The sequence below is a fragment of the Cibotium barometz genome, chromosome 26, assembly GCF_041138505.1.
Source record: "Cibotium barometz isolate CiBa-2024 chromosome 26, ASM4113850v1, whole genome shotgun sequence".
In the NCBI taxonomy this organism is placed as follows: Eukaryota; Viridiplantae; Streptophyta; class Polypodiopsida; order Cyatheales; family Cibotiaceae; genus Cibotium; species Cibotium barometz.
The window spans coordinates 14,473,192-14,617,370 of NC_141071.1; the positions used below are offsets into that span (position 1 = coordinate 14,473,192).

A 144,179-nucleotide genomic window follows, 5' to 3' on the forward strand; every position below is an offset into this window, starting at 1 on the left:
AAAAATTAAAAATATAAAAAATATATATAAAAATCTCAATACTGAATTTCATTTTCTTGTACGGGATTAGACACTGCCAAATCTGGTAAGACCTTCCCATCTCTCTCATAATTATCTATGTTTTTCATGCTATCTACCACCATTGATCACCAATGATGTAGATCATGGGGTAATATCATGTTTATTTGTCTACATGGACTTATCTTGTCCCTATCCAAGAGGCACCCCTGCATTACCCACTCTAGCAGGAGGATTGCCCTTGAGGAGGGATTATCTATCCAGGTCCATCTCTCTGTCTATCTACAATCAGTCAGTCTCTCTGTCTATGTGTCTATCCTGTGTGTCTATCCTATCACATGTCTTTGACACTCTGTCTATCAATCTACATGTCTCTTTTGTGGATTAGCTACCCACATTACCTTGGCATTTTTTTGTCTATGTCCCCATTTATCTTCTATTTGTCAGTCTCTCTCATGTCTATCTGAAAGGTTCTCTCTCTGTGGGACCACTCTACTGGCTGATTGTCTCTCTCTCTCTTTGTCTATGATCCACTCTTGTCCCTACCCTTGTGGACCCATATGAGGATATCACTTGAGGAGGGGTGTCTCAGGATCTTTTGTCTCTCAGTCTATCAGTCTTTATGTCTGTCTTCTAGTCTTGTCCATCTTGTCTTCTAGCTTGTCTCTCAATCCTTGTCTAGTCTCTATGTCTTGGTCTTATCTTTTGTCATGTCATAGTCTTGTCTTTTTGTCTTCCTCCTAGTGTCCACTTAAGGAGGGTGTTGGAGATAAGTGCACACTAGGTGTACTTCTTCTAGTCTTGAGTCTAGTGCCATGTGGCACCTCTACATTTATCCCATAAGTGAGTCTACTCAATCTTGTACTTCTCACCTATAAATTGTAGGTGTCACATCAATAATCAATCAATCGTGTGTCTTGTGTACACTCATCTCAAGGTATGTCTAAGCTTTGTGTTTCCTTTTAGTCTTGCTCTCATTTCAGTTTCAGTTTTAGCTTTGTTTTTCCCCATTTTTCCTTCACAGCTATGCATATTCTTTGGGCTGGCTGGGAGACCCTATGCCCCACAGTGCTGGCTTGGAAGAGGTTTCAGAGCCTCACCGAGTTGCAGAGATTTGATTTCATTATGCAGCATTTGAGAGGCTCTAGCCGGAGATGCAGAGATTGGATTTCATTATGCAGCATTTGAGAGGCTCTAGCCGGAGGATTGCACAGATTGATACAGCCATTCCCAACCACTGGATTACTGGATCTTTTTTGGAAGGTCGTCATCATTCTTGGTTTGGGGTTTTCTCTGGGACAGGTGTTCCTCTTCAGGTCATGGGTATCTCCTTGCCTATGGAGGATGATGTACCAGTCTTTTTTTTGTACAGGATGGGTGGCAGCCGGAGAGATGTGATGTGCAGGACCTTATTGAGGGCCCCCAGATTTGTCCAGTGATGAGAGTTGTTGGCAGGTTAGGGAAGCACGTCTTTGTAACCACAACTGCATGTAAACCTCTTCCTGTAAATCTCCCATTGAGAAACACATTCTTGATTTCCATTTGATGAAGTGGCCATCCATAGTGGGATGCTTATGCCACGACCAATGTGATAGTTGTCACCTTTGCAAATAGGGGAAAATGTTTCATCATAGTCTTCTCCATACCTTTGAGTAATTCCTTTGGCACATAACTTGGATTTATACCTGTGAATAGACCACACTTATATATGGCATAAACAATGTTTGTAAAGTTCACTCTGTGTCTTCAAAACTATTTTATTGAGAAAAAGAGCCTTTAAGAAGGTGGAGCTTCCTTTTTTTATGATTATTAAATCAAGTATGTTGTTCAAAGATGCAGTAAAGTAATATATAACGTATTATATATGCCAAAGGGCTTATCAGATACCATTAAATCCAATTAGGGAATTGATTTTGTCAGGAAACCTATTAAGGGTAAACAAGCAATAGCATGATCAACTACTTCGGAAATTGGGTTGAGTTCAAGGTTGCCTAGAGTGATGATGCAAAGATAACAACAAAATTCCACTATAAAAAAGTTTTTTTAAAAGCATTGGTTCCTTAATCAAATTGGGAAGTGTTTGGGTGAAATATTTTATCAATAAGGTGATCAAAGAACTAGTGATAGATTTCGTGGTGGTGCATTTAACATCTACCCTAATATTACCCTCTAGAAAATGGGTAATCCAAAGTAGCTATTAAAACCTTGTGCAAGGTTCTAACCAAGATTGCAAAAGTAGAGAAATCAGACTTGGAGCACAAACTCCACTTTTTGTATTGTGGGCATAATCATAGAAATCAAGATAAGTGCAAGCGAGAAACCTTTTAGAGATTAACCATTAATTCAGAAGATGTAACACAATTACATTTCTTTGTGCTAGATAGGAGCTTAAGAGAGACACATATGGATTCATTATAAAGAGGATATAGAAGACCTATAGAAACTAGATGAAGTTGGAATTATAGTAGCACATACAATGATGACTACAAAAAGCTTGGAGAAAGGCATGGTTTGATCGTAGTCTCAAGCAAAAGGATTGTAAGGAAGGGGCCCTAACCTTCTTGTACAAATTTAGAAGGCCTAAGGGTAGGTTAAAGTACAAAGGTTTAGGGCCATACAAGGTGAAACAACATTCAAAAAATAGATTTTTGATTTGGGAAGAGGTATTGACATTCATTAATAGGAGTAGGCTAAAGAGGTATTATACACACTTGTGGCCATGAATCGTCCAATCAAGGAGGATGCAATGATTGACATGAGCCTCATTATGGTGGGGATAGATGAGTATGAAAATAACAAAAGCCTTGGAACTATCAAAAACCACAATGTGAGCATGTAGAATCAAGTGCATTAAGGATTCTATAATTGTGTTAGTGTATAATGTTAGATCCACCTTGAACTCAACCACAATGTGAGCATGTAGAATCTAGTGCATTAAGGATCCTATAATTGTGTTAGTGTATAATGCAGGATCTACCTTACAATGTGAGCGTGTAGAATCTAGTGCATTAAGGATCCTATAATTGTGTGTGTAGGATCTACCTTGAAGTCAACTCAGGGCATTACCTTGAATGTGATGCAATGCTAGTAGAATCTAATGCATTAAGGATCCTATAATCGTGTGTGTGTATGAGGTAGGATCTACCTTGAAGTCAACTAAAGGCACATATCTTTGAATATGTGCTACGATGTTAGTGGAACTTGGAAGTATTTGATCACTTCATAGTATTCTAGTTGTTTCTTGAAATCAAGGCCCTCATTTAAATAAAATACAAGACCTTCATACTTGGCCATGCCTCTTTTTAAAGAGTTTTTAGATCACTGTTTTCAAGTGTGAGTATTTTCCAAGCAACCACAGAATGGCATAGCAATTCAAAAGAGTTGGAGAAGGCTTCCACTTCTTTGGTTTCTTTATTTACGAGGCACATGGATGTTGTCTATGCTTATACAAAATTTCCAAGAGTTTGAGGATGCTAGAAAGGGGGAATTAGGCATTAGGCATTTGGGTAGTCCTAAAGTTGAAGGTAGTAGGGATTATGTATTCATCTCCATGGGTTTTCAAAAAATTTTACTGATGTTGCAAGGATAGTTTCATCTGAGGGGTATTGCATGGGTGATGGGGGATCCAAGAAATGCTCCTCTTCATAACAAACAATTAAAATTTGGTAATCAAGTGGGGTGAATGTTTGCCACTACCTCCAATTTAGCTTAGTCACCTCTTCTTGGAGTGAAACCAATTCATCTGCATGCACTTTGTTGCTACCACTTGGGCTATTTTGGCTCCTACAAGCTCATTATTTACCTTCTTTATCTTGGCTTTTATAAAGGGCTAGATCTTCTTTGAGCTTTTGCCACCCCTCTTGTGCTTGATCTTTTCTTGTAGCCTTTCTTGGTGGTAGCCGATCTCTTCTTAGATTTGTCTAGCCTCATCCTTGAGCTCTTGATGCTCCATGTCCATGCGCTTCTTTGAGGTGTTAGTCAAATGACTAATGAGGCTTAACCTCTTTTTCGCATCAACCTTGGTTACAAAGATATATCTATAGAGTAGAAGGGATATTTAAAAGATCATTGGATAACCTCCAACTATGAATCTTTGAGGTACTACTCCCTTGGTGTGGAGTTTGGACTCCCTTGGTGGGCCTTCTAGAAGTGGAACTATTGAGGCAGACAAGGCTAAAGAATGTGAGGCTTCTCGAGACTAGAGGGTGATTATTGTTGCAAATCTTGAAGGACAAATGTTGACAAAATGAAGGACAAGTGGCAGACCTTGTCGGCCCTTACTCCCTGAGTCCCTTGAGACCTATCTTGTCCAAGTATGGGGTGAAGTTGGGAGCTTCAAAGCACTCTTGTCTTGGGTAGCTGACGTTGTTCGTTTGGTTTGTGTCAATCTTGACCGAAAACATGATAATGGATCCCCTAAGTTGGTGGAGCATCTCTTGTCCTAGTGGGGCAGTTATCTTTATTGTCTGTCATCTAGGTATCTATGAAGGTAAGAAGCAAATCTTGATCGTACTTTAGGGAATCTTTGGACTCTTGGTAGCTCACTCTGCCATCTTTGAACCTGTATGGAAGTGATCGTTGTGCTAGGATTAAGATCACCAATCTTAGTGGTAAGTACACAAGTGTATTTGAAGTGGTGTAGTGCTAGGAAGCGCGATGGATTTAGCAAGAACAAGATACAATGTGGGTGGAAAATAGACTTTATAGGGGTGAAAACTTGATTGTGAAGACGCTAGCTAAAATCAAAGAGCATACAATGTGTTGGAGTTAACAAGAGCAAACATCTAAGAAGATACAATATGTGGGTGGAAAGCAGACTTTATAGAGGTGGAAACTTGATTGTGAAAACAGTGTATCAAAAATCAAAAGGCTCTATATGGAAATAGTATATGAGATAGGAAAATCTAGGGTTTATTATGGGTTGCTATCCCCCCTTTCCCTCTTTCTACATGCACTTAGGTATCCATTCACGGTCCTTGTTTAATTCAATCCTTTGATGCATGCTTTAATAATTCTTCTTTGTTTGAACATCCCAAAGCACAAACCATGCATATTTTTGTCAGTCACAATTGATGACATATATCCTTTCTTTGTTATATTATTGTTATACAAGAAAAAGGCCATGTTTCATGTGAAAGCATGAAAGAAAAAGTAAAGAAAAGGTTCACAAAAAAAGTAAAGAAAAGGTTTATAAAAACTTGTTGAGGAAGGCAGCCCATGAGTCAATGAATTGATGAATAGCTAGGAAAGAATTGTCAGGAACATTGAAACATTGAGTGTACAATAAGGAAAAAATGTTGAACTATTGTGCATTGTTGAGAAATATTTAAAAATGTATTAGTATGCATGTGTGTTATCATATGTGTGATTGTGTAAGTGTAAAAGAGATTGTGTATGTGTATGTGTATGTGTGTGTGTGTGTATGTGTATGTGTATGTGTATGTGTATGTGTATGTGCATGTGTGTGTGCATGTGCGTGTGCATGTGCATGTGCATACGTGTGTGTACATGTACGTATGTGTGTACGTGTGTGTGTGTGTGTGTGTGTGTGTGTGTGAGAGAGAGAGAGAGAGAGAGAGAGAGAGAGAGAGAGAGTTAATAGATAAGGAGTTGGAAACCATGTGTATTGTAAGAATGAAAAATATATGTGTGAGTGAGTGTGTGTGTTTTAGGTGTATTACAGGTATGTTAAACTAAAGGAATACTAGGATGCTTGGGTAGCCTTATCCACTTGTACATGGTGATTGAACGAACATGAGTCTATAAACATGAATCTATCAATGAACCGCATGCCTACACTTTTGATTGATAGAGATCTTGAAGCACTTCACAAAAGGGATAATTACAAATTGGTTATAGCACATCTAAATTTGAGTTACATATCGTTGTTCAAGTCATATGAATTTTGTGATTGTTTGTGTGAGTGGAAAAAAAAACCATACATAAAGTATGGCAGGGAGTTGGCACAGTCCTCCCCAAAAATTTATAAACATTTATAAGGGAATGTGCCCTTCCCCTATTTTCCAAATAACACTCTCGGTATCAAAAATGGACTAAAGATACAGCTTCAGTGTTGAAAGTGGCCATTAGTTTGTTCGAATATAAAAGAGAGAAAAATAGGAATACCTTTGTAAAGTCTAGGATGCTGAAGTCAATGATGCGACGAGCCTTGTGTGATATTGTCTCACGATTGCTGATTAATGTAGAGATATAACCGCAATCAATGCGCACGAGCTATCTTTGACCTCATAATCAAAGTCACAATTTGTTAAAAAACATCCAAATCAAGAACAAAATTAAAATGCAGGCAAAGCTTCTACTGCAAGTGGCTATCGTTCTTTAATTAAATGTTTCTTAAAAAAAACGCACCCACCTGCCTTTGCATTCTCCCTGCTCTCGCCTCTTCCTTCTCTCGCTAGCTATGCCAGAGCTGGACAACCCTTCTTCGTGTCCATGCCTACAACTCTGCCCTCTAGCGTACATATCAGCCAAGGTGTTGCCAATAACTAGATTTGTTTTAAGCAGTCCCATCCATTCAATTTCCGCATGCATTTCCTACCCTTTTTATGTGACTTCTCTCCCACAAGCTTTGAGGCAACAAACATAGATCACGGCATGTGTAGAGACACCCTTGATTTGTAACAATAAAGGGCATACCCACCCTGACCTTGTCCAACATATCGTGCAATCAAGGCAGCCCGTGAGACAATGTTCCAACTTGGCAGCCTATGAAACACTTGCTATGCACTACCGTAAAGCTTGTGTTGTGCCTCAAAAGGCTTTGTAGTCTGTGTGCGAAGCTTGAAGAGGGGGATGACCTTGTCTATTGAGAGAGGCCCTTTTTGCAAGCTTCTGCTTGGTTTCTTTTTGCTTGAGGCCTTTGCGATCAGAGAATCTCCCTCGCCACAATTTTTTCATGTCTTCCTTCTTGCTTACACAACAGTCTCCTCTAAGCTTCTATTGAGCATCGTATCAACAGAGCCACATCCACCTTCTCTGTTATGCTGAGCTTTGTCACTATGCATGTCTTCTTTGCTGAGCCACGACAGCCAGCTCCACTGCCTTTCCTTTCTCCACTACCTTGCCTTGCTGTTGTTGAGACAAATTCCCTTTTTTTGTGTCTCCCTCCTTGTTAGAGCGACCTTAAGAAGCACTTACCACTTGCTGCACCTCAGTGAGTTACATCTTTGCTTTCTTTGTTGAGATCTTCTCTTACTGGAGCACTGAGAGCTAGACGTCACTTCCTTTGCTTGTGGCCAGATCCTACACCTTGCGAGTTTCTCCTCCTTGTTGAGCCACAACGACCATAGTGCCTCTCTGTGTGTTGTACTTGGCTCCATCACACCTGGCATTGTTGAGCTTCACCACACGCCACAAAACACCATACGTCGCCTTCGCCTTACTTGCCACACGACAGTCGCTTGCTTAGCCCGCCATAACACCTTCTTCTTCTCTTTGTGACGGTGCCACCACCATGACAACCAACCGTCTTCTATCTTGTTGCACCACATCTCTCTTTGCCTGTGCGCTACATCACCCGCAGCTTGTACTAGAATGGTGCCGCTGTTTCTTGAAAAGATGTAGGGAGGAAGAGAGCTTGAGCTCTTGTAAGCACACACACACTCATATAAACCCTAGAAGAGAACACACAAGATGAGAAGCTCAAAATTGTTGTTGTTCTTCTTCTCAACAAAAAGGTTTTACCAAAGATAAAGGAAATACAACATAAGTACTATGTACATGTGGTCCATAGTGTGAACACGCTAAGTGAGTGAGCTGGCAAGATAAGTATGCCATAACTCAATGGTGTGGACGAGTAGCTGGTGTAGTCCAGCTATAGAATCATTGGCAAAGATCTATCATGTCAGCATCCTACCAAACATGCTTGTGATGTAAGTGACAGAAATGGTCGCCCAAACATATCATAAGTGTCAGCTTGTGTTGAGCTTGACATCTCAACACTCCTCCTCAAGCTCAACTCCATCTCTAGTACTCCAAGCATAGTCCAAAATCGGTGAAGCTTCTTTGCTCCTCTCCCAGGGATTTCGTGAAAATGTCAGCTACTTGCTCCTCTGTGTAGTGCTAACATACATGAGATCAATGTCTCCTACTAAGACTCTCTCTCTGATGAAGTGATAGTGGACCCCTATGTGTTTCCTCTGTGTAGTGCTAACATACATGAGATCAATGTCTCCTACTAAGACCCTCTCTCTGATGAAGTGATAGTGGACCCCTATGTGTTTGGTCCGCACATGAAAAATCAGGTTCCTCGTCAACTGTGTATACTGCTAAGGTTGTCACAATAGATGACAATCTGTCTGTCAACTTGCCACCCCAATCACCAAGTAACTTGCGCAACCAAGCTACCTCACATACTGCCATTGCAACATCTCTATATTTTGCCTCAGTACTCGACAAGGCAACTGTTGGCTTCTTCTTGCTTCTCCATGTCACAACACCACTCCCAAAAGAGAACATAAATCCACTGGTAGATCTCCTATCTGTGATACTACTAGCCCAACCGCATCGGTGTATCCAAACACATGTAACTCTATACCAGCCTCATAAAAGAGTCCATAGTCTGCTGTAGACTGCACATAGCGCAATGTGTGCCTCACACTATCCAAATGTGGCTTCCGAGGAAACTACATAAACTCAATATGTAATCCAATTGTATAGTTCAAATCTGGCCTGGTGATCGTCATGTAAATCAAGCTACCCACTATCTTCCTTTACATAGTGGGGTTGTCCAAAATCTCACCCGCAATCGCACTCAACTTGCCATTTGAATCTAATGGCATAAAAATTAGCTTACAAACTAGCCATACCATATTTGGACAGCATGTCCAATTCATATTGTCTTTGTGATAGCTATATGCCCTTGGCCATCCTAATTACCTCAATGCCAAGGAAGTACCTCAGCTCACCCAAATCCTTCATGTCAAATTTATGCTTGAGGAGACATTTCACACTCTCAACTTCCTCTTCACTATCACCCCCAACAATCAAGTCATCCACATAGATTGTGATGACCACAAGACCCTTATCACTCTTTCGCACATAGAGTGAATGATCAGCATCATCTGCCACATGAAAGCCAATGGTGATAAGATATTATGCTATCTTATCATGCCATGCTCTCGGTGCTTGTTTTAAGCCATATAAGGATTTATGCAACTTGCATACAAAATCAGGGTGACCCACATCTTCATAACCTGGTGGGCTGATCCATATACACTTCTTTTTGTAAATTATTATGCAAGAACATTCTTATCCATTTGTTGTAAAACCCATCCTTTTGATGCAGCCACCGCAATAACAGCTCTCATGGTTGCCATCTTGGCAACCGTGAGAACAAAAACGTCTCCTCATAATCAATGCCATAAGTTTAAGCATAACCTTTGGCAACCAATCTTGCTTTATACATGCTAATATTTCCATCGGAGTTGTGCTTTATTTTGTACACCCACTTGCATCCAATAGCCTTCTTGTCCTTAGGCAATGGCACTAAGTCCCAAGTCTTGTTTGCATCAAATGCAGCCATTTTTCTTCATCCATGGCTTACTCCCAATCTAAATTTCCAATAGCTTCTTCAAAACATGTCGGTTCAACACCTTGCACAACTTTAGCCATATATGCATAATGATGAGCGACATAACCATCATATATAAACCTATCAACAAGTTTTCTAAATCTCTGTGACCTACGTTGTCCATGATCACTACCTGGCATTTTTGCAACTTTTGTTGCCTTTATTACTATCCAAATAAACAGACATTTTTCTGTTCTTTGGATCTAGCTTTGGACGTAACTCATCTGGCACATGCACATAGGCAATACATCTAAAAACTTTCAAGTGAGACGAATCAGGTTTCTTGTACTAAATTTCCCCTCTGGCATTACATCATGTATGGCTATAATTGGGGTCCTGTTCATGATATAAACTATTGTGAAAATAACTTGAGCTCAATAGCTATGCGGTATATTCTTCTTTTTCATTAATTCTCGTGCTATCTCTACAATGTGCCTATTTTTCCACTCTCAGCAACTCCATTTTGCTATGGAGTGTATCTACATGTAAACTGTCTCTGAATGCCATTCTTCCGCAAGAAATTAGAGAACTCATTGTAGAAGTACTCTCCCTCTCCATATGACCTTAGGCACTTCACATGCTTTCCTATCTGCTTTTCAACCATCACTCGAAAAATTTGAAAATGAGTGAAAGCTTCACTCTTCTCCTTCATGAAATACACCCGCACTTTCCTCATGTGATCATTAATGAAATACACCCGCACTTTCCTCATGTGATCATTAATGAATGTCACATAATACCTACAGCCATACAAAGACATAGTTTTTGTAGGACCCTATACACTTGAATGTACCACATCTAGTACATTCTTGCTACTATTAATCCCAAATGCTAAATGCCAAAGTAATCTAACAGAAAACCATTGTACCCACACACTCCCATAGATCAAGCTTTAGGTTTAGACTCACCAATTAATATGTCGTGGGGCTTAAGGTTGTACCCATATTTAACTTCCCAAGGGAAGCCAGGGAGGCCTTCCAACCACCACTATGTGTAGTAGCTAGCTCGAATGGTAGCTTCCATTGCTTGTCACACCAAACAATGTTGATAGATAGACCAAGGAAAAGTCCCTCTCAAAGCAAGAAGCTATGGAGATGGAGAAGAAATCCCTCAAGCTCACACTCACTCACGCACGAGATAGAGGAAAGAAGAAGAAGCAAGAGTTCTCTATTCTCACACAAGGGAAGTGTACATACATTCTCATTAGACAAGTTATTCTTTATACAAACTTATTAAGTGGCCGGCACGCAGCAGGCACGGGCGGCCATTGAGTAAATCTATCATCTAGTGTGTGCCAGACTACTAATATACATGCAAACTTAATGCCGGCATTGCACTTAGCTCGGTCATCCCTTGTTTTACATCGTATGTAGCTCGTTAGAGCGAAAAAATTCATTAGTTATGCATTAAGTGCAAAAAATTGCTCATGGCAGAAAAAAATATAAAGTGATCCAATCTAATAAAAACTTTGATGCTAATCACTTGTAATGACTCCGAATGCTTTGAAGAAAATCCGGTTGAAGCCGTCCGCCCAGTTAACATCTCCCTTTGTTAACCACTCTAGTTAACATGAGCTTTTATGTGGCTACTATACCTCCCTTGTAATTCATTTTTTTGTAGTTGCGCTAAGTGCTAATTGTAAAAGAGACATGGGATAACCAAGCTTACGGCTTGTGTAATGCCAATCATAAGGAATTGATGTACATAGAGCTAATTAAACTAGGACTAGTTTTGGGTCCCCATTTGTAATTGGGCAACCAAACATTGTAAATATAAGCTCATGTATATAAGACATTTTATGAAATATGAAGAGGGACAATCCCATTTGTCTCAATTGAGTCTTGCCTCTCTCTCTCTCTCTCTCTCTCTCTCTCTCTCTCTCTCTCTCTCTCTCTCCTCGCTTATGGTGGCTTGCTTACTTATGATTGTTGGTGTATGTGAATAGGAATGGTGTTGCTCTCCCTTCTCTCCTTCACCGTGTCTTGTTTGCATACGATTGGCATGAGGTAGAGGTTGAGCTGTCCATAGTTCCTTCCCTCTTGCTCATAGCTCACCGGTTGGTTGCATGAGAAATTTTAAATGAAAAAAGAGAAACTCCCATGACATTTGGAATTCAATCATTTAAATGGTAGAAGTGGAATTCTTGGCACAATTGAAATAATGGATATTTTATTAAAGAAAAGAGAAATTTTAGATAAATTTATTTTATGATAAAAGAGGAATTCCCATGACATTTGGAATTCAATCATTTAAATGAAAAAAAGATGAATTCCCATGATATTTGAGATCCAAGAAATTAAATAGAAAAAGAGCAATTTTTAACATAATTCAAATTATGAGTATTTATCAAAAGAGGAATTTTGAGCATTATTGGGAAATATGGGTAGAATTGATTTTTGTAAATCCCATGAATCTTTTACTCAAAAGAAGAATATTGAATATATTTCACTTAAGAAATTTAAGAAAGAATATGAAAATATCCATCGAGAAAAAGTACCTTTAACTAGGCCAAGCAATTGGCAAAAATTTAGAAAAAGTCCCATCAGTATTGAAAGTAGAAAATGTTACTAAATGTGATAGGATGTGAGTGGATGTGATAAGATGTGAGTGGATGTGATAAGATGTCAATGGATGTGGATGTGAAGAGATGTGGATGGGATGTGATGTGATGTAAATGAATGAGGATGAGATGTGGACATGATATAATGTGGATGGGATGTACGTGATGTGATGTGGATGTAATGAATGAGATGGATGTAAATGGATGCGATGAGATGGGCATGTGATGTGATGTAAATAGATGTCAATGGATGAGATGTGATGTGAATGGATGTGATGTGATATGAAATGGATGTGATGTGATATGATGTGATGTGGGATAGATGTGAATGGATGAGATGCAATGTGAATGGATGTGATGTGATGTGATGTGATATGGATATGGATAGATGTGAATGGATGTGATGTGATGTAAATGGATTTGGATGGTAAGAGATGTGGATGGGATGTGATGTGATGTAAATGGATGTGGATGTGATGAGATGTGGATGGGATGTGATGTGATGTAAATGGATGTGGATGTGGATGTGGATGTGAAGAGATGTGGATGGGATGTAAATTGATGTCGATGTGGATGTGAAGAGATGTGGATGGGATGTGATGTGATGTAAATGGATGTGGATGTGATGAGATGTGGATGGGATGTGATGATGTGATGTGAAATAGATGTGATGTGAAATAGATGTGATGTGATATGATGTGATGTGAAATGGAAGTGATGTGATGTGATGTGAATCAGGATACATATGAATGAATGAGATGTGATGTGATGTAAATAGATGTGAATAAATGAGATGTGATGTGAATGGATGTGATGTGATGTGATGTGAATCGAGATAGATGTGAATGAATGAGATGTGATGTGGTGTGATGTGATGTGAATCGAGATAGATGTGAATGGATGAGATGTGATGTGAAGGGATGTGATGTGATGTGAAATGAATGTGATGTGATTCGGGATAGATGTGAATGAATGAGATGTGATGTGATGTGAATTGGGATAGATGTGAATGGATGAGATGCAATGTGAATGGATGTGATGTGATGTGATATGGATATAGAAAGATGTGAATGGATGAGATGTGATGTAATGTGGATATGGATAGATGTAAATGGATGAGATGTGATGAGGATAGATGGGATGAGATGTAATATGAAAATGGATGAAGGACGATAGGAATACATATGATTGGATATGGATTAAGCAAAGTAAATTGATGTAGAAGAATGTGGAATAACGAGAAATTATGTGGAACAATGTGGAAAGATGAGAGTTCGTTTACTGTATTTATGTGGAACAATGTGGAAAGATGAGAGTTCGTTACTGTATTTATGACCTATTTTTAAATGACTGTTTTATGTCAAGAATGCTAGGAAAGCATTTTGACTATCTTGTGAATGAGGTCGTGGAGACCTAAGTGATAAAATTGCAACAACTGACAGAGAGTCAACGAAGGACATCTTGCGTAGCAAGGTCGACCGAGGTCTTAACCAGCCTCGGTTCGATTTAAATGGTGAGCTTCCGATACAGTGGATGAGGGACCAAGGAAGCAGCCTATGAGTGAAGCGCTAGGTGACCTGCGAAGGATCCTAGAGGGCGATGACCATACGGTGCTCGAGCTCAGGGTCACCGAAGATACCCACGTGTGCGTCGAGGAAGAAAATGGAACAAGGTGTTAGAGTTGTTTTCTGAACTCGGGCATGGATCTGGTTGATTGACCTTGCTGGCCCCCAATGGATGAGTCCATGGCTCTTTTATATGGATCTGTTGGTTGATCTTGCTAGTCTTCAACAGCGGAGAGTCCATCTGCATTTTCTTATGTGATTATATTGTTGGGTACTATGAGCTAGGAACTATTGAAATGGCCCCTGATGAGTGGACAGGTGGTGAGTGTTCTGGTTGTTGCCAATGATGCCATAGGTACAAAGATGAACGAATGATTGGAAATTAGAATTCAACCGGATATTTTGGAGGATTATGATCAGTGATACTATGGTTTCATTAAAAGATTTTTTTAAAGACAGCTGAATCTGTGAAAGGTGATTTCATATTGGGTGTGTAAGTGGTGTGACTATCTTGAACTTTTCTTGAAGTGCTCGCAAGTGGGCCTAGGAACTCTTTTCCCTGGTACCCGGGATAAAACATAACCAAATTCCTAAATGGATCCTATCACTACAGTGGTTGGGCAGTTGGCTAACCCATGGGACTGGATGGGGTTAGGCTTGGACTGATGGATCCCTAAAATGAGACTCAATTCTGTTAAGTTACGATAAATGAAGTAAATCCCGGATAGTCTTTGTTCTATGGAAAAGAATCAACGGTTGTGCCTCTCATGAGAAAAAAAAGCATTGGTCTCTATGATCCAAGTGCAAGTCTTTTTCTAGATCTGACCATGTGACTTACGGGTTCGATGGGATCAGTTTGGTTAGTTAAGGCTCTTGACTACATTAGAATAAAAGTATCCTGGAGGAATCGCCCATGCTTTCTGGGCGAGGGAAGTTTTTTCGGGTTCGGTTTTGGAAGAATCGAGGGATTAGTCTCTTGTCCAGATATCTGTGGGCAAGGCCCCGAGTGACAGGCTCTACCCTACGCAATAAGTGCTACTTCCGTTGCTAGCACCCCCGAATTCATTGCGCGGAGGGGGCAGGGATCTTTCATCGCCCTAATGCAACAAATGACCCAACAATGGAGAATCAACCAAGGCTGGGATCGAGGGGCCCATCCACATCTTTATCCTAGAAGGGAACTCGTATGGTGCCCGACCTGTCGAGGAAACCATATTGGTACCGAATGTCCTCATCTAAGACCCCGCCCAAGTCTCTATTGTACCTACTGTGTGAAGTGGGGCAACCACGAGATCTCTAACTGCTACCATCACAAGGCTGCTTTAGCTCGAGCTATGCCTCAGGTACTACCCCCGCCAACCCCAAGAAACTTCTGGCTTTGCTAGCTCCTACACATCACAATGCTCCTCAACCTGGCGAAGAAGTGGCCCAAAGAGGAATCCTATTGAGGAAAAAGAAAGGCTCCTAGCCGCTCGAGAGTTAGTACGTGAGTGCCAAGCTCAGTTGGAAGGTGATCCTTCTACTGCCTACCTTGAACCATGCTCGTATGTCTCAAACCAGAGAACTTCACATGATGCTCAGGTTTATCCTTTGTTGCAAGCATCCAAACCAAGCACTCCCGCAAGAATTAGTAGAAGAAGAAGCTACCCACCAACATGAAGATAGGGTGGCAGAATATCCTAGAGACCTAGGAGATGAACATCATAGGGGAACCAATGCAAAAATCCCTGTTCCTATCCATACACCTCAAAAAGCTTAAGACAAAGCAAACCTGACCTTCCTTAAAGGACAACCTCCGTTCAATAGACATTGTAAGTCTCTCTTCTTTCCTCTTTTCTTAGGTCCAAATTCCTATCGGCACCTTGATCCAAGGTAGCCCAAGCCTATGGAATGACCTGAAAGACTAATTGGAGAGACGTCTTAGTGCAAGCATGCACGAAACCATGGAGCTCGACAGCTCTAATGAATCTGAGGAAGAAGAATTCCACATAACTCTTAAGGTAAAAGGGACTCCAACTGTTTGAGTGAACAAACTTGGACAATACTTTGAAGGCAATGAACTTAAGGCCTTGCCGATAACTTTTGACGGCCACCAAGTTACTGCAATCTTGGATGGAGGAGCTAAAGTGAGCATTGTGACTAAACAATGCTAGGAAAAATGGGGAGCACCTACCTTGGATAATACCCGATTGTTAGTTAAACTCGTTGATGGAGCCATCGCTAGACCCATTTATCTATTAAGGGATCTTAAAATTAAGATTCTGGGAACCACCTACTACCACACTTTTATGGTAGTAGGTGGGCCCATTGATCTATTAAGGGATCTTAAAATTAAGATTCTGGGAACACCTACTACCACACTTTTATGGTAGTAGGTGGGCACCAAACCATGGAGCTCGACAGCTCTAATGAATCTGAGGAAGAAGAATTCCACATAACTCTTAAGGTAAAAGGGACTCCAACTGTTTGAGTGAACAAACTTGGACAATACTTTGAAGGCAATGAACTTAAGGCCTTGCCGATAACTTTTGACGGCCACCAAGTTATTGCAATCTTGGATGGAGGAGCTAAAGTGAGCATTGTGACTAAACAATGCTAGGAAAAATGGGGAGCACCTACCTTGGATAACACCCAATTGTTAGTTAAACTCGTTGATGGAGCCATCGCTAGACCCATTGATCTATTAAGGGATCTTAAAATTAAGATTCTGGGAACCACCTACTACCACACTTTTATGGTAATGAATTTTGGGCGTCAGCTAGTTTCATATGAATACATCCTTGGCATACCATTTATGCGAGAATCCAAGATGATCCATACTTGGGTTACTGACCACATCTACATTCGAAACACATGAGAATTTTAATGAAATGTGGAAAAAAGAGTTTACAAACATCTCTCTTTTGGTCCACACTACTGTCCCACAACCAATTGAACCCATTCAACTAGAACTAGTTCCTAAAAAGCTTTGCTACTCTACACACAAGGCACGCAACAAAAAGTTAGCACTAGTAGAAAAAGAAGCCAAAAGGCTAATTAATGAGGAAAGTGCTAAAGCTGAAGAAACACGACAGGTGCCCAAGCACTTTAAGACCTTTCAAATGGCCAACCGCTTTGTTCAATATGATTGCACAAAGGTCTAATAGGGGGAAACCTAGGACCTCATATGATGGTCTAGCCAAGGTTAAGGAAGTGAACTTGGCAAGCCCGAGTGAAGACCCAAGGCCCGTATTCATGGCAGAAGACCTTTCAAAAGAAGAAGAAGGCGAGATCATTGCTCTCTTGACTGAGTTCCAAGACTGCTTTGCTTTTGGAAGTACACAGATATGAAGGGTGTACAGCACACCATTCCCATGGTTGATGGAGCTAGGCCAATCAAACAACGAGCTTACCAATGAACCCCAAATATTCCAAGATGGTCTTCGATGAGATTGAAAGACTTATCAATGCCTGATTAATGTATGAAATTGAACATACGGAGTGGGTGTCACCAATCATGATAGTGCCCAAGAAAAACAGAAAAGTTAGGGTGTGCGTTAACCTCAAAAAGGTCAATGCCACCACCATAAGGGACCAATATCCGTTACCATTCACTGAACATGTGCTAGAAAGAGTAGTGGTAAAGGAAGCTTACAGCTTCCTAGATGGATTCTCAGGATACAACCAGCTTAATCCCACGGACCAACACAAAACTACTTTTGCTACTGAATGATGGGGTACATATGCATATAGAGTCATGCTGCCCTTTGGGTTGACCAATGCCCCCAGAACCTTCCAACGCTTAATGTGTATGGCTTATAAGCAATATCTCTGAAAATTCCTGAAGGTCTTCATGAATGACCTATGTGTCAATTCTTCTTGGAAGGAGCACATCGCATGTTTGTGCAAGGTGCTAGAGCAATGCAGACTATACCGCATCTCGTTGAACCCTCTTAAATGCCAATTCTAGATTCGACATGGAGTGATCCTGGGACACATTGTCTCTAGGCAAGGAATATCGATTAACAATAGCAAAGTGCAGCTCATTCTCGAGCTGCCCACTACAAACTTTAAGGATGTCCAACTGTAAGATTCCTCCCTCTAGCTTTTGAGGTGTGCAGGTGTAAGAACCTCCCCTTCTGATCTTATAATTATTCCCCTCTCTGAAATAAAAGAAAGATCCTGTTTTGGCCTGGAGAGAGAAAATGTCTAGAGGGAGATAATTCAAAATTAAGATATTTTTGGATATAAAAATCCTCCTAGTGTCTAAAATGATTTCCCCTAAAATAGAGATTCATAAAGAACTTTCCAATGTGCAATTCGAATTAATTGAAAATAGGTATATAGGACCTTAGCCTAAGGGTCTAGATTTTTTAAAAATTTTGGATTATGGTCCAATTAAGGTTCCTATGGACCAATAAGATTAATCCAAATGTAGGGAGGAGATAAATTGAAGAATAAAAGAAAAACCCCCCAAAAATGAGTAAATGCTCACATAAGATGAAGAGTGGACAAAGGACCAAAGAAAAGAATTTAAAAAACTGAATTTTGACACCTCAGTGTGGGGATCTCCCCTCGTGAAGTAGGCGCCTTTTTCTCATCATTACCCCCAATTTTTAATCAATAAAATGAGATATTTTCATCTCTCCTCTCTCCTATTTCAAAACTAGATCCAAAAAGTAAGCTGAACTGACCCAAAAATGGTCAAAAATTAGATATTTTCATCTCTCCTCTCTCCTATTTCAAAACTAGATCCAAAAAGTAAGCTGAACTGACCCAAAAATGGTCAAAAATTGACCAAACTGATTTGAAAAATTCTAAAATCAGTTTGCTTGGTTAGAGGCTCACTTTTTCCTATAAATAGAAGCCTCCCCCTTTGTAAAAGCTTAATGGTGTTTATGCACTGTTACTCTGCTCCTGTGGTCCCCCTGAGTCATTTACATTGAATTTTTTAATAATTCAATTGTTTTTGGTCTAATCCTCTCCAAAGTGAATTGGTGGCCACTCTTGCTTCAAACAAGAGTAAAACCCTCAATGCCTCAAGCCAAAGGAGAGCTTACAAGCTCCATGTAAGCTAATTTTCTACTCTTGCTTCAAACAAGAGTAGAACCTTCAATCCCTCAAGAGTAGAACCCTCAATCCCTCAATCCCTCAAGCCAAAGGAGAGCTTACAAGCTCCATGTAAGCTAATTTTCTTACTTGTTTAATGAAGAATCTATGGTTTTCTTAATTTTTATGTTTTGCAGATGTTGAATTAAATTCAAATGCTATGCCTTTGATAAAAAGGCCACCCCCTTCTCCTCTTTACATTCCAACCTTTGTCAATCCTAGAAAAATTAACTAAAGGATTAATTAAACTCTTTTTATTGTTTACTCTCTTGAATTTAGAAAATTGTGTAGATTAGAGTTCTATAAGTCTAATTTGGGTTAATTTAAGAATGATAAAAATGAGAAATGGTCAGCCATACAAAGGAGGTTATGGTAAAATTCTCCAAAATTTTATGAAAAAGAAAGTTTGTTTTTATGTTATTCCAAAAGAGTAATTTCCACCATTTTTGCATTTAAAAGAAATATTCATTTTACTCCATGTACATATTCACCCATGAATAGGCATGGATATCACTGATATCAATTATTAAATTTGATTTTTATGCATAGAAAGATGTAAAAAGAAATTTTTTTATTACAAAAGTGTTATTCTCATTAAATTTGATTTTTATGCATAGAAAGATGCATAAAGAAATTTTTTTATTATAAAAGCGTTATTCTCATTAAATTTGATTTTTATGCATAGAAAGATGCATAAAAGAATTTTTTTAATTACAAAAGTGTTATTCTCATTAAATTTGATTTTTATGCATAGAAAGATGCATAAAGGAATTTGTTTTATTACAAAAGTGTTATTCTCATTAAATTTTATATTTATGCATAGAAAGATGCATAAAGAAAATTTTTTTATTACAAAAGTGTTATTCTCATTAAATTGGATTTTTATGCATAGAAAGATGCATAAAGAAATTTTTTTATTACAAAAGTGTTATTCTTATTAAATTTATTTTTTATGCATAGAAAGATGCATAAAGGAATTTTTTTTATAAAAGCGTTATTTTTATAAAAATTGACTTTTTATGCATAAATAGATGCATAAAGAAATTCTTTTTATTTTAAAAGTGTTATTTCTATTAAATTTAATTTTATGCATAAATAGATGCATAAAAGGATTTTTTTAATAAAAGAGTTATTTCCACTTAAGTTGATTTTTATGCATAAATAGATGCATAAAGAATTTTTATATCAAAATTAGAATTCTCTTAAATTCTATGAGTATTTGATAAATAAATAATTAAATACTCTAAGAGAGAAATTTCTATCGTTTTATATTCACACAGATTGTAAAAAGAGAATTCAGGAAATCTATCGAGATCAAAATATTCAGATAAATGATTAATCTATTTCCTCATTGGAATTCGTAACTAATTTAGAAACCAGTTAAGTGAACATTCAAAGAAAGAAATTCAGTAAAATAGTAACTGAATTATCAAACCTTTTCGAGAAAGATAGATCAGGAAAAATCTTATCCGACTCGAACCTTGAATCAGACTTTGACCAAGACCAAACTCTTTCGTCAGTTTTGAGGAAAGAAGGTGTGACCAGTTTTAGAAAAATACACTCAAAACTCTCCCAAATCTGAAACTAAGTTTGAGACCCTTTTGAATTGATCTATTGATCAAGGTTATAGAATTCGAGGAATTCTGGTATGAAATTCAAAACTCCGATCAAGAAGTTTTAGGGATACTGATTCAAGAAATACTCCTTGTATTCAAAAGAAAATCAAACTGAAAACTTGCATAGAACAGATGTAATGAGATGCGATGTGAATCAGATAGATGTGAATGAATGGATGGATGTGGATGTGAATGAATGGATGGATGTGGATGTGTATGTGATGAAAATAGATGTGAATGTGTATGTGAAGAATGGATATGAATGTGTATGTGAAAAATGGATGTGAATGTGTATGTGAAGAATGGATGTGGATGTGTATGTGAAGAATGGATGTGGATGTATGTGAAAGAATGGATGTGGATATATATGTGAAAGAATGTGATAAGGATTTTTTTTTTCAAAAGTATTATCATTAAATATGATTTTTATGCATAGAAGATTCATAAAAGAATATATTTTTATTACAAAAGTGTTATTCACATTAAATTTGATTTTTATGCATAGAAAGATGCATAAAGAAATTTTTTTTATTACAAAAATGTTATTCTCATTAAATTTGATTTTTATGCATAGAAAGATGCATAAAGGAATTTTTTTTATCACAAAAATGTTATTCTCATTAAATTTAGTTTTTATGCATAGAAAGATGCATAAAGGAATTTATTTTATTACAAAAGTGTTATTCTTATTAAATTTGATTTTTATGCATATCTCCCTCTCATTCGAGCCAAGCGCTATAGTACCTCTGCATAGCTGGCTGGTACATTATCAACAACGCTTACCTCTACCTCCTCAATGATCCTCTACCACCCTACTCAACACTTGGCTTACTCATTCTCTACCACCACTGCTTCATCCAAATCTAAGTCATGGAAGCCACTGGCATATGCCATTTGACGACACCCACATCGCCTTTCCATGGGAGTACAATGAAGTTGAGGCAATCAATTTTTTCTATGCTCAAGATCCTTAGGCTGTTGCCCCGCTCTCTGCAAAACTGGCCTTGGCCCAGATGACAACATTGACGGCACTAATGGGCAGGGTGGCTTACCTCCTCCACCCCCACGATATTCTTCACCACTAGCCCCTCCTCCCCCATCAGTCTGCTCGTTTGCATCTCCTCACACATAACCCCCACTGCCACCACCCCCCTCAGGCATCTCCACTCTTCCCCTTTTTAGTGCCCCACCTTCTTCTCCCCCCATTCACTTTCCCACTCACCCACATCACCCACACCCCCCTCGCCACCTTCACTATCCCTCGACTTAGGAATGTACACCACATTCTAGGATATACCCTCCACCTCCACCAAACCCCCACCTTGTCTCGACGCAAGCCTCACCACACGCCCATCATCATCCGACACCCCCTCCACCCCCATCACCGGCTCCGCCACCCACCAACCCACCACTCAAAGAAAGGGAGATCTCATCACCATCACCATCTGAGCGTGAGAAAGTCAACCCTCCACCACACCCTTTGAATTGGCGTGATCCTCTAGACTGCATGGAGTTCGAGTAGGGCCATCACCATCCTGCTCGATCAACAACTCCAACATCACCCCATCACCCGCATCACCTACGCCAAACCCGCGCTACCACCTCGACATTCATTTCCTTTGCCCATACCTCGATGCGCCAAGCACACAACCTGGTAGCGTGATCACCTACGCCAAACCCATGGGCGGATACCACCACAGACCACCCGATGGCTGCCTAGCAAAATGGCCCTTCCTCATCAGCAAACCCTTCATATGGGACGTCTACTCTGTAACACACCCCACGCACTGATGAGGATCAGCCCGGATTACCTTCCCATTCAAAGATGGTGGGCATGGAAGACGAACTGCATGACAAACAACAGAAGAACCCGAAGTTGCAATTCAACTTCCCATGGTTCACGCCCCCGTCACCACAACATCCATGTACTAAAAAATCTATGGTCACACACTTCCCTGAATTCATCCGCCAACGACGAGGTCCTCGCCCAGCGATGATTGTCACACGATCCGCTTCTTCAACCTCATCATCACCTTGCTAGAGTCCTTCCCAACATGGGACCATTACTTCGAGGGAGCCCAAGGCCTCGCCTTTAACATCAACAAAGGGCCCACACTCAAGCAGCTATTTGGCTACTACAAACGAGTCATGTGGATGCCTACTTGGCGGCTCCAAACTTTTGAAGACATGATAGAGATAACCTTCTTGATGAGCTACCGCGTCTTCCATCATGCCTCTCCTGCTCCTACCTCGCGATCGGACTTCGTCCGCACTTACTCTATCTACACAGATAACTTCTTCGACCAGTTCTGAGGACGGACCTACAATCGGGAGGGGGTATGTTAACCACTCTAGTAAACATGACCTTTCGTGTGGCTACTATACCTCCCTTATAATTCATCTTTTTGTAACCCCGTTAAGTGCTAATTGTAAAAGAGACATGGGATGACCAAGCTTACGACTTGTGTAATGAGGAATTGATGTACATAGAGCTAGTTAAACTAAGAAGAGTAGTTTTTGGCCCCCATTTATTATTTGGTGGCCGGACATTGTAAATATGAGTTTATGTATATAAGACATTTTATGAAATATGAAAAGGGACAATCCCATTTGTCTCTCAATTGAGACTTGCCTTCTCTCCCTCTCTCTCTCTCTCTTGACCTTCTGGTGGCTTGCTTGCTTGTGATATTTGGTGTATGTGAATAGGAATGGTATTGCTCTCCCTTCTCTCCCTCACTCCCTTCTCATTGCTCTCCACCTTGTCTTGTTTGCATACGATTGGCATGAGGTAGAGGTTGAGCTCTCCATAGCTCCTTCCCTCTTGCTCCTACCTACCTTGCTTGGATCTCCCTTTGGGTGACACAAAGAGAGTGTAGAGTGAGACCCTAGTAGTCTGACAGAACCCTAATAGGGTTGGCCAAGTGCTAATCATCAGATTCGACCCTTGCATGCACTTTCTTCTTCTTCTCTCTTGTGCTTATTAGGTAGTATGTTAATCTATTAACACCCCCTACCCTGATGTAGGTCCATCCTCAAACCTATGCAATTAAGTGCAAGTTGAGGGGTTGGTTATATGTCGTTGTAGAAGAATATGTGGACATGGAAGCTTGACTTGAAAGTTTGTCCACATGTTGATGAAGCGCATCATCAAAAACAACGAACCTTTGACGCAACTAGATTGGTTGCTCGTAAATGTCATGTTCCAAGGGAATCATAAATATGTGGAGTGGCTTCTGTTGAATGAGGTTTCAGATGTCAAGTGCAATGCATGTGCACAAGTGGAAACTAACAAAGAGTGCCTAATGCATGTGCTTAAAAAATGCAATCACCTATATGATTCACAAAAAAAAATGAAATGTTGTGCAAGTAAAGCATATTGATGGGTTCTTCAAGTGATATGTCATACCTTCAGCCAGTGCAATAGGTCAGCTGGATGAGGGTTCTTGAACTATGTTTGATTGGCTATGGGCACCCATAAATCTGTAGCCTTCCATCTATGATTTTCTATGTGTTCTTTCATATTACCCATAGGTGGATAAGCTAAGTATGGCCTTTTTTCAGTTATTTTGGCTATGGGAGTCTATACTCCAAGAGAAGGATCATAAGGAAAAGTGGTTATCTGTATTACTACTTGAAAAACTGGTTGGGGCTATAACCATGGATTCCCTTCTTTAATCACTTCCAAGTAGTCGTTATTTGGCACCGCAACTCAATTATTTTGGTTGTGGGAGTCTGTACTCCAAGAGAAGGATCATAAGGAAAAGTGATTATCTACATTAATGCTTGAAAAACTAGTTGGGGCTGTAACCATGGATTCCCTTCTTTGATCACTTCCAAGTAGTCCTTATCTGTGGTGGCAGCAGAGCAACTCAAAGACATCCTCTCTTACAAATATCTGCTCAATATTGCCAGTTGCCATGGAAATGTCCATAAACACCATATACAACATTATTCAACTGGCACCCCTACAGAAGTGTTGGGATTAGCTATTTTCTCCTCTTCCATAAATGCTTCTTCCTCCCACCATCTATCAGTCTCTAGAAAGTCATAATCTTGATGTTTCTCTCCTCTTGGCACATAAGGCACAATTTCTAAGCCACTTGTACATTGTGAAAGAGCTAGAGATTCTACGTGATTTGAATCTATAAAGCAAGGAAATGTTAATTTTTGTAACCTTTGTTCATTTTCCTATAGGCTTCTTGCAAGATTCCAGAGGCCATGATATTTATTTTACAACTCATGGATTTCTTGTGTGTCTACCTGTAGGATCCATCAGAGGATATTGAAATGGTGCATGAGGTAGAAATCAATGGTGATTACTATGAGGAAGCTACAGAGATTGCACTAAATTTTAAAGGTATGCAATCCGTACTTGATGACAAAGGTGTTGAATCATATAGCATGACCTCTTCTAGATCCAGAACAAGAAGAACAGATGCAGCAGGCACCACAAGATATTACCACCATCACTTACCTATGAAGTGCTGCAAGAAGGATAAGCCTTATTGAAGGACACAAAGGAAATCATGAAGGAGATCAAGAAAGGCAGAAAGAAGAAAACTAAAAGGAAGACGAGGGGAATAATTATTGATGTTGCAAAGGAAACACAAAGACTAGAGGCCAAGACTAGCCCCAGGAGATAGCATCTTACCAGGAAGTACTGGGGCAAAAGGAAGTAACAAGTTTCAGTTTATCAACACCTCTAGAGTGGACGGTAGCAGAAACACATCAACAAACCCCACCTCCAAGCCCAGCACAATTAATTTTAAAAAACCTTTCCCTCTTCGGAATTTAACCATATCAGATACAGCTACTTCCACTGAGTTGCATACCGAGAGAGCCACTTAACAAGAAAAATTGCTAGAAGAAGCAATATCATTACAAGGAGAACTCCCCGAAGAACAAGAAAGCGAAAGACAATTGAGGAGACACCAAGCCCCAACAAACGACAATGTTTGGATGATGCAGAGAGGATTACAAAGAAGTCTTTCCTTCATAACTTGGATTACGATCATGAGACTGTGGAAGGCCTGGACAGTCTCTTACAGTTGCCACACTCTAGATTAGAAGGAGTGACGGGAACAAGTGCTTCTCTTTGGGAACAAGAGCAAAGGGTGCGGGGATGCTATCTCTTGACCACTCATATGCTTCAAGACAGAAATACAACACTATGGAAGCAGGTCCAAGATGCCATCGACCAAGTTCAAACACTCCAAGAGCATTTAATAGCGGCAGAAGTAACACACATAGATGTAATCTTAAAAATCTTAAAGGCTACCGAGGAGCAAGAAGTAAGGTATCAAACAATTGAAAAGTAATAATCTTGTTCTTAGCCAAACATTGGTACAAAGAATTAAAGAAAATACAGACTTAAAGGCACAACTTGAGCAAGCAAAAGAACAGATTCAAAGAGAAGTGGCACACAACAAGGAACAAGCGAGCATCCAAGCTCAACAACTACAGGAGTTCCAAAATACATTCCAGGCTAAGGAAGAAGAAAGAGCAGCTTGAAATCAATATCTGCAGCCCTTAAGGATGCTAATCAAAGAGTGCTCCAACTTCAACAAGAAAGAGAACAACTTGAAATCAATATCCGCAGCCCTTAAGGATGCTAATCAAAGAGTGCTCCAACTTCAACAAGAAAGAGAACAAATAAATAAAGTAAATGCAGTAAAAGTGCGGGCACTAAATGAGACCATCAAAACCAAATCCTTGGAGATGCAAAAAGTTGATGGACAAACACAAAGAGGAAATGCTGCAGATTACTCAGCAGTTCCAAGCTAGTCAAGCCTTGGCTGCTAAAAGGCTTCAAAAGATTGCAGAGGCTCAAGAAATGGAAGTTGCAGCCAAACGAGCACAGGAGGCATCCACAAGACGCTTTGAAGAATTGGATGTTGCAAGAATGGTGCAAGAAACAAGCATCTCAGATTTCTCACCACCAAGGATTCTCAGATATAGGAATTGGAGTGTCCAACTGGCAATCTGGGAATGCAACAAAAGACAAGAGCCTATCGACGAGTTGCAACAACTTCTTGAGCAAGCCTCAAAGATAGGTTCGTTGTTGTAAGTAACTCCTCGGGCCCCTCCTCAAACTTTGACTCTCTTTTTGTCTACACTAACACTCTCTGTACTACAATATGAAATTAATCTGTCTGATGATTTGAGCCTAGGAGAATTAACACTTATTAAACAAAATACAGAGCGTGATGCTAACCCTACTATAATCATGGGGATTTTCCGGGGGGACCTAGTACTAACTGATCCAAAGGATATTTTCTTTTATCCATTACACCCCATTGTGTTCAACCTTTGTAGTTATTAGTGTTGGGTGTTACAAAACTCAGACATCCTGAACAACAATGTCAACAAATTAGACATGTTTGTTCCAAATGATTTTCCTGATACACTAGCCAATTAACGAGGTTGTAGCTCACAGTTACCAGTGAATCATAAGTCATGGGTGGTTAGACATGTTTGTTCCAGATGATTTTCTTGATACACTAGCCAATTAACGAGGTTGTAGCTCGCAGTTACTAGTGAATCATAAGTCATGGGTGGTTAGAAGTATATAATAGCCACCAACATTTAAATATTTGTGAGTCTACACTATATCATCCTTTTGGCATTCTTAAACTATATCGAAATATCCACAAACATCTAGAAGCCATTCTGACTACCGGTACTTTATAATTTTGATAAAATACATATTGAATATCCTAACATATCTCCAGAAGATATCATTGAGCTACAAGAATTTATGAAGCTCAACAAACCCACCCACCCACCCCCTAGTTCCGGAGAGGGTCAAGAGGAAACATCAAGTTCCTCATCTAATCCTACTTACCTTGTATTTTCAAATGTGGCAAGTAAATTACTTAATCCATATCCAAGTGTTCCTCCTACTGACAAATGGCGTACTACAAGGAATCCTGTAAGTAAGTGTTCAATCATTTCATTAATGAAATGTGAATCCCGGTCACTAAACTAATTCAAGTGGGCAACCAAATCTGGAAATGATTTGTTCATATAAGAACTTAGCCATAGTGCGAGCATCAGCTCATTTAGAGGCTCTTGCCTCCACCCACTTAGTGAAATAATATGTGGCATATCACATAACGTGCTTTTGGGACAGATGCATGCTGCTGAACACTAATGGATCCAACAAAATCGATACCCTATTTTTCAAAGGGTTGTCTCACAATCACAGGGGTGAGTGGCATCTTGTCCTTTTATTATGGAATAGAAAATTGTTGGCACTCTTCGCATATTTTTACAAATTCTATGGCATCCCCGAATAACGTAGGCCACCACAATTCCACTTGAAGCACCTTGCAAGCTATAACTTTTCCAACAAAGTGGCCTTCAGCTATTCCTACATGTGCTTCTTCTAAGATAGTGATAAACTCATCTTCATGCACACATCTCCTAAGGATATCGTCCTTGCCTAGCTTATATAATTCTCCAGTAAATCAATTAATAAGGTGCGGCCTACTTAATAAGTTGACGCAACTTATCTTTGTTTAAGGGTCGATCGTGTGGGAACCCATGAGCTAGGTAGTCGGATATTTCCTCACTCCATTCAGGCACCATGTCAAGTTTGAATAGACAAGCATCTGGAAGGTCATTGTCAATGCATGTTTGCCAGTTCTTCATTCGGAATTCTAGACATGGTCCCTCAAAACATGTTGTGATTATTTTCTAATCGTGACTATAAAGTCAAATTCCATGAGTAAAAGCAACCATCATGTGATTCTTCCTATGGTACAAGGCTTGTTCACCAAATATAATAGGGCCTGATGGTCCACAAAGAATACAAATTTATTGGCCAATAGATAATGTCTGTATTTGTTTACATCATAAACCATGGCCAACCCTTCACTCTCCTGGTGGTATAGTTTATCTCAACATCATTCAGCAGAGCTAACGATTGGCAAAGCAAACTGAGTTTGAATTCCCCAAGCTGTGCCAATACGCATCCTATAGTGAAGTTTAATGCATCGATCTGTACATGAAATACAAGATCCCATTTGGGTGGTCTCAGAATTGGTGCACAAGCCATTGCATTCTTCAACTTATCATAAGCCTCTTGGCATTCCTCAATCCATTCAAAGACAATGAGTAGTTTATACAATGGCCTAGTGATTTCAACATAGAATATGATGAAGCGTCAATAATACCCAACATGGCCCATAAACCGATGTACACCTTTATAATTGGTTGGTGGTGGTAATTCCAAGATCAATTTTACCTTGCTCTCATCAATGGAAATACCATTTTTTTACTAATGTGCCCTAAGATTACATCATGCTTGACCCAGAATTGATACTTTAAAGAATTTAAGGATATACTATATAATCGACATCTTTCAAACACCTTTCTCAAGAAATCCAAGTGCTCCATCCAGTGTGAGTGTGCACATAGATCGTCAATGAATACCTCCATCCACTTTTGTAAGTAGTCCTTGACGGCCATGCACATCAGTCTTCATTGGAAAGTTGTTGGGGCATTGATGAGGCCAAAAGGCATAACCTTATAAGCATATGTTCCCCACATCATATTGAAGGTCATTTTTTGTTGGTCTTCAGGTGCTATGGACACTTGATTATAAACCGAAAACCCATCTAAGAAGCTATAGGCTTCTCACCTGCTACCCATTCTAATACATGTTCTGTATATGGCAGTGGATAATGGTCCTTCCTGGTGGCTGCATATTGACCTTTTTGAGATCAACACAAACCCTCAATTTCCCATTTCTCTTTGGCACAATCACGATTCGTGAAAGCCAATGTGTGCTCAATTTCATAGATGAAATCCGGGTAATAAGTTTACCAATTTCCTCCTTTATAATCGCTTTACAGATTTCGGATTCATCTGGTTTTTGCCTGGATGGTCTCGATCCTTCCATGATCAGAATGGTGTGTTGAACCACCTCAGGTGGTTCACCCTTCATCTCTGTGTATTTCCAAGCAAAACAATCTTTGAATTCTTTTAAGAGAGCAATGAGCTCTTCTTCTTCAACCGTAGTTAGGTCTTTAGCAATGTAGACAGATTTGGAGTCCTCCCCTGCCTCTGCAATATCCACCTCCTTAACTTCAGCTAGACCGTTATAAGAAGTGGATTAGCCATCTTCCTTTACTCTATTAGCCATCAATTAGACCACCTTTCATTTTTGAATGGTGTATGTTTTGAAATGGTCCGGCACCACAGAGAGTAGATCTGGCTTATCGTCATCCTCGTCTTTCGTCCAAGCTAGTGCCTTTTTTTGGCTCGCGTTCGGCTTCAACCAGAGCCTTATTTTGTTTTCTGCATTCGGACTTAGTGTTTTTAGGCGTTTCCGGCTCCTATGGCATAGCCCTTTCCCCTCGTTTTCCTTATAGGTTTATCTTACTCAAATCTTCACCCCAATTCCTAGAAAACTCCTCGTGCACCTTAGTGACCTCAAGATATCTTAGCCACTAGGCGTTTGTGGGTTTACTTTGTAAGAAGGAATTTTGTCAAGTCCCTCTTGGGGTAGATAGGTATTTGGCTGCCTTTTGCAGCCACATTAGTTTGCACACCAGTGGTGCTGGCAAGGCTAGCGGAACTCTAGGTGATGGTAGTTGTGCTAAGGATTGAACTCTTGAATACATGCACATGGCAGTGTCATGGTTTCCCAATCTTTGACAGTGAGCACAATAGAGTAATTGCCTTAGCCTTAAGTGAGGGCATTCAGTGCTGCTCGTGTGATTTTGTCCGCAAAACAAATAGAGCACCAAATCAATTCTCTCCGAGGGGTAGAGATGAGTGTTTCTTGATGTTTCTCTCCCATCCCTGACTTTTAATTTCTCTAAGATGGCATTGTTGAGTTCTTCCATTGTCATATTGCCAACTTGCTTGTTCTTGACTAGAGACTCACAATGTTGCCACTACTGAAGCTGCCTTGGCGTCTTCCAGTTGAGCAACTCAAGCATATTGTCCTCATACTCAATGACCACCAGCTTACATCAAATATCTAGAGTAGTTGGTCGTGCTAACACTAGATAATCATGCATCTTATGATCTTGGACTCCTCTTCAGAATTAAGACAGTAACTCATCATCAATCAGTCTTTCCCTCAACTTGCATCTTGAATTCAAGTGTTTGAGCCGAGAAACATAATCTCACATGGACTCATTTTCCTTTTGCTTGATATTATGGAGATGAGCCACAAGACTCCATCTGTCACCACCACTTCAACCAAAACTCGATGTATGAACACATTTTTAAGTCAAGTGAAATTTATTTTATCCTCATGTTTTAGTATTTGATACCATTGGTGAGCCTTCCCTTCTAGAGTCAGGGAAAAAGCATGTATCATGGTTACGTCACTCACTAGCCCACATGTCTCACAAGTAGACTCAAAGATTTTTACATGTTGGGTCGGGTCCCCATTTTCTGAGAATTTTTGCACAAGCTTTGAAATAATATGTGGCTTCATCTAGGATGGTCTAGATTCCATGACAGTGCCTAGTTCCCTAACCATTCATCAGCCCATTTTCGCTGCCATGTTCAGTAGATCCGCCCTCGTGTGACTGCGTTTAGATCTACGTTGGGATCTACAATTGGACTTCAAGGAGCTACTGCCCCCTACCTAGACCATGTCCTCTTCCTGTTGGATAGGTTCTTCTATTTAGTTCGGGTCTATGGTTGGGTCCGAGTAATTCCTCATTGCCGAGCTCATTGTTAACCTCGGCCCACCTTTGTTCGATCAAGAGTTCCTTGCTCTACAAGAACGTGGGATCATTGATCATTTCTTGTACATTCTCTCTTATATAGAGACAATTATCACCAGATGTAGGTGCCTAGGTAGGTTGTCCTCCTCTTCTTATGTCTCAAGGCTTTCGTCAGCCCTTGGTTCCTCATTGATGGGTTCTAGAGTTGGTATCACTCCATCTATTATTCCCATCCACATGATATCAGTGGCATTTCTAGATGTTTTTGGTTCTTTGCCACGTGGTCAAAATGGATCCACTTCCTCCATTCCTGCTATTCCACCCTTGTTCTCCGAGTATCGAGCTCTTGTTTTCTTAAGCTCAATAGCCGCAATTTTCACTCTACCTCAACCTTCTTCAAGTCTATTTCTATTTCCTCCGATGTGGGAAAGAAAACTTGACCTGTTGGCGATACTTTCCTTATCCCTCCTAAACTTGGGGGTCATCCCACTGATCCTTACTATGTTAGTATGCCTAGTGCCAGAAGGTTGGGTTGGTAATTCTCGTCTTAGACCGTGTCCTGCGGCGCTGGTTGATGAGCTCGTGCCCGTGGATTGCACTTCATCTTTTGTGCCGTGTTGGAGCCCAAAGAATCCCCTAGCCATATCAAATATTCTGTTGGATCTAGCAGGGGAATATGGTTTTTCTTCCTCTCCAAGGTCAAAGAATCGTAGCCCTTCTTCCATGGGGATTCCTCCACTACTTGTTTCTATGGTGATCAGATTCCTCCAAGCTGAAACACTTAATTGAGTACTTGCCGAGCGGCCTAAACCAACACTCCTTTGGTAGGAAGAACCTGGGTAATTTGATGCACTGTCGTCGAGGGTAAGATTGTCTCCAATAAGTTTACTAGACCTCAAGTTCATGAGAATATGTTTCGACAAGCAAAATCACTACAACCATTTCACCTATTTTTCTATCGAACTGTCTTTCCTGCTCACGTAAAATAGCAGATATTTGTGAAACCCTATGGAGAATGGTTCATTTCGTGAAGTAGCAGGTAGCAGTTCACACCGTGAAACAGAATCTTGTTCATGTCATGAACTGTTTTTCATGCTGCGGTAACAATTGATGGTTCACATTTCAAATTTTCAGCTCAAAATTACTTCAATTTGAGTTGGATAGATCCCAATGGTGTAATTAGGGTTCCGCTGGTCTGGCAACCCTTAATTCATGAACTAGCAGTCCATGAAAGCTTAACTCATGAACTGCTAACACGTGAAGCTCTAAGGCGTGAAAGGTTAACTCGTGAAGTATTAACCCGTGCAGTATTAACTCGTTAAGTATCAAATGCTTCACATCATGAAACACAGTGTGGTTTACGTCGTGAAACGCTTCGCTACTATTTCATGTGATAAGATTCTTCAATTTCGTTATGTCAGACGTGCCAGGATAAGACAACCTAATTTTAGTAAGGTAATCCCAAGATTGCTAGCGCTGATTCCGGAAGGTGTTTCACGCCGTGAAGTAGCAAGGAATGTTTCATGTCGTGAAACGTTTTCTACACTTTCACGTATTAATATCCGTGTTGGGACAGAATGATGTTAGAGGGTATTTTCCCTATCCAAATTATCCAAACTAGTTGTGTCAAGGATTAGGAATGCAATGCAGGTCATGATGATGAACACAAGTAATGGCTCTTTATTTTTATAGTTTTTGTGTTTTTTTAAAATAAAACAAAACGTGTCACCTCCTACTAGCTCACGCTGTAGAAATTGGTGATGAAAAAATAAAATTAAATGTAAAATTGAGTGCAGCTTTCCTCTAAGTACTCACCCACCCTTCCACACACGATTTTCTGTAATTTTTTCTCTACCACTCAAACCTTTATCTACACAGTTTCTTCACCTTGCACCTTCCAAATGTAAAGGCAATAATGGTAAATCTTGCATAGTGGAAGCTAAAGCTATAAGAAGGTGAAAGAAACAAAGGTGTTTTCCCAACAGTGGCACCAAAAATGTTATGGGCTACCACACCTCCAAGAGAGAACTCCACACAACCGCAAAACGAGAGAAGCAATAAACACAATAATCGTTGGGTACTTACCAATGCTTCCAGCTCACGTTCTTTGAGGCTCCCCAAGCTCGCTTTGAAAGCTCCACTCCTCCGATCTCCACCTCTACGACGCTGTTACCGCGGAGTCGCTCGCACCATGATGCAAGGCAATCTACCTCTTACTCTCTCACACACATGCATCATGAAAGAGGAACATGCACTAGAGTACTCTCTCTCTCTCTCTCTCTCTCTCTCTCTCTCTCTCTCTCTCTCTCTCTCTCTCTACAAGACAAGAGCTCTCATAGCACAAAGGGGGATTGTGTCATTTTATTATAAGAATTGTCTTTTATACAACTCTCTCTTATTCACACTTGGGCACCCAAAACTTACTAACTAAGGCCTCCTTAGGTGGCACCCAAAACTTACTAAGGCCTCCTTCGGTGGAGCAAGTATCTCAATACAACTTTTATAGTACCTTTACATGACACTTATTAATGTCCTCAATTGGAGGAGCATCTTTGTTAATCCAAAATGGGATTAACAGTCGTGTATCTTCTCAAGATCTTTCTTGAAAAGGCTTCCTCCTGAAAACTCAAGTTTGTATGAGAGAGAGAGAGAGAGAGAGAGAGAGAGAGAGAGAGAGAGAGAGAGAGATGTCTAGGAAGGCCTCTGAAGCCATGATTATACACAATGTATATAACTCATAAAGTAGAGGATAGTACATAATGAGATAAGATGTGATTTATAATGAGCCTATAACGGATGCTACCTCGATAAAGTTCCTTAAAATTGTTGAGATATTGAGCTCATCTAGTGAGGCGATGGACATTGATGACCCGCCTGGGGGATAGGTCCCACACTTACACCACTGGCATGGTTGGTGAGATCATGGGTGATATGCGGTCAGTGGGATGACAAGCTGTGTGACTGTCATTCTAGAGACTGGCATAGTTATAGTGCCAGCTCATTTAGTTGGGTTCACACTATAGAGAACCCTAGTATGTATTTGGTTGGGTACCTTTTCATATGTGTGTACTCTTATCTTTGTATATGGTGTGTTGAGTGTTGTGAGAAGAAGAAGATTTTCAGCCTCTCACCTTGTGTGTTCTCTATTAGGGTTTTGTGAGTGTGTGTGTGCTTGCAAGAGCTCAAGCTCTCTCCTCCCCTACATCTTTTCATGGTATCATAGCCTGGTTCATGCTAAGGGCTGAGCTACACAGGAAGCAGTACGAGGGTAAGAGCTTCAACTACTCTTCCCTATTTGTGTTGGTGACTACACCCTTGTCGGGAGCTCTAAGGGAGGCATCGGCAAACGATCTCTGATTGAGGAGCTTTCTTCGCGGGAGTAAAGCTATAGGGCAACTATATTGTCCTATCGAACATCGGATAATATTTTTCGGGCCAAAAACGCATTTCGGGCGCGTCAGGACCTCCGTTTTTCAGAAAGCATGCGATTTCGAGCACTGCGGGTAAGTCATCGATTCTCTGAAGCAGAACTCTGTTTTAAGAACTGCAGGAAGACAGATTGGCTGTGTAAACACTGTGTGTGCTGTGCAAAGGAGGTCAACAGTTTGCCATTGGGTGTATGTATGCACATTGAGGTCACTGGTTGTGACATTTGAGTATACTACAGTACCGCTGCAGAAAATACAGCAGTTTGTGCAGGACAAACCAAAGTGCCGTTTCTGGTAAATTTGTGTGTCTGACAAGATGTCAAATGATGGCATAAACCAGATTGTTGTTGAGAAGCTTAATAAGAACAACTTCCATGCTTGGAGGTTCAAGTTGACGAATTTCCTGATAGTAGGAAAGTGTTATTAGGACTACATAGATGGTGAGCGTGAAGAGGCACCGGAGATACCGGAGATCAATCCAACTACTATAGATGTAAAAGAGTTCAAGGATTGGAACCAAGGAGCTAGAAAAGTTATGTATTGGCTCTTTATCAGTATACAGGACACCATGATTTAGCACATACAGGATGCCAAGTCTCCCAAGGAGGCATGGGGATACCTTGGTAAAACTCTATGAAACAAATACCAAGGCACGTAGTAACTGTGGAGAAAAAGAGTATGTCTGTGAATGACTATGCATTGAAGATAAAGGGTATTGTGGAATCCCTTGCATCTATTGGTGTGTCAGTAGATGATGATGATAAGGTGGAAGTCTGTGTATGTGGTCTCGGGCCACAATGCAAGGCGTTCAAGATGTCTATTCAGACTCGAGAAAACATTCCCAATTTTATAGATTTGGTTTGGTGTCTATGCTGATTATAGAAGAGAAGAGCTTGGGTGAAGACTAACAGTCTTCACAAAACAAAAACAGTTCAGAGCAACATGCCTTCTACACAAGTTCAGGAAGAGGACGAGGAAGAGGAGGCCGTGGACGTGGCCAAGGAGGTGGCCAAACAGGTAATCAGAATTATGGCCGGCAGCAGCCAGCAGCAACAACAGTCCCAGAATTCACAATAACAACAACAACAACACGTAGGTGGAAGAGGCCAATTTAGAGGCAGGGGGAGTCAAAAAGGTCATAGAAATTGGCAAAGGTAGTATAATGACAGACGTGGATGCTTTTATTGTGGTAAGCCTGAACATGTGCAGGCAGATTGTTATAAGAAGCAAGCTGACATGCAAAATGCAAAATTGCAGCAGAACAACTATGCATCCTCAAGCAAAAACAATGAGGATAATGAAAGGTTGTTTGTTATGCAGCATGTCGTTAATGCCATGTCTGAAAATGTTGAAGCAGCACATAAAGATGATGTATGGTACGTTGATTTAGGTGCTTCAAACCACATGACAAGTCATGGGGAGTGGTTCAAGGAGATGAAAAACCTTGGAAGACTAGGTTTTGTAAAAACAGGGGATGACACTACTCATCCAATTGCTCATGTTGGAGATGTGCCATTGTCTATGCAAGATGGCAAAGTGAAGTACCTTTCTTGCAGATGTACTTCATGTTCCGAACATAACAAAAAATCTGGTTTCAGTTTGCCAGATGATTGAGCAAGGTTTGCAGGTTCGGTTTAACCCTGATGGTTGTTATGTTAAAGACTTTAAAGACAAGTGCAGGTTGGTTGCAAAAGGCAACAGAGTGGGCAAAATGTTTACGTTGAATGTAAACATGCTTGAAGTGAGTACTGCAATGTTTGCAAATGGTTCATTGTTGCACACACAGACATTTGGCATAAAAGAATTGGACATGTGAATGTGCAGAGAATGAAGTCTATACAGACTAAAGGAATTATGACAGAGCTACCAAAATTTAAAGTGGAAGGTATGTAGAGAATATGTGAAGCATGCCAATTTGGAAAGCAAACAAAGCATGTATTTCCACGTAACAGATATGTGAGTAGAAATGCACTAGATGTTGTGCATTCAGATGTATGGGGTCCTACGAAGACCATGTCTATGGGAGGCTTCAGGTATTATGTGACATTTATTGATGACCACACAAGGAAAGTGTGGGTATACTTCATGAAGGAGAAGAGTGAGGTGTTCACTCACTTTCAGAATTTCAGAGTTATGGTTGAAAAGCAAATAGGAAAATATGTAAAGTGCCTAAGATCAGATGCATGTGAGGTAGCTTGGTTGAGAAAGCTACTTGCAAATTTGGGTCTATCAGTGAATAGACAAGTTGTCATTTTCTGTGAGGTAGCTTGGTTGAGAAAGCTACTTGTAGATTTGGGTCTATCAGTGAATAAACAAGTTGTCATTTTCTGTGACAACATTAGCAGTATACAGTTGGCCAGGAACCCAGTTTTTCATGCTCGTACAAAGCATATAGAGGTCCACTACCATTTCGTCAGAGAGAAGGTCTTGGCAGGAGACCTTGACCTTGTTTATGTCAGCACACAGGATGAGATAGCTGACATCTTCACCAAAGCATTGGGTACAGAGAAGCTCCGTAGATTCAGGGCTTCGCTTGGTGTACATGAGATGGAGTTGAGCTCGAGGAGGAGTGTTGAGATATGGAGCTCATCTAGTGAGGCGGTGGACACTGGGGATAGGTCTCACACTTACACCACACTAGTATGGTTGGTGAGATCATGGGTGATATGGGGCCAGTGGGATGACAGGCTATGTGATAGCCATTCTAGAGACTGGCATAGTTATAGCGCCAGCTCATTTAGTTGGGTTCACACTATAGAGAACCCTAGTATGTATTTGGTTGAGTACCTTTTCATATGTGTGTACTCTTATCTTTGTATATGGTGTGTTGAGTGTTGTGAGAAGAAGAAGATTTTCAGCCTCTCACCTTGTGTGTTCTCTATTAGGGTTTTGTGAGAGTGTGTGTGCTTGCAAGAGCTCAAGCTCTCTTCTCCCCTGCATCTTTTCACAAATGCCTCTATTGGAGAAGTGTGAGCTCACTCTTTGTAAAGGGATAGGGTTAAATAAACAATATAACAATCGTGTATTTTCAAGAGAGACTATGTTGATTATTGTTGAGGATGAAAGACAAGGACCTTCAACAAGAGCAAGGGCCTCTACACGGAGGAGTAGTCGCAACCTCTGAATAACATGATGACTCTAGACAACCAAGGGCCTTCAACAAGAGCACAGCTCAAGTGTTACCCACTACAGGCAGGAGTAGTCACAACCTCTAAATAACATGATGACTCTAGACAACCAAGTATATGGAGTACCAAAACCATTCAAAGGAAATTGCACAAGGAATGCAAGGCATGTTCCTCGAATATAACTTTGCACTAGCCCACATTTTGAAAGATCTTTCATTTGTTTCCTTTTTTTTAATGGCCTCTTATTAGTCTATATTTAACATGCAAACATATATTTTTGTCCCTCAAAATTTATAATTTATAGTATGTTGGGCATTTAAGTTGGCAACCCCCTTACTCTCAACCTCATACATATCCCAAATCTAACTTACTTGTGGCTCTTGATTCTCACTCAACTACATCAAACCTTTGGATGATGACCCATGGGTCACATGCCGAGTGCATGAGATCTGAGAGCATTCAAGTATCCTTGCATGTGATGTGTCAACTACATCAAAGCCTTTGTGATGATTCACCATGGGTCACATGCCAAGTGCATGTGATATGTTAGCATTCAAGGATCCTTGCATTTGGATACATGTGAGTGTACAAAACTCCTCTTCATATCAACTCATCGTGTGTGTGGGATGTGGGTGTGGAGGGATATCCATGTCCTATGGATGATTCATTTCAAATAGCTCTATGTACATCATCATGGCTATGTAATGTATTTGCTCACTTTCTATCTTGAAATGGTGGCAATACATCTATGTAGAGACCATAGTTTGTCATCCATCTCAATGCTTTAGCGTACTAATAACCATCAAGTCCTATGTATAGATAAATTTACAAATAAAAACAAAACTAGTCATGGGAGCCTTGGTCTACCCTATGTATGTTGGCCAAAATTGGATACCCTATGTACATTAATGACCAACATAAAATTTGCTAGAATGATGTGTGAGATAGAGAATTGACTACAAATACTGCATGAAAATATCATGACCTATGGCGTGTCTTCAAGCCCCCATCTAATGATGCGTTGCCACCTACCTAAAAAAGTGCTTCATACATAGTTGATGGTTGGACTAGTGAGTCAAAAATTGTGATTTTGTATAGACCCGCTAGAAGTGCACCTTATGTAATTACATTTGCAAGTTACAAAGACCATATTAGAGAATTTGACAAAATCCAAAATTTTCTTTTGAATCTACTTTTTGGTGAATCTTGAGCATAACAATTCCAAAGTTGTCGGAGAATATGAATTTAGAACCTACTCTTCAAGAGCTTTCCAACAATACGTCATGTGAAGGGGTTTTAACAAAATCTTAACAATATTCACCATGCCCCTCTTCTTTTATCTTGCAAAATGGAAATTGGGATTTTCCCAAACTCCCTAATATGGTCTTAGTACGCAATAGATGCACGTCCCACAGTTAGTCTTACCTCTAGTCTCAATTTCAGACACAAATTTGGACCACCGAGCACCTTGCCTAAATATGTTTTTCCTTTAGGTACCCCACAGCTTGACTGCATAAATCTCCACTCTATAAACGTCATTTGACAAGTTCGTTCCTTGCTATCTCCTCCCATTCAAGTAATGCACTTTAAGACTTCCAAAACATTACCTTGAAGTGTAACATAGAAACCACAATCTTGTATGGATGAGGTGTAAAGGCAACCCTCAAGTGGTGTTGGTTCTAAATAAGATGTTCAAGTTGCCCAAATTGACCACATGAAACAAATCCAAAGACACCCTAGTTCTCTCTTAATTTTTGCCTTGAGATGTAGGAGGCTCTCTTGCTTTTGTGATCCATGCATGATGTATGGAAAATGGAGAAGATGCAAAGAAGAATAGTGACTCTTAAATTAGGCATTAAGATTAAAAAGAATTCATACATAATTCAATAAGATTATCCTTAGAAACAGGTGGCCAACAACTCTTATCACTATCCTAACTCTATTAAACGCAAAGCTAGTACAAACTGTCTCAACATCTTAGACTTCATATATTATGAAGCCAACAACGCTTATCACTATCCTAACTCTTAAGATTATCCTTCGAAACAGGTGGCCAACAACTCTTATCACTATCCTAACTCTAAGATTATCCTTCGAAACAGGTGGCCAACAACTCTTATCACTATACTAACTCTAATAAACGCAAAGCTAGTACAAACTGTCTCAACATCTTAGACTTCATATATTATGAAGCCTACAGTAGTGTAAACTAAAGAGTTCCTCAGGTAATCATGCCCATAAGAATCATTCTAGCAAGAAAATTTAGAAATGTGTGCTATTTCAAGTCCTCTTTGTTAACATTTCCTGTACTAGTATTCTGAAGCCACTTTCCTATCCTGGTGACACTGAATAAAATTGAAAATCCTGACTATTTCTAAAAGCCTCCGTTTCTCAAGCGCATACACATACATGCACATGCATTCATGACCCAGATAAGACCTGCTTTGTATAATTGATCTACATTGTGTGCTTTTCTGTTGTTCTTCTCCTCTATGATGTGTACAGATGTCTTTATAGTGCCTTCAGCTATGCATGATCAGTCCTCTTCAGACCAGCTTAGAGCATCCTCCTTACTATCAAGCTATACATAAAATATATGAGATAAGAGTTTAGAAATGGCTTTTGCTCAAGAAACTCTTCTGAGGACAGAAAAGTACAAAGGCCCCCATCCAACCTCTGTATCAGGGAGAACAATCCATCCATACTTTGTTCTCTCACCGACAAGCCATGTCCTGTGTAAAATTTCGAAGTCTACTTTCCTCTTGTTCATTGCCTGTAAAGGTAACACAATGTGATGACATAGAGCAACCATAAACTTTCACCTGTAAGAGTGGTTGCATTTTCATGGACGATAGATATGGAAGATTAAAGACCTAAGATGCCCAATCATAGAAGATGGACAGCAAATGCACAACATTCACCTTTTCCAAGGGCTGTCCTAAGGTAACACAAAAAACAGGAGGTAATACCTTTTCTATCAGCTTGTCGTTCTCTGTATTGCTTATGGAACACGTTGAATAGACTACCAATCCACCAACATGAACACTCTTCAGGCCGGCATTCAGCAAGGCAAGTTGTCTCTTGGCACACTGTACAGTCCGTTGTTCTGTCCACTTATAAAGCTCTTCCTGATTTTGTAAAAGATGCCTTTCAGAAGAGCATGGTGCATCCACCAACACCTAGAATACATAAGTCAGTAAGTGACAAGCACCACAATCTGCATAAGACAGTGAAACCTTAGCATAAAGAGTACCTTGATGTAAAGAGATTGAAGAACCATAGCACACTTAGAAACTATTGAGTACCTTATCAAACAATTCTGGTTGTGACCATTGAGTCCCATCTCGGCCAGTAACAAGTACACAATGTCTCAAATCCTCAGGTACGTAGTCCATTACAACCTACAAGTTGTCAATGCCTACACATCATTAACATTTGAGCAAGAATATAGTCAATCGTCTGAGCAAGTGTATTATTTTGTCTCAGTTAAGACCTCATGAATGTAAGATCACCTTGGTATTACACATACTTGCCTCTAGGACAATATAAGTTTCTATCACTTCCCCTCTTACCCCTCCTGCTTCACCGTCACCCACCCACTTGTAAGTTACAAACAAGATCAACACTAGTAAGGAAGAGCCCAAGTTGATGGAAGACACTCCTTTCCCCAAACACTGGCTATCTTCTGCTGATTCCTACCTTCACCCACACACAAAGACCCTCTCTAGTTCTCAACTCGTAGTCATAGGGAATGGGCATTTTTAGACTTGGGAATGTTGGGGATGGCAGCATCTTCCCATTCCCATTCCCGTCCCATGTCACTCTATAGTCACAGGGAATGGCCATTCTCAATCTTTTCCGTCCCCGTTCCCCGTCCCCATTTCGCGTCCCATGTGACTATGTAGTGTCATGGCCCTGTGAAAATGGAACAGTACAAGCGTGGGCATGGTGGTTGCTGAGACAAAATATTGAATGATTCACATGGGGGGTGCCCGGACAGAGTTAATGATGTGTGGACATCCCTAGGTGTGAAGGGGGAAACTAGAACATTAAAATTTTAATGTTTTCTTGAAGGTTGCCCCTAGGCCTTAGTGGCCCCTAGGGAACTTTAATATTTATTAAAGTTGGGGCCCTAGGATTATTATGGGGAGGGGGCAACTCCACTTTTGGAGTGCATGCCTCTCTCTCTTCTCTCTCTCTCTTCTTTTTGGAAAACGTGGAGCATACGTGCTGTTGGGAAGCGTGGAAAGCAAGAGGGAAGAAGTCGACTGCTGAATAGTGTGCTGCTGCTGATTTTCTGTGCTGGAACAGGCCGTACAGCATCCGTACAGTCCTGTACGACAGCAGGTACTGCTGCAGGCAAAGGCGGCGGCTGTGGAACAAGTACAGATTGCAACAGGCGGCTGCAGCTGCAGAATTCAGGCAGTACAGGCTGGTACGACTACAAGTACAGTCTTGTACTTCTGCAGGTACACTGTACGGTCAGGGCAGGTGCTGGACAGACCTGGTACAGGCGGCGTTGACTGACTGTACAGCAGGTACAGTTGGGTACAGCTGGGAGCAGGCGCACCAGTATCCTCAGGCGACAGCAGAACTAGCCGTACAGTTCTGTACGGACAGATTCTGCACGTGTGCAGGGGCAGTACGGACTGGTTCTGTGCAGCTTCTATGGTCTGAAGAGTCAGGTTCATAATTGAAGTGGATGCAGAGAGGAAGGTACAGACAAGTACACTCACACGTGTGAAGCAGGGTTGTTGAAACAAGTGCCTGCAAGTACAGATTGGTACCGTTACTTCCTCCGGTGCAGATCCACGAGCTGATTTTGGTAAGCTCCGCATCTGTTCATCTATATCTCTTTCTATTGCTTTATGTCTGTTGGCAGATTTGAGCTATCTGGCCCCTTGTGAGAGGAGGGGTATGGCAGATTGAAAAGGGTGGAGACAGAGGTTGAACAGTGAATGTATGTATGAGTTGAGATGTTGAATCATGTGCTTGAGATATGCCAGATGTATGCTCATGGCTGCCCTGCTTAGTGGTCTTGGCTGATCAGAGGGAGGCACAGTGTGTTGCTTTGAGACGCAGATCTGTGTGTGTGAATCCTCTGTGCTAAGAAGTATTGTGGGCTGTCAGATTGGACATGCAGGTGTAATCTCTTGGCTGATTTTGTTGTACTCAGCCTTTCATACTTTTGAAATTGAATAAAGAAATACCGCAAGGGGCACCAAGCTTTGGGGCCAACAGGTGTCACTTTATTTTCAGATTTGGGCAATCTTGCTCCAATCTATTTCTGTTTTCATATCTAGACTACAAGTGGACGGGTGACTGCTAGTCCACCGACAAAAGCCTCTTTTGCACTAATGAAGAAGCACTTTTCTTGTCAAAAGATTCTAGAGCATCTTTTGACAAGAGCCTCTTTCACACTAATGAAGAACCACTTTTTTGGTACCAGCACCTCCTCAAGTCCCCCATCATCCACAAGCTCTGTTTCATCTTCCTCTAGTGGAGCATCCAAGGCCCATCCATTACTCCACAAGATTACTCCAGTGAAACAGGATGCATCTTCCAATTACTCACCAACTCCAGCTTAAAAACGACGTTGAGCTTGTTGATGATCTTAAAAGGACCTTTCTTCGGAGCAAGTTCGAAAAAACTTCCCCAACTACTTGAGCCTCTTCTTTTCAATCTTCACATAAACCCAATCTCCCTCCTTAATATGTCTACCCTGATAATGCTTGTGGGCGTCATGGACTTGGTTTTTGTCTGGACCTTCCATGTCTCGACTCTCTTCCCACATCTGCCGCAACATCTAATCCACATCCTAGACCACTCGGTCTGCACCATAATCCTACGGAAGTCTCGAGAGCTCAAGTCATCACATTCACAACTCAATGACCATATACCACCTCGAAGGGAATCTTCTTCATGGAAGCTTGGACTGTATCATTGATGGCATGCTCCAACAGCAAAAACTCCTCCCAAAGGGTCATACATTCCTGACAATAACACCAAAGCAACATAATCATGGTGTTGCTCATGCTCTTTATCCGACCATCAGTGTACAGCAGATTTGCAACTTCATCCCTATGCCATAGAACAAGGACTCTTGTGAATTTGGATTCTTGTTGTTACGTCCCAAGGCTAACCAGGGTTAAGACCTTCAGGTTAGGTTAACCATAGCCTATGGGTAAGGCATCTTAAGTGGCTATTATGAGACTCTTAAGATGCCTTACCCATAGGCTATGGTTAACCTAACCTTCAGGTTAGATTAACCATAGCCTATGGGTAAGGCATCTTAAGTGGGGGTAAGTAGCTATTATAAGACGTGTGCTATATTTAGTTTTTAGGAAGCATATATAATTGACTTTATGAGTCAGTTTGAGGGAGAGCAGCTCAAACCTGGACTCCATGCCTTGAGATTACTCCGTGCTTACATCCGATGGGTGTGTTCTGGTGGTATGGGATGCTAGGGACTTTGCACGTAGAGCCTGTCGCTCATGCTACTATCCCCCTATGCTCGGGGGTGAGCTTGAATAGCGCTATGGTTGGGCGGTGAGCTTGATGCCTGAGTCTGTGTGTGTTTTTCCTATTCGTTAATGCTTAATTGCAAGGGCTGCTAGCCTGAGGGCTTGACATTGGTATCAGAGCCAGACCTGTTTGGATTAGGCTTGGAAAAATACGAAACGAGGAGAGGAGAAAATCCATCACATGGATCTTCCGGAGCTCAAGTTCTCGTGTTGTTCTTTTGCTTTCCAAGGTGTGGATGGTATGGAACACTTGGACGGAAAGCGGGGGATAACCGGGCTTGAGGGAGAAGGTTGGTGTGGTTGGATGTGTGGGAGTTTTGCAAAGAACTCCATATCCATGAGAAAAAACCAGAGGGAAAAGCATCACGCTTTTTATTGTTTTTTTGAGTTGTGTGCAGGGACTTTGTTTACCCTAAAACCTTAAGTCTGTGCCTGACATTATATGCTTTTAGGTTTCTACTTATCCACTGAATTTCTTTTACTCCCTGGTTGGACTGTTAGGATTGAGCAAGAGCTGTTCGCCATGTTCGTGTGTGTCTATGAAGATATACATGGATGCGGGGCTGGATTTCAGCTCTTCGCTGGGAGCCCTTTTGGTTGCCAAGAAGAGGGGATGAAGGAGAGCATATAGAGTAAAGCATGTGCGCTGGTCCTGGCATGACAGAAGGGCTGTTTGGGTACTGTTCAGAGCACAGAGAGAAGGGGAAAGGCACACTGCTGTGACCGATTCAGACTGCCCAGGCACACTGCTGTAGCCGATTCAGGCTGCCCAAGTGTGGGGTGGTTGTCCTCGAACATTGGGCATGCCCGAGTGTGAGGGGGACGCCTCTCTATGTGGCTGGAAGACCTGAATCTGGGTGCAATCAGAAGATGCCAGCCTTTTCCATGTATAGCATGGCTAAGTTGGTGGTGACTAATGAAGTACATGTGGCTGCATGGCCTGGACCTAGGCGCACATGAGAAGATGCTAGCTTTTAGCATATATAGCATGAAAATGTTGGCGCTGGCTAGCGTAGAGCACGTGGTACTTTACCACTTAAAAACAGGCCGACTTGGAGCTTTTTGAGGGGCGCACATCTGAGATGCCTTTTTGGGGGCATGTGGTCACACTATACACAAAGATCTCTGAAATTGACCAGAGATAGTGCTTTTTGACACCCTAATTCCATGCTTTTGAGTCGTCTTCTTGTGCATCTCTTCCCTCATCAACTCTTGCCTGCCATAAGTATTTCACCCCGCTATCTATTGCCTGTACATCCTCTACAAGTGCTTTTTTTTTAACTGATCTATGGCTGAGTATATGGACACCTCAATTTACTTCTGTGGAGGTGCATGGAACCTCGTCGGCCTCTCCTGTAGAGACTCAACCCGGAGTAGCTACTGTACCTGCTGCTCCTATACAAGGTGGTGATGTTGTTCAACACAATATACCACAGGTATTCCCTCAGTATGTGGGACAGCCTATACCGGCAGTACAAAAAGGTGTGGATCCCATTTTCTTCAAGCTTTTTCTCAGTTTGCTGCTCCATATTCTCAGCATGCGGGCCATGTGCAACCTCCTTTACCCACTCGACAGCCATCTCCCCAACCTCCTGCATCTCCTTTTGTGGATTCCTTGTACTCCACTATACTTGATTTACAAAGATAGTTGGCGGAACTACGCTTCCAAGCTCCCCAAGTTGGATCTAGTAACCCTCCTCCTCTGCAGGTTTCCTTCCACCCGGAACGTTTTTCCGGTGAGGAGTGTGAGGAACTTTACTTGGATAGCTTAGGCTTGGGAAGTGGACCACTTTTTTTTTTTAATCTGTACAAATACACTGATGCTCTGCGTATTAGTCAGATTCAAATTATGCTTCAGCGTAAAGCGTTCACTTGGTGAAGGACCTCCGCATGAAGCCCACAACGTGGGCTGATTTTCAGCATGTGTTTAAGACACAATTTGTCTCTATAAACAAGATAGACAACTTTCAACCGTTGTTTAAATTGGAGATGGGAAAGAAGAGCCTAGACAACTATTCCCAAGAGTTTAAAGACCCGGTGAACTGTTGCAGGGCACTTGAGGAGCCACATGTGTTGGTTTATGTTACATCCCAAGGCTAACCAAGGTTAAGAACTTCACGTTAGGTTAACCATAGCCTATGGGTAAGGCATCTTAAGTGGGAGTAAAGCTATTTTGAGACGTGCTATATTTGGCTCCTAGTTTATAGGAGGCCTATATAAGTGACTTTATAAGTCAGTTTGAGGGAGAGCTCAAATCTCGACTCAAGGCCTTGAGACTACTACGTGCTTAAATCCAATGGGTGTGTTCTGCAAATCCAATGGGTGTGTTCTGGTGGTATGGGATGCTAGGGACTTTGCACGTAGAGAGCTGTCTCTGATGCTACTATCCCCCCATGCTTGCGGGTGAGCCTAAATGGCCGGTAAGCTAGATGCCCGAGTCTTTGTGTGTTTTTCCTATTTATTAATGCTTAATCATAGGGTCTACTAGCCTAGGGGCTTTACACTGGTATCAGAGCCAGACCTGCTTGGATTAGGCTTGGAAGAATCCGAAATGGGGAGAGGAGAAAATCCATTGTTTGGATCTTCCAGAGCTCAAGTTTTTGTGTTATTCCTTTGTTTTCCAAGGTTTGCATGGTATGGGATGCTTGGACGGAAAGCGCAGAGTAACCAAGCCTTGGGGAGAAGGTCGGTATGGTTGGATGTGTGGGAGTTTTGCAAAGAACTCCGCATCCATGAGGAAAAAGCAGAGGGAAAAGCATTATGCTTCTTGTTGCTTTTTTGAGTTTTGTGCATGGATTTCGTTTACCCTAACCCCTTATGTCAATGCCTGACACTCCACCTTGGTAATCAGTGTAGAAGATGTTTGGCATAACTTCTGAATCAGTGCAAGCTATTTAGCATAACTTCTGAATCAGTGCAAGCATTTGGCATAGCACCGGGAGAGGGCTCCGCAAGGATCCTATATATATACCAATCTATAGAAGGTGCTCTTGGAGGAAGAACTTATAGAATCATAGAGTCCATCTAGAACTTCCCACACTTCAAAGGGCTACGACTAAGAATGAAGAACTTCATCGACACCTAAGATGCATGAGATCTTTAACTAGAATGTGGCCCCTACCTTTATTATAAAAAGATTAAATACTTGGTCGAATCTGGCAATTGGTCCAGGTTGGTTGCAACCCACAAGAACCGAGTGTTCTGGACAATCCAATGAGTGCTACAAAGAGAAAGATACTGAAAAAGTATTCTATTGGAGGTGGATTACTATTCAAGGATGGCGAGGTTTGTGTGCCCAGTGATCTGGACGTCCAAGCTTTGATATTGCATGAGTGCCATGACGCACCTAGTGCGGGGACCCCGGGCATACCTAGAACCTTGGCCCTGGTTGGCCAGCATTTCCATTGGCCACACATGAAATCCTTTGTTGAGGATTATGTGTGGAAGTGTAGCCAATGCCAAGTCAATAAAGCTGAAAGGCTTAGAGCTTGAGGGTTATTGTACCCTTTGCAAATTCCTGAGAACAAGTGGCAAAGTATCTCGATGGATTTTGTAGTTGGATAACCCCGGACTAGTAGGGGCCATGAATCATGATTCAATCTCAGTTGTTGTTGACCAATTAACAAAGATGGCTAGATTTATCCCTACCAAGTCGTCGGTGAAGAGTTGCGAGTTGGCTCAGCTCTTTGTGGAGAAACTATATAAGCTCTATGGATTGCCCGAGCAGATTGTCATTCACTGCACAATTCTAGCAATCACTGTTTTTTCCAAATTGGAAACATGCTTGAGCATGCATCTTTGGATGATCCCAAGTCGGATGATCACATGGAGAGGACGAACCAGACTCTGGAGGATATGCCGAGGGCGTATGTCTCCAAGAGGCAATCTGAATGGGAAAGGTAGCTTCCACCGATTGAGTTTGCTTATAACAATAGTATGCATGCGGCTACTGGTTTTAGCCCATGTATGCTTATGTACGGTTATCAGTCGAAGTCACTGGTTGCCGTAGGACAACGAGGGGTCAGGTTGCAATCAGCAACGAAGTTCTTGCTCGATATGTAGGATATGTTGAAAGTTGCAAGGGAAAGCGTAAAGAGTGCTCAGGATCGCGCTTAGTATCACACCAACTAACCAATGAACCCCAAGAGTCTTACATGAGGGCATGTGGGTGTATCTCAAAGTCCCAAAGGACTATAAGATGATGAGAACAAGCAAGCATTACAAGTTATCTTCTCAATGTTGTGGTCCTCACAAGGTCACAAAGAAGATTAGTAATGTGGCTTACAAGTTAGCACTACCTCTTGGAATCAAGATTCACCCTGTGTTTCACATTAGTCATTTAAAGGAACGTCTGCGTGAAGGTGATGAGATTGTGTTAGTGGAGGAGATCCATAATCTCCAGGACATGACTAGGTATATCCAATTGGTTCTAGATCAACGTACTAGATGGTCTCAACATACTATCTATTCAAAGTACTTGATCAAATGGAAGGACGGTCTGAGGTCAAGGTCAGTGCATAGTCTAAAGAGTCACTTCCCCAGAGTCATTGCTGAGGACATCAAAGGTTCTTTCACGGGGGAGTATGCTATGTCCAAGGCTAACTAGGGTTAAGACCTTTAGGTTAGGTTAACCATAGTGTTCAGGTAAGGCATCTTAAGTGGGGGTAAGTAGCTATTATGAGACATGTGCTATATTTGGCTCCTAGTTTATAGGAAGCCTATATAAGTGACTTTATGAGTTGATTTGAGCGAGAGCTCCTCGGACTTGGACTCCAGGCCTTGAGACGACTCCGTGCTTACATCCAATGGGTGTGTTCTAGTGGTTTGGGACGCCAAGGACTTTGCACGTGGAGCCATGTCTCTGATGCTACTATCCCCTTGTGCTCGGGCGTGAGCCTAAATGGCTTTATGGTTGGGCGGTGAACTAGATGCCTGAGTCTTTGTATGTTTTTCCTATTTGTTAAGGCTTAATCGCAGGGGCTGCTAGCCTGGGGGCTTGACACTTGTCCAAGATGATCCTCTTCTGAAGTCTATGCAATTGAAACACCTCATGGATGAAAAGCCTCCCCACCTCCTAAGCATCCACATATGAGGTGTCTACTTGCTTAATCGATCCACAACTGTCAAAATACAATCATTCTGGACCCCTTTGACTCTTCGGCAATCCAACTGGATCCACAGAGAAGTCCATGGCAACTTACGAAATGGCAATGGATGAAGATTGTTGGCTAGTTTCCTGGTGTTTGGCTTGGACCTCTAAGAGCCGAACATCTTGCTTCATGTGAGGCAAAAAGAAGATTCAAGTAAACTTCTCCAACATGGAGCACTTGTTAGAAGTCATCTCCTGTCTAGATTTATACACCAGGGCCTTTGTTGTGGGTGTGCCCGCCCTTATGAGGTGTTTTCCCATTTTTCCCCACTCTCCGCATTTTTCCCCTATTTTTCCCATTTTTTCTGAGGCTTGGGAGGGCTGCCAGAGGGTGCCAAGAGCAGTACAGTGCTGGCCGACTGGGTGTTTATCAGTCGTTGGGCACTCTTGCTGCTGGCCGACTGTTTTTGATCAGTCGTGGGCTTTTCTTTATGTTGGCCGACTGCCCTCTAGGGAGGTATATATAGGACCCCAGCCCCCATACCTCATTTGTATCATTCCTCGGGATCTTCTTGTGTATATAGAGCAGAGTTACACGCCTACATCTCTCTCTCTCTTGTGCTGTTTTTCTGCCTGCGTTTTTGCTCTCGTGTTCCCAGATTTGGTCATCATCTCCGCTGCATATTCTAACATGGTATCAGAGCGTAGGCTCTAGATAGGTCTTGGGATTTGTGTGAGCAAGAGGGGGACTGTTTTTGTGGCTGATTGGTGGACTGTTTTGGGCTGATCGGGAAGAGGAGAAGCAAGAGGAAGGCGGGCTGATTTGCTGGACAGCCACTTGCAGGTATCAGTTCTTCTTTGTTCCCACCGACCCACCCTTTTCAGAGTACATCCCCGCTATGGCAGATCTGTTTGAGATGGCCGAGAGACATGTGAAGATCCCGACACTCCCCACGTTCCCAGTGGACCGTCAATTGGACGGGAGCAACTACGGCATATGGAAGGTGATGATGGAATCCGTTCTGGAGTCTTACGACCTCGCCGATTTCGTCGTTGTTGGTGTTCCACGGCCGGAAGTAGAGGAAGGGGAGTTACCGTCAATCCGGAAGGACCAGGAGGCCCAGACACAGATGTGGGATCGTGTCAACGCCAGGGTCCGTTCGTTTATTTTCCTCAACTGCACACCGCAGGTAATCAATCATGTAAAGCATATGACGTTGGCCAGAGGTATATGGCAGCATTTGGCCTCACTTTACAACAGGGTATCGCCCATGAAGAGGATTTCCTTGGAAGTACAGATGCGGGTTATGAGCCCTGCAAAGTCGTCGACGATGCGGGAGCATATTAACAAGCTGCAGGCTCTTCAGCAGGAAGTTCTTCAGGCTGGGAAGGAGATATCGTCAGAGGACATGGCCATCACGTTGCTGTCACATTTGCCCTCTTCGTACTCAGCATTTTACTCCTCTTTGATTACCAGTGGCAGGCTCAGCACCATCACGTGGGAGGAGCTTGTGTCCATGGTCCTGGACCAGGAGGAACGATTCACAAAACCTCCTCAGGGTGGAGGTTCGGAGGCCTTAACTGGCCAACGGTCGAAAGGCCGTAACTCGGGCAAAGGGAAGGCTTCATCGGAGAAGTCTTCTGAGAAGATGTCCGTTAGTGACCGCGAGAAACTGAAGGCAGAGAGGACCTGTAATGATTGTGGCGAGAAAGGCCACTACTGGAGGCAGTGTCCCAAGCGGAAGACCGAGAAGGGTGAAGACTCCTCAGCAGCAATCATGAAGACTCCGGCTTTTGTGCACCTGGAGGTGATGGACACCGATGCTTCATTTTCTTCAGGCAGGGAAGAGATTGGAGGACTCTCCACAACGGATACACGGGAGTGGATTCTCGATAGTGGTACTTCCAGGCACATGACTCCTTCCCGTTCCGGTTTACAGGATCTCTGCAGGCTTTCTGGTCATATTCTTACTGGGGATACGTCCACTATCCCAGTTCACAGTGAGGGCAGGATGGAGATAGTTCCCGATGGCAGAGGGGGGAAGCATTCCTCCCAGGTGTTGTATGTTCCGACACTTGGTCTTCATCTGTTGTCAGTGCATCAGGTTTGCAAGACTGGCGTACGGGTGGAGTTTGATGAGCATTTTGTTGCTCTCCAGGACAAAGCAACAGGCCAGGTGGTTTGGGAAGGCGGAGTGGAGAATGGAGTTTACAGGCTTTCAGCACTCTCTCTCCCAGGTCCTCAGGGCTGTGATGAGTGGCAGTCTAGTAATGGCTACTCAAGTGTGGATACGCTGCAGGTGCGGGCTTTCCGAGACCAGGTGGTGGATAGCTTGCCAGTAGAAGGCAGTAGTTGGCAGGAACTTTCCAGTACTGAGGTTGGTAGTTCTTGTGTTCGTGAGTCAGAGGAAGCTGAACAGGTCACTTATGCTCTGATGTCTCGTCATGTTCGGGACATAGAACTTCCAGTAGTTGAGGATGTTCTTTCCACGGGGACCTTTCGGAAAGCCAGGCAGGTGACAGGTAATTACTTGCAGAAGGAGGTGGTTTCTCCAGGCTTTGTGCTTCCGGATTCAGAGGGGGTGGTTGACAGGTTTCAGAAGGCCTTGCGTGGTCTTCATCAGGTTTCCAGGACTTGTTTGTGCACCGTAACAGGTGTTGATCCTTGTGAGCAGTGTGATGTCTCTGTGACTCAGAATCTGTATGGTTCATTGATCTGGTTGATGGACACCAGATTGGACGGGAGCTTCCTGATGAGGCGGTTGAGCTCATGGTTGCAGATGTCTCTTTGGGAGGCAGGATTGCGTTTCCTGTGGTTTCTGCGGCATGCGAAGGATCATGGACTCTTGTACACAGGAGGGGGATTGTTGGATGGAGTCCGACTCTACGGTTAATGACTCGGTTTGGGGAGGAGATCCACTTATGGCCCAGGAGCAGTTTTACGGAGCAGGAGGAGGTTACATTGCAGGTTTGGGCTTCCACTGGAGGAACCCATGGTCATCCCGAGGCACTTTGTTCGTGAACAGATCGTTGCTGATGACATCTTGCTGGAGTTCTGTTCGACGGAGGACAGTACGGTGGACCTCTTCACGAAGTCGCTCTCTCAGGATTTGCTCAGGCGGCACCCCAGCTCCCGATGGTTGGTTTCACAGCCAGGAGCTGAGAGGGGGTGTTCAAAGTCATCTCTTGTCTAGATTTATACACCAGGGCCTTTGTTGTGGGTGTGCCCGCCCTTATGAGGTGTTTTCCCATTTTTCCCCACTCTCCGCATTTTTCCCCTATTTTTCCCATTTTTTCTGAGGCTTGGGAGGGCTGCCAGAGGGTGCCAAGAGCAGTACAGTGCTGGCCGACTGGGTGTTTATCAGTCGTGGGCACTCTTGCTGCTGGCCGACTGTTTTTGATCAGTCGTGGGCACCAGTTTGCTGGCCGACTGCATTTATGCAGTCATGGGATCTTTTATCAGTCGTGGGCTTTTCTTTATGCTGGCCGACTGCCCTCTAGGGAGGTATATATAGGACCCTAGCCCCCATACCTCATTTGTATCATTCCTCGGGATCTTCTTGTGTATATAGAGCAGAGTTACACGCCTACATCTCTCTCTCTCTCGTGCTGTTTTTCTGCCTGCGTTTTTGCTCGTGTTCCCAGATTTGGTCATCATCTCCGCTGCGTATCCTGACAGCACTCACCTCGATGTCCTAAAACAAGAACATCGTGGGCTCCCTTTAGAACCCCCTTAACAAAATCACCATCCTTGACCACGCAAAGGGGATCCCTGTAGAACAAGCTGCCCATCATAAATGGCATACTCTAAAGCAATGCTTTGCATACATTTTCTCCATGGGGCTTCAAAATCTTGATCTTCTGCATACATCCCCATCATGTGCAAAAATACCCACTGTGGCAGCTTTCCAAGGGCTATATCAGATGCAGCATTTTGCTAAGGGCATCAACGACTATGTTCCTCTTCCTCAGCACATAATCAATCTGGAAAGAAAATTGCAAGATGAAATACCACCAACAGAGTTAACCAAGAGAGGAATCCTGCTAGGGTTGGGTGAGTATATACCTAAAAACCTCGATCCAAAATTTACCACCAATCAAGCAGTGCAGCCACTTCCAAAGGATGTGCATTTTCGCAAGAAACCTGATCATGCGTAGAGCATCACAACTCAGCAGCACTGAGCTTTTGATTCTCACAGGCAACGAGGTGCCCATTCTGCTGCAACATTACTCCAAGACCACCACCACTTGTGTCACGAAAAACAATAAATGGCTCATTCAAATCCGAAAGCCACAAAATTGCAGCATACAACATAAGCACCTTTAACTTCTCAAAACAGGCCTCTCCCACCAAGGTTCATGTCACATGCACCCTGCATTGTGGCACTGGCTCAGCATTTAATGCAACATTACATAACATTAATACCCTTTTTAGGATTATTTGTCGTTTTCCATGCCCCCATTGTGAGCCCCAATCCGGGACACGTCAGCGGGCACAAGCTATGTAGGTCATTCTCCCAACCTTAGGTGTCAAGGTCAGTCCATTAACCCACTTGGAGAACAGGCATGTAGAAGTCAGTCCATAGAAGCATATAAAAGCATGTGAAGAGAATCTAGGGCATGGGCCAGCCATTACATGGGCTTTGCCTTGCCTTGATGCTAAGCATCATGGAGTTCCCATACTTCATGTCGGCCAGCATCTAATGTTGGGCCAGAATTTAATGCCAACATTAAATGCTAGGCAATGGCATTTAATGCTTTATTTTCACTAGTCATGGGCTGGAAAACTGGCCAAGAGTAGCATTCTAGCACCAGCAGCAAAATCACCTATATAAGCAGCCCCTAGTCCTTTGCATAAATCACATCATTCAACAAGTATTCAGCCAAGCAGATAAGAGAACATGTGTCCTTAAGTTCCCCCAGGGTTCTTGGAGCATACAAACAACCTCTAGCACTCCGTGCTTCAGTCCAAGGCAACATAGAAGATTCTCTCATCTTCAGCCAGCATATGTGCATATCTTCAGCAGTTCTAGTTTTGTGTAAGATTGGCTTCATAGAGTCTTCTACAGTGCTATTGGTTGAGCATATGGTTCAGCCTACGTTCGGTCTTCCTCGTCCCTGCGTTTGGCAGTGCAGGGTCAATATTCTCATTGTTGTAGGAAGTTCTCCAAAGTAATACACAAGGAGGGGGGCTTCAATGGGTAATTGGGACCCAATCTCGTGTCAACTCTCATCTTCTCTCTCTCTACTCTTCTCTCTTAGAGTAAAGTGGATTGCATAAACTCTCAGGTTTAAACAAGGCTTTGTTGCGCGTTCCAACGATCAACCTACTGCATGCTACATTGGTATTAGAGCTGCAGCAACTTACTCCACAATGTCAAGAGAGACTTCTTCAAAAAGCTATAAAGAAGATATGGAAGGAGAGATCAACAAAGAAGATACCACCAAAGAAACACTTGCACACTTAAGTGACAACTTCGTCAAAGCAATTTTGAAGTAAAACAGAATGCTCATGCTCCAAATCGAGGCTAAAGATTAAGCAAAAAAAAAAATCCAAAGAAAAAAAAGCTAAAGAGGAGGTTAAAAAAGCCAAGGAAGTAGTCAAAGAAGATGAAAAGCCAAAAGAACTTTCAGAGCTTGAAAGATTGTTTCTCATCATGGGGCAACAAAGACAAAAAGAAGAAGCCCAAAGGACTGAAGAACGAAGGGCTAAAGAAGCTCCACGTGATGATGAACGAAGGGCCGAGCCGAGGATGCCAAATGCAGGGCTGATGAAGACCGACAACGGGCCGACCAAGCAGCCTGAGAACATCAATAGAGGCTTGAACGAGATGCTATGCGACTCCAGCACCAACAATTGATAGCATCTATGCAAGCAAACATGCTATCAGTTCTCCCTACAAATGGCACAACAAGGTCCAAGTTCTTGCACTGCCTCAACCAGATCATGCCGTAGTTATGCAGTTTATTCATCAATTTGTGGCAAATTTTCCTTTGGCTAAGCTTTCAAGTCCTCAAGATAGAGTTCACTTGGCAGCACCTCAAAGCAGTTACCTGGTGGCAACGTTGGTCCAGTCTACATGTAGACCCGACCAAGGGGGTCCTCAGTATGTATGGGACACATTCGCGTCCGACCACAAAAAACAGTTTCTTCCTCCCCAACACGTGACCAACCTTGAGGATGAGTTGTACAGACTCTCCCAAAATGGGTCTCTAGTATTGACATACTCAACCGAGTTATCACATCAGGGTAGCAATTAGAGATATATGAGGACTCAGGATAATAAATTGAAACAATTCATTAGGGGCATGTGAATTATGACAATTGTGCAATTACACACGAATTTTTGAAAAGCCCCACATCGTACTGAACACCACACTAGGAATTTTACACTGTACTACTACCTGCACCGGGAATTTTGCAATGAAGCATGTAATTCACAAAAGCCCCAAGAGTAAAAGCCAAAAGAAAATACCTTTGAGATGCTGGAGAGGAGACACTCAGGTCCTCCACTTGCACCAGATGTGCGTGTGCACAAATGTCTGCAGAGATGTGGAGAGGAGCAGAAGCCAGACCGTCAAAGTTGAGAAGTGCTGAGAGGCTGGCCGCCTGGCAGGGTAGTGTAGGCAACGCTGGGGTACTTTGCAGGCCCGGCAGCGCGCACATGGATGGACAGCAGGCTTGTAGCAAGTGGCGAACAGCAGACAGGACGGCCCTCGATCATGGCAGTCAACGAACACTCGCCTCAAGGCTAGACGGCAAGCACGAAGGCAACCGATGGCGAGCACAACGGACAGGACCTGTGTAACGGCGACGGCAACGGTCAAGCGGAGACGGACAGTAAAATCGCCGGACGGAAGCCCTCCCCAAAAACTCAAAATTCAGTCCCCGTGCCACGTAAGGCAAAAAGTGGGTGAAGCTCCACCCATTGTCCTTTCAGCACTCCCTATGGGCTGGGCAGCGGCGGCGGACCTCCCAACACTAGTGCCGCTAGGTTGGCCAGCCATCGGGCGATGCAAAACGTAGGAGGCGCCAATATGGGCAACGGAAATAGCGCCGAACGAAATCGACGGAACCAGCGACGAACTAAAGATGTGGGTCGGGCCATCACACCTGCGAGGTGGGAATGGTCAGAAGCACGCTTAGCTGAGTCGTCACCTACGTGATAGAAGAATGCAAAGCTCTAATACCATTGTTGGCCCAAAAGGGCAGCTGCAGCTACAGACAGCACACAGATCACACAAAGATGTTGAGGAATGGAGATTGATGCAAAGCATAGGATTGCATTGGAATGTGTGGAGCTGGTAGGTCAACTCTATAATATCATAATACAAATAAAGTGGATGGTGTCTCTATAATATCACACTACAAATAAAGTGGATGGTGTCCTTTCACACCAAATCTAAACCCAAAGGGAAAAATTCCCCTTGGTTAGCCCATGTTCACATGTGGCACTACTTGTATCATATATGCCAATAATGTTCGTATCCAACCCCAAACCTCGCATGACACAATTCTGCCTTTTGCATGGCAGGTGTAAGACTTGTAACCACATGAGCATCATGCTCTCTCCTGTCAAACCTGTCAAGCTGATATAACCCATGGTACAATGTGCCAAATGTGACTATTGCATAGCCACCTTCACGGTCTTTGACTATGCACATGTCGTCCTCAAAGTTTACTACATATCCTCCTTTAGCAAAAGAGAAAACGGACAGCAAGTTGTTCTTAATCCCATGCACATACAATACATTTCGTAGACATAAGTCTGCACCATCTACTGTTGTTACATGCACTAAGCTTGATCGTGATACCGCACAACATGACCTTCTTTATACCTTTATGTGGTGAGAATCTTTAGCATCAACTTTAGAGAGTAGGGAGAGAGAAGAGAATGAGAATACAGAAGACGACACAGTATTGGGTCCCAATACCCACTAAAGGGCCCCCCCTGCAAGCAGGAGTATTTGCTTATATTATTCTTTGGAGAAATGTTGTACAATGCTGAGTACAAATGATATGAATGCCCAACACAAGGACGAGGAAGACCATACGTTGGCTGAGTATCCACCTATCTCGAGGCTCTGCTGAAGACTCTCCTTGGCCACTGATGCAAGTCCAAATAGCTATAGGACTGCACATATGCTGGCTGAATGTGAAGAGTATCTTCCTTAGCCTCGAGTGTTTGGATGCTGCAAACTGAAGGTACTTTGCTGAATATACCTGAATGATTTTGTGTGGGCTGAGGTTATGCTTTTATACGACTGCAGTCGACTGCCTTAGAAGGCTGTCAGCTGATGAAAAATGTCCCACAACTCAATAATGCCAGTCGGCTGATGGAAAAACCCTATCAGCTGTAAGTAATGCTCACAACTGGTCATCATGCGCAGTCAGCTGCTGTACTTGCTGTAATTAATGTTCACGACTGTCACATGCACAATCGGCTGCCTTCTTGTAGAGCTGGTTGGGTGCTGGCCGACTAGCTCCCTAAGCCACAAGGGCTGGCCGACTGCATGGCGAAGGCATGAAAACCCTTTGCAAAGCTAGCCCAAGTGGGCTGCCTTGGGGCTGGACCCTTCTATGTGAAATGTCCTACAAATGCCTACTCACTATTGGGCACTGATGACATTAGTGGGGATGTGTGTGCGTGAGAGCATATCTTGATACAGAGTTCTACATCCACTATTGGGCACTGATGACGTTAGTGGGGATGTCGTAGTATCTAGTCCATACTATGCATAATGGAGTTGATAGTTATATAGTCTTGTAGGTTGACTACCATGAGTATATAACATGCACGTTCCTAAAAGGTGAATTTGGGCATGTTCCTGGATTCATCTAGGTATATAATTCAGCCGTATTAGCGGACATGCAGGTTTAACATTGTGAAGTTTTCGTCCGAGTTGCGGCCAGTTGATATTGCGCTTATTATTTCTATCTTTAGCGGTGCATTTGCCCTATCAACTACTTATTTGTTGTACTAATTCTTTCTATTTGCTTCTTCCCTTAATGCTAGGCTTCATTATGGCTGAGTCTGCCCTGCATCTCCGGAGGTTTGACAGAAACTCTGTACGAAGAGCTTTGTGTGAATATATGTTCTTATATGTGTGTGTGTGTGTGTGTGAGAGCATATCTTGATACAGAGTTCTACACCCACTATTGGACACTAATGACGTTAGTGGGGATGTCGTAGTATCTAGTCCATACTATGCATAATGGAGTTGATAGTTATATAGTCTTGTGGGTTGACTACCATGAGTATATAACATGCACGTTCCTAAAAGGTGAATTTGGGCATGTTCCTGGATTCATCTAGGTATATATATATATATAAAGCTATGGCAGACACCTACATGATCCTGTATGATGCTTTTTCCAAGTGGGTTAAGAGGAGTGACCTCTAAAACTCAAAGACTAACCTACGTAGCTCATGCCTAGTTGTCGCTGGACTGAGGGCTCACAATGGGGTCACGGCGTAGAAAAGGTTCTACTTCTGTACAAATGCTGCACTGATGATCATGCCACTGTGTCAGTGTGTACCCAAGTGCAGGGTGCACATGACATTCCCTCCTGCTTAATTTGGCAGCAAGTTCAGGTTTTCCAAGTAGTCCGCCAACAATTGGGGGTACTCCTGAAAGAACTCTTCATCCAGCCAAACTGCTTCATGGGTTCCGCGGTCTTTAAACTTCGTATAGAACTATCGGATTCTTCAACCAGATAGTTCTAAACTTCATATAGAACTATCGGATTCTTCAACCGGATCCATGCTTCCATCTGTGAAGGAGAATTTGCTCTAGCACTATGACTTCAGCTTCGTCTATCATATCTGGTTGTTGCTCTTCGGATATATCCTGCAATGCTGGAGCTACATATGGCTTCAACCAAGAAACATGAAAGACATTGTGCATAGTCCAACTTTCCGGCAACTTTAACTTTAGAGAGACATCACTTGACTTTTGAATGACTCGAAATGGGCCAAAACTTTGGAATATTAGTTTGGGACAACACTTGCCCACCTGCTTTAGCCGTTGTTTCATGATGCGGAGATATACCCAATCCCCTTCCTTAAAGTTGACATCTCGCCTAGATTTGTTGGCTTGCTAGGTATATGCTTCCTGAGCCTTGGCAAGGCGCTCCTTGACTGACTCCATGATTTCCGAGAATGTCTCTGTGGTTTTATTGCCCTCAAGAGATGGTGACACCTGTCTCATCAAAAGAGATGACCAAATGCTGCCTCATACAACGTCCGGCCAATACTCGATGAGTGAGTATCATTGAGGATTGCCTGAACCAAAGGAAGATATTGTTCCCATTTCAACTGTTGGTCATGGCAGTATAATTTGAGAACGTCAAAGGCCAATTGATTGTAAATTTCTATTTGGCCATTTGTTTGAGGATGGAATGCACTGGATTATTGCAACTTAGTCCCAAAATTGTCAAACAATGCTCTCCAAAAATGGGACGTAAATTTTGGATCTCTATCTGACGTGATAGTCCGTGGCAAACCACCAATGGAGTACCAAAACCGAATGAATAAGCGAGCTATGTCCTCGGTTGTGGCTATCTGCTTGCAAGGAATGAGCATGCAAAACTTACTGAATATGCACGATTGTCATACATTGTGTGTTTCTAGATCCAGCTGAGGCGGGAAGAGGGCCTACAAAGTCCATACTGATGTCGTGAAAGGGTCCCTCAAGAATAGGCAAGACTGAAGCAACCCTGCCTGTTTGGTACGAGGAACTTTCACTTTTTGACATATTTGGCATGATTGGACATGTTGGTAGACATCCCGTCACATCTTAGGCCAATAGAATGATCTCTCTAACTTCTCCAAGAAAACACAAAAGCAAAAGCCAAAGATAGCTTTTGGGGGCTTTTAGTTTTTGTGGAAACCTTTATAAACCCCCTTAAGTGGGCTTCTTGCCACACATCTCTCAAGTTTTCAAGCTCTCAAGCTCTCAAGTTCACTCGCACTTTTATTGTGCAAAGATCGAATTTTCTCTCCACTTACCCTCTTCACGATGTCGACCCAAGAATCGGAGTTGGAGCCCCTTGTGGAACGTGAAGGCTTGCCGGCTACGGAAGGTACCGATGCCGATCTTTTTAACAATTTTGTGTCAAAATCAAATTTCCAAGAGTTCAAAGTAGCTCTCGAAGCTTCTTCGACGGAACGTCAGGCACAAATCGCAGCCCAGATGCAAGCTTTGCAGAACTCCATCGCTCTATTGACCACTACCCTCTCTACTCTATCAGGTATGGATACCTTGGCTTCAGCTTTAGGCCCCAACATTACTCCGGAACCGTTCGGAGGCGATCAAAAGCAGCGCACCAAGGAGATCGTGGACACGTGGCTACATGAGTGGCAAGTTCACTTTCAGTTTCATCCATATGATGACGGAAAGAAGATACAGTTAGCAGCAGGTTTCCTGTCCGGCAAAGCTTTGCTTTAGTGGAAGGAACTCAACCCTAAGCCAACAACTTGGGCACAATTCGAAGACGTCTTCAAGAAAGAATTCCTCAAGAAAGAGGATGATTATGATGTTGTTGCCCAGTTTTCAGCTTTGACCATGACCTCGCAGCATCTCACTTATGAGGTCTACCTCCAGAAGTTTAGGGACTTGCAGATGAATGCTACAAAGATGAATCCAACTACTCTTTTGGGATTCTTCGTAGCTGGTTTACCAGACTCATATTGTTTACAGGTTAAAAATAACAAATGTAAAACATTGGACAAGGCCATTCATTCAGCTCGTATCTATGATGATACGATGGTCTCTTCCAAGTCGAAACCCGTTACCGAGCAGGGGAACAAGCATAAACGATAGTTCTCCGCACCTATGGCTAGCACGACTGAAGGAAAGTCTTCAGACCAACCTTCGAAGAATTCAAGTTCGACACCAGCGAAGAAGAAACGACTCCTCAAGGCTTTAAAGCTCAAGAAGGAAGGATGTTGTTTTATCTGCGAAGAAAAAGGACACATGCGTAACGAGTGCCCAAAGCAAAAGGGTACCAAGACGAACGCAGGACCTAAGCCAAAGGCAGCTAACCAGTTGTCTTTGACAGGTACGTCAACTACTATACTTTCTCGCCCTAGTACTTGTTCTGATTGTCTGTTCAATTCTAAAGTATTTGGCTTGCATGATCTTCTCCGAGTTTATGGAGAAGTGAATGTCCATAAGATTCACATTCTTTTAGACCCTGGCAGCTCACACAACTTTGTTAACTACAAACTTGTGCAGAAATTGAGTCTTGATACGACACCCAGCAATCATACCTATGAGGTACGCCTACCTGCGGGAAGGCAAGTATGGGATCGAAAGGTGGAGATGCTTCCAATCCAGATTCAGGAATACAAAGATACTCTCGAATGCTATGTAATGCATCTAGAAAATGTAGACTTGTTATTAGGGATTGAGTGGTTTAAGACTCTTCAAGTCCAGATAGATTGGTCTAGTCATATTTTTTCTTTTCAGCATAAGGACACCAAGTATAGTATTTTAGGTGATTGTATTCATCCCTCTCAGAGACCTCTTGTAAATGCAATTGATTTTGGAAATATAATGGATTCTTCTTTGTATACCGCTTTCCATTGTGTCTTGATTCCACTTTCTTCATTTCTCATACCTTCCATGGATGTAAATGAATTAGTGTGTTTGAAAGCAAAGAATTACAGAAGATACTTGATTCATTTCAAGATGTATTTCCTAAGGAACTGCCATCAGGTTTACCACCTGAACGGGCAGTAGATCATCGTATTGACTTATCCCTGGTGCTCATCCTGTCAGTATTCCACCTTACAGGATGAGCCAAGCTGAGGAAGATGAGTTGGCTAAACAACTCGAAGATTATTTGAGGATGGGCCAGATCCGTCCAAGTAAATCACCTTGGGGTGCACTTGTGTTGCTTAGGAGAAAGAAGGATAACACCTGGCGAATGTGTATAGATTACAAGAGATTGAACAAGCTGACAATTAAGAACCGTTATCCTCTCCCTAGATCAGATGACCTGATTGACCGGTTAGCAGGAGCGAAATATTTCACAAAGATAGATTTACGTACTGGCTATCACCAGATACGTATTCATGAAAGGCATGTCAAAAGAACCGCCTTTCGGACTAGGTATGGCCATAACGAGTTTCTCGTATTACCTTTTGGGTTAACCAATGCTCCAACCACTTTCCAGCAAATGATGAACGATCTTTTTCGTGAACATTTGGGAAAATTTGTGGTGGTGTTCTTGGATGATATTTTGATATATAGTCGTACTCTTGAGAATCATGTCAGACACCTCACGATTGTCTTATCTATTTTAAGACAGAATCGACTATATGCGAAGTTAAGTAAATGTGAGTTCTTTATGACCGAAATCATTTACTTGGGACACAAGATCACTAGAGATGGATTGAGCATTGACTATGACCGAGTTCAGAAGGTTCTGGACTGGCCTATACTGCGAACAGTGAAACAACTTCGTTCTTTTCTCGGTTTTGTTGTTTTTCTTCAGAAATCTGTGCGGGAGTACTCTCAGCTCACACTACCGATGACCGACTTATTGAAAGGTCGTGGACGTAAGTCAAATCAGCCTATCACTTGGAATAGCGATTTGGATATGGCCTTCAGACTTTTGAAAGATAAAGTCAAGGAAGCATCTATCTTAGCATTACCCGATCCTAGTCGGCATTATGTTCTTGAAACTGATGCCAGTGACTATGCTATCGGGGTTGCTCTATTTCAAGATGGTAGACCGGTTGCTTTTGAAAGTAAAAAGCTAGACGACACTCAATCTCGTTGGCCAACCCTTGAGAAAGAGCTTTATGTTGTCATTCATGCTCTCAAGGTTTGGAGACATTATTTATATGGCTCCAAGTTTGTGGTATTGACTGATCATCAGTCAATCAAGTATGTGTGTGATGCGGATGATTTGAGAGGAAGGAAAGCTCGTTGGGCTGAATTAATGCAAGATTTTGATTTTGAGATCCGTTATCGGAAAGGGTCCATGAATAGTGTTGCAGATGCGCTGAGTCGAATTAGAAAGGTGAATTCTTTGTCGTTCACCGAGATTTCTACTGACTTATTTCAGTCATTGAGAGGGCTTTGCAGGACTGATAGTTATTTTGGTCCATTTTGGCAGAAGATCCAGGACGGGAGCTCATTGATTGACCAAGACTCAATGACTGAGCAGTCTACTATTCAGGCTGCAGGAGGCAAGTGGATGATTCGGAATGGTTTACTATTCCGTAATGACAAAATTTGTGTGCCACAGATCTCGGACATTAGGTCCAAGATTCTTAAGGAGTGCCACGAAGCCCCTTCTGCTGGACACCATGGGGTACACAGGACGTTATCATTAGTGAAACACACTTTTTATTGGCCAAAGATGAAAGGGTATGTAAAAGATTATGTTCTCAAGTGTCAAATTTGTCAGGCCAATAAAGCTGAACTCTTTAGACAGGCTGGGTTGTTGCATCCTTTGCAAATCCCACGTAATAAATGGGAAAGTATTTCCATGGATTTTATTACCGGATTGCCAAGAACACATCAAGGCCATGATTCTATTTGGGTTGTGGTAGATCGCTTGACAAAAATGACTAGATTTTTACCGACCCGGAAGACTATTACAGCTACGCAATTAGCACGGCAGTTTATCGAGCAATTGTTTAGACTGTACGGGTTACCGCAGGACATAGTCAGTGATAGGGACTCTAAGTTTACGAGTGATTTTTGGAAACTTGTTTTTGAGAAGTTGGAAACAACTTTGAATTTGAGTTCTCTAATCATCCTCAATCTGATAGCCATACTGAAAGAGTGAATCAGATTTTGAAGGATATGCTTCGAGCATATGTATCCAAACGACAGACTTCATGGGAGGATTATCTTCCTATGTTAGAATTTACATATAACAGTACTAAGCATACGAGTACAGGTTTTAGTCCTTTCATGCTTATGTATGGTTTTCAACCTAGATCACCTGTTACAGTAGGATTCTCAGGACTTCAGCATGATGCAGCACGTAATTTTTTGCAAGATATGCAGGAAATGTTACAAGTTGCGAAGGAATCTATTAGAAGTGCTCAAGACCGAGACAGGTTTTATTCTAATAGACATCGTTCACCTAGAGAGTTCTCTGAAGGAACGATGGTGTATTTGCGAGTTCCGAAAGATTCCGAGACTTTACGGATGAGTCAATCTCTAAAATTATCCCCTAGATACTGTGGACCATTTCGTATTACACGAAGGATTGGTTCAATTGCATATGAATTGGATTTGCCTTCTCATGTGAAAGTTCATCCTGTATTTCATGTCAGTAGACTTAAGGAAGTACTAGGTGGAACAAATCAGTTAGTTACTCCTCAAGAAGTCATAGATGTCGAGAACATGACATTTGTTCCGCAACCTGAAAAGATTCTTGGATTTCATGAAAGAAGATTGCGTAATACGCTTATCACGGAATACAAGATCAAGTGGAAGGATCGTGTTGAGGAGGACGCTACATGGGAGACATTGACTACTCTTCAGAGAGATTACCCTCGCTTTTTAGTGAGCTCAGGAGTGAGCTCTTAGAGGAAGGGAAGTATGTCATGTGCACAGTGTATATCTACCGTGTGCTACACGCACACAAGACTAGCTTTGAGGTTTGGGGAAGCTTGGAGCTAGGCAGGCTGATTGACGAGCTGAGTTAGGGAAAGACTAACGGGCGGGCACCCAAGTATGGTCGGGCGGGCGCCCAAGTGTGGACGCCCAATGACCGGCCAAGAGTATAAAAGAGCGGCCAAGGTTAGTTATTGGGATATAGAATCACGAGTTTGTGAGAGCTCTATGGCCTTGGAGCCTGGATCTAGTGCAGACGTGCACCTGCTTTACGCAGCCGAGGCCGGCAGCAATCTCGAGGCCCGCAAGGGTAGCTTCGTGGCGGTATGGGACGTCACGAGGTGGAGATTGGTCGGTACGTCAACCTAGTTAGCTCAGCTCGTGGCTCGGTGGGGACAGCAAGACTGTGGGCTTGCACACGGCTGTCATGGTTGGGAGGTGAGTCAAGCCTGCACCCCCTTGTTTGTTTGTTTGTTTGTTTGTTGTTTGCAGGATTCGAGTCTCGTACAAGAACGATCACGAGGAGATCCGAGGGGATTTGACACGTATTCAATCATTCCCTCAAATTGTTGGAACAATCGACTCCACCTAGACTGACTGACTCACTCCATTGGACACTGGGCATGATTTGCAACCATTTAAGTGCCTGGTGATCTATCTTAACTGTGAAGTCCCTCCCTTAAAGGAAGTGCTTCCAATGCTTAAGAGCGGTCATCATCCCGAAGAGCTCTATGTCATACACCGAATAATTCTTCTCGGCGTTATTCAACTTGTGGCTATAATAAGCTATTGGCCTACCATCTTGCTGTAAAACAGCTCCAATGGCATTGGTAATCACCTCGAAAGGATCATCCCATGATGCCAACTTCAAAACCGGTGACTCAGAGGCAACTTTCTTCATTGCCTGGAATGCCTCTAGAGCCTTGCCCACCAAAATGAACACTTTCTAACGACGAGTCTTCACGCCCTTGAGCAAGTCAGTAAGAGGTACTGCAAGGTCAGAAAACTTGTCCATGTGGGTGCTGTAGGCCTGACAAAGACCCACAAATGAGTGGATCTCCTGGGCTGTAGTGGGAACATCCCAACTGAGAATGGCATATACCTTTTCGGGGTCGAGACTAATACCTAACGAACTGATGGTGTATCCCAGGTAATGGATTTCTTGTACTCCAAACTCAATCTTCTTGGCATTGTCCCGCAAGAGTTACAAAACCTGTGCCACATCTCGCTCATGCTACTCTGCAGTCCCTCAGAAGATAAGAATGTCATCTAAGAAGATGAAGACGCATTTGCCAATGAGATCCCGAAAAGCCCAAGACATCATTTTGTTGAACGTCACTAGTGCATTGGTGAGGCCAAAGGGCATCACCACAAATTCGTAGTGGCTACGCTCGGTCCTAAAGGCTGTTTTTGGAATGTCAGCCTCGAAGATCTAATAGTAGCCACTCTTAAGATCTATCTTAGAAAAAATCTTTGCACCATTGAGTCATTCTAGGATGTACTCTATTCTGGGCATGGGGAATCTATTCTTCACTGTTAACTTATGGAGCGCCCTGTAATCCACACATAAGCGTGCGGACTTATCCTTCTTCTGGACAAACAGAATGGGAGCGAAAAAAGGTGAGAAAGATGGTCGGATAAATCTAGACCGCAGTAGTTGGGCTAACTGCTGCTCTAGCTTGCTCTCCAATGCCTTAGAAAGGCGGTAGGGGAACTTGCTTGGAGTTGAACTAGGAACCAACTCTATGCGATGGTCGTCAAGTCTACTGGGTGGGAGAGTAGGTGGGAGGTCGTCTCGCAGCATGATGTTGCTATATTGAGACAAAAGACCAGCCATCCGCTGCTCCCTTGTGGGTGCTACTCGAACTGCATTAGAACGAGAGCAAACATATAACAACACACACTCTGCTCATTTTCTGATGGCTCCTTGGGCCTAAATGTGGGAAATGAGTGAAATGCCATGAATGCTCCGATCCCCACGAATCATGAGAGGCTCAGGAAAGCCTTCAACTATGGTGAAAGTGTCCTGCCTCCAATCAGGAATGGGTGCATACTATCGAAACCACTAGATCTCGAGGATCATGTCACACCCTAAAAGAGGGGAGACAATGAAATCCCGCTGGTATGTGGCCCGCTGAACCTGAAACTCAAATTGTTAAGCTTTATGAGTGATGTGTGTGCGTAGACCAAGGGTAAACCCATCCACATCTAAGTGATAAGGAACCAAGGTACAGCTCACCTTGGTAGCCAACTATGGAGAGAGCCTTTGTCTTGCCCTCACCCTCACCCTCTTGCTTATCATCAAATACCACTGGTGGCACTGAATTCGAAGAGGGTAAAAGCTGAACGGCATTGGAGGCTGATGGCGGAGGTGTGGATGATGATGCTACAGTTACTACTATGAAAGTGGATGCCTTAGCAGACTTTAGTGCAATCTTTCTTCCTGTGTCCCACAGTGAAACCGGCCTTCAGAAATTTGACGGGCGGTGAAATAAACACTCGCACACAAAACACTTCAACACCTTTGAGGACCTGAAAAGGAAAACAAACAGAGGGAGCTAGAGTGCTCCTGCAAACAGTACATGGACACCGATTGGCCCCAAATCGCAGTGGCGCCCCTTGCGGTATTTCTTTAATTTATTCAAATTCGAGTACAAAGTACAACTTGTAGAATCCTCCACCAACACGATCCCTTGTAGTTTCACCCAGGACTTCCAAATGAGAACTCTCGTTATTACAACACACTATGCCATAGAGAAGGCACACCTGAACAACACCTCCCTGCTTTCCAAAGGTCTTCTCCATCTCTACCATGGATCCTTCAAACCTTTTCCCAAATAGCAGTAGGGCTATACCATACCATATGTCCTTCCCCATAGCCAGAGCTTGCATGTAACCTCGAGAAAACTACAACTTGTTCACATGAATCCAAAGACATGTTTTCCACATGAAACCAAAGACCTGTATCCGATAAACCAAAGACCTGTATCCCATAAACCATAGGCTTGTTTCCTCGAAACCAAAGTCCTGTTTCCTCTCGAAGACCGATGTCCTATTTTCATGATACACCATCCAATCACGATGCCAAAACCAAGATTGTTTTCTACAGCAATACCCTGTGCTTTTTCCATAACCCAGAGAGAGAAAGATAGAGGACGTGTCAAGCAACCCCTGAATACACATAAGTTCAAGACGAAGAGGAACAACACATCTCTTCCATGAACATCCTCCCGTGCATCTTACTAGATCTTTTTTGGAAGACCATCATCATTCTTGGTTTGGGGTTTTTTCTGGGACAGGTGTTCCTCTTGCCTAGGGAGGATGATGTACCGGTTTTTTTTTTGTACAGGATGGATGGCAGTTGGAGAGATGTGACGTACACGACCTTATTGAGGGCCCCAATACTCGTCCAGTCAGAGTTGTTGGCAGGTTAGGGAAGCACGTCTTTGTTGACCCCTCCCCAGGGATGATCACAAAGAGTGTTAGCCTTTGGTTGTATGGTGGCTGCCCTATCAAACATTTGCATTGGGACCCCGGTGAATGGGTGTGGAAGGATGCTTGTAACCCCTTGAAAAGCATGCCTTGTTTCAATTATACGGTGCGGAATGCCAGACATCTTATCTTGGGACACATTCAGAGTGTCCCTACTCTTAGACCCCATTGGAAATCTTACGGCATTTCGACTGACATTCAGAGGGTTTTTTGGCGAAGATTGTGGCATTCTTATAGGAAGTCACAAATTTCCTCCTTTTTCTGGGTTTCTCTTCGTGGTGGTCTAGCCACCAATCAGTGGAGGTCAGTTACTGGTGCTTGCCTAGCTTGCCCTAGATGTGCAGGAGTTTCAGAGTCAGTTCACCATTGTTTATGGGAATGCAGGGAAGCACAGAGGGTTTGGTCTGCGATTGCACACCTCTTTGGTAGGATTAAGAGGGATGCTATTGTTGGAAATAAGTGCACTCTAGGTGTACTCTTTTCCTAGTCTAGTATAAACTTTTGTCTTGAGTCTTGTGTGTCTGCCATGTGGCATCTTATTTGTCCCACATATCAGCGTGGCTACTATCTCTTGTACTACACACCTATATATTGTGGGTGTCACATCATAAGAAGTATCTAGCTTGTGTCTTGTCTACACTCATCTCAAGGTAACCTTTTTGTTCTTCAATCTTGTTCTTATTTCACTTCTAGTCTTCTAGTTTCTAGCTCTTGTTTCCATATTTTTACATGGTATCAGAGCGAGGTTCCTCCTAGCCTCTTCAGCCCATTGCCTTCATCTCAGACATCGGGCTGTCCTTATTCAAAGTTTTCGTGGAGCTGCTACTGTTATCTCTCTTGGAGCTGCTGCTGCCCGTCATATTGGAACTGCTACAGCCCGCTGTACTGTTGCTGCTCTTCTTTGGCTGCCTTCTTCATCGACTCAAGGGACTGTCTCTGCCTGGGATTTATTGCGCATCATCTAGAGGCAGCTGCAGATCGACTTTCCTCCTGTTAACGAGCTATTTGCTGCACTGAGTTCTGCCATCGCTTCCTCTTGAAGAGTCTACAAAGTATTGTGCATTGTCTCCTTCAGTTTGCTGGTCAGTCCTTTTGTTATCCTCATATCTGCAAACTACTGGTTCCTCATGCTTCGATGGGCTGTCACATGCTATGGCCTTGACAAGTGGTGAGAGAGCCGGCTTCTAAAAACAATTTGGATCTCTTCTTTCATTCATTTCTGCAATCTTGTAAGGGAATAGACACTGCCCTTGCATTTTAGCAAGAGGTAAGACCTTCCCACATGGCCTCTTCTACTCATTCTCTAATGTCTATCGACAAATTCAATGGGTCCAACTTTCATACTTGGCAAATCAAAATCAAGTGCCATCTTATGAAAGAAAGTCTTTGGGACATTGTTCACCATGCTGCTCCCGAAGATTCCGACATTGAGCAAGTTGTCACTTATGTTCCCACTGCCAAGAATGACAAAGCCTATGCTATCATCTTGCTCGGTATTGGAGATGATTACATTCATCACATCTCCGACATACAGCCTGCTTCTCGAGCATGGATCACTTTGGATACCCTTTTTGGACCCCGCTCTAAAAACTCTAAGATTGCACTTATGATCTCATTCTTTGACCTATATATGCAGGAGGGAGCTACTATAGCCTCTCATGTCAATTATCTTCGCAGTCTTATGGTTCAGCTTGCATCAGTGAAGTCCTCCATCTCCGAAGATATTGCTATTGCTGTGCTTCTCAAAAGCTTACTTGACACCTATGCTACTCTTGTCACTACCTTCAAGTATCACAATAATCCTACTCTTGAAGGTATCATCAATGCTCTCCAAGAAGAGGAAAGAACTCAACAACAAAAGGTAACTAACACTGCATTTTTAGCAAAGAAAGGAAGTTCTAAGGTAAGAAAGCCTTGCACCCATTGTGGCAAAACTAATCATATGGAGAAGGACTGCTTCAAGGCTCATCCATGCACCATTTGTGGCCGTGATAATCACCGGGAGAAGGACTGCTACTCTAAACCCTCTACATCAGCCCCTACATCTACCTCAGCCCATGTTGCTGCAACATCTCCATCAGCAGATCTTGCTGTTCATTCCTCATATGATGAAACGTGGGCTTTCTGATTACTTCATCTTTCTTGTCTACCACTTTTACCACCGATGATGTAGGTCAAGGGGTTCTAGTGTTTCTCATTCTGCTTTTGGACCTCTCTCTTGTCCCTACCCAAGAGGCAGAGATTGCCCTTGAGGAGGGGTGTCTCAGGATCTTTTCTATCTTGTCTTCTATCTTGTATTTCAGTCTTGGTCTTGTCTTGTCTATCTTTCAGTCTTGTCTTTTGTCTTCCTCCTAGTGTCCACTTAAGGAGGGTGTTGGAAATAAGTGCACACTAGGTGTACTCTTTTCCTAGTCTAGTATAAACTTTTGTCTTGAGTCTTGTGTGTCTGCCATGTGGCATCTTATTTGTCCCACATATCAGCATGGCTACTATCTCTTGTACTACACACCTATATATTGTGGGTGTCACATCATAAGAAGTATCTAGCTTGTGTCTTGTCTACACTCATCTCAAGGTAACCTTTTTGTCCTTCAATCTTGTTCTTATTTCACTTCTAGTCTTCTAGTTTCTAGCTCTTGTTTCCATATTTTTACAGCTATCATTTCTTTTGGTTCTATCATTTGGTTGACACAGTCTGGGCCTCAGCTGAGATTCGAGGGGACTAACAAGAGCTTGGCCATTATGGTTAGGCAAGGAGTTGCTCAGCAGTGTTGTCTTCAGGATTTGCCACTTTCACAATTCGTCCCTCCAGCACAGAGGTTAGACAGCTCTTGGGAGATTATTGCTAGCATCTCAGCCTGGAATATCTGGAAGGCTAAATGCACCGAGGCCATTGAGGGTACTCCCGTTCTTGTTTCTCAGTGTCTTTGCAGGATTTGGAGTGATAGTATTCACACCATCATGGCTACCTGGGCCAAAATCCAAGGATCTTCGAGGGCTGCGGAGAGGAAGCGCGGCCAGTTTATGAGAGAGTGGGACATTGGTATCTTTTTCACGTCCTCTCACTCGGGATCCTATTGGCAGCACAGGGCTCCTAATTGGTTGAGATCTCCACCTTTCTTGGTGTGAAATCTCCATTTTGTAAAAAAATTTCATACTTAATAGAAGTCTCCTTTCTGGAAAAAAAAAAAGGAGACCAACTCCACAAATAGCATCATCTCAATATCCAATTGATCAATCCTACCGTCAAGAACAGCTAGAACCGTATGACAAAGATCAATGTCCCAATCTTTCTCAGTCATAAGGCAAAAAACCATCTATGTTAACCATAGGTGTAGACAGAGTTATCCATAGTTGCAGTTATAGTTCATGGTGCGGCCGACTGTGAACCATACCCAACTTTACCATCTCATGTGACTAGTACACAATATCATAGAAGTCCCATAAGCAGATGTAATGTCAGCCTCAGTACCTTCGGATGAATACAAAGATGTCACCAAGCGACTCCTAGATGAAAACTGAGCCTGTCTGTAACAAGGGAGCGGAGGTGCTACCCGCCTCTTGAGCGTTAGGCAATGCTCCAAACCCCAGTTCTGCTGAACCTGAATGAGCCGTCGCAAGAGTCGGCTCCAACTCAAAGGCATCAAGATAAAGCTGCAATACCTAAGGTGAATCTGCTAAGTCACCCTCCTCCATCCACTTCGCATCCATCGATGAATAGTTCTTGAACTTCACAATATAGCAACGGGAAACTTTACCTTGTACCTTTCTTTCCTTATGTAGCAGTATCTGCTCGGGAATTGAAAAGATGCAGGGAAGAAAAGAGCTTGAGCTCTTGCAAGCACACACACACTCACAAATCCCTAAAAGAGAACACACAAGATGAGAGGCTCAAAATCTTCTTCTTCTTCACACAACACTCAACACACCATATACAAAGATAAGAGTACACACAATATGAAAGGTACTCAACCAAATACATACTAGGGTTCTCTATAGTGTGAACCCAACTAAATGAGCTGGCGTTATAACTATGCCAGCCTCTAGAATGGTTGTCACACAGCCTGTCATCCCACTGGCCGTATATCACCCATGATCTCACCAACCATGCCAGTGGTGTAAGTGTGGGGCCTATCCCCCAGGCGGGTCATCAATGTCCACCGCCTCACTAGATGAGCTCGATATCTCAACACTCCCCCTCGAGCTCAACTCCATCTCATGTACACCAAGCGAAGCGCTGAATCTGCAGAGCTTCTCTGTACCCAATGCTTTGGTGAAGATGTCAGCGACCTGATCCTGTGTGCTGACATAAACAAGGTCAACGTCTCCTGCCAAAACCTTCTCTCTGACAAAATGGTAGTGGACCTCTATATGCTTCGTGCGAGCATGAAAAACTGGGTTCTTGGCCAACTGTATACTGCTAATGTTGTCATAGAAAATGACAACTTGTCTATCCACTGATAGACCCAAATCTGCAAGTAGCTTTCTCAACCAAGCTACCTCGCATGCTGCCATAGCAGCACCTCTGTACTCGGCCTCTCTACTGGATAGAGCAACCGTAGGCTGCTTCTTGCTGCTCCAAGTCACAGCAGCACTCCCCAAAGAAAACATGAAGCCATTAGTAGATCTTCTATCTGAGATACTACCAGCCCAATCAACATCTCTGTACCCATGTACACATATCTCTGTCCCAGTTTCATAAAATAGTCCACAATGCAAAGTAGACCTCACATACCTCAGTATGCATCTCAATGCATCCAAATGCGGCTTCCGAGGAACCTGTATAAACTGACTCACCAACCCAACAGCATAGCTCAAATCTGACCTAGTGATCGTCATGTAGGAGCTTCCTACTATGCGCCTGTACATAGTAGGATCCTCCAAAATCTCTCCTGAATCTGCACTCAAATTGCCATTCTGATCCAATGGCACTGAGATAGGCTTACAGCCTGTCATACCATACTTGGACAACATGTCCAAGCCATACTCTCTCTGCAGTAATCCAATATCATGTGGTGACCTAATCACCTCAATGCCCAAGAAATATCTGAGCTCCCCCAGATCCTTCATCTCAAACTTCTGTCTAAGCAAGATCTTTACATCAAAGATCTCTGCATCATGGTCCCCCGTAATGATCAGGTCATCTACATAGATGACAACAAGCACAACCCCTCTATCACTATGTCTCACATACAACGAGAAATCTGCATTGGCTACATGAAAGCCAATAGTGACAAGATATTCAGAAATCTTGTCAGACCATGCTCTTGGTGCTTGTTTTAAGCCATACAAGGCTTTCTTCAACCTGCAAACATGCTTGGGGTGACTCACATCCTCATAACCAGGTGGCTGCAACATATACACCTCTTCCTGCAAATCCCCATGCAAGAATGCATTCTTTACATCCATCTGATGTAAAGACCACATTGCTTTGACGCAGCCACTGCTATCACAACTCTCACTGTTGCCATCTTGGCAACTGGGCTGAAAGTTTCCTCATAATCAATGCCATATGTCTACGCATATCCTTTGGCTACTAATCTAGCCTTGTACCTGCTTATGCTTCCATCACTGTTATGTTTTACTTTGTACACCCACTTGCATCCAATGACTTTCTTGCCTTCAGGCAATTGCACTAAATCCCAAGTCTCATTTCCATATAGTGCATCCATCTCCTCATCCATAGCTTTCTCCCAACACACATTTCCAACAGCCTCATCAATGCATGTGGGCTCTACAACCTGTACAACTTTTGCCATGTATGCATAGTGATGTGCCACATAACCATCATAGATAAACCTCTGCAGAGAATTCTTCACTCTTCCAGATCTTTGTAGCTTTGCATTCATGGCTTCCATAGCCTTCTTTACACCAGGTGTTCTCATAGCTGGTATCCCAAGATCCTCATCAAGGCTCATCTCTGAGCCACTAGACTCTCCATCAATATGAGAATGCCCTGCAGAAATGTCTGGCATACTAAGGGGCTCAATCACTTTCTCTTTGCCTTTGTGATGTACTAATCACATTTGCAGGACTGGTATTATGACGCAGCCTGCCAATCCATGGTCTATCAACTGAACCACTAGATGAGGACTCTCCTGGTCCACTCAAAGACTGTGATTGCTGACTTGCATTCTGTGCAACCACATTTCCACTCACATCAGCCCCAACAGCTTCTTTTTCAGTAGAATACCAGCTGCTCATCTCATCAAGAACAACATCCCTGCTTACCCTCAACTCACGTGTAGCAGGGTTATAACACATGTATCTCTTTTGCTCAAGGGAATACCCAATAAACACACATTTTTCAGCTTTTGGATCCAGCTTAGTTCTCAGCTCATCTGGCACATGCACATATGCAATGCATCCAAAGACTTTCAGATGAGACAAATCAGGTTTTCTGCCAATAAACCTTTTCTCTGGAGTTACATCATGTATGGCTGCAGTTGGAGTCCTGTTCATGATGTAAACTGCTGTAGAAACAGCCTCAGCCCAATAGCTATGCGGCATATTCTTCTCTCCCATCAATGCTCGCGCAATCTCAGCAATGTGCCTGTTTTTTCGCTCGGCAACTCCATTTTGCTGCGGAGTGTCTGCATGTAAACTGTCTCCGAATACCATTCTTCTTCAAAAATTCAGAGAACTCATTGGAGAAGTACTCTCTCACTCCATCTGACCTTAGGCACTTTACATATTTCCCAGTTTGCTTTTCAACCATAACTCTGAAATTCTGAAAGTGAGTGAACACCTCACCCTTCTCCTTCATTAAGTATACCCACACTTTCCTTGTGTAGTTATCAATAAATGTCACATAATACCTGCAGCCTCCCATAGACATGGTCTTCGTAGGACCCCATACATCTGAATGCACAACATCTAGTGCATTTCTGCTCACATTTCTGTTACGTGGAAATACATGCTTTGTTTGCTTTCCAAATTAGCATGCTTCACATATTTTCACTTTGGCAGCCCTGTCACAATTCCTTTAGTCTGCATAGACTTCATTCTCTGCACATTCACATGTCCAATTCTTTTATGCCAAATGTCTGTGTTTGCAACAATTCCTGAACCATTTGCAAACATCTCACAGCACTCACTTCAGGCATGTTTACATTCAATGTAAACATTCTGTCCACTCTGTTGCCTTTTGCAACTAATCTGCACTTGTCTTTAAAGTCTTCAACATAACAACCATCAGGGTTAAACCGAACCTGCAGACCCTGCTCAATCATCTGGCCAACTGAAACCAAATTCTTTGTTATGTTCGGAACATGAAGTACATCTGCAAGGTACTTCACTTTGCCATCCTGCATAGACAATGACACATCTCCAACATGGACAATTGGATGAGCAGTGTCATCCCCTGTTTCCACAAAACCTAGTCTTTCAAGGTTTTTCATCGCCTTGAACCACTCCCTATGACTTGTCATGTGGTTCGAAGCACCTGAATCAACGTACCATACATCATCTTTATGTGCTGCTTCAACATTTTCAGACATGGCATTAACAACATGCTGCATAACAAACAACCTTTCATTATCCTCATTGTTTCTGCTCGAGGATGCATAGTTGTTTTGCTGCAATTTTCCATTTTGCATGTCAGCCTGCTTCTTATAACAATCTGCCTGCACATGTCCAGGCTTACCACAATAAAAGCATCCACGTGTATCATTATACTGCCTTTGCCAATTTCCACAACCTCTTTGACTCCCCCTGCCTCTGAATTGGCCTCTTCCACCTGCGTGTTGTTGTTGTTGTGAATTCTGAGACTGTTGTTGTTACTGCTGCTGGCCATAATTCTGATTACCTGTTCGGCCACCTCCTTGGCCGCGTCCACGACCTCCTCTACCTCGTCCTCTTCCTGAACTTGTGTAGAAGGCCTATTGCTCTGAACTGTTTTTGTTTTGTGAAGGCTGTTGGTCATCACCCAAGCTCTCCTCTTCTATAATCAGCATAGATACTAAATCTGTGAAATTGGGAATGTTTTCCCAAGTCTGAATAGTCATCTTGAATGCCTTGTATTGTGGCCCGAGACCACGTAAACAGACTTCCACCTTATCATCATCATCTACTGAAACGCCAATAGATGCAAGGGATTCCACAATACCCTTTATCTTCAATGCATAGTCATTCACAGATATACTCTTTTTCTCCACAGTATGAAGTTCATTCTTCAACCGTATCTTTCGTGCCTTGGTATTCGTTTCATAGAGTTTTACCAAGGTGTCCCACGCCTCCTTGGGAGACTTGGCATCCTAGATGAGCTCGATATCTCAACAGGAATAAGAACCTCATCAAGGTCCTCCACTTCCGTCTGAGCCTCATCTAATACATCCACAGGCACCCAAAACCTACTTGCACTCCACCCAAGTGGTAAGCACAAAGTCCCCAATGAAGCGTAGTAGATCACCACTGCTAAACATAGAAAGAAACTGCCTTCCGAACCCATGAAGCCTCCGTGAAGATACCACCGGTGACAAAGTGTCAAAAGCCATAGCCTTCAACCCATCTTTTGCACCATAACACTTCAACTGCTTCTTGTTCCTGGCTGACTACTTCTTGTCCTTGGTGTCTTTTCTCCTAAGCTTCATCTTTAGCTTTTGCTCTTCATCTCATATAGGCAAAGACACACAATCCTGCACTTCCTTTTCACTTTCCACATGTTGAAGCTTTTGATGTGACTCTCATGAGACAACCACAAGCTCGCCCCCTTAGGAACATTGGCGATTGTCGCGACCAAAGCAACCACGAGCTCGCCTCCTTGAGAAAGTCGACGATGTCCCAGCAATGGAACCATGAAACCGGCCTTCAAAAATTTGATGGGCGGTGAAACAAACACTCGTACACAAAACACTTCAACACCTTTGACGACCTGAAAAGGAAAACAAACAAGGGGAGCTAGAGTGCTCCTGCAAACAGTACACGGACACCGATTGGCCCCAAATCGCACTGGCGTCCCTTGCAATATTTCTTTACTTTATTCAAATTCGAGTACAAGGTACAACTTGTAGAATCCTCCACCAACAGAATCCCTTGTAGTTTCACCAAGTACTTCCAAATGAGAACTCTCGTTATTACAACATAGTATACAATAGAGAAGGCACACCTATACAACACCTCCCTGCTTTCCAAAGGTCTTCTCCATCTCTACCATGGATCCTTCAAACCTTTCCCAAACAGCAGTAGGGCTATACCATACCATATGTCCTTCCCCATAGCCACAGCTTGCATGTAACCACGAGAAAACTACAACCTGTTCACATGAATCCAAAGACATGTTTTCCACATGAAACCAAAGACCTGTATCCGATAAACCAAAGACTTGTATCCCATAAACCATAGGCCTGTTTCCTCGAAACCAGAGTCCTGTTTTCTCTCGAAGACCGATGTCCCGTTTCCATGATACGTTGCTTCTATATTTTAACATGGTATCAGAGCAGGCTGCTCCTGCCCTGTGTTGCCCGCCATAGCTTCAGGCCACCATCTCCCTAGCTGCGCTCAGCTTTTAGGACCAGCCTATTCACATTCTGAATAGGCCCACCGGCCTGAACTTTCTGTCCGCCCACTTTCTTGCTGTCCGTGTTCCGGCCTGTTTTCCAGTAGCTGCTGCTGCCCGTCATATTGGAACTGCTACAGCCCGTTGTACTGTTGCAGCTCTCCTTTGGCTGCCTTCTTCATCGACTCAAGGGTGCGCATCATCTAGAGGCAGCTGCAGATCGACTTTCCTCCTGTTAACGAGCTATTTGCTGCATTCAGTTCTGCCATCGCTTCCTCTTGAAGAGTCTACAAGGTACTGTGCATTGTCTCCTTCAGTTTGCTAGTCAGTCCTTTTCTTATCCTCATATCTGCAAACGGCTAGTTCCTCATGCTTCGATGGGCTGTCACATGCTATGGCCTTGACAAGTGGTGAGAGAGCCGGCTTCTAAAAACAGTTTGGATCTCTTCTTTCATTCATTTCTGCAATCTTGTAAGGGAATAGACACTGCCCTTGCATTTTAGCAAGAGGTAAGACCTTCCCACATGGCCTCTTCTACTCATTCTCTCATGTCTATCGACAAATTCAATGAGTCCAACTTTCATACTTGGCAAATCAAAATCAAGTGCCATCTTATGAAAGAAAGTCTTTGGGACGTTGTTCACCATGCTGCTCCCGAAGATTCCGACATTGAGCAAGTTATCACTTATGCTCCCACTGCCAAGAATGACAAAGCCTATGCTATCATCTTGCTCGGTCTTGGAGATGATTACATTCATCACATCTCCGACATACAGTCTGCTTCTCGAGCATGGATCACTTTGGATACCCTTTTTGGACCCCGCTCTAAAAACTCTAAGATTGCACTTATGATCTCATTCTTTGATCTACATATGCAGGAGGGAGCTACTATAGCCTCTCATGTCAATTATTTTCGCAGTCTTATGGTTCAGCTTGCATCAGTGAAGTCCCCCATCTCTGAAGATATTGCTATTGCTGTGCTTCTCAAAAGCTTACCTGACACCTATGCTACTCTCGTCACTACCTTCAAGTATCACAATAATCCTACTCTTGAAGGTATCATCAATGCTCTCCAAGAAGAGGAAAGAACTCAACAACAAAAGGTAACTGACACTGCATTTTTAGCAAAGAAAGGAAGTTCTAAGGTAAGAAAGCCTTGCACCCATTGTGGAAAAACTAATCATATGGAGAAGGACTGCTTCAAGGCTCATCCATGCACTATTTGTGGCCGTGATAATCACCGGGAGAAGGACTACTACTCTAAAACCTCTACATCAGCCCCTGCATCTACCTCAGCCCATGTTGCTGCAGCATCTCCATCAGCAAATCTTGCTGTTCATTCCTCATATGATGAGGAGTGGGCTTTCTAATTACTTCATCTTTCTTGTTTACCACTTTGACCACCGATGATGTAGGTCAAGGGGTTCTATGTCTTACTCATTCTGCTTTAGGACCTCTGTCTTGTCCCTACCCGAGAGGTAGAGATTGCCCTTGAGGAGGGGATGTCTTCAAGGTCCATCTGTTTGTCTACAGTCAGTCTTCTGTCTATCTAGTCTTGTCTGTCTGTCTATTTGTCTATCAATCTGACTATGTCTTGTTTTAGATCCATCTTGTCTCTATCCTTGTGGACCCATATGAGGATATCACTTGAGGAGGGGTGTCTCAAGATCTTTGTCTATCATGTCTTCTGTCTTGTCTCTCAGTCTATCGGTCTTTATGTCTGTCTTCTAGTCTTGTCTTTCTAACTTTCTCCTAGTGTCCACTTAAGGAGGGTGTTGGAGATAAGTGCACACTAGGTGTACTATTTCCCTAGTCTACATTTGTCTAGTCTCAGTTGAGTCTTTGTGTCTTGAGTGTGTGCCATGTGGCACCTCTATAATTATCCCATAAGCACTCTTGCTCTATGTCTTGTACTTTGGCCCATATATTCATGGGTCACATCATTGCAATCTATCTAGCTTGTGTCTTGTCTACACTCATCTCAAGGTAACTCTTTGTCTTTCAGTCTTGTTTTATTTCACTTCTAGTTTTCAGTTTCTAGCTCTTGCTTCTATATTTTAACATCACCTACGGGGACCACCCCTTGCACAGGGCTGTTTGTATCATTGCTTCTTCATCATTATGCAGATTCATTTCTCTCTCTCATGCCTATGTCTCACGCTTTCCGTTGCGCACTCTGACAGCGTCCTCCTCAACATGATCCTTCCACTTGATCTTGTATTCCGTGAGTAGCGTATTCCGTAATCGTCTTTCACGAAATCCAATAATCTTTTCCAGTTCATGTGGGACAAATGTCATATGCTCGACATCTATGGTTTCTTGACAAGTAACTAACTGATCTGTTCCACCCAGTACTTCCTTAAGTCTAAGGACATGAAATATGGGATGACCTTTCACGTGAAAAGGCAAATCTAATTCTTATTCCAACTGAACCAGTCCAGCATATAACGCGAAATGGTCCTTCGGAGATCGACCCGTGTGTAAAGTCTCGGAATCTTTCGGAACTCGCAAATACACCATCGTTCCTTCAAAGAACTCTCTTGGTGAACAATGTCTATTAGAATAAAATCTCTCTCTGTCTTGAGCACTTCTAATAGATTCCTTCTCAACTTATAACATTTCTTGCATGTCTTGCAAAAAAGTACACGCTGCCCTTCTCAAAAACAAGCCTCCAAAACTCACTTGTAAACTTTGAGTCTTTATCACTGACTATGTCCTACCGTAAACCGTACAGTCCAAACAATTGCTCAATAAACTGCCTTGCTAATTGCGTAGCTGTAACAGTCTTCTAAGTAGGCAAAAATCTAGCCATTTTTGTCAAGCAATCCACCACAACCCAAATAGAATCGATAGAAATACTTTCCCATTTATTACCTGGGATTTGCAAAGGATGCAACATCCTAGCCTGTCTAAAGCGTTCAACTTTATTTGCTTCACAAACCTAACACTTGAAGACATAATCTTCTACATATCCTTTCATCTTTGGCCAATAGAAAGTGTGTTTTACTAAAGCTAATGTCATGCGTACACCGGGCTATCCAGCAGAAGAGGCGTCATTGGCCTCCCGCAACCTGAATGGTAGGTTGCTCAATCACTGAGTCTTGGTCAATCAATGAGCTCTCGTCCTGGATCCTCTGCCAATATGGACCAAAATAACTATCAGTCTTGCAAAACTCTCTCAATAACTGAAATAAGTCAGTGGAAATCTCGGTGAACGACAAAGTATTCACCTCTCTGATCTGACTAAGTGCATCTGCTACACTATTCATGGACCCCTTTTGATAGCGTATTTCACAAATCAAAATCTTGCATTCTCTGCCCATCTTGCTTTTCGTCCTCTCAAATCATCTGCATCACACACATACTTGATTGACTGATGATCAGTCAATATCACAAACTTGGAGCCATACAAATAATGCCTTCAAACCTTGAGAGCGTAAATGAAAGCATAAAGTTCCTTCTCAAGCGTTGGCCAACGAGATTGAGTGTCATCCAACTTTTGACTCTCAAAAGCAACAGGTCTACCATCTTGGCATAGAGCAGCCCCGATCGCATAGTCACTCGCGTCAATCTCAAGAACATAAGGCCGACTAGGATCGGGTAGTGCTAAGGTAGGGGCTTCCTTGACTTTATGTTTCAAAAGTCTGAAGGCCATATCCAAATCATTATTCCAATCTTTCAACAAGTCGGTCATAAGTAGTGTGAGCTGAGAGTACTCCCACACAGATTTCCAAAGAAAAACAACAAAACTGAGAAAAGAACGAAGTTGTCTCACTGTCTGCGGTATCGGCCAAGCCAAAACCTTCTGAACTCGGTCATAGTCAATGCTCAACCCATCTCTTGTGATCTTGTGTCCCAAGTAAATAATTTCCGTCATAAAAAACTTATATTTACTTAATTTACATACAGTCGATTCTATCTTAAAATAGTAAAGACAATCGTGAGGTGTCTAACATGATCCTCAAGAGTACGACTATATACTAAAATATCATCCAAGAAAACAACCACAAACTTCCCCAAATATTCACGAAAAAGATCGTTCATCATTTGCTGGAAAGTGGCTGGAGCATTGGTCAACCCAAAAGGTAATACGAGAAACTCGTAATGGCCATACCTAGTCCAAAAGGCAGTTCTTTCGACGTGCCTTTCATGAATATGTATCTAGTGATAACCAGTACGTAAATCTATCTTTGTGAAATACTTCACTCCCACTAAATGGTCAATCAGGTTATCTGATCTAGTGAAAGGATAGCGGTTCTTGATTGTCACTTTGTTCAATCTCTTGTAATCTACACACATTCGCCAAGTGTTGTCCTTCTTTCTCCAAAGTAACACAGGCGCACCCCAAGGTGATTTACTTGGACGGATCTGGCCCATCCTCAAATAATTTGCGAATTGTTTGGCCAACTCATCTTCCTCGGCCTGGCTCATCCTGTAAGGCGGAATGCTAACTGATTGAGCACCAAGGATTAGATCAATATGATGATCCACTGCGCTCTCGCGTGGTAAGCCCGATGGCAACTCCTTAGGAAATACATATTGAAACAAGTCAGGTAACTTCTTTAATTCCTTACTTTCAAACACACTTAATTCATTGACATCCATTGTAGGTATGAGAAATGAAGAAAGTGGAATTAAGACACAGTGGAAAGCAATATACAAAGAAGAATCCTATTTCCAAAATCAACAGTATTTACAAGAGGTCCCTGAGAGAGATGTATACAATCACCTAAGATACAATACTGGGTGTTCCTATGTTCAAAAGAAAAAGTATGACTAGACCAATCTATCTGGACCTTTAAGGGTCTTAAACCACTCAATCCCTAATAGCAAGGCTACATGCTCTAGGTGCATAACATAGCACTCCAAAATATCTTCGTAGTCCTGAATCTAGATTGGTAGCTTCTCCACCTTTCGATCCCGCACTTTCCGACCCACATGTAGGCGTACCTCGTAGGTATATCGCTAGGTGTTGTGTCCAGACCCAATTTCTGCATAAGTTTGTAATTAACAAAGTTGTGTGAGCTTCCGAGGTCTAGAAGAATGTGGATTCTATGGCCATTCACTTCTCCATAAACTCGGAGAAGATCGTGCAAGCCAAAAACTTTAGAGTTGAACAGACAATCAGAACATGAACTAGGGCGAGAAAGTACAGTGACTGAAGTACATGTCAAAGACAACTGGTTGGCTGCCTTCATCCTGGGTCATATGTTGGTCTTATCACTCTTCTTCTTCGGGCACTCGTTATGCATGTGTTCTTTTTCTTCGCAGATGAAACAACGTCCCTCCTTGAGTTTTAAAGCCTTGAGGAGACAGTTTTTCCCTGGAGTCAAAGAAGAATTCTTCGAAGGTTGGTCCAAAGACTTGCCTTCTGCCGTGCTAGACACGGAGAACTTTCGTTTGTGCTTGTTTCCCTGCTCGGTTACGGACTTGGTTTTGGAAGAGACCACCATATCATCATAAATACGAGCAGAATGAATGGCCTTGTCCAAAGTTTTGCACTTTTTATTTTTTGACCTGTAAACGGTACGATTTAGGTAAACCTGCTACGAAGAAATCCAAAAGAGTAGTAGAATCCATCTTCGTAGCTTTCATCTGTAAGTCTCTAAATTTCTGGAGGTAGACCTCATAAGTGAGGTTCTGCGAGGTCATGGTCAAACTGGCAAACTGAGCAACGATATCAGAGTTATCCTCCTTGAGGAATTCTTTCTTGAAGACTTCTTCAAACTGTGCCAAGTTGTTGGTTTAGGTTTGAGTTCTTTCCACCAGAGCAAAGCTTTGCCTGAGAGGAAACTTGCTGCCAACTCAATCTTTTTGTCATCGCCATATGGATGAAACTGGAAGTGGACCTGCCACTTATGTAGCCACGTGTCCACAATCTTCTTAGTACGCTGCTTTTGCTCCCCCCCCATAGTTGTTTCTCGTACCGGTACGAATGGGTTCGTACGGCATGATACCGTACAATATCGTACGGTACGAGGGTTTTTTTTTTCTCCCCAAAAAAATTTTTCCCTTCAGATAAAAAATCCCAAATGCTTTAAAAAAATATAGAAACCCTGCTTAACGAAGATCCCAAATGCTCGCAATACTTCGCAACTTTCGTGTCCACTCAGTATTCCATATGGGGTTGTTGAGAGACCTAAAAAATCTGGTGAGGTAGACTGGTAGTGTACACTTGATTGGTAGGATGAGAAAATCTTGCTACATCACTTGGAGATCCGTAGTATAGGTAGGCTAGACAGTTAGATTCTCAAGTTATGTACGAGGGAGAAGATTTGGACATGGCCATTTTGATCTAGAGAGGAGTCCCTAAAACTATCACCCTAGATGCACTGCTCGTATTTGTGCAAGGACGGTCCCTTAGTCATAAACGCTACACTGGGAGACCTTTGGTATTGCATTACCCATCCAGGTTCTTTTTTGGAGACAATTGGAAGATCCAACTGGGAGAGACACATATCCATGTTCTGGTTCCTCAAGCACTGTAGACTCCTCCCCTCCCAACCTTCCCTCACATTCAAGCTTGAAGCTCCATAGGTTGTAAGTGTAAAAAATAAAAACCGTATTTAATCGTATGGTATCCGGAAATTTCATATTGTACCAAAAATTCCCGTACGGTATCGTATTTTCATACCAAGACAACCATGTCTCCCCCAAACTGCTCCGGAGTAATATTGGGGCCTAAAGAAGACGCCAAGGTATCCATGCCCGAGAGAGTAGACAGGGTAGTGGTCAATAAAGAGATGGAATTTTGCAAAGCCTGCATCTGCGCGGCTGCCTAATGCTCCATAAAAGAATCCTCGAAAGTAACTTTAAACTCCTGAAAATCAGATTTAGTCACAAAATCTTTGAAATGATCGCCATCAGCGGCCTCGGTAGCCAACAGGTCTTCACGTTCAGGAACGGGTTCCATCTCCGATTCTTGGGTCGCTATCTTGAAGAGGGAAAGTGAAGCTGGAAGCAAGGAATAGTGCTAGAGAGCTCGAGGAGATGTGTGGCTAAAAGCCCACTTTAGGGGTATTTTATAAGCCCCCAAAAGCGTTTGCTTTTTTCTTTATATTGCTTTTGTGTTTTTTTTTTTTTACCATGCTAGATGGCTTTTGTAAAAGCCACACTAAAAAAAGGCATAGGCCACACATAAAAGCCACATATAACCTATGAAAAGCCACACGTTTTTTTTTATTTAAAAAAAACACGCTCTTCGATTTGTTTTTTTAAAACCCCACGCTGCAGGTTCTAAAAAACGAAGGCTAAAAAAAAACATTAAAAAGGGATGCAGGCCTGACTCACCACCCAACCACGACAGCTGTGGACAAAACCCACAAATCTAGGCTATCCCCACTAAGCCACGAGCTGAGCTAACTAGCAAGACGCTCTCTACCCCGTGATGTCCCGTACCGCCACGGAGCTACCCTCGCGGGCCTCAAGGCTGCATGAAGTAGGTGTACATCTGTACTAGATCCAAGCTCCTGACCGTAGAGCTCTCACAAAGACTTGCAAGACTCTATGAACAACTGACTAACCTTGGCCACCCTTTTATAGGCTCTTGGCCGGTCACCGGGCGTCCACACTTGGACGCCCGCCCATCCATACTTGGGTGCCCGCCCGTTAGTCTATCCCTAGCCCAGCTCGTCGATCAGCCTGCCTAGCTTTAAGCTTCCCCAAGCCTCAAAGCTAGTCTTGTGTGCATGTTGCACACAGTAGATACACACTATGCACATGACAAAGGTTTTGAAAGTTTCGAGGTTCTGAAGGTTTTTTTTTTTAAGGTTTCATCCATCACTAAAAAAATTGGAGGTTTTTTGAATATGTGTGTGTGTGTGTGTGTGTGTGTGTGTGTGTGTGTGTGTGAATATGTATATTATATAGATAGAAATACATATGTATTGTGAATCATGATGAAAGGGAGTAGAGGGAGAAGAAGAGAGTAAAGAAAAGAAAGTGGGAGGAGGGAGGAGGAGAAGAGAGGAAGGAAAAAGAGGAGAAGAAGAAGACATGGTAGGAGGAGAAGAAGAGAAAAGGGGAGGAGGTGAAAAAAAAAAGGAGAACAAGTGGAAGAAGAAGATTGAAAGGAAGGAGAAGAAGTGAAAGAAAAGAGGAAGGAGAAGAAGAGGAGACAACGGAGGAGGAGAGGAGATGAAAGAGGAGATGGAAGCAAAACAACAAAAAAAACGAAAAACGAAACTTGAAATTTGAGGTTTTGTGGTTTTTTAGAGAAAGGAGGAGAGGAGTTGCAACATGATAAGGAGGATATGAAAGAAAACTTTTAAAAAGCCAAAAAATAAAAAAAGAAAACTTAAAATTTGGGCTAAACCTGACCAGGCAGGAGTTTCGCAGGTTTCATAGAAACATTTTGCCACGAAACGCTTCAGAGGTTTCATTTGGACAAAACGCGTTGTTTTGTTACTATGTGCATGCCATTCAGCCGCAAAAAACTAATCTATGAAACAAATGTAAATAATCCAACTACCTGCAGGTACTATCAATGCCCATTGAATGCAACCGATATGGCTGCCAGTAGATTACTAATGACAAAGGAAACCTGCAAAGTGTATGAAAAATTGCAGAGTGTAGAATGTGAAAATGATACTTAGCAGGAATGCAAAAATCGATGATAATGTTGAAGATGAGCTCAAAGATGTGATGTCGAAGATAAGTACGGCCCTGTCTACACACCAATTACTGTGTGTAGAAAACCCACGATGCCTGCGAAAACCTTACAACATGCGAACAAGTCCCAAAACACACCGAAAATGCTTCGAAACACGTGAAAACATTGTTAACGTTCTATAGGATATACCTTCTCCATCTACGCTGATACCAATTGTTGGAGTGGAGTCAATGTAGCAACACACACAGATGCAGCAAGCAAGGAGAGAGAGATGGAAGCACAACACTCAAAGTAGATTGATGAGAATGAGTGAAGTACAAGTGAAGTGACATGATCAGATAACTTATACACACTCATAAGAGTGAATGTAGCAACGCACACATAGATGCAGCAAGCAAGGAGAGAGATGGAAGCCTAGCATTCAAAGTAGATTGATGAGAATGAGTGAAGTACAAGTGAAGTGACATGATAAGATCACTTACACACACTCATAAGAGTGCATATATACGCTCAAGGGAAAAAAGAGTACACTGGTGCATTTTTAGCCACCAGGACCATATAAATGGCTACAACTTCATGTCAATAATACATAATAGATTAGATCATCTCTCTCTACTGTGCATTGAGCATAAAGAAGAAACAATTTGTGCATGGGTTTAAGTCTCTGATTAGGGGGTAATTGTGAATGTCATTGATTTAACTCTCTCTTTCTCTCTCTCCTTTGCATCAACAAAGAGGAATCAGAGAGCACATTTTCACCACATCAATGCATATTTTCTTTGTAAAATACACACACACACACATCATTAGTTACATCCTGTCATCGTAGGCTGGCGGGTAGAAAACCTGTCTCTTTACCTCCAAGAGGAACACTTCTTCAAGCTACACGCCCATGGACAAATATTATCAATTCAATTCCTAAGCCTTCCTTACATGTGTGATCTCCTTATCTAACATCAGTTTTGATGCGCTTCACCTGTAATCACTTTGCTGATCATACCTTCCAAAGCCTTCATTACACATGCAATCATCTACTTGTATGCCATTTCAGAATACGAGCATATAAATTGGCCATAAAATATTGCATGCATTGGCTAGACAACCCACTCAGGCATGGCAGTAACCCACACTACTGCTTTTCATTCTTACATCCAAAATTATCAAACATATTTACCTTCTAAAGCCTTTCTTGCATATATATCTAAGCATGTGATACATACCTTCAAAAGCCTGCGGCGACGATCAGCAGACATCTCGTTGGCAGTGAGAGACCCCATAGGAAGCCCTAAGCGCTGCAGGATGGCCACAGACTTGCCGCCAGGGGCGGCACACAGATCAAGCACCCGGTCCTGGGGGGCCACTTCCAGGGCTTCAGTGGCCAAGACAGACGCGGCATCTAGCAAGTAGCAAGCATAGACATTTCTGTCATCTCTCTGAGGATGGGGGAACCTATCAGAGCATTCAAACAGCGGCAGGGAGACAAACGGAAGGCGGCGGAGGTCGTACACTTCGGCAATGTTCTGTGCAAAGGCCTCGGGATCCGCGAATTTGTTCATAAGGCAAGCAGAGCGGGGCTTAGTATCAAGTGCAGACAGGAGGGTAGGCCATCGCTCGCGGTACTGAGCTCTGTAGAAGCTATGGAAAGCTTCCACCACCATGGATTTCTGCTGCCTGTCTTTCTCGTCGCGCAGCAACTTCTTCTGTTTGGTCTTGGATAAGGCTAATTGCTGCTGCTGCTGCTTCCTGCAATTCCCGACCCTAGTTTTTGAGGGGGTAGAGCGAACCTCAAACTCGCCATCGTCTTTTACTCCTTCTTCTTCTTCTTCTTCTTCTTGGTGGGAGAGCTCTGATGCAAGGTCGTGCTCTTGTGCTTGCATCTTGCAAAACTTCGGGGAGCTGTCAAAGGTGGTGAATCCTGTACGCGCAGACGAAGGGATCATCTTCTTGTGAACAACATGCATAAATTGAGACAAAAGCGTGCATCAAAATAGCCACTTGTCTTCTATGAGTACGAGCATAGCATGCACTCTTGCCTAACGTTGTTTCACCTTTGCTCTATGACACATTTTGATGGTGCAATGCCCGTGTTGGACCATGTACCTTGAAAAATATAGTTTCCAATTGGAAAACACTTGCTACATGAATCTCTCGCATGTGTGCAAGGCATGTCAGCTCAAGTCATGCTTATCGATCAAAAGGAAACGATGAGATCTTTGGGAGCTTGGAGAGAAACCACGAAGCATGTGTAAGGATGAAATTTTTGGGAGCTTGGAGAGAAACCATGAAGCATGTGTTTTGTATTCCCTTCCCATCACCTCAACTCACACGAATATAACTATGGTGTTTATAGATGCTAATGTGTGCTGAGGTTCTCATCTTTGTTTTTTAAGCCGCTATTAATGTTACTTACTGATGCATAAGAGAGTGAAGGATCAAAGTGCATTCTTTCATACACCTACAGGTGTCATGCATTCCAAGGTAGGATCAAAACGTACGTACGGATCCAATCCGTATCGTACATCCGTATAGTACGGGGGGATCCGTACATACGGATCGATCCGTACATTTTTTTTTGTGTGTGGGGTTTCAGGTTTCGCCTGCGAGATAAACGTTTTTTTTGGGGGGGGGGGGGGGTCGCATTCTTTTGGGTTTCGCCGATAGCGTCTGGACTCCGTACTGCCGCCAGCAACGATAGCATCTGGACTCCGTACAGCCGCTAGCGCACACCTTCCGGTATAGTCGCTCTCTCTCTCTCTCTCTCTCTCTCTCTCTCTCTCTCTCTCTCTCTCTCTCTCTCTCTCTCTCTCTCTCCCCCCCCCCGCTACTGTTGCCACCGCCTTCCCTTTGCTTCGCCATCTTCTGTGTTCTTCTGCTCTCGCCCCCCTTCCCTTTGCTTCGCCATCTTCTGTGTTCTTTGTTGCCACCGCCTTCCCTTTGCTTCGCCATCTTCTGTGTTCGCTTGCTCTCACCCCCTTTGCTTCGCCATCTTCTGTGTTCTTCTGCTCTCGCCCCCCTTCCCTTTGCTTCGCCATCTTCTGTGTTCTTTGTTGCCACCGCCTTCCCTTTGCTTCGCCATCTTCTATGTTCGCTTGCTCTCACCCCCCTTTCCCTACCCACCCTTGCTCAGGCCCCCAAGGCAGCAACATAACTCTCTCTCTCTCTCTCTCTCTCTCTCTCTCTCTCTCTCTCTCTCTCTCTCTCTCTCTCTCTCTCTCTCTCTCTCTCTCAGAGCCTTAGGCCACCATCTGTGGACCATGCACTAAGCTCTCAGCCTCTCTCTCCCTCTCCCTCCTCTCACTCTCACTCTCACTCTCACTCTCACTCTCAGCTGAGCTGCCCACTAAATATTATGCATTGCATGATTGCTGAATCCTGATTGAAATTGTATGGCATTGTGCATTGAATTTGTCAGAGCAATCATGCCGAAGCGAGAGAACCCATACGGGAAGGAGCACACAAACGTCATTCGCATTGTGACTACTCCAGGGCGGCAGGCAGGTAGTGGCACTCGACAATGGCAGTGCAAGTACTGCAATTTCACCCTCACGAGTACAATTACTCGTGTCATCAAGCACCTCATAGGCATTGGCACCACCAACAATTGTGCAGGGTGCAAGAGAGTGCCAGAAGCATTGAGAGATCAGTTGATTGCTGAAAATTTCCCTGCAATAGGGGCAGCTGGAAGAGGAAGAGGCACACAAGAGACACAGGATGCGTTTCATGACGCTCTTCTTGGGGACTTGGCTGGTCCATCCACGCAGGTTGATGAATCTCAGCCTGCCTCTTCTGAGCAGGCATCGTCTGCCAGAAAGAGGCCTTTTGTCATGCAAGATGAGAATGAGGGTGATACACATACGGAAAGGCAAACCACCTTGCCTTCTCGTGTGCATGCATAGTCTTGGGTCAAAGAAAGGCAAAAGGTGGCTGAGATGGAGATTGCTCGCACTCTCATAGAGTGCAATATCTCCTTCAATGTTTTGAGGACTAACCAATGGAAGAGGATGGTCAGAGCTATAGCCCAGGTTGGACACACGGAGTCATGGTCAAGGCTTGAGTACAAAAAGATGCGCACCACGATGCTTGATGAGCAAAAGGCCTTGATAGACAAGGCATTGGTGCAAGTGAAAGCAGGTTGGCAACAATTTGGTTGCACTATCATTTCGGATGGCTGGAGTGACACACGGCGACGACACATCATCAATATTCTTGTCTCTTCATGTCTTGGTACGTATTTCTTACGCGCTGTGGATGCTGGGAAGGCGGGCGAATGCATCACTGCTGAGAGTATCTACGAGCATATTCGGCAGGCAATTGTTGAGGTTGGTCCAGAGAATGTGGTGCAGGTTGTAACAGACAATGCTGCTAATTGCAAGGCAATGGGAGACATGGTGGAGGCGGAGTTTCCTCGCATTGTGTGGACTCCATGTGCAACCCATTGCCTTGATTTACTTATGGAGGACATAGGCAAGCTGAGTTGGGTGCAACCCTCAGTTTCTGATGCCACGAAGATCACTACATTCTTCAAAAAGAAGCAGCAGGCATTGGCTATCTTTAGGAGCCACAGCAACCTAGATATGGTGCGGCCATCCAAGACAAGATTTGCCTATATGTATTTGGTGCTACACAGGCTTTTCAAATTGAGAGATCCACTATTACAGACAGTTGTGGATCCAAAGTGGAGAGATATGCATCATTCACAGACAGAGCCCACCAAATACATACATAGACGGATACTGGATGAGACCCTCTGGACGGATGTGCAAACTCTCTTAGTGGCTTTGCAGCCAGTATTTGTACTTTTGTGAGTCACAGACATGGAGGGCTCCACTTTGGGCTTAGTGTACCACCTCTTCATGCAGATGAAGAGTCATATTGCAGCCTGTACGTCCCTGACACAGAATTGGTAAGTAAAATCTTGATTCTTGATGGCCGATTACAAAATTTTGATTTTTGAGTCTTGACTTACTAATGGCTCTACTTCTCTGTTTATTTTACTCTTGCAGCCGAGATGATATATTGGCTATTGTGGATTATCGATGGGGGTATATGAGTCGCCCCATTCATGGGATGGCTGCATTCCTCCATCCTTTCTACAAGACGCCACTTCTCTTTCATGATAGGGAGCTGCTCACCTTATGAGATAGGTACATTAATAGTATGTATGATGTGGAGCAGCAATTGGAGATTGATGCGGAGCTCTGCAGTTGGGTCAACAACTTCGGACCCTCATTTGCTAGAGCTGTTGCTCTAAGACCAGAGGCCACCAAGCTTCCTCTTACTTGTTGGTGGCAAAGCTATGGAAGACAGGGTCTTCCATAGCTTACAGATATAGCTCTGCGAGTGCTATCTCAGGTATGTATATCATGTATATGTACTATGCCATTTGAACTAGTCTTGTGAAGCTTGTTGGGAATTGCCGAGCTCACATGAATGAAGCACTTTTTTTGAATTGGAGTGCAGGATTGTTCAGCACAGGTGCTTGTGAGCGCAACTGGAGCGCTTACTCGCTCATACATACAAAGATACGCAATCATTTGAGCACCTCTCAACTAGAGAGACTGGTCTATTATAGGGCCAACATGAAGCTCATACGAGCTTATCATGCTTTGGGCACCCCAAAACACGTGAGTTTATCCTATTCATTCTCTTATGGGGATTGGCCTCCCATTTACATAGCTTTTATACTAGTAACTATAGTATACAAAAAGTTGAGTCGTTGACACTCCGCGTTCTCTTTGGTTTTACGTTGAATAGGTGCATCCAACACGTGTCAAGCTGGTCCCAGATCCTACCACCATTGATGAGGCAGAGCAACGGTTGAGAGATGAGCAGGACGAGATTCTTTGCCTCCTGCATAGAGAGCTGGAGAGTGTAGACAGGCGGGTGATGAGATCAAGAGCCCGGGCTTATAAAATTCAGCTACATGAGGGACCTGCAGATGCAGAGAGTTCTGGCCAGAGAGGCGCCCGGAGAGGGAAGCTGCCTATTTAGACTCCTCGAGCACGTGCGAATGAGGCCGTTCGCCTCATTCACACTACCCAGCAGGATGATGCAGAGGCAAGGACATGGACATCTAAGGCAGCCCACCCACCTGTACGAGCGCAATGTCATCACGGAGGGTTATATGCTTGATTCTCTAGGGTCATCATCCTCATCGGATGATGAGTTTTGATTTGGATTACCTTAGTTTTGATTTGGTGTTGTATGGACATGGCACATTTTGTCATTATTCATAGACTCATTTTCAAATTTCATCATTTTTTGATGTGAATTGTGAGTTGTCACGACTCACTTGTCACAATGTGACTTATCTTAAGTAATAAGTATTAAGTACGATTAACTTAAGTAATAAGTATTAAGTACGATTAACTTAAGTATGATTGACGACTTTATGATTCTAATTTCTCACTTTTGAATTAGTAGGTTTTTGACCTTGTTGTGTCTCTATTTCAAAAGTTTTATATGTCAATGTGGATATGGACTGAAATTTTATGTAGGTGGCTGAAATTTCTGAGATTTTATATATTTTTATGTATTTTTACCAATGGTATGTATTTTTACGTACCTTAAAATTTTTTCCCGTACCAAACAACGTACAGTACGTACGGATCCGTACAGTACATAACGTTTGGAACCACCTTGATGCATTCTTTAAAAGAGGCATTCACAAAAACAAAGAAGAAAGGAGCAACATCATTGTATGGACTAAAATCACATGATTGACACAAGATGTTACGGGTATGTTCAATCTTTGTATATAGTTTTCATGATTATTTAATTATGATAACGCAATATTGATTAGAATGTTGTGTTGTATATAGTTCATTCTTCCCATAGGCATTAGTGGGTATGGAGATCAAAAAGTGCATAAGGCCATATACAAAATGGGGGCGGTGGTAAGGTAAGCACAAACAAAATCAAACATGGTTTTCTTTTTTTGTTGTGCTAATTGCGACTTGTCATCATGCACAAGATTGTAGCGTCGCAATCTTAAACCTTTTGGCTTTGATATAGTGTTACCATTAGTGATGATATGGCCCCATTATGTCATAGTGTGAACATTCTTTGGGACTAAGCCTTCGCTCTCTCAGCCTTCACCAACATGAGTATCATTGACATGTCTCATGTGAGAAAACATGGGACTACACTCCACACAATGAATCGTGTTTTTATGTAGAAACTTCTCTCCTGTTGAAATTAGGGCATTGTGATGAGCTATGGTGGATCAAACACTAGAATCAACATCATTAATAAAGTGATTAGTAAATAATTAAGATGTAATTAGTGGGTAATTAGCAAATAGATTAATGTAGGCATGGATACTCAAAAACCAGCAAATTCTCATTAGGGCCATGCCTCAATTTATAGAGTTTACATCAAGCATCAAATCCCACTGATTTCTCCATGATTCAATCCACCTCTTTTCCCTGATTCTCTCCACCTCTTCACTTTTCCCATAATATCTCCACACTTCCTAAATCTTCTCATGCTACCCTTTATTCTCTCCTAGTAGATTCTTCTCACCTTTTCACAGGTTCTTTCACATTTACTCATCCTCTTTTACAGCCTCTAACCAAGGGCTTGTTCCCGCACACACCCTATTCACTTGTATTTTCAACACCTCCCCTCAAGTGAATACTCCTAGTACACCTAGACCCTATACCAAGTTTGCCTCCCCTTACTTGATAGTCCACGACTAGTGTCTACACCTCCCCTCAAGTTATCTTAGCACACCTGGACCCTGTACCAAGTTTCTCTCTTACTTGACAGTCCACAACCAATGCCTCAAGTCCCTAAACTCCATAGTCCGACACTGTCTCTCTCTATGTGTCCAAGGCTACTACAAGTGCCCGCAACCTTGACTAAAGTGCTCACACATACATCTACCACGTGGCCTACATCATCGGTGGCTAAGAGGTGGTTTTACTTTGTTGGGGCAGGTTACATTGGGTTGTGGGGTCTCTCTCTCTCTCTCTCTCTCTCTCTCTCTCTCTCTCTCTCTCAGAAAAGATGATCCGACTCCACTTCCTTTGGAGCCTCCATGAAGTTTGCCGATGTCGTTCCTTCTCCACTGGGGTTGCTGTAGCAGTCTCTCGCCATGTGCCCTGGCTTTCCACATTTGTGGCAAGTGAAGGTCCTTCCTCCTACTCTGTCTCTTCCTCGTTCTCGTCCTTGAGAATCCTCCTCGGGTGAAGAATGCTTTTTCTTCTCCTACTGTTGAGTCGAGCCATTTCTTCTCTTTGCCTCTACTCTCTTGCTCTAGTAGAGCTACTTCTATCTCGTGTAGCTTCAATTGAGGTACATTCTTTAGTGTTGCTACAATATTTTCATATTCACCTTTGTCCACACTCTTCAGAAGCACTGCTAGTGCCTCATCATCCTCTACCTTTTTGCCACCAGCTGTTGCTTAATGCTTTTATATTTGTTCAAGTGTGTGATTAAAGGTTCACTTTCCTTCATGTCCAATTTGTAGAATTGCATTAACAAATTTATCTTTGAATTTTTTGCTTGTGTGCTAAATAATTTATTGAGTTCATCCCATGCATCTTTTGCCCATTGTATCCCTATGATGTGATGATGAATGATTTCATCATTTAAACTGAGTGCAATAAGTCCCAATGCTTTTTCATTCCTGCTCTTTTCTCCTCTCTCTGGGCATTCATCTCTTCCCTCAACTAATCCCCACAGATTTTTCCTCATGAGCAAATACATGGTTTTTGTCTGCCATGTGTCAAGTTGCTCCCCATTAAATTTGGCTATTTCTTGCTGTACTCAAGGGGTCTTACCTCTTGATCCGATTTCAAGATTCAAGGGCAGTTTCTACCCTTTTACAACTCAATCTGGTGTTTAATAGATGATTACAACAACTTTATCAGCATAAAATCACCAGAAATTACATTAAATCAAGGGTAACCAATTTGTACGGAATGGTTGGAGTATCAAACCAACTCTGAATTGTAATTTGAAGTTATAGTGATCTATATCAGATACCTAATGGTTAATTTGAACCCTTAATTGTACCAAAATATAGTGATTAGTACTAATTAATCATTGATTAGCAAATTAATCCACTATTTTGTGTGCAAAAAACAGAGTATGCGGGGAGTCCAGATCTGGTGCCTTAGACTTCAAATGCTTTCAAAGCCATCAATAGCAATGAGTCTAGTAGAGGATTAAGCCAATAAACATAAGATTTGATCAAATATTGAAAGCTTAATCTCTGTTTTACCAAAGTCACCTGCAGATTTGATGAAGAGCTTGGATCTCATTGTAGACTTGATGAAACTGAATTCTGTCTTCACCAGCTTGTAGAGCATGCTTGAAAACACCTTGTGCTAAGAGGAATTAGAGAGATTTGATTTGATGAAGCAGCAATGGCAAAAACTCCTCAAAAAAATGATGCCTAGTAAATCTATGATTTCTCCCCCGTTTGCTGACGGTTTGCGCTTTTGATTAGATAGGCTTGAAGAGCTATGAGATAGCTATCATGTGCTAGAAGGGTTTTGCCTAATTTTATGTGCGCAAGGAGAGGGAGATCCTCCACTGGCTGGGGGTACAGAGGTGAGTTGAAAAAAGAGGGAAAATTATAATTTTCTACTAATCCTAATTAGCAAAATAATTAGCAAGATAATGAGCTCACAAAATGATGGATTCTAGGCATGGCTCTGATACCATGTTGAAATTAGGGCATTGTGATGAGCTATGGTGGATCAAACACTAGAATCAACATCATTGACAAAGTGATTAGTAAATAATTAAGATGTAATTAGTGGGTAATTAGCAAATAGATTAATATAGGCATGGATACTCAAAAACTAGCAAATTCTCATTAGGGCAATGCCTCAATTTATAGAGTTTACATCAAGCATCAAATCCCACTGATTTCTCCATGATTCACTCCACCTCTTTTCTCGATTCTCTCCACCTCTTCACTTTTCCTAGAATATCTCCACACTTCCCAGAATATCTCCACACTTCCTAAATCTTCTCATGCTACCCTTTATTCTCTCCCAGTAGATTCTTCTCACCTTTTCACAGGTTCTTTCACATTTACTCATCCTCTTTTACAGCCTCTAACCAAGGGCTTGTTCCCGCACACACCCTATTCACTTGTATTTTCAACATCTCCCTCCATCCCCCCACCCACCCCAATTCCCAAAAAAAAGAGAGTCAATACACATGCATGGGTCTTGAAAACTTGAAGCATGTGCCACATCAAAACTCGGTATTATCACACAAGTAGCTCCAATCTTATAGTAATAAAGGCTTGGCAAGTTGTTGCATGATATATCGGAGTGTGGTCTCCATCCTCAAAACACCAATAGTCACTCTCCATCCTCACAACACTAGTAGTCACTCTATAGGTCCTCCAAAGCTTATTAGCCATGCCAAATGTTAGACTTTTCCTCATGAAGCTCCACAAAGTCATTAGGCACCTTGCAAAGGTATGGCCCTACCTTGCTAGCATGAGAAACTTACAGTGCTTTGTGGTTTGCCACTTTTGTGACTATGGTTCGTTCACAATACCCTGACAAAATGTATTAAAACCACCACTTCACATCCAAGCAGCTCCATGGTTCCTCACTAAGGTCCTCATCCTCCTTCTCACTAACTTCAAATGATGTGTCCTCTCAAACAAGACATGAGGAATCATTCTCCTTCTCGCTAACTTAAGATGACATGTCCTCTCAAAACAAGAAACAAGGACTCACAAGACACCTGTGAGATTTTGTATCGCTAGAGCAACCAAGGCATCTAGTTGAGTTGCATACTCTTTCATTATTCCACTAGATCTCTACATCTGAATAGGTGGGCCTCTAACCACAAAGAAGGGTTACTTCATTTTAGAGTCTAACTCATTGTGCAAGCACCAAAACAACTAAGTTATGGTGCTTCTTTTGCCTATGTCAGGACCTTTAAAACACTTGGAGAAGAAATTTATTTCTCAAGTACAAAAATTAGAGCATAGCATAGACTTTGCATAAATTCAAAGCATAAACCTTAATAAACAAAATTAAATAAACAAGAGATATAGAAAATAGAAAGAGATCACCATCCTCAACACAAGATTGCGTGGAATCTTCCGTGGATGAGTGTGGCCCATATTTATATGTATTAGAAAGCTTACTTATAACTCCAAAAACAAAGCATAAAATCTCTACAAAAATATAGCAAGCCATAAGTATAAAGTCTTGGGCCTACCAAAAGAATAAAATACTAATTGGTATGTATTAAGGTTTGAGGCCTTAACCTTACAAAATATTAATGCCAAAATATAAAACCATGAAAGGTGTTCACATTTCTTCCAAAATATCTCATAGTAGTCCAACACATGTTCCACGTGTGAAAGCCACCACTAAATCATGGCCTACCTCTAAAATATTATTAGTCACTTCACATTATTGTGATTAAATATCCTGACTATAACATACCAGTGCACACAGCTGATTAAATACATTAATCCAAGAAAATGATATAAATAAAAGGTGCATCCAAAATAAAATATCCTCGAGATATTCTCAATGAAATAATGGGCATCCCCCTATAGAGGTTATGACTAGCATTCCCTCTTGCTCGGGTTACAATTGACCTCAATTACATGCATGATATGAGTGGATGAGATTTTAATAACAATAGCAAAACCTTTTTGGAATCCATTTAGCATCTTAAATAGGATGATTTTTAATGTTCATAAGATACTTAACATAAGTATTGCATGTGTGTGTAGTGATGGTCTCATGGTCAATATAATAGACTCAGGCATAAGATGTTCTTCTTCATCTACCAATTCAAGAAGTTGTTCTAATGTAAGATGAGAAGGTAGAGGTCCTCTAAAAAGTCTTAGAAAACTAATATGGAAAGAATTATGAATATGCCAATTAGAGGGTAGCTCCAAGTTTTATTCCTTATCATTTATCTTTATAATTATTCTAAAAGTTTCATAAAATTTAAGAGCTAATTTTACCATAGCTTACTTCCTTGTTCTCAATTTATCCTTTCATTTTTAGATTTATATGACATGAAACTTGCTTTTCAATAGGCTTAGGCATACCTGGATCATCGAAAATATTTTCATGTTGGGAATTACCCTCTTGCTCAAGGGAGAAGTTGTTATCGTCATGATTAACAACTTGATAAAATCTACAAAAGTAAACCTTGACAAAACCTTTGAAATTCTCCTCTTGCTTATATCCCTTGGTACTTATTTTCCAAAAAGCAATCCTTTTGCAAGGTTTTACTATGAGGCCTTATTGATTTGGTATTAAGCCTTATTGATTTGGTATTAAGCCTTAGAAAGAATCGTCAAAGAAGCTTGAATATGAGAATCCTTGATGATAAATTACCTTTGAAACTTTCCCTTTAAGCGTAATATTGTTGCTTAACTCTAAGAAAGTAACTCTTTGAATTGTGTACTTTGTAGAAGCTTTGAGGGGATAATTTTTTTGTATGGTTTTTGTGAAGCTTGGCCAAAAGATGAGGTTTTAACTATTTAGTATAAAGCAATTGGAGGGGTAGTAAGACCTTATGAGTTGTAAAATTTTTTGGATTCTTGAAGATTTTAAAGCTTTATAAGGTAGGGCTTATAATCTTTTTAAAAATGCTAAGCTTTGAAAGCTTATAAGATCCTTAAGCTTTAAATAATAAGCTAAGCTTATGCTAGCTAGGCTAGCTAAGGCAACCAAGCATAAGGAATCGGCCCGCAGTGCAACAGCAAAGAGAGAGAAGAAAAATAGAAGTGGTCGATTCACGATAGCACACAAATCGCGAATAGAGAGAGAAAGAAGATTAGCTGACACGACGACAGCACAAAAAAAAGAGAGAGAGAAAAATTTCAGGTGACAATGGCAGCGCACAAGAAAATAATTGCTCTCTTTTTTCTTTCTTTTTTAAAAAATTTACTTGAGAATATCCTTCTTCACCATCTAATATAGGTTTCTTAGTTTGGTAAGCTACTAAAATTTTGAGAGTGGGAGAAGTAGCCTCAATCCTTGCTCATTCCATCCATATAATTAGATTTTGGTGACGGTGAAGGAATCAAAAGGGTGTTTTGGAAATGGTTTTGTGGTTTTGGAAAGAGGTTTTTGAAAAAGGTGGTGAAGAAGAGATAGTATCCAATGGTTAAGGTATTTGTGCTATTGCGCAACAGTATGGGAATAAACCTTTCACTTCACCATCAATTTTTTATAGCGCCTTCTCCCTTTTGCCTTGTCATGTGCAAGTATTCCTTCTTTGTTTGAAGCTTTAGGATTTGCCAAAAATCAAATCCTTTGCCTTCTTTGCTCTCTAATAATTGCGTAAATTTTGCTTTTGAATTTTTCTCAAAAAATCCTTCTCCTTCTTTGCTCTCTTATAATTGCATAAAATTTGATTTTTTCAAAAAATCCTTCTCCTTGAGTTGTCTCTCTCTAAAGCTTTGATACCATTGTCAAGACCTTTAAAAAACTTGGAGAAGAAATCTAATTCTCAAGCACAAAATTTAGAGCATATCATAGACTTGTACAAATTAAAAGCATAAGCCTTAATAAACAAAATTAAATAAACAAGAGATATGGAAAATAGAAAGAGATCATCCTCGACACAAGATTGGGTTTAATCTCCCTTGGATAAGTGTGGCCCTTGAATCACTCACCCATATTTATATGTATTAGAAAGCTTGCTTTTCAAAAAAACTCCAAAAACAAAGCATAAGTGCTTTTGAGTTTTTTAGTGTAAAAGCTCTACAAAAATATAGCAAGCTACAAGTATAAAGTATTGGGCCTACCAAAAGTATAAAATAATATAAAGGTTTGAGGCCTTTGCCTTACAAAATATTAATGCCAAAATATGAAACCATAAAAGGTATTCACATGTCTTCCAAAATATCTCATAGTGCTCCAACATATGTTCCACCTGTCTTAACACATAATCTGCCACTTAATTATCACCTACATCCAAAATAATATTAGTGAGTACACACAACTGATTAAACATATTGATCCTCACTATATCATACCAGCACACATAGCTTAAACACATCAATCTTGGAAAATGATACTATATCATACCAACGCACACAGTTGATTCAACATATTAATCCTAAAAATAATATAAATAAAAGGTGGATCCAAAATAAAATATCCTCGAGATACTCTTAATATAATAATGGGTGTCCATATAAAGGTTATAACTAATTGCCTACAACTTCATTCATTAGTAGTTGCACAAAACATTGTTGTTCGTACTTATTCAATCTCCTTCACAACAATATGTCCACTTCATCTTTGAGCATTTCGAAGGCAACTTGGATTTGTGTCCTCAGTCTTTGTCAATATGAGTGTCTCTTGACATGTTTCTAGTGAGCAAACATGAGAATAAATGCATGTACATCAATAAGCTACAAAATGAGATCATCCATGAATATCTCCAAGAACTTCCTCTCTTGCTTTGGATGCGATCAACCTTTTGAAGGTTGCTAAGCCATTACATAGCCCAAAAGGCATCACCTTATATGTATATAATCTGCACTCATTCATCTTTATGATGGTTCTTGGGGTTAATCAAGACCTAATTATACCCATTAAATCCATACCAAGATGTTGTACATAGCCCAAAAGACATCACCTTATATGTATAGATTCCCCATGCAGTCATCTTATGCTCAACCTTGGGGTCAACCAAGGCTTGCTTATACCTATTAAAGCCATCCACGAAGGCCTATTAAAGCCATCCACGAAGGCCTATTAAAGCCATCCACCAAGGAGTTATACATGTAATCCTGCAACCCTCTTCAACACATCCTCTATAAACAAAAAGGGGTAATGGTGGTCCCTTTAGTGCAAGCATTTAGCATCTTGAGATTGACAATGATGACAATAGGAGACACCCAATTCTTGTGCTCTATCTTCTCATAAACAAAGCCCATATCGAGTAGTTTTGAATCTCCTTTTAGTGTAAGCATTGAGATGGACAATGATGAAAATAGGAGACACCTAATTCTTATGCTCTATCTTCTCATATATAAAGCCTATGTCCAGTAGTTTTAAATCTCCTCCTTGATCATTTCATCATACTTGGTGTTAACTACTCCTCCATAGGTTAGCATCTTACCTATGCAAATGGGCACTTATATTTTGTAAGACGGTGCTAGAACATATAAAGTGGCCTTACCATGTGCTTAATGTCAAATAGGAAATTCTACAAACTTTATGTGCATAGTTTCTTAAGACTAATAGAGGCCATACCATTTTTTAGTTTGGCTAGCCTATTGTGAAAATGAACTTGGACATGTGAGCCTAGCAACACCCAAAAAAAAACTAAAACTAAAAGTAATGTCTGAATTCCTTTTTAAACCTGCACTACGGACCTTTGATGCGAACATGATCTAGACTAATTGTTAGAAATAGTAATACATCTAACACAATCTGGACTAATTGTTAGAAACAGCAATACAGCTAACTATAGCACATCAAACCACACTTTCTCAAATCCACCAAGAATTCCATCCCAGCAAACACGACTAGCACTCAATAGAGTGCCCGTAAGTTAAACTCCTTTGGACTAACAAGAAACTTTGGGAAGAAATGAGCCAACGAAACAGGGGCGTGAGTAGAGGAACAATGGAACACCTAGAAATAAGAGCCGCTACTATAGCCCTCCGAAATCTGGATTCACCAATCAACTATGTCAACATCACCTTAAATTTTATGAAGAAGGCATTCAACCACCCTATTTTTGGGCACAACCCAGTGAAGGAGCAAGACCAGGAACCTCAAGGTTCGCTCCCACAGGAAACCATGTCACGGATGCCATAATTTTTTAAACATTTATTGTTGATCTTGAGCTGGGTTTATCCCAAGCAAACCATAACCAACAAGCAACCTAATAACTTACGACAAATAAGACGTGTCTCTTTTGTTGTACCACCACAAGGACAAGTTCCATAATACACCCAACAATAAGTGCACGCATTACAAGCAAGAGTCTTGCTCTGTAAAACAGGATCTCGTTTATAGAAGCACCTTACCATAAATTCAAGTTTCAACTCTTCTCTGTTTCGACAAAATACATGGAACATAGGGAAGGGTAAAGAGCCATTATTTGGGACTAGCTCATCACAAAGGGATCCACATAAGCATCCATAGAATGTGCTCTTAGTCGTAAAGAGCCTGTAACCTCAAAGCCAAGCTGGTGGAGGACAGGTGCACATCCCAACCCCATAGGGGAAGAGATCTCATACTCTAAAATAGAGGTTTTTGTGTAGCCTCCTTATATTCCACCACACACTCACAGAAGATATGTTAAGGATGACAATTGAAATGGAAAGGGGGGTTGTATGATCAACATAGCACCTAGAGGCTCAAAGTTGGGTAAAACCAAGCTAATCCATATCTCAAATTTGATAGAACTCGAGATCCTATTCAGCCGATAGAGAAGTTTGATCAAATTTATGAGTGATGATCCCACCAAGATCTACTCATTCAGACTTTAACTTGAAGGCAAAGCAGGTTAGTGGTTTAGATTGCTAAACCCACTTAAACAGGCTAGCTACAAGGTTTTGAGACACACCTTTGTTGTGGGATTCTTGCCCAGTGGAGCCAAATTGCATAGATATATATAACCTCAAACAAGAAAAGAGATTTTCTAGAACCAAGTATCTCCATATGAGATGCAACCCCATGAAAGACTAGATGATCTATTGCTCAATCATCGATCAATTTATGATTGTTCTTAAAAGCAAGAGCCTTCGCGACCATCTCTATAGGTCATCTTTGATGAGTGCTACTGTGAGGGAATAGACCTAGTGATAATCTTCAAGGCAAGGATGTAGAAGTCATCCACCCAACCAGAGATATGGGATGCATCATAAAAGCCTCATCAGCAAGGGTGCCCAATTAACACCTACTAGAGTTCTAGTTAAAGACATGAGCATGGATGAGTTAGCAATGAATAAGCTAAATTGTTTAGGCCAGTAGTGGCAAAAGGACAACCCCAAGGGCATCCTCACAAGGCTAGCCCTAGCTACCACCTCTCAAGCAGGACACCCAAATCTATTCCCATAAAGAGATATGGTTTGGTGTGAAATTTGCCAAAATTATACAAGTGTAGAGTGTCCAATGCTAAGGCCTAGACAACACAATTTTGTGCTCATTGCCAACTCCACACCAGAACCATGACACAACTCATTGTTGGTACCAAGGAAACCCAACAGTGTGGACTCTGTCACCAATGACAGATACTCCCCACACAAAGGAAACTATTCGCCTTGCTATCCCCACCAATCACTTCTCAAGCATAAGCTTTAGTGCCTACCTATCAAGACCCTTTACCGCGAGAGGTATGTATAGACCGACCCTATTACCATATCCACCTCCAATATTACCACCCCAGTCAGTTCCTCCAAAAACCACACCAGTACAACAATCCTCAGTAAACTGTGCTCGTAGAGGTAGAAAATCTGAAAGAAGAGAGCTATGGATCTTATGATAACAAGATAGAAACATTGTGATATGGCTATCCTAAATAGGTTTCATCATAGATTACACCTCTCTGTTTGAAGATATGGTACAACAAAGATAGCAGCATTATGATATGGTCCTAAAGAGGCTTCATCATAGACTATACCTCTCTGTTTGAAGATATGGTGCAACAAAGAGCGAGAGACCTCAATAATAGTATGGTACATTAGGGGCTATTGCAGCTTTTAGGGCTTGTGTCTTTGGCTCTTTGGATGTTTACTTCAAAGTTATAGCATGGGCTTGGTAGTCTTGGAGGTTCCTTTAGCTGCTGCCCTTATCTTGGCTTGGAGCTTTGTGAGATGGCATTAAGGGGGATTAAGTGAATAAGTCCTCATGTATGCTTAACAAGTTAAAGGCTCGTTGAAGTGTTAACATGCTTCTGCCACCATAGGGGCGATTGTCACTCTATTGGGATAATCTTTTTAAGCATGGCCAAATCTTCACTTATAGCATATGCTTGCATGAGGATTCATGTTGGGGTTGGGTATGTGATTCGGAGTTCTTGGAGCACTCAAGGGATTTGGCGCAGGGTCTTTGTGAGGGCATTTTGTAATACAATGTGGTGCTTTTTGCACTAGAAGCAGCCTTTAGGGACTATTGCATTTTGTAATACAATGTGGTCCTTTTTGCACTAGAAGCAGCCTTTAGGGACTATTGCATTTTGTAATACAATGTGGTCCTTTTTGCACTAGAAGCAGTCTTTAGAGTGACAATCGCCCCTATGGTGGCAGAAGCATGTTAACACTTCAACGAGCCCTTAAATTGTTAAGCATACATGAGGACTTATTCACTTAATCCCCCTTAATGACATCACAAAGCTCCACAGCCAAGATCAGGGCAGCAGCTAAAAGGAACCTCCAAGACTACCAAGCCCATGCTATAACTTTGAAGTAAACATCCAAATAGCCAAAGACACAAGCCGTAAAGGCTGCAATAGCCCCTAAAAGGATAATGAACAAAAATTGGAGGTCCAAAAGAAGAAGACCTTGAAGATCATGCATAAACACAACGCATGATCCATTGTCAAGGGTAACAATATCGTAATAATTAAAAGTTTGGACAAGAGCTCCAAGTCTACCTCCCTTGCAAAGATAGCTAGTGATCTCTTGCTCAAACCCGCTCTTCCTAAGGAGAAGAAACCCATAGACTAACAAAATCTTCCAAAGAAACTCAAGGAGTACCCAACCCCATGTTGGATAAAGAGAGAATGAAGCAAGCTGAGGAAGGTACAGGCTGAACTAGAGCCAATGTGCTAGAACAAGTGGTCGAGTACAAACCATTTACCCCATTAGAGCATATCCTAGACAATTATAGACCGAGTGAGGGAACCTGAGAGTTTTCCCAAAGCCTCAAATAGACCCATAACCATTCTCACAAGACTATAGACGAAACTAGTTTTAGAGCCCCTACCTCTAGAACCAATCCAACCAAACCCCACATTACTAGATATAATAAGAGAGAAAGCAATGGGAGGTGAAATTTTTCCTTCCATAGGTAATCATAGCCAACGTAACATTATCTTTAAGGTGATTGGTGATGACTTTATCTCGTCCCTTTCAGAGGCACTACCTCCTAGGGAAGGATCGATGCACATAACTTACACATTATTAGGTCCTAGCCCACCTCAGAGTGAGTATGAACCTAATGAGTGTGAGTATCACCTGTGAGACATAGTAGGCCTCAAAGCCTTCTTATCCTCAAAAGGCCGAGTTTCCAAGAAGTTCTCTTTCATAAGGAAATTCACAACTCTAGGGAGACTTATCCACCTAGATGAATGAGACTTATCCACCTAGATGAATGAGACTTATCCACCTAGGGAGACCTATCCACCTAGATGAATGAGATTTTAAGAGCCCATAGAGCTAAACTCCAGAGGAGGATGACGACGACAAGCCATGCCCTATAGATCATCCTCCCTCCATAACCAAAACTAAAGGACAACCAAAAGTGTCCATAAACAATTTGGGACACTATTTTGAAAGTGACAAAATAGACGTCATGCTACATATCTTGGGCCTTATGGTCTTTGCAATCTTGGATGGTGGTAGTGGTGTCAGCATAATCACCAAGGATCGCTAGGAGGCCTAGGATAGCCCATCATTCGTAATAAGCACAAGCCTTGTAGTAGTGAATCTTGCCAACAATGAGAACATAGCCAAACCCGTAAGCGTCTTGCAAGATGAAAAAATCAAGACCTTCAGATTAAGCTTCCACCACACATTCGTGGGTGGTGATGGATTTTCAAAGAAGAAGGGTCATATATAATGATCCTCAAAATACCTTGCACGAGGGAAGCAAGGATGGTTCATGATTGGGAAGCTAATCATGTTTAATAAGTTTTCAATCACTACTTGCACCCCTTTCCCTATACACATCATATGCTAGAAAGAGCCTTCGGAGCAAAATCTTACAGCTTCTTGGATGGCTTCTCTAGCTATAACCAAGTGACGATCGACCCAATTGACCAATACAAGATGTAATTTGCTACTTAATGGAGAACCTATGCATATCTAGTCATGCCATTCAGCTCGACCACCAATGCCCCCAGCACCTTCCAATGTTTGATGTACAACTTTCATAAGGACCTCCTTCCAAAGATCTTGGAGATATTCATCGATGACCTATGCATACACTCAAAATGGAAGAAGCATCTTGCTCGTCATCTTACTTATCTTAAAGTTTCCACACATGTTAACTAAGGGGGTGTAGAGATTCATGGGGCACATAGGGTATTAAAGGAGCATCTTGCTCATCTTAGAGTTGCCACACCACTATAAGGGGGTGCAGAGATTCATGGGGCACACAAGTTTTATAGAAGATTCATCTTCTTGTATGCCATATATACCATGCCTTTGTATAAAAGTTGTGATTGTATTTGAATTGGAAGATGAATGGCAATGGGCATACAAGAACTACAAAAGGCATTAGCAAGTGCACCCATCCTAAGATCCCCCAACTGGGATCTAGTTTTCTATGTACATAATATCAACAGTTGCATTTTCCATTGGTTGCATGTTAGCACAGCTAGGGGAGCCCAATGTGGACTTCCTTGTGACCTTTGCTAGCTGTTATGTTGAACATAATTACATAACTATTGAGAGGGAGAAGGGTAAGCCATGCTGTATGTTGTAGAAGGCTACCAAATTTGGTTTCTTTGTCGGATTGTTGTATTTGGTGAATAAGCCTTGCACCATGGGGTGCATCTTCAAATGGTTGCTATCAAATTTGGTTTCTTTGTCGATCCTCAAGGATTATTCTATTTGGTGAATAAGCCTTACACCATGAGGCATATCTTCAAATGGTTGCTACCAAAAAAAAATTTCTTTGTCGACCATCAAGGATTGTTATATTTTTTGAAAATGTGGTGCCTAGATGCACAAGGATTATGTATCAAGGGGGGGTGTGAATGTGTGTGAACACCCTCTAGTAGAGGGGAGATATTTGAGATATTGTGGAGTTGAGGTTGCATCACTAGTGTCCACTTGATTTGTAACCCTTTGGCTATATTAGAGCCACTTTTTGGAATGAAGAAGATGTCTCTTTTTTGGTCCACCAAGTCGTGATCACCTCATTACATACTTGTAGTATCATTAGTGTACTAATCACCTCTCCCTCATGCCCTAAATCATGGCTATCCTCATATTCCATCCACCATAGCTTTCTCTTTGCACATGCATTCATCTCCAAAACCCTAATCTCAAGTTGGTATCAGAGCTAACAAGGTCCTAGGACCTCACCATATCTTTGAAGCCATACCCTAATCCATCACTAATCTACCCTTAATCAAAATCTTATCTCCTCCAAGCTCCCATGGCAGCTCCACCTCTCACTCGTTTTTTGGTTCATACAGGAGCTATAGGCAACCATTTTCAGTGAAATCTAGCTCATTCTATTCCACACTAAAGGGCACAAATTTGCCCTAAGCTCTAGGCCGGTATTGCGAAGCTCAACTCGCGTATTCAACTAAACAATCCGCCGCTACCTCATCTATACCAGTTCGTCTCTTGCAGGCTGTACAAGGGGTGTGGATCAAATTTCTCCTACACGGAGGGTCACCCTGAAGTCTCCTGTATCCCTACCAAAGGGTTTCACATTTGGTGAAGTGTGTTGGCCACACTAAGCAAAAGATCAGAGGCCTGTCCTACTGCCATAGCCAACCTTTGGAGGTATTGTGGGTATAATTAATTAAAAGCTTAACCACTTTGGTTTAAGGATTATTCTAAGACTAAGTGCAAGTGGTCTGAGTCTTTTGAAGCATTTTTTTGTGGAAAGCTTGCTCAAATACCCATTTGCATCCATGAACCCATGATAAATCATGGTTTAGGTTACCTTTGTAATGCTTATATTTCACTAGTGGATTCCATCTTTGATGTGTGCTATACATCTCATCATTGATATGTATGCTACCAAGTTGAATCTTCCTGCAAATCAGTAATTAACATGGCATGTATGTAAGCATCTTCCACATCAAGGCAAGTATGTAAGCATCTTCCACATCAAGGCAAGTGGTCATAAGTCCTTTGTTTACTAATCATTGTAAAGGGTAGACACTACCATAGTACCACTGCATAGAGACGGGGACTTGGTAAGACCCCCTACTGATCATGGCACACAATGAAATCATTAAGTTTAGTGGTATTGGATTCCACACATGGCAGTAAAAAATCATGTATGCGCTCATGAAGAAAAATATGTTGGGGATAATCCAAGGGAGGGACACTCAAGCAAGCTTAGGAACTGCATGGAATGAGAAGAATGAGAGGGCCTTGGGACTCATAGCATTTGCATTAGATGATGAGGTCATTCATCATATCACTGGGATTGAGGAGGCCAAGGATGCATGGGAGGAGTTAAAAAAATTGTTTGGTACACAGGCAAAGCATTCTAAAGTTCATTTACTCATGCAATTGTATCAACTCAACCTAGGTACTAGCCAATGACCTAACAAGTCACATCAACAAGTATAAAAGCATTAAGCAACAGCTTGCTGCCATTGATGTGATGATGAAGCTAAGGCTATCTTGCTTGCTAGCTGTGAAAGGAAAGAAGAGTATGGTAGCATAGTTGAAATCTTGTCTAACAACTCTACTCAAGAGGAAAGAAGAGTATGGTAGCATAGTTGAAATCTTGTCTAATAACTCTACTCTAACCTTGAATGATGTACAAGCCTCATTGCTTGAACATGAGCAAAAGATGAAAAGAAAATATGAAAATGGAGCATCCTCATCAAAGGACTTAGCACTTTATGCTGGTAAAAGGGAATTAAAGCCAAGATGCAATCATTGTGTGGCAAGTAAGGCCACACATTCAACACATGCAAATTCAAAGATAAACCAAAGCTTGAATGTACGGTGTGTGGGAAACTCGGACACACGAAAAGTATTTGCTGGTCAAAGAATCAACCTCAATAAACGAATATGATGGAGGCCTCCTTTCCAAAGGAGGATAATAAAGTACTTTTTTGAAGCTATGGAGTTTTCACCTACCCCTTGTATCTTGTTGTATTGTTTCTACTCGCGCTGGCACCGATGATGTTGCCATGGTAGAATGATGTAAAGGCCAAGATGCCTAGTTCATGTGTAAGGCCAAGATGCCTAGTTGTATGTTAGGTCAAGATGCTATGATGTGTACCTCACACCTAGATGTGTCCTAGATGGCACCAAGGGGGGGTGTTGAAAATGTGGTGCCTAGATGCACAAGGAGTATGTATCAAGGGGGGGTGTGAATGTGTGTGAACACCCTCTAGTAGAGAGGAGATATTTGAGATTCTATGGAGTTAAGGTGGCATCACTTGTGTCCACTTGATTTGTAATCCTTTGGCTATATTAGAGCCACTTTGGAATGAAGAAGATATATCTTTTTTGGTCCACCAAGTCGTGATCACCTCATTACATACTTGCAGTATCATTAGTGCACTAATCACCTCTCCCTCATGCCCTAAACCATGGCTATCCTCATATTCCATCCACCATATGTTTCTCTTTGCACATGCATTCATCTCCAAAATCCTAGTGTCAAGTATATTTGGTGAACACACCTTGCACCACGGGGCACATCTTCATATGGTTGTTTATTCTTTTTGAGTTTGATTTCACCATCATCATGAGCAAGGGGCTTGTGCATGTCCATATGCCAACCACCTTTCTAAAACCCCAAATGGAGAACCCCCTCTAGGAGTGGAAGATGATCTTCCTGATGCTCCATGTTTCCACATTAACCACATATCAGAATAGAGCAAAGGCATCGCCCACTTCTTGGCCAATGGATTTTCATTGATAAAAAAGGATAGAGCCACATGCCTCATTAGGTAGCCCACTATCAATTGATAGTGGGAATTCTTTACGAGAAGGGTAAAGAGATGACATCATGAGAGTGCATTCATGAAGATGATTTTGTCGTAATTGTTCTTGAGCAAGCCCATTCTGGCATAGGTGGAGGACACTTTCCTAGGGACATGATTGCCCAAGGTTATCTAGGCTAGACATTGGAGGCTAGACATTGGTGGCTTACACTCTTTGGAGACACAACTGAGTTTGTCAAATGCTACGATGAATGCCAAAGGCTCTCCATAGTCCATAAGAAGGACCGAATTCTCCTAACCCTAGTAATTTTGGAACGACCCTGGGGTTTAGATTTCATGGGTTCCATTAGCCCAATGGGTAAGGGGAAACCCAAGTGTGTTCCATCATAATCTCACCACATATTATTTTTCACGAAGTGGGCCGAGGCCAAAGCCACACAAAAGGCTGACATGAGAGCTACCACCAAGTTCCTCTACCCATTTTAGCTACCACTAGAAATAGTGTGTGATCGTGGTACACATTTCATCAATGAAGTGGAGTTCTTGCTCAAAGAGCAATTGTGTACACATTTCATCAATAAAGTAGAGTTCTTTGCCAAAGAGTTCCTTGTGATGCACAAAAATTCAACACCTTACTACCCACAAGTGAACGGTCAGCAGGCCAAGAGCATAAGCAAGACGTTGTGCACTATTCTCATTAAGATGGTAGAAGCATTAAGAAGTGATTGGGAGTAAAAATTGCACTCTACTCTATGGGTGTCAACAATGCTCCTTTTTAGCTTGCATATAGGCTTGATCAGTCATGCCAATAGAACGCTGTTGGAATTAGGGTTGCAGGAAAGCACACAAAGCTTGGAGAAGAAGAAGCAAGAATGCACACAACACAAAGTGTATTAGATTGTGTCAATGTACAAAAGATAAGTTAGCCCTAGAATGATGGGCGTATATACAAGCCAGGGGAAAAAACCTCCTAAAGAGGGAAAAAGTGCCCCGGCGGTCCTAAGTGTGTTCACACATCACTGCCTATGTATATGGCAACAAATCCCCCCTGGGAGTGATGGTGTGAACGAGAGCTGGCACTCATGTATAGGGGAGTGCCATGCCCGAAGTAGATCAATCCACAAAGGGAAGCAAGCCCAAAGCTTTGCGGAAAGCTTCGAACTTCTCACGAGGAAGTGCCTTTGTGAAAAGATCGGCGAGGTTGTCCTGTGTTGGCACATAGGCCAAGCTGATCTCTCTTGCTGAGAGTCTCTCCCTGACATAGTGATAATGCACCTCAATGTGCTTTGTGCGAGCATGAAAAACTGGGTTTTTCGTAACTGCCAATGCGCTCTGACTGTCAGTGAAGATAGAGGTGGCAGACTCCTGTCCAACACCCAAGTCAGCCATAAGCCGTCTGAGCCACACACACTCAACCGTAGCTGTGAAAGCTGCCCTGTACTCAGCTTCACAACTAGAAGTGGCCACAGTAGGTTGCTTCTTGCTCAACCAAGATATGCATGAGCTACCGAGCATGAAACAAAAACCACTTTTGTGGACACTCTTGTGTCATAGCAACCAGCCCAATCTGAGTCCGAAAAAGCATGTAAATATGGCGGCAACGATCCCCCCTTGGGATAAAACAACCCAAGATGTATGGTGCCACTCAAGTAGCGAAAGATGCGTTTAACTACCTTCCAATGCTGAGACTTTGGGCTATGCATAAACCTGCTCACCTGTGAGATTGCAAACTGAATGTCCGGCCTCGTAATGCATACATAAATGAGGCAACCAACAGCTGTCTGATAGAGTGTGACATCAAAGTGATCTCCAGCATCATGAAGACTCAACTTCAAACCTGTCTCCATTGGAGTAGCAATAGGCTTGCAGTCTTCAAGGCCAAATCTCCGCAACAATGTCTCAATATACTTTGTCTGACACAAAGCAATACCTCCATCACACTACTTAAATTGTATCCCCAAATAATGATGCAAATGCCCCAAATCTGACATCTCAAAAGAGGCATTCAAGTCAGCCTTAAAATCAGCAATATGACTCTCATTTGGTCCTGTGAGCAGCATGTCATCGACATAGAGAGCAATGATTAGATGTACACCATCCACACGTTTAACATACAAAGTGCTTTCTGTTGGACTATTCTGAAAACCATGTGCAGTCAAATACGCATGTATCTTTTCATACCATGCTCGTGGAGCTTGCTTTAAACCATATAAAGCCTTTTTCAACCTGCACACTTTGTTTTCCTGCCCTCTTTGAACAAAACCACGAGGCTGCGATACATACACCTCCTCATGCAAATCTCCATTCAAGAATGCAGTCTTGATGTCCAACTGATGTACATTCCAACCATTATGAGCTGCCAATGCACAAATGCTACAAATGGTAGTCATACGACAAGTGGGAGCAAAGGTCATCAAAATCAATGCCCTTTTCTTGAGCATAACCCTTTGCAACAAGTCTAGCCTTATAGCGATCAACACTGCCATCTGGCTTTCGTTTCAACTTAAAAACCCACTTACATCCAATGGCCTTTTTACCAATAGGCAAATCACACAAAGACCATGTACCATTCTTCATTATAGCATCATATTCACTTTGCATTGCAGCCAACCAATTTTCTGAATTTTGTGCCTCATCAAATGAAAGAGGTTCTTCCTCTTCACACATACTAGACACAGCCAAAGCATAACAATCTGATGCATAAGAGGCATGCTGAAAACCTGAACAAGTACGACTAGATATAGGTGCATCAATTTTACTATCACGCAAGGTTTGCACCAGCCATTTAGGCATATTTCTAGCCTGCTCATTTTCAGCCCTATCCTCATGAATTATATCCTGTATATCTGCATCAGAAATAGGCTGATCTATGATGTCGTTTGAAATCTGCATAGGCTGAATATTTGCCTCATTAGGACTTACATTTGAATTCCCACCTGTAAATAGAGGCAACAATGTATCAAATACATCCCGTGAGCTCACACCTGTCTCTTTGGTACATGATAACAAAGGCTGCACAGCATCTTCCACAAAAACAACATCTCGACTAATCAAGATACGCTTTGACTGCGGATGATACAATCTGTAACCCTTGCTCTCAGCACTGTAACTAACAAAAATGCATTTGATAGCCTTATCATCCAATTTTCTGCGTTGTTGCACAGGCACTAAAGCATAGGCCAAGCAACCAAAGACACGCAAGTGACCAATAGAAGGCTTCCTGCCATGCCAAGCTTCATATGGAGTAATAGACTGCAAGGCCTTAGTGGGACACCTGTTGAGTACATATGCAGCACACATGATAGCCTCAAGCCAAAACGCATGTGGCAAAGCTTGGCTCTTGACCGTTCATCGTGCCATCTCCATAAGTGACCTGTTTTTCCTCTCAGCAACACCATTTTGCTGAGGGGTATATGGCACTGTACATTGGTGTTTTATCCCACGACTAGCCAGAAATGCATCAAACTCTTTAGACAAGTACTCCCCCCCTCGATCAGAACGGAGGGTGCCCACAGTACAATTGGATACATTTTCAACCATAAGAAAAAACTGTTTGAAGCACAAAAACACTTCGGACTTTGCCTTCAGTGGATATACCCATGTATGCCTTGAGTAATCATCAATGAAAGTCACGAAGTACAAGTGTTTACCAAATGACAGAGTTTGCATAGGCCCACATACATCACTATGTACAAGTTGCAATTTGCGAGTGGCCCGCACAGAACCATCCTTTGGAAATGCAGAACGCTGCATTCTGCCCAAAATACAGCCTTCACAAACATGTTTCAATGGTGCCTCAAGAGGGGGCAATGAAGCAACCATATCAAATTTCTGCAAACGCAGCAAACTAGCAAAGTTCAGATGACCAAAACGAGCATGCCATAGTTTTGCATCTGAAACTGCCTTTTCATCAGAAACTGCATTTGTTGAATCTTCCACACACTTGTCATAAGAATTGAGCCTATACAGCCCACGAAACAAGGTGCTAGATACAATAATCGTATCACCAGAAGTCAAATCATGAACAGTACATCTGTCATCCACAAATTTGACTACAAGTCCAAGTCTAGCAAGCGCAGAGACAGACAATAGATTCTTCTTTATCCCTGGCACATACAAAGCATCTGAAAGTGTGAAAGCGCTGCCATTTGCAGCAGTAAGCATAATTTTACCAACGCCCTTCACTGGGTAAGAAGCATTATTGGCACATGTGACAGTATTCCCATTAGGGACAGCCTCAAGAGAAGTGAACATATCACGATGCGAGGTAATGTGCTTTGTAGCACCACTGTCAAAATACCATACATGAGAGTCAAAATACCATACATGAGAGTCAACAGAAACTGCCAAACATGCATCATGTACACATGGGTCATACTGGCAATACACGCTAAACGCCCATTCTGTATCCTGCACAACATTTGCAGAATCTGCATTTGTAGAAGCATCCGCTATTGTGGCTGCATTTGACTCTTTCTTCTTTGCCTCTTTAGCCTTTAGCTTAGGGCAATTCTTAATGACATGATCATTTGCCTTACAATAGTTGCACCTGGTCTTTTTCTTGCCTTTATCAAGAGCCTTCTTAGACTTATTGTTGCTACCTGTGGAAGGAGAAGAAGTTGCAGACCTACTAATAGGAGAAGAAACAGTGGAAGGGGCTGCCTTACCACTTCTTCTCTGCCTGCTGCTGGGCAGCAATAAATGCTTGATCAACTACACGCTGCCTGGCCCTGTTTTGCCTGGACTGCGCTTCTTGCAAGAGTTTGTTGACTAAAGTATCATACTTGACAGCATCAGGTCTGTCCTCATTAAGAAGTCTCCATGTGGAAGCAAGAGTCTGATATGTCTCAGGTAAAGCATCAAGAACAGTCTGCACAAGAGAATGATCAGGAATAATCTCACCTGCAGAAATCAACTGTTCTTTGAGATCTTTAATCTCAGCAAGAAAAACATTCATGTCATCATCTTCTTGCATAATCTTCAATTCTAGCTCTTTACGCAGGTAAGCGATTTTTGCCTCGTTACGACCTGCATACAAACCAGCTAGAATATTCCAAGCCTGTTTTGCTGTTTTAGCTGAACGAATATGTGGGGTGATGTTACATTTGACAGAAAGTGCAATCAAGGCATGAGCCTGCGCATCTTTACCATCCCAACGAGCTTGTTCAGCAGTGGGTAAAACAGCACCAACAGTAGAGCTGCTAGAACTTGCAACATCCTCAACAGATCCTACATCCACAGAACCTGGACGTACATCCATACCTTGCACAATGTTCCACACTCCTTTTGCAACCAAAACATGCTGCATCATGTATGCCCAAAGTGGGTAGTTGCTGTCTCCATCCAGTTTGTCTTCAGCAGACAACATGCGAAATACATCATTGCTGTTATCAGCCATGGCCACTGACTGAAACTGATGCAAAAGCTGCCTGTAATGAAGCAAAGACTGAATAGAAAACAACTCGTGCTATGTAGCACGGTCCACAATAGAGTACGTATGCCTGTTTTGCAGAAAACTGCACTGTCGAAATTTCTGCAGAAAATGACGAAAACACCTGTGCAGAACTTGAAATGCAAAAACGGAGCCCGAAACGACGTCAGATGCAAATTCTGAAAACTCACCTCAATCGGAGAACGTGAGTCGGAGGGTGCTGGCGGCGTAGCCCTGGGAGCCGATGCCTGCTCTGATACCAATTGTTGGAATTAGGGTTGCAGGAAAGCACACAAAGCTTGGAGAAGAAGAAGCAAGAATGCACACAACACAAAGTGTATTAGATTGTGTCAATGTACTAAGGATAAGTTAGCCCTAGAATGATGGGCGTATATACAAGCCAGGGGAAAAAACCTCCTAAAGAGGGAAAAAGTGCCCCGGCAGTCCTAAGTGTGTTCACACACATCACTGCCTATGTATATGGCAACAAACGCTTGGTCCCAAGCCTCATATAACCTTAAGAGAAACCCTCTCATGATAAGAGGTTAGTTTCCTTAGAGAAACTTAGTGATCAAAGACTGCAAATTCTCTTATAGACACTTACGGATTGATGGTTGAAAAACTACATCGTGTGATGACCAAGTGTATGGAGGTATATGAGACATGATGCTAAAATACATGGTGTTGATGTACTCGACAACGCTTATAGATTGATGGTTGAAAAACTACATGGCGAAGACCAAGTGTGTGGAGGTATAGGAGACATGGTGCTGATGTACATGGTATTAATATAACATGGTGCTCGATGACCAAGTGTATGGAGGTATAGGACACATGGTGCTAATGTACATGGTGTTAATGAACAGTGTCAAGAACACTAAATAGAAACTTAAGTACAAAGGCCAAGGTCCCTATTGAGTGAAATAGATTTCTGCTCAAGGTACTGTAAAGATAGAGACCTTGGATGGTATTGAGATGGAAGGATACTTCAATGTGGTAGCAAGCTAAAGCACTACTATGGACCTCTCACCTAGGAGATGCTCTTCCAAATTCATAAGACAAAAGAGGAGAAACACGAGGATGATAACAAAAAACAGAGGGCACAACTCAAGGCAACTGCCCAAAAAAAAAAGGACCCAAAGAGACTATATACCCCCCAATGTATAAATCTATGTACATGCAACCTATCTTCACAATGTGGCCAAAACGAAAATACCCATAAGACCCACTTACATTGAACTAGAGTTCTCCCAAGAAGAAGAACATATAACGGTGTGGCTAGCCTTGGGATGGACATCGGAGCTAGCCCATAATATTTTATCTTAGGAGGGGTGGACCTCATTAGGCCATCCACCCCTCACACCACAACCATTACCACGATAAACAATTCCCATTCTATGATGGTTATTTTGAAGCAGCAGAGTTTCTTACTAGATCTAAACCTGCATCATGCAAGTTTTATGTGACCCCCAGCAGGTACCATGAGAGAGAGCATCATCCTCGGAAGGGAATGGACCGCAAATTGCATTGTCAGTCAGCAACACCTGGCAAAGAAGGATCATACTACCCAAGATCCCCTTTAGAGTGTTTATAGTACCTTACGTTAATGAGGTCATCCCAAACCTATCAACAACATCCCAAGCCTCGTCCTCCACTTAGAGGCCACCACCTCAAGTAACCTTAAACACTACAGAACACTCTCACCTCGCTACGTCGGCCACCCCCTCCATGAGAGAACCAAAACCTCACCAACATAGGTGAACACCACCCCCCAAACCTCAACCTCAGCAACCCTTCAGGGAGGTCACAAAGAAAGAATGGGTACCCAGACCCCAGATAGCCAAGGAAAATACAACACCCATGTAAGGATCTCATGCAAGGACCTAGTAGCCACCACCATTTGGCCCAAAGCCTAACCGTGTGAGTGGAGATCAAATCCCAAGTGGGAGACTCATCATGCAACAATGTTCTACCCAAACCTCAAGCCCCATTGGATCAAGATATGCTAGAAGCCCAAGGCTTCTACAAAGAAAACATGTCTATTTGGATCCTGAAAACCTTACCATTTTCACAGCCAAGGAAGCTAAAAACTTCCAAGACACTTCCTTAATACCCAATAACATCTCAAAAGCCAATGCTTCATTGGGTTCGCTCCTTCAGGAAAAGCAATTAAATCATATCAAATTCCACAATGCTTTAAACATTGGGTGTCAATCTTAAGCTAGGTTTACCCTCAAGAAGCCCAATAACCATAGTTACGACAATCAAGAAATGTCTCTTTTGTTGTACCATTAGGGATAAGTATTCCTCAATACACCCAACAGCCTTAAGCATACCCATTCAACAAGAAAATTACCACTTTCTAAAGGAGCTCATATTATAGAAGCACCTGTACTATAGAACCAAGTTTGAATTCTTCTTTGTTTAAACGAGGAACATGAAACATGCGAAAGGGTAAAGAGCCAATGTCTTGGAAAAGCTCAACACACAAAAAAGAGCATTCTCAAAATGTGTCATAGTGCAGCCTCTCAAAGCCAGGCCAGTGCTAGCATTGGAAACCGCACACCCTATAAGACAAGAGATTCTACACCATCATGAAACAAAGAATTTCACACAACCACCTCCTTTCGTTGTTCCACAGTCATGTGAATAGGCAAAAGATATGCTAAGGATGATGTTTGAAATAAAAAGGGGGGTTGTGTAACAAACGAAGTTGGGCAAAACCAAGCCAATCCATATCTCAAGGTTGATGGCAAATTTTGATGGAGCTGGAGATCCTATTCAGTACCTAGATAAGTTCCATCAAAATTTTGAGGCTTGAAAGAGGCCAGTTTTGAGGTCTTGAGATACCCACATCTCAAGGTTGATGACAAAATTTGATGGAACTAGATATCCTATTCAGTACCTAGATAAGTTCAATCAAAATTTTGAGGCTTGAAAAAGGCTAGTTATGAGGTCTTGAGATACACCTTTATTCGGGGATTCTCGCATAAAATGGAGTCAAATAGAGCCCATTTATACAAATCTATAACCTCAAGCAAGAGAAGGGAGAAACAATGCAGGATTACATTGCTAGAACTAAGTATCTCCATATGAGATGCAGCATGTGGGATTACATTGCTAGAACCAAGATCTCCATGTGAGATGTAGCACACCCAAATGACTTGTTGTTCATTGGTCGATTTATGATCAGTGTCAAGAACAAGAGACTTCATGACCGTCTCTATCGGTTTATACACTACATCTTCAATGAGCCTTACCACCACGCAACCATAGACCTAGTGGACAATCTGTAAGACAAGGATGTAGAAGTCATCCACCCAACCCAAGAGATAAGGGGACGTATCATCCAAAGCCTCAGGGTACCCACAACTAGAGTCTCATGTCCTTGTCACACTCAAGGACATGAGCATGGAGTTGGCAGAGAATCTACTAAACCATTTAGGCTAGTAGTGGCAGGGCCAGCCCTAAGGGCAACCTTAAGGCTCCTTACTGCTGTGAGGTATGTATAGGCCACCCTAGTTGCCATATTTACCTCCAATATGACCACCTCAATTGATTCCTCCAAGAACTACTTACCAATACAATAATTGTACTCTTAGTGACACTGCCCATAGAGACAAAAACTAGGAATAAGAGATTTATGAGTCTTATGACCAACAAATCCCATATATGAGAGTGGCAACAGTATGATCCCCATGGGTATCATGAATAATCTGCACCCTTTGACTATGCCTCTTTGTTCAAATCCATGGTGCAATAAAGAGTGAGAGACCCCAACAATATGGTATGTAGGCCATTTATGTAATGCTTTTGATGCAAAGGGCCACACTATATGCATAAATTTTGTATAAAGGCACATGTTACAAGTGCGGACTTGACCATGCTTTAAAAGTATTTCCCCAACAAAGTGATAATCGCCTTCCTAGCATAAGCATCCTTCTACCACTTCAATGATCTATAACTTGTTAAGCATACAAGAAATTCATACAATCCCCTTAATCCATCACAAGGCTCTAAGCCAAGTCAATGGCAGTAGTCAAAGGAACATTCAAAGTGGCTAATAAGAAAAAAGGCTAGGCTTCAAACCCCAAAGAGCCTAAGGTGCAAGCCCCAACAAAGGCTAAAGTAGCCTCTACAAAGGTAATGACCTAGAACCAGAGGTCCAAAAGAAGACCTCAAAGAGAGCATGTGGAAACGTAATGCACAAACTATAGTCTCAAGGACAACGATGTCATAGCCGTTGAAAGTGGTTCGGATAAGAGTTCTAAGGATGCCTCCTTGTGGAGACAGCCAACAATATCCCACACAAACCAATCATCCCATTCAAGTTGCTAGAAGCCCAAGGTTTCTATGAGGGAAACCTGTTTGTTTGGGTCCTAGACCTCACCGTCTCTGCACAACCCATTAAGCCAAAAAGATCCCAACATTGGCCTTAGTACCCAGTACCATCCTAGAAATTAGCACTTTAAATGGGTCCTGTGACAAACTCTTAGAAGCACAAGGATTCTACAAAGGGAACCTCCACATCATCTCGATGCTAAGATCAAAGAAACCAATGCCCCAACCCTCGCAAACTCACCCCCCCTGAATGACAATTCCAAGTGTGGGTGTGGAGACCCAAGGCCATGCTTCTCTGACACCACCCCCAAAGTCTAAGCAAGAATGGATCATATTGGGTAGTAGCACCCCAACGTGCATACCAAACCAGCAACAAAGTAGTCAAAAGAAATCATGGATATTCCACATGTTCGTGCACAGTGATTGCACCCCTCAGAATTCCAAGTCTTTTGCAAAACAAGATACAACTCAAAGGAGAGTTGCATAAAGTTGAAAGGGAGAACTTGTCAATGTTTATGTTACAAAGATCAGAGGTATATGTGATCAATTGGTCATGATTGTTGAGCCAGTTGAAGACGAAGAGATGGTAGTTTCCAATGAGCCACCGAGGGTGCCAAAATTTCCACTTTGTTGCACACATATTTCCTTGGCACACTCATAGATACTCCCCAAACGCAAAGGGATCCTCATGGCCCCACGACAACCCCATGTGCCACTCCACAACATCAACTCGCCAGTTGGAAGGCCACAGTTTAGACAAGCGTACCAACAAAGCTGACAACATAGTGACATATAAGAGTTCATCGTGGGGATGGGCAAGCAGTTCTACCCCCGTCCAATGAGTGCACATGATAAGCCATGAATCCTAAACCATTGTTGTACATATGTAACATAACATCCTTAAGTGTATAGTCATCTTCATCAAAAATGATTAAAAGCACAAAAACTCAAAACTCAAAAAAGTATTAAAAACTAAAAACATGCACATCCACACACAAACGTGCACCACACATAAATGAACCCACCCTTACACGTGCACCCTATGCACATGCATAATATCACACTTACACAACACACATGCACACACCCTTGCACACATGCACCCCTCTTGCACACACTTGCACACCTACACCCCATGCATGTGCACCACCCAAACCCCCCCTACTAATTTATTTTTGTTCTTTTTTCTATACCCTATCCCCTCACCTCGATCCAACACCAATTTCATCAAATTTGGCCATCTCCCCCCCCCCCGCCCCGCGGTCGCCATTGCATGGCTTAGTTGCCTATATCTGCTTTTGTTGCACCCATGCCATGGACTTTAGCTCCCGTCGCTTGGCTTAGCCCACCAATGCTAGCTGTTACGCACACACCCCGCCTTTGTACCACCATCCGCCAACCCCCAATTCTGCACCTATGTGCCCACCTCCATTGCCACCAACTCCCATGCCATCTAGTCGTTGTTGCCACCTTATAGCTAGTCCTCGCGTTGAGATCGTCACACCAACAAATGTGTGTGTGTGTGTGTGTGAGAGAGCGTGAGAGAGAGAACAAGAGAGTGAAAGTGAGAGCGTGAGAGAGTGAACAAGAGAGTGAGAGAGAGAACAAGAGAGTGAAAGTGAGAGCGTGAGAGAGAGAGAGAGAGTGTGTGTGAAAGAGAGAGAGCATGTGTGCGCGCGCGCGCGCGTGTGTGTGTGAAAGAGAGAGAAAGAGCTTCTCACTAACACCAACCGGCCCTCCTAATATAACGAAACCCCTGGCACAATGTGCAGGCTAAGAACATCGAGCTTCACTAGCCACCTTGCAACAACAAGGCCCCCGATTTCACCAACAACACGCCAAGCAACACACGGCACAAGAAGTCCCCTGGTAAAGATGACCACGCAACCAGAATGCCAACCTCGTGGACTGGCTCTGCAGGTCCACCCACAAAACAGTGAACCCACAAGGTCACCGGCAAATTGGCAACCCCTCCCTGCAAAGAAGAAAATCGATAACAACTGGCAATGCAGGCACCCACCGGCAAGCATCTCCCAAAAAATGGCACAAAAGGGATCAAGACTAGTAGGCCAAGTTTACCCTAAGGCCAACCCTGTGTATAGGTGTGTGTTGCTAGTTTTAAAAGATATACAATATCCACAGATGAATAGACAAAACTATTCATAAAGCCATACCATCTTGATTTAGAGAAATGTACATGAAACAAGTTCAACTATGAGTCTTAGATTTTAGGGTCAATGATGACAAGTTGCATCTAGTGGAAATAAAATTAAAATAGCAAGGAAAGCTTGTTTAAAATTAACCACAAGGTAGATCTTGTTACTTGCATCCATACAAACAAACAAAACATTTTGTTCGCTTGAATGTGTATTACAAGTGTCAATGGACCTATCCACATGTGGTAGATGTCACCCTATCCTTATAGTTAAACAAACAACCTAACCAAGCATGAATATGTAAGTCTAGGTAACTATGACCTCTGGTAGATCAAGTTGTTATGTAATTATCCAAAAGAACAAACATTTATTAAGATCTTTTTGAATATTTTATGAGTCATCATGTTTAATAGCTGACATCATATGAGAGGCAGATCTGAATATATCCATATCCATTAGTACAAGGGGAGAGTAGCCCCTCTTAGTCAGAGTAGACCAAGATATCCAGCCATCCCAACTACAATCAAATTCTGATGAGCTATTTATCAGGAATAACGCCCTGTAGAGTTCATAAAGATGTATGTGCTCTAAATATACAAGTCATAGTACTGAACACAGCAAATGGGACCAGCCCAATCAACAAACCAAACCCCTAATTATAGTGCCATGCACACATAGCTTATGATGTTTATGTAGAGGAAAACCACTAATGCAGCCCTATACAATAATTACCCAATGTTCAGCGAGACAGATTAGAAGCCAAAACAAGCCAGTCTGAATTGCTTCAGAGATTATGTTCATGGTGCATAGTAGCATCAGAATGCTTTCAACACATTAGTTATTTTAAAACCAACCATCATATGAAAACTCTGCTCATTGAGTCTAACAGTCATCATAATTTTTTAAGAACAATATATAAAGCTGAAAACAAGTCCATAGAGATTTTATTATTTAACCAATTAGCAGATTTTAAACCAAGGCCAATAGTCCCATCTGCTACAGTATTATAGTTTTGTTAAAAAAATATGTAATCAACACCTAGCAACATACCCAGTATTTCACCCAATAGCCCAAGTAATCAATAGCATAACCAGTACTTCAGTCACAATAGCCCAAGTAGCATCAAACCAAGTTCCTATAACTAGTCACCATGTTTAATTACTGTGTGTACATAACTTATATTATAGCAGATTTAGACAATGGCCTCATTATAAGTCACCTTAAAATGTTGCTTTCTGTGGTATGCAATAACGAGAGTTTGAAACAACCAATAGCCCAAGTAGCATCAGCTTCAGAGTCATTAGGGTCCAACAGGGTCAGGTGAGTGTCAGCACTTGTCTGCTAGCTAACGATGTGGAAGAATAGAGTCAATTTTTTTGGGTTAAGAGAAAGCTATTTTGGGTCTAGTTTGACAGTCAAAAGTCAGTCTAAGTCAATCAAATAGTTTGCGACCGAAAGGATATCAAACATAGTCAGCTGGAAGATAGCTGATGTCGGTTTAGGGGTTATAAGGCTGAATCTTTGTGAGATCTAAGGTTTTGGAAGGTTTTTAAGCCTTAGAGGATACATGAGTGGAAAGATCTGAGTCAGATCAATCAGCTAAACCAAAAAGGACACACAGGCAATCATGATTGCTAAAGATCAGCTAAAGTGAGGTAAGAGACTGTAGTGTTCAATCTTGTAGGATCTGAAGTGTTTGAAGGCCTGTGAGTGTCAAAGGACACAGAGGTAAGAGGATCTGAATCAGTTGAATCAGCTAGATCAGTTTAGTCCGACCTGAATTAGATAAGAGTCAGTAGAGGACAACTAACATATTCAGTAAGGTCCTAGAGCTAGAGATTTGAGGATTGAAGATTGCTAGCAAGTTATGGAGGAAAATCTGAAGGTCTAGAGGACAAGAATATGATAGAGATTAACAGTAGTTGGCTGAATCAAATTACGTTCAAGTAGTGATCAACTGAGAGTCAACTAGGTCAATTTAGGTCAGCAAGTTATCAAAGAAGGTCACCTGAGGAGATAGGGTTGAAAATCAACGTTGTTTAGAGTCATATCTGACCTAAAAAGATATTTTAGAGGATTAGTTGATTCAAGTTGAGGAGAGTAAGGTGTCAGACTGTATGAGATTCGGAGGATAGTTGAAGATCAGCTAAAGTGAGGTAAGAGATTTTAGTGCTAAATCTTTGTAGGATTTGAAGTGTTTAAAGGTCTGTGTGTGTCAATGGACACAGAGGTAATGATATTTGAATCAGTTTAGTCAGACCTGAGTCAAATAAGAGTCAGTAGAGGAGAACGAACATATTCAGTAGGATCCTAGAGATTTGAGGATTGAACATTGCTAGTTCTAGAGGAAAATTTGAAGGTTCGGAGGACAAGAATCTGACATAGGTCAACAACAGTTGGCTGAATCAAATTACATTCGGGTAGTGGTCACGAGAGAGTCAGTTGGGGTCAATTTAGGCCAACAAGTTATCAAAGAAGGTCAACTAAGGAGACATGGTTGAAGATTAGGATTGTTCAGTCATATCTAACCTAAGAAGACATTTTAGAGGATCAATTAATTCAAGTTGAGGAGGATAAGGTGTCGGACTGTATCAGCAGAGATTCAGAGGATAGCTGAAGGTCAACTAAAGTGAGGTAAAGACTGTAGTGTTCAATCTTTGTAGGATCCGAAGTGTTTGAAGGTATGTGAGTGTTAGAGAAGAGAGAGGTAAGGAGATCTTAAACAACTAAATCAGCTGAAAAACAGCTTAGTTAAACCTGAGTCAAATAAGAGTCGGTAGAGGACAACTGACATATTCAATAGGGTCGTAGAGCTAGAGATTTGAGAATTGCAGATTGTTGGTTCTAGAGGAAAATCTGAGGGTCTACAAGACAAGAAGCTGACAGAGGTCAACAACAGTTAGTTGAATCAGATTACAGTCAAGTAGTGGTCAGCTGAGAGTCAACTAGGATCAATTTAGGTCAACAAGTTGCCAGAGAAGGTTAGGTGAGGAGATAGGGTTGAAGATCAAGATTGTTTAGCGTTATCTGACCTAAGAAGACATTTTTAGAGGATCAACTAATTCAAGTTGAGAAAGGTAAGGTGTCAAATTGTATAAATAGAGATTTAGAGTAGTAAATCTGTTGTATACCCCTTGGGTTGGACAACTCAGCAGATGTAGTATAAACATAGTGATGATCATGGCCAAAATGAATCCATGTCCATAACCATATGTATTAATAGTTCAAAGCAACATTCTTTCATTTTTACCATGCAAAACAGTTAAAACAAAGCTTTAATCCAATAATATTCAAAGCTAACACACATAATGATACCCATGAATATAGTTCCATAGATTAGTTTAATTACTTGCAAAATCCCAACTTATCGAGGTAAAAAAATAGTGTTGTTCTTAAGTACTTGTGTACCTAGGCAAAAGGACCCCTGCGGGAGGCAAGGGTGAGAGACATCGCATAATGCTCAATAAGAAAGCAGACAGGCTGAGTGAGTAGAAAAACCCACCTCCATTAATATATGGGTCATGATTGAGGCAGAGCGAAGAAATCTTCCATCTTCATCATAAGAAGTACCGCAAGAACGTTACTTCCCACCACCATCCTTTGTAAGATTATGATGAATAATCATGTGCAAAGGCGCAATAGAGTCATAACAACCTCTATCTAACAACCTCTATCTAACAACCTCTATCTAACAAGCACCAAAAAAAATGTAATTGCCCACCACCATCCCTTGTAAGGTTATGATGAACATTCGTCTATAGGGACACAGCAGAGTTGCAACGTCCCATAAGTCTAATGTGAAAAAATTTACAAAAGTAAAGAACCCTAAAAATAGGCTATTATACCACTTGTGTCCTTACATGTGTCACATGAGCAGTGTGTGTGTGTGTGAGAGAGAGAGAGAGAGAGAGAGAGAGAGAGTCCTCACTGACGCCAACCGGCCCCCCGAATATAAAGAAATGCCGACACAATGTACAAGCTGAGAAAATCGAGCTTCACTAGCCACCTAGCAACAAGACCCCCAGCTTCACCAACAACACAACACGCCAAGCAACACACGGCTCAAGTCCCCTGGTAAAGATACCATGCAACCAGCATGCCAACCTCCTGACTGGCTGGAGGTCCGCCCACAAAACAATGGGCCCACAAGGTCACCAGCAAATTGGCAACCCCTCCCCTGCAAAGAAGAAAATCGACAACAACTGGCAATGCAAGCACCCACCCTCAAGCATCTCCCACCGACACATCTCCAACAATTGGCAAAGTATCTCCTATCAACAAGCATCTCCCAACAACTCACAAAGTAAGCAACACATTCGAGCAAAAATTGTCCCCTTGGAACAACTAGCACAAGAAGAACAAGTAAACCAATAGCATAGAAGCGTGGAGCCCAAGCTGAAGATGCCCACCCCAAGAGAATCACCAAGTATCCCATGATGAGGCTCCCACAGTCCATCATTAACTCCTACTTCATCCCAACCTCTTAACACATCCATTTCAACTAGCCTTCCACCGTTGAGACCATCCCATACCCACCTTCGTGAGACGACATACTGAAGGATGCCATAGATTGGTCTCTCACAAACCATCTCATTCCACCGAAAGGTCAAGCTTAAGAGCTGAAACTTCCAAGCATCACATCCTCCGACAATAAGAGCTCAAGAGCCGAGATGCATGTATATGGAAAGAGCGCCAAAATGATAGCCATTCCCAACAATTGCTTCAAGACACCCTTGAGAATAATGTCAAGCTCGAAGCCGAGCTCAAGAAAACATGTGAAATCCATTGGCTATAGAATGAACTTGTGGAAGAAAGCTAGCATATACTCACAACACAAATGCCCTCCAACTTCAATACCAATCCCTATAGACCACCAAGATTGTGGTAGCCCAAGCACATGCAACACAAAGAGAACAAGCTAAAAGCAAAAGAAGCCCATGCAATCCGTGCAGCTAATCAATTCGCAAAGGAGCATAACATTGTCCTCGTCACAACCGATGAGGCAACAAAGGTCTCCTTTGCTAAGCATTGCTATGCACATGACACTTTTAGCTAGACAAGTATCTCAACAACTTCCTTCTCCATTGTCAAGGATGGGACACAAAATTGCGGAAATGAATTGCCACACACAAGCACCTACAATAACAAGTCATGCTATCAATAGATATCGAGAACTTTGACAATCCAGTGTTAAGGCCAAACCAACATATAGTCAAACAGTATTTACCATGAAGTCCCGCGCATGGTAACAATACATGACATGTACCAAAAAACAGGACAAAAGATCCTTGCATTGAAGATGCAAATGGCCCCCCACCCTGGATTTTCTTGCTAGACCATGGCATTAGTGTCCACCACAGTAAAAATGCTTCACCAAACCAGAACACCTACAAAGATACCAGTACATTAACATGAATTGGGCTTCACAAAGACACAACAGCCATATTTCCCAAGTGTCCAACAATCATCAAGCGTACAAACTCAAAAGCTATCAAAATTGACGCATAGGAATGGTGGGACAAGTATTAATATTAAGTTAATTAGTGAAAGGAATGGTTGGACAAGTATTTAATATGAAAAAAAATTAGGGAGGTCATGGGTTCAATTTCCTTGCAAACATACTTTTAGCGATGTACAAGTAAGCACTTTCCACTTGAAAAACAGACCAGATTGGTCTTAAATTTACAAGCACAACTATGGGCAAAATCTAAGACAGTCCTCGATTTAGCCATACAAATATATGCCCATCACTTAACAACAAGGAAATTACAGCCTTTTAATGTGAACATGGATAATCTCTCTAAAAGTTTAGCTGAGCTAAAAGGAAAACAGATAAGCAGAGTACAGCAGGCTAGCACTATATCTACCAGGACAAATCAATTCAACTCAAAGTTATGCCAGCCATGCTATATACGTTTTAACCCATATAAAGAAAAAGGCACAGAATGCTTTAACCTTGACACTGTAATGCCATGAGTGAAATTACAAAATCACAAAATTACCAAGGGAATCATAACCCCCTTCTGAATTAGTCAAGGCCTATAAAGAGACCACCTATGCATTAGAACTACACATTAGTTAACAATGTAAGATATTGGTAGGTATCTTTCATTAACCTTAAGGTCAAGCCTACAGTCATAACCACCCTCTTCTGAATTCATCTATGGTACGAAGAGTTAAAAAGTTCAAAAATATTTCCAGCAAACCTCATTCCAGAAATCAAGCTGAGCCAGTCCCTGCTTGGATGTCGAGAGTTACGTTAACAAGCCCAAGTTTCCTTTTAAGCTATTGATAATTTAACTGCAATATTCATCACAAAAGCATGCACACATTTCATTTGTTCTGGGATCCCATTCACAATTCTCATAGCTGATTTAACTGCACAAACTTATTGATGATTTAACGACAATGTGCATGCACCCACCTTCAATTTGTTTTGGATGGCATTCACAATTCTCATTACTGTTAGTTACTCTTAGCCATAATTCATCACACTGGCTGCGTCACAAGTACAACAATAAAGTTCTTGCTACAGCAGCTTCATGCTGGCTAAGCGTTTAGACATTTTCATGCAAAACACACTCAGATTGGAGGCCTGGCAATGAAGGTCCGAGTGGGTAGAGCATTAAATGCATGCAAACAGACTCTGGCCAATAGCTGCCCTTCATACATTGAGCTGCCCATAGCTGCCCTTCATACATCGAGCTCATCCCCACATGCCAAATATCATTACTCTGTAAGTTTTTGAAAAGATGAAAGAAAAACAGCCCTATTTATGGGATTTAGAAGATTTGAGCTGCAGAATTCAGCTTCTTCGCTAAAGATAGCTGCGTTCTTGTCAAATTGGCCAGGTAAAGTACCAATAGAAGATCCTGGACATCATCAGAACGGTGGTGACGTCAGCACAGGCGAACCAAAAAACTTAAATTCCATCACAACCAGTGTCAACATGCTACTCAGCACAATTTAGAATCCTGTGTGATTCAATGCTGGTTACAACCAAAACAAGAAAAGATACCTGTATACTGTCATTGAAAAGCTTATCAAAGGCATCCGGAGAAATCTTAGGTATGGATGCTATCGTATCCGCAAGGTATCTCCCTACTACATTGTCTGGTGGAGTTCGGCCCTCCTGAAGAGATGACGCTCAGAAATATTGAGCTCAAACATGTGCATGATACTTCAAGAAAGGAAATACTAGTTCAGTTAAAGATTAAACACTTACAACTACATCCTCAACATATTTAAAAACTGTGTCAATCATGCTCTGCAGCCGGCCCATGGATGTCTCTAACGCCTCCAGGTCATCTGGGAGTTTCTCCACAATCGTTTTCTTCAAAACATCAACTGCCACCAGAGCACAAAAGGTCATAAGTTGAATTTTAGCAAGAGAAGCCTCCGTTTAGAAAGATATTTTGTACAACATAAATTCTCGTACATCCAACCCTTTCTGCCTCCACCATTCGAAGATCAAGTTGAATTTCATGGAATTGAGCTGCAAGTTGACGCTCTCCGAGTGTAAGTGTGGTGGACACATATGCCCTGATACTTGCGGTTTCATCTTGAAATGTGGTATCCACTGTCAAATAGACAGGATTTGCTGCTTCCCTCGCATAGAAATCTTGAATCAAAGCATCACTGACACTCACTCCGGCACTTGTAGAGTACCTGTTTACAAGGAGAAGGGGCATGAATACAGTTTTAAAAAGGGAAGAAAATATAGCCTCTTTGATACCTGAACAAAACAACCCTTACCAGCCAACTATCACTTCCTTGGGATTCACTCGCTGATGCAGTTCAAACATTGACCTATGATACTCTATATCCACCGCAACCTGCTCACACATTAAGAATCTCTCTCTCTCTCTCTCTCTCTCTCTCTCTCTCTCTCTCTCTCTCTGTGTCTCTCTCTCTCTCACAAACACACACACAAACAATCCCTCATAAAACTTTACACAGAAATTCACCAGCAGCTTACTTGTGACTTTAGAACCCCCAACGCTGTAATATTGGAGTCCTTAGAGGTCAAACATGGAAGCAGGCTCACTAAGTTTCCACTGCAGTTTATATGGACCAATAATTAGGAATGAAATCTGCAAGCCTTGACTGTCATTAAGAAGTGTCTTGCCAATTTCGCTCCAAAGGGGTTTTGATTTGTTTTAATAAGCTTTGTTTACAAAACTTTCTGTACTTCCATAAGTTACTGGACTTAGGAACCTATTAGATTCTAGGTTGTGCAGCCAATCTAGGGGGGGACTACACATTATGCAGTTGTCATTATCTCACAGTGAGACTTCCCTGAATCCTTGAAGGGTTTCTTTCAGAAGAATAATCTAAGCTCTGAGTTGCTGTAGCTGAAATTGTGCCTGCAAGCGTAACTCTTTCATTAGTTTTTCTTCACTTGTATCGTCAGGCAGTGGGGGGCAGTGTCAATGTTGCACACAAAACCTCAAGGTAAGCAATTCTGCTGCATCTAGAGTGTCCGAGGTCTACAAGGAAGTTTTTTTCTGGGGCCATAAGCACGTGACAACAAAACCGCATAACTCTCACATGGACACAATTGATTCTTCAGCCACAAGATCAAGTCCGAATGAGGCCAATGATACCTGATACTTAGTTGACCTTGAAGGAGGTGCTTCCATTCTCATGACCATACAGACAAAAAAAAATCTAAATATTCAAATGTATCATTGAAAGACAAACACTTGAAATTTCTGTGATGCTGTACTTTCTACATGCATTACGTTACAAAGAGGTTACAGGCATCTGTAAGAAACTTTAGCGGGACATCTCTTCTTCTTGTGAACCCAGCCACAATGCTAAAACAAAGACTAACCAATAAATGGTGATTAATGAACTGCATCTAGAAGCCCTGCAAGTTCCATCAAGCTTATGACTTCACTTCATTAGATTGCATATCTATAGCTACCAAATAAGTAAGAAGCAAGTGATTATGAAATAAAAAACCCATTACGATCCCTCTGCTAGGACATGAAAAATAAGTGATTTGTGAGCTCTTCAAAACCAAAACATGATTGGCTCATGCTAGAGATGGGAGATTTGCAGTAGCATTGCAGCCTAGCACATATGGCGAGCGAAGCCATTGAGGGTACCCACACTCCGCCAACTGAGTCTATCAGGAGAATTGGGCTCGATATCATACATGCCCTCCACGGCCAGTGGGGGAAGTTGCAGTGTGGAACTGACTGCATGCAGAAGCGGCGGGAAGCTTTCTTGAGGCTCCCTAGCCCTTTTCTCACTGATAGAGGTGGTGACCCAACTTGGCATTAGAGACCACCTGTGTGGTTGTTCCCCCCCACCGCCCCCCTCCTATGAGATAGCCTTCTCCTCAGAGAGTGCCAACAGGAGGAGAAGCGTCTCTGTCCCCTCCTTTGATTACTTGATTCCTGCACTATACACAAGGCTGTCTTTAGCCCTTCGTGGTTGTTCTTTCAATAACTAATAGAAGGATCTTTTTCTAGGGGGTGGGAAAAATAGAACCACCTCCTCTCATGGTGGCACGTCCCCAGCCACAGCTACTAACCCTTTGGCTATTCCAGAGAAACTACCCCTTTGACTACATCTTCTTGACAAATTAGCTACTTGATAGGGCTGACAAAAGGCTTTTGAAGGGTCGAATCCAAACATTTAGGTCCCACATAAAAGGGTGTGCATTGTACTAAAACAAATTGTCAGTCGTTCAATAGATAACCAACAGCAAAAAATTAGTATCAAAAACCACAAGACAAGCACCCCAAAACACAACAATATGTTCCAAAATACCTGTTCAGAAGATTCATTGTGAGGCACAGCATAGGAATTGCGGATATCAACTGTGCCATCAGAAGATACAGAGCCCAACAAAGTGCCAATGACCCGTTCTGTTTGATCATTCCGCCTAATGTAGGAGTCACAGATGTTGAAAAGTACCGTAGGGTGGAGTTTGGCCACTGTGCCAGTAGGACCGGAAACCAACTGCAATATCGTGCTTCCCATAGGCATGATTCCCAATGTTTGACAAAAACGGATTGTCTTTAAGGCCGTATATTAAGACCTGTAAAATATACATGATTTGAATCAGTTGGCAGCGTGAATGTTTCATCTTTCTTAATACGTCTGTGAACTATATACAAAGAACTTCCAACTATTTTATTATGCATTGGCATGTACATATATGTATGTATGTATGTAACTTGTGCGTAGACATACAGATACATACAATTTTTAATTACAAAGATTCTGAGCATTTTCTGTGTAGATGTATGTATGCGATAGACAACTAATTGTGTGGATGTATGTCTGTACACAATGTTAACGTTTCCAAAAATACAAGGACACAGAGTTTATAACTGCATGTGGGTCTTCATGATATGATCTACAAACGTGAGCTTGGCACCTGGTTTTTGAGATCACAGAGAACAGCGAATAACAAACAGCTAAGATTAACAAGAGCTAGCCCACTTGATAAGGGTATTTGGTTTCTGATATGTAGATGGCGGGGTGTGCTGAGTATTTCCAAGTGCACTTACACTTCAAATTTCTTTTTTTGCCCTAAAAGTAGAGAGAGTAAAATCACTTAGAATGGGCAAGTTTCAGGAAGGTCAACATCTACACTAAACCTTTAAACCCTGACATGAACCTGCCTGATCCTTTACTGCTGGACCTGCATGATACTGGAAATCCTACACTGCACGATCCTCTAAACCCAAGTCTGCCAAACAAATCGTTAACCCTAAACTGGTAAACCTGCATAATCGTGTTAAACTTAATCTTCTGGAACTGCATCGTCCTTTTGACCCTAATCTGCAGGTAACCCTGATCAGCTGGAACTGCACGATCCGTAACCCTACACTGCTAGCTTTGAAACCCTAAACACAAAAATTCTACTTGTTCGAGCAAACAGAGAATTGAACGATTTCGCAGCAAGACATTAAAGTATGCAAATAAAGCGCACTTACACGCGGTGCGTGTTTTGATGGCTGCTTGCAGAGAGGGAGGGTGAAAGAGAGGTACGCGTTGCTAGGGTTTTGAATGTGTAGACTGTTGGCGCTTTCATACTGGCATCCGGGTCTTTGTCTGCTTTCCGCCCCAGGTATTTTTCCGGGTTGAAATTCAAAAAATCGTTGAAATTTGGAATTGCCTTTATCTATCTTCTACTACATATTATTGAGAGACATAATTTTTGCAACGTGGCAAGCTGGAGAGCAAGGAAAATATTTGAGCGCAGACGCAGACACGATTGCTTGCGTTGCGCTGCTAAAATTGTGGAGGGAGGTGAGACGGCGCTCTTACCTTCTCCGCACTAGACCCTTCCACTCCCCTTCCGTGCAAGTGCACTTTTGATTTCCGCTGCACCAAGGTCTCTCCGCCATTTTGCATGGGAGAGTTAATGGAAGGGCAGCTGCAGACAAGAGGATGGGTGCTACTAGCCCAAAGATGAGTTTTCCCCCAGATGCAAAGATGAGTTTTCCCCCAGATGCACTATTACCAAAGCAAGCACACAACACAACCTCCCTCCGCACCTCCGTTAGGGTTTTGGATTTGTAGCTCTCCAGCGCGCCTGCTCTCCTCCTCATCAGTCCATGGCATTCCAGTTATCTCACAACGAGCCCGAATAGAGTTCATGTGGCGAGGTCAGCACCATTGTTTCTATAAGAATTTGTTTTGCTTTCATTCGATTCGTCATCTTTCAGAAGAGTGGGAACTTTCAGTGGTGGCAAGGGGAAGCGATGGCTGTGGAAGCTATAGTTTTGATCTCCTCTTGATCAGCCTTCCAAAAAGGAAATTGGATTTCTTGAAAGTTGCTGTAATGTGGAACAAAACAGCTTGGAATGCTTAGAGAGAATCGGATCAAGACGCCATAGCTGAGAAGCCGGCCAACGGCAAGCTCTTTAGAAACCATCTTGGTGCAAAACGGAAAAGGCATCCCAGTGTTCGGCTAGGGGAGATCGGTGATCAGCCTGCAGCCTTCATGGTAGAGAAACAGAAGAAGCGAGTCAGTGTATTTGCACCTTCTCAGACCAATCATTTCAAATTAGGGGACAGCACTGCCAATTTGGAAGAGAATGAAACCCTAGAATTTGTTGTAGCAAACAACATCAAACCTAGTAAAGCCTGGACCTTGGCTCATCTGACCAATGTGTGTGTGTGTGTGTGTGTGTGTGTGTGTGTGTGTGTGTGAGAGAGAGAGAGAGAGTGTGTGTGTGTGCGCGTACGAGTGTAAGAGAGAGAGAGAGAGAGAGAGCTTCTATGTGTGGGAGAGTGTGAGGATAGAGAGGGAGTGTGCATGCATGCGTGCGCGCGCATGTGTGTGTGTGTTTGGTCTTCTATATTAGCATTTAGAAAAATCCAAGAACCTTATCCAACTTAACTAGTGAAAACATTAAACATGATTATATAACAACATATTTGTATACAATAATCATGTTACAAATAATTGGAGTCCATGGCTCCATTTGCTAAAAATATTTGAAGTAGAGCAAAGACCACAAAATATTTTGAGAGAGTAGATCATGTTACCCGCATCCATCCAAACAGACCAACAAAGAGTTAGTTCGTGTGTGTCTTGCAGGTGTCATAGGATCTACCACGTGTTACAGATGTCACCCAAAATATCTTATGATTTATGCGGTGATGGGATATAGTCCCTTTCTATGTATTAGGATTGTTACCCTAATATCATCCCTAAGTAAAGGGATCAAACCCTATCTCCATCTATAAGTATGGAAGATAGTTGGCTTTCAGATACTATCAAGACAATTGGCCTTATAGTAATCCCAATAACCTAGTAGATATTCAATCTATCTCCTGTCATGTAAGTAGAAACTAGCATTGATTTCAAAATTTCGTGTATCTCAACAGAATACCCAAACTCATAAACAAATGATTTAGACAAATGATTGTCATATTTGTATCCTACTAGGAAAAATTCAGAAAAGAGACCATGAGGCGTGCATGCCCATCAAAGGCAGTATTAAGATCTGAAAATGTCGTGTTATGAGCATTTGTGGTGTTATAACCCATAAAAGCATCCATTTTGTCATATTAGAATAGCAGCTACATCATCAATAGTATATGCAAACATCCATGTAAAGCCGTATGAAAGTAAAACATCAAAATGCCATTTAGACAGTATCATTGCAGTAAGCCGCTATTAAACCATATTGCCATACATCATGGATCGGTTCCATAAGTAAATTATACGTAACCCTATATCCTCAATAATCACACAATATGTGTGCATAAGGAATTAGGGCGTCCTATGTTAAGATTAGGATCCCAGTTCTGCCCGTCAGCAAGTCTGTATCCTGAATGAATCTCAGGCGGGAAGAAATCGCATGCAAGGTGTTAGAGATATAATTTAGGTAGTTGTACGTGTGTGAATAATACCCTACTTTTAGGTGTTTGTGTGAAACCATACCCTACCCGTTCACACCAATAATAAGAGATTTACCCTAGATGAGTGTGTGTGTGTGTGTGTGTGTGTGTGTGTGTGGAGAGAGAGAGAGAGAGAGAGAGAGAGAGAGAGAGAGGAGTGAGAGAGAAAGATGGCTATAGAGAGGGAATCGGTTCTTTTCTGGAACCTTGGTCTCACTGCAGCAATGCGCGGGTCCAATACTAGTTTTCTTGTTATAACCCCACATTTCTTCAATCTTTAGAGAGAAACCCCTATTACTTTTGAGCATTATCTTTATTTTGGTTGGTTTGTAAGAACGTTTTTTTTTTTCTTGCACTTCAATTGTCTTGCTACATGGCTACTTTTGCCCTTTCATTGTCCACATCTTCAACACAAATGGAATAAAAGGTGCAGGTGGAGGGGATTTGGTAGAGTGTGAAGTAGGTGCTAGTTTGTCCTACATGTGGACATGGAAGGTGAAAGGACATATGTAGTCATGTGGTGCCCTCACGTCTACGCTCCCCATGAGCTAAATGTTTCACATAGGGAGGGGTAGTTAGGTAGAGTGGGACACTTCTTGGTGGGATGGTTGCTTACATATAATTGTTGAGGTGGTTGCATAGCCTTTTTTGACATGGTATTAAAGACTAGCATGGGTGACCTTGGGCCACTCCTCTCCATGCTCAATTTGTGGGGGGTGTTGGAAGGTGTGAACCTCACATCAATAGAGGGGGTTTGCTTCTTCTAACATCTTATCGCTTGTTTGGTTAGAATTAATTACTTCTTACCTTGGGTCTCTTGTCTAGAATCTACGTTTTTTGTTTGTAAAAAAACTCTTCACATTGCATGCACTTGCTTTTCTGCTATGCTAGGAATATTATTGCTTTAAATGGCTGACTTTACATGTGAAATTGAAACTCTAGATTAAACCCTAGTTCTATTAAAATCTTAGCTCTAGTTCCTAGCATGTAAGAAAACTCTAGAGAGGTAGCATGTGTGCTAGATTAGTTGTCTTGTTGGGTTGTTAGATATAAAGGTGGTTGCATTTGATATGTCGAACAAGCTTTAGATTTTTCTCTCTACATGCCTAGGCAAAGACTAAGTTAAGTGAGCCAATTGAAGTTCACTATATGGATTCTTTGCCTTGCCAAACTCTAGCTTATGCCAAGGCTTGCTTAACTTGCCTTGTAGAACCTCTAGAGCTTAATGGCCTTCTTTTAATCTATTGGTAACTTGGGCAATGGCCTTCTCTCTATGTTCTGCTTGTAAACTTATGTAGTTTGTAAACACTATTTGAGTAGTGTTTACAATAGTTATGTAAAAGCTTTTATAGTAAAGTAGTTTTAATAACAAGAGAAATTTATATGCTAATTATGTGGTGGGACTCCAAATGGAAACACAAAGTATCACGGGAGTGAGATTTTTGGGATATTTTATTACCAATTATTTGTAAAAGAAAAGCTTAAGGAGCAAGCAAGGGCTAAAATAACCATATGTAACCTATTTTTGATGTAATAAAATATATAAATACTCAAGCAGGGATGCTTGAGTAACACGCTTGGAGGGGGGGAGAATTGGGACCCAATTTGGTGTTTCTCTTGTGTCAGTATTTTATATTCAGCATGCTTCCTGAGGTTTGTGGTTTCCTGTTTCAGTGGTATCAGAGCTTTGGCTATGCTCCTCCATCACAAAGATGTGTGTGTATGGGACACTCAGACGGCCCGGGACTAACAAGTCCTCTTTGTGAAGGTATCAGTGGTATCAGAGCTTTGGCTATGCTCCTCCATCACAAAGATGTGTGTGTATGGGACACTCAGACGGCCCGAGACCAAGGCCCGGGACCAACAAGTCCTCTTTGTGAAGGTGAGAAATGGTGGCACAAAGCCCAAGAAACCCAGCGCGAACAGTAGCATGTCAGAGCACAAGACGGCCCATCGGACAAACAACGGCAATAGAGTGACCGGCGGATTGGCACACTGACCAACTAGGCCGCATTGTGATAGAACACGGCAACAACTACATAACTACGATGGCAACAAACCTCGACATATACAATGCCAGACACAACACCAACAGTAATCGACGAGACGACAGGCGATGCTAACAACACGCCGGCCAACCCCGTAGTGCGGGTGTCTCCTCAAGAGACACCGTAAAAACAAGCACATCATCTCCCCCTTGTATCCTATTTGGCAGGTCTTGATCACAATATGTGGGATAAAAGACACTTGTGTGGCAACGCGTAGTGAGCCACAGAGGAAAGAGGAAAAAGAAGGAGGAGGAGAAGAAGAGGAGAGAGAAGAAGAAGAAGAAGAAGAAGAAGGAGAGGAGGAAAGAGGAAGAAGAAGAGGAGGAGAGAGAGAGAGAGAGAGAGAGAGAGAGAGAGAGAGAGAGAGAGAGAAGAAGAAGGAGGAGGAGGAGGAGGAGGAGGAGAGAGAGAGAGAGAAGCAGGAAAAGAAGAAGAAGAAGAAAAAGGAGAAGAAGAGAAGAGAGAAGGAGAAGGAGAAAAAAAGAAGAAGAAGAAAAGTAAGAAGAGAGAAAGAAAGAAAATAGGCGATTATTGTTATAAGATCATGTCCAAAATTGTTTGGATTTAATGACCTTAGACGTGCCAATAGATATGCATGGATTCACGACTAGGATAAATTTTCAGATTATGCACCTAACTCAAGGCCAACGTTATTCTAGGCCATCTGGTTATTTCACTTAACTAGTTTATAAACTTGAGTTTGTGCGTGAGGGTAGGCATGTTGTTATGTGTGGTGTAAGCATGATATGCATGTTATACCGATTATCTCTGCCATGGTGTCGTGTTGAGTTTTCAACAATTATCAGTTTGACTTACGCAGCATGATAAGTCCTCGTCTTTACCAAATAATTACAATTTCAGTTATTGACGAATTGTTTTAAATTCTCTATTTCTCTTTACTTTTTTATTTTGTTAGCCAACAATACATCAAGGTAAGACCTTCTTACTTTTGCATTGTCAAGTTTCATATTCAAGCTTATTTTAACTTCAACTGCAAATTAATCTTTTCATCATCATCTCGTTTGACATTAAGCTAATTATATAGATTTAGACTTATTTATTTAAACCGTTTTAAAACCTCTTAGTCTTGTTTTAATTTAAAGTTTGTGAAGTAACATATTCATTTCATTTGATTATCTTTACAATAAATTTTATTTAAGAATTTTTGTAAATTTTAAGAAGAGTTCTTATTCATCCAAAGTAGAACTTCTTGGAGGAACTAGCCCTTCCAACTTGAACTATACTTTATGAAATTTTCACTATGTATTAGTCTTGTAGTATGGGACACGAGATTAATCATGTGTGAAGTATTCTGATGCATACTTATCTCTAGATTTGTGTGGGATAATTTCTGGTGGTACGGGACACTAGAATTTATCATGCATAGAAGTCCTTGATACAATGTCTCTTTTACATGTCTGTGTCGAATACTTAGTGATATTTATATGTGAACTTATCACAATCAAGTGTTGAGGGGGATTCTATCTGTTTGATGGATATTCTATCCTGACTCTTGGTTATCTTGGTTGACCCAAGTGTGATTAAATAATTGTAAGAGTGAATCTGATTAATTCTTGAGAGGGTGACCCAAGTGCGGTATAAGAATATGATTAATTCTTTAGAGGATGCCCCAAGTTGTTTGTGAGTGAATCCAACCAGGTGTGACACGTGTGAGACGTGTGGTGTGAGTTTGGTTAACTCTGTGAATACGTGCGACACTTATGAAGACATTGTGAGTGAATCCAATGTGGGAGTTTGATTGTGAGTGAATCCGATCAACTCTAAGACACATGCAACATGTGTGTAGACATTGTGAGTGAATCCAGTGTGGAAACGATTAATGTGTTTAATCACTTGTGTGTGCTGATATTTACAACCGAGGATGGTTGTCTTCTCAACTGGGAGGACTATCACGAGAGAGATTTTTTTGATATTTTATTATCAATTTTTTGTAAAAGAAAAGCTTGTGGAGCAAGTAAGGGCTAAAATAGCCATGTAGCCTATTTTTGAAGTAATAAAATATATAAATACTCAAGCAGGGATGCTTTTTGGGGAGGGCAGTTGGGACCCAATCTGGTGTTTCTCTCTCACATCTATATTTTCTATTCAGCATGCTTCTTGAGGTCTGAGGTTTCCCGTTTCACAAAGAGGAGAAAGGGAATACATGGATTCAAAGATCCTTTACTCCCAATGAGAAACTTTTGAACATTTAACAAAGTAGTGCCTACTATAATAACACTAAAATTTTACATATGAATCACATGAGTAATTTATAAAACAACTACAAATCCAATGAAAAATAAAATTCGATAATAATATAAGGAACTACTAAAACATCCAACTATATTTCCAAAACAAACATTAACAAATATATTTATATAGACTCGCTCAATAAATAAATAACAATATTGATATGCAAATAAATGAATACCAAATATTTAGACAAACTCACTCAATAAATGAATAGAAAATATTTATACAAACTCGCTGTTATTTAATAAACGAATAATAATAATGATACGTAAATAAATGAACAACGAATATTTATACAAACTCACTCAATAAATGAATAACAAATATTTATAAAAACTCGGTCAATAAATGAATAAAAATGTATCGAAAGCAAATATTGATATGTAATTTATACTTGATCCATATGGAAAGATTTCTATTGTACTTCATATTTAAAAAAGTTTGATAATGTTGTTACACAAACACTTGATAAGATACTAAAGAAATGCATTAATGAATGAGCTATTGTTGTCAAGAAGGTAAATAAATTGGGAAAACATAATCAGAACCTTACTTTATATTTTTAATTCCCATGCACCATCCATGCATCACAAAGTTTGTAGTTCATAATTACAAAAAAATATGCATTTGCTTTTAAGCCTAATTAAAATGAGCTATTGTTGTCATATAGGGTAAAGAAATTGGGCCTTATTTTATATTTTAATTCCCATACATCACAAATTTCTATTTGTAAAATTTTCATTTATTCACATTGTCAATACTTGCATTTTTGTTATGCTAGGAATATTGTTGCTTTAAATGAGTGACTTTATGTGTGCTAAGTTGCAAGGCTCAAGGGTTTTGAAGTATCGTGTGTAGCAAAAGTTATCATAATGGAGAAACCCTAATTCCTAGTGAAGGTGTTGATCAAACCCTTTATTGAAATCCTAGCTCTAGCTCCTAGGTTGTAAGAAAACTCTAGAGAAGTAAGATGTGTGCTAGATCAATTTTCTCCATGGGTTGTTAGAGATAAAGGTGGTTGCATTTAATATGCCTGACGAGTTTTAGATTTTGCTCTCTACATGCCTAGGCAAAGACTAAGTTAAGTGAGCTAATTGAAGTTTCCTGTAAACATATAGATTATTTATCTTTCCAGACTCTAGCTTATGCTAAGACTTGCTTAACTTGCCTTGTAGAACCTGCAGAGCTTAATGGCCTTCTTTCAATCTATTGGTAACTTGGGCCTTGGCCTTCTCCCTATGTTCTACTTGTAAATTTTGCTTGTAAACTAGGGTAACTTGCAAACACTACTTGAGTAGTGTTTGCATAGTAAAGTAGTTTTAATAACAAGAGAACTTTATATGCTAATGATCCCAAATGGAAACACAAAGAGGAGAAGGATTCAAATATCCTTTTCTTCGATTGCAAAACTTTTTGAACATAAACAAAGAAGTACTGACTATAATAACACTAAAAAGTAGTGCCTACTATAATAACACTAAAAATTTTACGAATATATTTACAAAATTATAATGTAGTTCTAGATTTGACATAGAGCGATAATAATATAAGGAACTATTGAAATGTCCAACTATATTTCCAAAACAAACATTAGCAAATAAACTCATTCTCTAAATAAATAACAATATTAGCAAATAAACTCATTCTCTAAATAAATAACAATAACATTAGCAAATAAACTCATTCTCTAAATAAATAATTGCATATATTAATATAAATATTAATATATGCAATTTATACTTGATCCATATGGAAAGATTTCTTGATTGTACTTCATATTTAACAATGTCACATAATCCGTTTAATGGCATACATGGGAGCTCAATTGGTTGCGGAGCCCGAACGCCGGAGTACAGTCAATGGGTGCAATTAGGGTTTAGGGGTGAAGGCACCCAAGTTGTAGCACTTGGGCAGGCTTATGGGCGGGCAGGCCCCTATAAGTGCTTTGGGAGTGTGGTGTTATCCACACTCCTCTCTATGGCTAGGTGGTTACTAGAGCTCCTTGCCCACACAGTTATGGTGGACGGCATCTCCACGGCATACCAAAGCGGTGCTTCGATCCGTCATCCCTCTCTCTTGCTTCTTCGCGTGTGACCGCGCTTGGAAAGAGATAAGCCTTATCTTAATTTTTTATGATTATCTTTCTCTCTCATTTTTCTCTTTGCTTTGCAACAACGAGAGTATCTCTGTGTGACCTTAGAGGAAGAGTAATTTTAGGGAGTTTATATCTATTTTGTGTGTTTGTGCGTTATAAGAGCACCATTAGCGCTGGCTTTGTAAAACAAGCAAATAGCAGAGCACCATTAGCGCTGGCTTTGTAAAAAAAGCAAATAGTAGAGCACACATATTGTGTGTTTGTAAATTGCAATAGCTCGCACGAGAGAGAAAGAAAGAAAGAAAGAAAGATTTTATTAACGTCTTCCAAAAGACCGAACTCGGCCTATGAGACAAATCGGAGTACCTGTATGGGGTATCCTCTGTCATCCCAACAAAATGAAAAAGTACTAAACAAAAAAAGCTGAATCTGGGTGTGCACGAGAGAGAGAGAGAGAGAGAGAGAGAGAGAGAGAGAGAGAGAGAGAGAGAGAGAGAGAGAGAGAGAGAGAGAGAGCAAGCATTGCACCTAGAGCAGTGCAATGCTAAGCTAAGGATTAAGGTGATCAAGTGGTCCTAGCTCCCCAAAGCTTCAGGTAGCCATGCCTTAGTAAGAAAAACAATTCTAAAGCAAGGGATTCACCCAACAGTGCAGCCCTTCCATAGAGTAGGCAGCTAGCCATCAAGCAGATCATGGAAGCTAGCCATGGTAGAATTGCAAAAGCATTTGATGGCATGTTTCTTCAGACACTTACGTCCCATAAGATTCTCAATTCATGGCCATGTAGTTGCTATTAATTTTTTTGCCACTATCGTACAAATGTGATTGTGTATCCATATGGGCATTGGGCATGCATGTAAAACATACATTTGCCCCTACAACTCACGATGTTGGTCTACAGTTTGTACAAAGTTGCAAATATTCAAGTGCCCGTAGTGGTACTTTAAATTTGCCGAATGGTCTTGGGAGGAACACGGGGTTATCCGTGTAGAGATGGGCCATTGATGTGGGCACACACAAACATAGTTTTCGTAGTTGAGTTGATGGTGGACACAACCCAATGCATCTTTGGTCTCTTGATTATTGCAAGTTTATTTTCAAAGTTTGGCCAAAAAAAAAGTATTTATTGGTCGAGGAATTGTGCCTAAGTCTAATTTGGTTCCATTTGATAGTCACAAGCTAGGGGAATTATACGGCTAGATTGTCACAAAAATGACTTTGAACTTTCTATCTCTATCCGACACTATATCTGCGCAGGCCATATAGCTTGTAGAGATGTTCAATAAAGAGTTTTGCCAACTCTGGCATTTTTACAGTTTTCTTCGTGGCAATAAACTTTGCCATTTTAGTTAACCTATCCACTACCACCCACACCGAGTCATTCCCTCGACTCGTCTTGTGGGTAAACCGGTAATGAAATCCATGGAAATGCTTTCCCATTTCCCTTGAGAAATCTCCACAGCGGATGGAGTAGTCCTCTAACCTTAAGACGTTCATGTTTATTGACCTGGCACTTACTGCATTTCAGCACATAAGTTTGGACGTCCTGAAACAAACTAGGCTAATAAAACTGTCTTTTTACTAGTCCATGAGGTTACCATATTTAGGTGGTAATTCCATGCATTTTTATGTTTTGGTTACTTAGTTTTGAAAGTCCTGTATTAGACTACTTAGCCCATCAAAAAACCTACTTTGCTTTTAATTAAGAAGGTTCACCACAAGGTAAAGTGAGAGAAAATTAAACAAAGCATCGCTGGGTGTTTAACAACCATAGTGTTGTGTTATTTAACATCAGCTGAAGTGTTATTTGCTTGGTTCGTGAGATGCAAGTCCTTGTGCATGGTTCGTAGAGACACATGCCCTTGTGTGTGGGTTCTAACATGCCAATGTGAGATAAATCTTTCATTGTAAAGATGTATAGGGTAGCTATAAAGATTCATGTGGCGATCTTAAACTATAGGGTTTGTATGAATCCTGCGCTCAGAACCAATAGATTCTAGGTATTAAGGCATTTATTGTTTGTTATTCATCATGTTTACATTTGAATACCTAGCTACTTCATTTTATGTGGAATGGGATATGTTCCATTTTTTTGATAAATTGAGAGTGTATATGACATGTTATGTCATCTTGGGAAATATTAGTTGTGAATTTTCTCGTTTTCATCTTGTAACTCCATAAAATTTGCCATTCAAG

At 41.9% G+C, this 144,179-nt stretch overlaps 3 protein-coding genes across 5 annotated transcripts; 1 reads left to right on the forward strand and 2 right to left on the reverse strand.

Annotated features, from left to right (window-relative positions):
- Window positions 1-39,660: 39,660 nt before the first annotated feature.
- LOC147623700 (uncharacterized) lies at window positions 39,661-88,506 on the reverse strand. Its single transcript, XM_086820878.1, has 4 exons — window positions 87,707-88,506; window positions 40,992-41,087; window positions 40,656-40,865; window positions 39,661-40,459 (listed from the first exon to the last, which is right to left on the reverse strand). The coding sequence occupies exons 1-4, from the start codon at window positions 88,445-88,447 to the stop codon at window positions 40,313-40,315; spliced, it is 1,194 nt and encodes a 397-aa protein (XP_086677004.1). The 5' UTR covers window positions 88,448-88,506; the 3' UTR covers window positions 39,661-40,312.
- A 1,909-nt stretch (window positions 88,507-90,415) lies between these two features.
- LOC147623701 (uncharacterized) lies at window positions 90,416-91,291 on the forward strand. The gene has a single exon (XM_086820789.1). The coding sequence runs from the start codon at window positions 90,416-90,418 to the stop codon at window positions 91,289-91,291; it is 876 nt and encodes a 291-aa protein (XP_086676915.1).
- Window positions 91,292-128,588: 37,297 nt separating this feature from the next.
- On the reverse strand, window positions 128,589-133,337 carry LOC147623702 (eukaryotic translation initiation factor 3 subunit F-like). 3 transcript variants are annotated; one of them, XM_086820300.1, is made up of 7 exons: window positions 133,169-133,337; window positions 131,994-132,264; window positions 129,966-130,045; window positions 129,649-129,878; window positions 129,436-129,557; window positions 129,229-129,342; window positions 128,589-129,082 (listed from the first exon to the last, which is right to left on the reverse strand). In XM_086820300.1, the coding sequence occupies exons 2-7, from the start codon at window positions 132,210-132,212 to the stop codon at window positions 128,993-128,995; spliced, it is 855 nt and encodes a 284-aa protein (XP_086676426.1). In that variant the 5' UTR covers window positions 132,213-132,264; window positions 133,169-133,337; the 3' UTR covers window positions 128,589-128,992. The 3 variants fall into 3 exon arrangements, with proteins under 3 accessions (XP_086676426.1, XP_086676428.1, XP_086676427.1); XM_086820302.1 differs by lacking the exon at window positions 133,169-133,337 and adding an exon at window positions 132,561-133,108; XM_086820301.1 differs by lacking the exon at window positions 133,169-133,337 and adding an exon at window positions 132,854-133,082.
- Between the last annotated feature and the right edge of the window lie 10,842 nt (window positions 133,338-144,179).

Coding starts and splice junctions, on each gene's coding strand:
- LOC147623700 (XM_086820878.1), bottom strand. CDS start 88,447: ATGCATGTTGTTCACAAGAAGATGATCCCTTCGTCTGCGCGTACAGGA. Junction 41,088..87,706: donor GTCGCCGCAGGCTTTTGAAG/GTATGTATCACA, acceptor GACAACTTGTAG/GTTGTAATGGACTACGTACC. Junction 40,460..40,655: donor ACGACAAGCTGATAGAAAAG/GTATTACCTCCT, acceptor TTACCTTTACAG/GCAATGAACAAGAGGAAAGT.
- LOC147623701 (XM_086820789.1), top strand. CDS start 90,416: ATGGAGATTGCTCGCACTCTCATAGAGTGCAATATCTCCTTCAATGTT.
- LOC147623702 (XM_086820300.1), bottom strand. CDS start 132,212: ATGCCTATGGGAAGCACGATATTGCAGTTGGTTTCCGGTCCTACTGGC. Junction 129,343..129,435: donor AATATGTTGAGGATGTAGTT/GTAAGTGTTTAA, acceptor TCATCTCTTCAG/GAGGGCCGAACTCCACCAGA. Junction 129,083..129,228: donor TTTTCAATGACAGTATACAG/GTATCTTTTCTT, acceptor GATGATGTCCAG/GATCTTCTATTGGTACTTTA.